The sequence below is a fragment of the Saccostrea cucullata genome, unplaced genomic scaffold (assembly GCF_032062105.1).
Source record: "Saccostrea cucullata isolate Sc308-1 unplaced genomic scaffold, CSIRO_AGI_Scuc_v1 ctg1523, whole genome shotgun sequence".
Lineage (NCBI taxonomy): Eukaryota > Metazoa > Mollusca > Bivalvia > Ostreida > Ostreidae > Saccostrea > Saccostrea cuccullata.
This window is the reverse complement of record NW_026925049.1, coordinates 1-144179: the sequence shown is the minus strand read 5'-3', so window position 1 is coordinate 144179 and position 144179 is coordinate 1. Positions and strand designations below refer to the sequence as shown.

General features: G+C 34.4%; 3 protein-coding genes and 1 non-coding gene across 4 annotated transcripts; 1 reads left to right on the top strand and 3 right to left on the bottom strand.

Annotated features, from left to right (window-relative positions):
• Positions 1 to 60845: 60845 nt before the first annotated feature.
• LOC134267913 (uncharacterized) lies at positions 60846 to 64920 on the bottom strand. Its single transcript, XM_062750119.1, has 4 exons — positions 64897 to 64920; positions 62119 to 62187; positions 61004 to 61229; positions 60846 to 60853 (listed from the first exon to the last, which is right to left on the bottom strand). Exons 1-4 carry the CDS (start codon positions 64897 to 64899, stop codon positions 60846 to 60848), a joined length of 306 nt encoding a protein of 101 aa, XP_062606103.1. The 5' UTR covers positions 64900 to 64920.
• A 2527-nt stretch (positions 64921 to 67447) lies between these two features.
• Trnac-gca (transfer RNA cysteine (anticodon GCA)) lies at positions 67448 to 67519 on the bottom strand. Its single transcript has one exon. It is a non-coding gene; the product is annotated as a tRNA-Cys (tRNA).
• A 348-nt stretch (positions 67520 to 67867) lies between these two features.
• Positions 67868 to 144175, top strand: LOC134267912 (midasin-like; the record flags this gene model as incomplete). The annotated part of the gene is made up of 79 exons (XM_062750118.1): positions 67868 to 67904; positions 68954 to 69019; positions 71253 to 71458; positions 71768 to 71834; positions 71944 to 72071; positions 72359 to 72574; positions 72862 to 73045; positions 73297 to 73503; positions 78658 to 78893; positions 79278 to 79556; positions 79870 to 80047; positions 80287 to 80402; positions 80732 to 80880; positions 81202 to 81262; positions 81572 to 81686; positions 81956 to 82040; positions 82341 to 82453; positions 82649 to 82785; positions 82992 to 83096; positions 83863 to 84124; positions 84782 to 85047; positions 85298 to 85476; positions 85735 to 85826; positions 86013 to 86129; positions 89725 to 89871; positions 90170 to 90317; positions 90608 to 90887; positions 91195 to 91330; positions 91590 to 91865; positions 92377 to 92573; positions 92867 to 93036; positions 94764 to 94970; positions 96024 to 96229; positions 98129 to 98251; positions 98528 to 98725; positions 98997 to 99104; positions 99303 to 99413; positions 99579 to 99659; positions 100009 to 100245; positions 100617 to 100745; positions 101578 to 101767; positions 101968 to 102235; positions 102444 to 102560; positions 102805 to 102889; positions 103071 to 103343; positions 103572 to 103750; positions 103915 to 104219; positions 104398 to 104571; positions 104722 to 104855; positions 106283 to 106416; positions 106725 to 107023; positions 107213 to 107562; positions 110798 to 110938; positions 129517 to 129731; positions 129854 to 130247; positions 130416 to 130607; positions 130786 to 131019; positions 131267 to 131356; positions 131489 to 131664; positions 131787 to 132042; positions 132264 to 132531; positions 132664 to 132899; positions 138542 to 138637; positions 138769 to 138863; positions 139037 to 139139; positions 139247 to 139433; positions 139653 to 139759; positions 139852 to 139956; positions 140055 to 140201; positions 140373 to 140520; positions 140805 to 140854; positions 140966 to 141062; positions 141202 to 141304; positions 141404 to 141506; positions 142747 to 142862; positions 143048 to 143126; positions 143353 to 143544; positions 143792 to 143862; positions 144046 to 144175. Coding segments are annotated over exons 2-79 (12954 nt in total), but the record flags the coding sequence as incomplete, so codon positions are not given.
• LOC134267909 (uncharacterized) lies at positions 118732 to 120852 on the bottom strand. The gene is made up of 2 exons (XM_062750115.1): positions 120779 to 120852; positions 118732 to 120676 (listed from the first exon to the last, which is right to left on the bottom strand). The coding sequence occupies exon 2, from the start codon at positions 120657 to 120659 to the stop codon at positions 119016 to 119018; it is 1644 nt and encodes a 547-aa protein (XP_062606099.1). The 5' UTR covers positions 120660 to 120676; positions 120779 to 120852; the 3' UTR covers positions 118732 to 119015.
• Positions 144176 to 144179: the final 4 nt, after the last annotated feature.

Below are 144179 nucleotides of genomic sequence, written 5' to 3'. Positions count from 1 at the left end.
TAATAATTTTTTTTCACTTCTTTTACAAATATATTATCTTGTAGATGTGAGGCATTAAATTTCCAATATCCTGGACCTCTTATATTTAAATCAATGTCAAAGTTAACCTTAATACATTTGTGATCTGACATTCTTTTTCCCCCAGAATGTTACCCTGGTACTTCTCGGAGGATTATATATTCGACTGAAAATATTAGGGATTTTTATATAAGAAAATAATCAATTCTTCTTGTGGGTATGTTTGCCCCATTGGACCAAGTATAACCTAGATCATGTGACCTTAAGTTGCGCCAAAGATCTATCAAGTTATTGTTGTTTAGTATATTTTTAAAATTTTTAATACGAGAATCATCAGTCTTCTCCAAATTACAATTAAAATCTCCTGCTTAAATGATATTGTCAGTAATACAGGACACAGATTTGAAGTTAATATTTTCTGTATAATATCACAACATATATGCATTGTAATAGCATTTCAAAGAAAAGTATATTAAAAATCTTATTTATTTAAAAGTTATAGCAATCGTTTGCTTTTCTGACATACATACAAAAGTCGTGTAAAAATCGTAAAAATGCAATTTTAGCAAAATCGTGATTTCTATATTTCATAGACTATTTTTATTTTTACTATATTTTCACAAAAATATATCAATTTAATCATATGTAAAAAAATAAATAAACACCAATTAAACTAAATGTACATGTACACTGGGAATACTAATACCTACTTGAACATGCTAATCCTCCTCCCCACCCCCTCCCCCACAAACACACCATCAAACACGCAAAATACATCTATGTGCAAGATTAACTGATCTTTAAATTTGCTGAACGTGTTCTCAGATTGTATATAAAGCAAAATTTGCGCCAGTTTTGAAAAATCGTATCAAGGGCCTTAACCGTTATCTGAGTAAATTATCCCAATTTAGATGCTCCATGGGAAATAAAATAAACTTTGTCGCCGAAAAGCAAAAGAGTGAACAGGATCAAAAATATCACCGTCACCATGCTAACCCCAAATTACTACCTCTCCCTTTGGTCGTTCTTGGACTTCATAAAAAATCCGTTTAAAAAACTTGTCGCATACATGGCGCAGTGGTTAATTCATCTAATTAACTCTGGCCTGGGGGCCATAAAACTTAGACAAGCTCACTTTTGATCTCAGTCTCCAAAGGAATATATAGTGGAAAAGTGAGACTGAGATCAAAGTGAGCTCGTCTAAGTTTTATGGCCCCCAGGGCAAATATTGATTATTTTACACAAAAGCCATATGTTGTTATCTTTGTGAAATATTACATGCAAAAATTAACATTGACGTTTTATTAAAGGTAATTCAAAACAAGAGGCCCATGGGCCACATCGCTCACCTGAGAAGCTATGACCATTCTGTTCTTTACCAGATTTCCCCCTTTTAATACATATTGCAACCTCACCCTACCCCACTGATCATAATTTAGACATTTTGAAATCTACACTAACCCAGGATGCTTCCATGTGCACATAAGTTTCAGCCTTTCTGGCCCAGTGGTTGTTGAGGAGAAGATTTTCAAAGATTTTTCTTATATATTACTAGGTAAAAATTTGATTCCCCATCGTGACCCCGACCTATCCACGGGGGTCATGATTTGAATAATTTAGAATCTACACTACCTCAGGATGCTTCCTCAAAACGTGGCTAGGATAAGGCTGCCCGTTAAATATCAAACTGTTCAGAGTGTACCTAACTTCTCTGAACTACAGAAATATGACGTCATAATAGAGTATGACGTCAACTCACTGCATACTTTAGCTGACATGACGGGGAAAGTGTCATAATTTTTACATGAGAGGTGCCTTAATTTTGTGTGTTATTGTTTAATTCAAGTGTTGGGATTGGTTTTAAGCGCCAGTTTGCTGTTATGATAATATATATTTGAAATATAAATATATCTATTCATTTCGCTTTTCCGATATGAACATATTCAAACAATAGCGAAACATTAAATATGAAACGCTCCCCTTACACGTCCGTAGACAGAGTTAGAATTTAACAATCGTGTTTATATTGGACTGGCACAAGTGATAAACAAAGACAAATTGAAGATATTCTGTGTGAATCTACAAGAGAAGTATGTCCTCTAACTGATTATTGCTGGGGGATTGTGTATAGTTTATCCTTTTTTTGTATAAATCGCGATAAAGAGTGGAAAATACCCCTTTTCATGTTGGTTAATTGAATTTCTCGTACAATATTTTCTTAAATAGTAAAAATCAAACCTGCCCACAGCACTTTCCATGTAAAAGAGATCACGATGAATTGATCTATGTTAAAAAACTTTGCACAATATTTTTGTTTTGCACTTGTGCCGAAGCGATTTTTGTACAACGTTGAAGAACATCATAAATGTCCGTCACGTGATCAACACAGTCATGTGACTTCACAAAATGCTTTACTGATTAAACTATTATCTCAAGTTGACAGCAATTTCAAACAAGAATTAACAAGAAATCTGTGAGCCAATGCTCACTAATAATACCCCCGCTCTGATGTAAATAAGCACTATCATGTTAAAATACACAAGTTCAATTACAGGCAGATGCACAGAAAAATATGAAGTCGACATCAGATTCATATCAAAATAAATCCCACCATATGGCATGCCTCAACAAAGAGTGTAATAAAATTTCAAGCATCTGCTGTGAATAGCTAATGAGAAAACTGCGACAAAGATTTGTAATGTATGAAACGGACAGACGCACAGGCAAACAGGATATTGATATCCGAGATCAGCGAAAATATATCCCACCATATTGCATGCCTCAGAGAAGATTGTGTTTAAATTTCAAGCATCTATGATGAGTAGTTGCTGAGAAAACTGCGACAAAAATTTGTTATGTATGAAATGGACAGACGCACAGACAAACAGGAAGTTGACATGGGATTTGAACGAAAATGTATCCCACCATATGGCATGCCTCAGAGAAGATTGTGTTAAAATTTCAAGCATCTATGAGGAGTAGTTGCTGAAAAAACTGAGAGGAAAAATTGTTATGTATGAAACAGACAGACGCACAGACAAACAAGAAGTTGACAACCGATTTGTACAAAAATGTATCCCAATGTATAGGATGCCTCAGAGAAGATTGTGTTAAAATTTCAAGCTTCTGCGATGAGTAGTTGCTGAGAAAACTGCAACAAAAAGTTTGTTATGTATGAAATGGACCGACACACAGACAAACAGGAAGTTGACATGGGATTTGAACGAAAATGTATCCCACCATATGGCATGCCTCAGAGAAGATTGTGTTAAAATTTCAAGCATCTACGATGAGTAGTTGCTGAGAAAACTGCGACAAAAATTTGTTATGTATGAAATGGACAGACGCACAGACAAACAGGAAGTTGACATCGGATTTAAACGAAAATGTATCCAACCATATGGCATGCCTCAGAGAAGATTGTGTTAAAATTTCAAGCATCTACCATGAGTGGTTGCTGTGAAAACTGCGACGAAAATTTGTTTCGGACGGACACACAGACAGACAGACGGATGGTCGGACGGACAGACACACAAGGGTAAAACAGTATACCCCCCTCTCCTTCGGAGCGGGGGTATAAATATTGAAATTAAAATCTAGCTCAAAGTTAAATGTATATTTTAAGGCATTTTAAGCCTTCGGACAGCCTTATCATAACTGTTTCAATGTTTCCGGCCGAGTGGTTCTTGAAAAGATTTTCAAAGATTTTCCTATATATATTCTAATGTAAAACTTTGATTCCCCATTGTGGCCCCGCCTTACCCCCGGGGATCATGATTTGAACAATTTAGAATCTAAACTACACAAGGATGCTTCCACATAATTTTCAGCTTTTCTGGCCCAGTGCTTCTTGAGAAGAAGATTTTCAAAAAATTTTCTTATACATTTCTATGTAAAACTTTGATTCCCCATTGTGGCCCCGTCCTATCCCTGGGGGTCATGATTTGAACAATTTAAAATCTACACTACCCCAGGATGCTTTCACATAAGTTTCAGCTTTTCTGGCCCAGTGGTTCTTGAGAAGAAGATTTTTTTAATGACCCCACCTTATTTTTGTTTTATCTTGATTATCCTTCGGCTCAGGTGAGATAAAAAACCTCAAACAGATGTTAATTCCGGAATGTTGCGCCTGTCCGAGTTGGGTTTTAAATGTGTCTCATTTATATTAATGATAAGGCAGGGTATTTCGTCGATCAATTCAAAACATGTTTAATAGCCAATCGCAACATCTCGGGCCTTTCCGACTATCGGAAAAACGACCTTGAATGTTTTAACTTCACCGGATGTTAAAATTTTATACATTCCTTGTATATACAAATATAGGAAAAACGGAGTTATAAGTCCCTTTTTAGTATAATTAGGTAAATATCATTACATTTATTAAAGTTAAACTCCATATTCCATAGATAAATGATGCCCAAACTTCATAAGAATCCTTACAAACAAAGATACATTGCAGGTTCCAGTAAATGTTCAACCTAGCCTATTCCGTTACTCCTCACTAAAATATTGTTGTAATGAAGGAAAAACCTCAAGAGTACTACATGTGCGACAATATATTCAAGAAGCGGTGTGAATCAGATGTGGATACACAAAAATTCCAAAGAACCTTTGGACAATTTAAAATCACAAGATTTTACCAAAATCAACAGCTTAAGAACTTTCGACTTTTCAACATTTTACACAACAATTCCCCACGACAAATTAAAATCCAGGCTTTCTGATGTCATTGACAGATGCTTCTTCAATAAAAATGGAACTCGTAAATTTACTTACCTCGTCATTGGTCATTTGCAAAATTATTTTGTTTAAACAGATTCTATTTGCACACCTAAGTACTCTGAAGTTGACATCAAGAAGATGCTTGAGTTTCTGATTGACAATATCTATGTGGTTTTGGAAACCAGGTATTCCAACAATCTATTGGAAATCCCATGGGTACAAATTGCGCTCCGTTATTAGCAGACTTATTTTTATTTTCATATGAAGCAGAATTTGTACAGAATCTTATGCGTGAAAAGAAGAAAACACTTGCTGTGGCCTTCAACTCGACATTTAGATATATATATTGTCAATTAACAATGGTAATTTCCATTCCTATGTCGATAAGATATATCCTGGTGAGCTTGAGATAAAAGATACCACAGAGTCTGACACTTCTGCTTCTTACCTGGATATTTTACTTGAAAAAGACGCTAATGGTAATCTAACAACCAAACTATATGATAAACGTGATGACTTTAACTTTTCTATCGTCAACTTCCCTTACATGTGCAGCAATATACCTTCATCACCTGCATACGGAGTATATATATCTCAGTTGATTCGATACGCAAGAGATGCTCTACATATGAACAACTTCTGAAACGAGGTAAATTATTGACAAGGAAGTTGATGAAACAAGAATATCAGCAGTTTCGTTTAAAGTCATCATTTCATAAGTTCTATGGTCGATACAATGACCTTGTCAGCAAATACAATTTATCATTGAGTCAAATGCTGACTGACGTTTTTCATACCAATTGTTAGTTCATTATTTATACACTGAATTGACGACGATTTTTCCGTTATTTCCTGATCATGACAAGGAACACACGGCGGATGTGACTGGTCTGCAGGGGATGCTCACTCCTCCATGGCACTTGATCCCACCTCTAATATTTTGGAGGTTAATGTTTGCTCTGCTCCTATTTTGTATTGTTTTATGAACTTTGAGATTGAATACTGTTCGTTATCTCCATATCCTTCTCTATGCATTTATTTTAAAGATCTTATAAAGGGAGGGTGTTCATGGCGTCTACAAAATATACAGAAAAGTATATACAAAGAAATTCTAATGGTACGCCTGCTTTTTTTCGAAAGAGGGGTACTTGGAAGGATCTTGGAGATGTATATGTACCCGTCCCTAAATCCAGATTTTTATCCATTTTTCCTTCAGGTTCTAGATGGAAATTCAATAATTATTTAAGGAAGTATTCTTGCGTTTGAAAACGGAAAAGTCATATGAAAGAATAACTACTTCTGTATTTTCTAAAAGATTGGTACCGGATCGATTTCTCTCTCTCTCTCTCTCTCTCTCTCTCTCTCTCTCTCTCTCTCTCTCTCTCTCTCTCTCTCTACTTTAAAAGTACAGTAGATATTTTGAACATAAAATGGTGTCTAGAATAAAAATAATTGCGATGGCTGTCTGTTGATATTTTATCACTAAAACAATTTGATTATTTGTATGTGTGATTGCTTTTTTAATTTTGTTTGTTTGTTTATTGGTCCAAGAAAGCATTCTGGTGTTGAACCATCTATGTACTTCTACCATATATGTCTATATTTTACATTCGTTACACTTTGAGGATTGATGCTATTGCAAAGATGGCATAACAATCTTCCATTACCCCTTTAGAATACTTGGCAGAAAAAAATAACTTAAATGTAGCAGTCTAAGTGTTCGCTTTCGACAGAATGTTAATCATAGTTACAGTCACGTGATTTATTAATGTTTTTTTTATATTCAAAAATCTATCTAAGTCTATAAGTTGGAATAAATACATGTATCAAAGGTCAGGTGATAGGGCAAAACTATACATAAATTGGAATATACAATAAACAAGTCAAAAATAGGTCAGTGACATGTAAAATCCCGTAATTAGTGAGGAAAACGGTCGGCGTTTTGTACCTTTTTAAAAACAGTTTACCCCGAACGCAGGTTTGCACAAAATTCTTCTTAAATATGTTGAATTTCGGACAGTTCTATCCCTTTCGTCCTTATAAGAAATTGGGGCGTCAATGAACTCATCATCCAGCTTTAAAATTGGAATAACATTAAATGTAAATGAATAACAATGACCCCTTTTACAAAACACAGCCTAGATTTTTATTTATTTACTTACCATACTCTATTTTTGCGCAATTTACCGGGATACGTGTACACTAAGTGCAATCTTTCTTTATTCGGTACTCTAGAAGTATTTATAGGTTTGACTATGTTGCGTTTTGTATACAATATATAGGGCTCGCTGGGGAGTGTTTGCCCTATTGTGGATATTATGGGGATATTATGTAAATGACCCTACTCTGGAATATACCAGGATTCTTGTTTTATGACCTTCTAACACTTTCTGTTGTGTAAATAATTATTTTAGAACGAGGTCTTTTTGTGCTGTCTACTCCTTCAGCAAATATACTATTATGGTATATTTTTCTTCTGTTAACCTTTTAATACATATTTTACGATGATCAATTATCATAGGTGAATGGAAAAGTGAAATATTTTAAGTAATATTATATAAATTAATACAACCCTCATCAAAATTATGTATACGAGGGTCATTAAAAAAATATGTAGACAATGCTTCTCATCGTCATATAATAATTACAAGATTATAGATCAACACATTTTCGTAAACATAAACATTTTATTTTGTCGAAGTGTGAAGTTTCATTCCATTTGATAAATAGAACTCATGTTATCCAAAATTTAAACCAACATGTTTTGTTACCACGGAGCACGATTAACCAACATTGTAACGTAAAAGACAACGTTGAGAAAGTTTGTCAAAATCAAACTAATTTTCTTAATTTCAAACACGGTTTATAGCATCTTCTCCATTAAAAAAATATCCATAACACTTTAAACCTAGTTTGCGAACAATTGTACAAATATAGCTTGGATAAGAATGTCATTGTTTTCAAATTCTTTAATTTACCATGTATTTCTATTTATTCTGCAACAGTGAAGCACACATCACGTTTAATGACGTTCCTAACTCTGTCGACAATATTTTAAACTTTAACCTGTTTCTTTGCAGACAATCCATCGTCCGATTCGAACTAGCTACCACTCAAAAATTTTATTTTCCATTTAATACAAATACACAGATTATTTTACATACAGATTCTGGTTTATACGGATGTTTTTAAGCTTGTAGAAGAAGTTTCCCGAATGTAAAGTACAATTTTATTGCTACTTGCTGCCCCGTGACGTCCTCCAACGTCATGGTTTTTTTGCTTTTTTTAATCAAGTCCATATGTATTTGAAAACTGATATCTTTTAAATGGAGTGACATATTACATAACCTGATTTCATTTTAATTAATACAGCAATACTTTATTTAAACATGTACATTTTTTTCGTTAAAGCTCCATTTATTAAAGGTATGGTTGTAACTACTATAAAGTGAAAATTAGTAAATTACTCAATTTTGACGATGCTCCGTGACCCCATTTTTGCTGTTCTAAATCCTTGGTAATTTTAATAAATATGAAGACACATTCCAATTTTTTACTTAAATTATTTGAATCTGTTGTTAAAACATTTGTACCAAATTTGGATATATGACGTTAAATAAAAAAATCAGGACAAAAGTCTACGAACTTTTTGAATGACCCTCGTATAGTTTGATTTTTTAACAGGGAGGAGAATATTTATAAAACTGATGAACTGTATAGTTTCGCCCTAGAACCTGACCTCTGATACATGTATTTCTTAATTTTTTGTACATATCCTCATGTTTATTTTAATAATGCTAACTGTTTGACCGCTTAATGTCCAAAATGAGAGAAAGTGGTTTTTGAAGATTACATTAATTTTTAGCTCATCTGCGCCGAAGGCTCAAGTGAACTTTTCTGACCACATTTCATGGCGTCCGTCTGTCTATCTGTTTGTCTGTTTACTTTTCAAATTTTACGCTTCTTCTCAAAAACCATTAGATGAATTTCAACAAACTTGCCACAAAGTATCCTTGGGTGAAGGGGATTTAAATTTGTTCAAATGCTAAGGGGAAATACTCTTAACCAACTTTGATATGCGACGACTTTATTTCGCGATTTACCAGGAGTAAACTATTTCGCAACGATACATTTTCACGATCAAGACGTTTTTGGAAATGTTTCTAATAAATTAAGACACTTTAAGGACCCGTTCGCGGCGAAAAATATTCTTGGGAGCCTCGCCAAAATTTCTCGAACGCGAATAAAATTTGTTTACAGTAATTGAAAATTTCTGACAAAATTGCGTTCTGTCAAAAATCTTCCTCTCAAGAACAACTAGTGCTAATTGTAACGGGGACCGTTACAGATGTTCCCCAAACGCTCCCCAACTCCATTTTGGTGCCATATTCCCTGTAAGCTTCATTAAATAACACAAACTCTATGCATTTGAGACTTTGACAACGTTTACCCAGAAATGTACTATGCTCATTCAAATTTTAGCATTGCATGTGTGCGCATGTGAATGCATGTACGTAATGACCATATCATCTTGTCTACACAATCTATATATTTTAATATACTAAATATTAAAGTATTTAATCCAAAAGTGTTAAAAAACTCGCTCATTCAAGCGTATTTTTGATTGTACCCATTTCACGTGCATGCACGTGCATACATGAGCATGGTGACCTATCTTCTTGTAGAAGTCCATTATATATATCTATGTTCCAAATCCCATCCTGTTTGGTTGAAAACCAAGGGAGTTATAACTGTTTAAAGTTTCAGCCAATCAGATTGCAGCTCACGTACACGCACGTGTGTGCTTGTGCATGTTGACCATACCATCTTGTAGAAGTCCATTTTATATATCTATGTTCCAAATCCCATCCTGTTTGGTTGAAAACCTAGGGAGTTATAGCTATTTAAAGTTTCAGCCAATCAGATGCAGCGCACGTGCATGCACGTGTTTTCATGATAATTTCTATATATATCATGTTGTAGGATATCCTAATACATGGCTATGTTCAAAATTTCAAAGGATTTCGTCAAAAAACAAGAAAGATATTGAGACTTTAGTTTCAGCCAATCAGAGCAAAGCGCACGTGCATGCGCGTGAGATCTTGCTAATTTGATCATGTGATATTGTCTATGCTACTAATATATCCTTATATTATGAGTTTTAAAGCATTTCATCAAAAATGTAAAAAGTTACGCCTATATCAATTAAATCGGTCATTTCACGTTTTGCACGTGCACGCTCTTGCAAGCACGTGCGCACAAAATGACCTTCGTTCCGCAAATCTACATAACATGTCTACTGACCCTAAAAACATTTCACCTAAATCGGATGTGTAGTTTACAAGATCATTCGCGGACAAAATTTTCCCGAGAAGAAAAATAATAATAATAATAATAATAAGAAACAGAGTAAAAACAATATGTTCCCCAACTTCGTTTGGGGAACATAACTAGACCAGGAAAGATGAAACTTTTGGAAGCATCCTCAGGTGGTATAGATTCACGTTTTCCATCCGGGGGCACGGCGGGTCAACAATGGATAATCAAAGTTTTATATAGGAAAATCTTTCAAAATCTTCTTATTGAGAACAACAAAGCCAGGATTTGTCATATTTATATGTAGCATCCTTAGGTAGTGTAGATGCAAGTTTGTTCAAATTATGTCCCAAGGGATAGTCAGGGCCACAATGGATGAGCAAAGTTTTACATTTGAATATATAGGATTTTTTAAAAAAATTTCCTCATGAGAACAACAAAGCCATGATTAGTCATAGTTATATAGAAGTATCCTCAGGTAGTGTAGAATCAAGTATGTTCAATTTATGCACCCGGGGGTAGAGCGGGGCCACAATATATTATATAGGAATATAAAGGAAAAATATCAATTTTTAAAATTCTTCTTCTTGAGAACAACAAAGCCATGATTGGTCATATTTATATGGATGTATCCTCAGGTAGTGTAAATTCAAGTTTATTCAAATCATGACCCCTGGGGGTAGGGCGGGGCCACAATGGTCGATCAAAGTTTCACATATGTAAATATAGGAAAAATATATAAAAATTTTGATTGGTCTTTATATGGTAGCATCCTCAGGTAGCTTAGATAAAGATTTGTTAAAATCATGACCCCAAGGATTGGATGGGATCACAGTTATAAAAAAAATTATAACTAAATTGGAAAAAAGCCACAGTCAAAAACATATAGAAGCATCCTTTGTTAGTGAAGATTCAAGTATGCATAGATTTAAGTTTGTTCAAATCATCCCGCCTCGTTAGGGATCGGGACCACTTAGGCATTTACTGTATTGATTTTTCCTAGCCACAGTGCTCATGTGAGCAATGTGGCACATGGGCTTCTCTGTTGAGATTTTAGCTTCATTTAAAGAATTGCTTCATCAATTTGAGAGAAAAACTGATTATGTGTAGATTTTTTGATAAGGCAAACGAAAAAAATGACAGACAAAAAGGAGAGTAAACTGCATAGATTAGTTCATCAGAAAATTTTCTTAATTACAATAACACGTAAAATATTTTAAAAAAAAAAAGTATGTCAAAGACTTATGTCCTTCCAACCTTTGTCAATGAATTATTACCATTAAAATTATATTTTGTATTGTATTATAACAAAACACCCCAGTTCATTCTTAGTGTTATCGAGTACATGTACAAAAATTAGCTTACCTCCCAAATCGATCAAAAGGCATTTTGATTTTTCGCTCGATTGGTAAGTCTGTAGCCATTCAAAAACTGCATCATGTTCCATTTCCAAAAATAATCTATCTCTTGGTACTCCAGCCTTCAAAATGCAAATAAATTATATAATCAATGAGAATTTAAGTTGTTATAATTCTTTTTAATAATTTTTATTTAATATCTAATATTGCCAGGGTTTAGAAGATAAACACTTTGATGAATTCCATGCAAAGAGGTATCAATGGTGTGAAAAATTCGTGGGGGGAGACATTGAAGATAATAAAAGTTTTCGATTTTCACTTTTAGGGGGCATCTTCATAGGAGTTTCAATAACTAATAAATTATAAGACAAAACAAATGCAATTTGGTTTACGTTTTCTTTAAAGATGATATTACATGTATAAGTAAGATAGTAATGCAGTTTAAAATAAAAATAAATTAAACTTAATTCACCTCAAAATTCTACCCTGAACTACTTTTTCCTTTCAGAATAAATCACTATAAATATCACTATATAATATTACTTTTTCGTTATACGAGATCAAGGACAACAACATTTCCATTTAAGATTACATATAAGATTACATTGCATTCAGAGAAGATATGAAATTTTTTAACAATCATTCCCTGGCCAACGTAAATTTAAATTATTGATAAATTGAAAACATAAAGGTCAATTTTGAAGCAGAGCAAACATGGACTTCTAAAATATCAGAGGTTGGATTGAGTGTCACGAAAGCGCAATCATGCCCTAAAGACTTTTCCAAACCCCAAATGATCCTTGTAAAGATAAAAAAAAAGAGAAAGAAATCGTGTAAGCCATACACTGCCAAAAGAATACCATAACAGATAGTCGGTATAACATCTGTCAGAATTTGTCTTTTGAGACACATTCAGACTGATGTTATATATTCAAGCATTTGCAAATCAGGTCAAACAAATGGAAATAACGAACAGTATCCAAGATGAACAATTACAGAATTTGCAAAGTGACAGTTTGAAAGGAAGCTGTGGATATTCTTGTTTGAACTTGTGAACAACTAGTTTGCATCGTTACAGATATTGCTTTTAAAGAGAGCACATTCTTACACATCGAATTGGGTGATATAATCCCTATATACTGGTAATACATATAGGATCTCCCATGGTTTGTAGCTGGATATTTGATTTGTCTTCAACAAGTTTTTTTTTATCCTCCCGCCCTGGCGGGTACACGGAAATTAACACCCGACTTTGTTACCAATCAAATCCAGTGTTACAAGCTACATATAGTGGCGGATTTAAGGGGGCGCATTCGGCGCCCCCCCTCCTAAAATTGTCAAAGTTAACGTAAATCACAGTTTCGTCTAAAAATGTATATATGTCTACTTGATACTACTATTACAATGGACTAGAAGTCAAAAATAGTAAAGTAAGTAAAGTCTACCAAGTAGATATATAAACATTTTACTATTTAATTTTTTTTTCAATCGCTCACGCGATCTCATATATAGTGAAGTCGCTTTCGGAGACACTACATTTCAGCGCGTTTTTCTGGGGACCGGTAAAGTTAAGTCGTTACCCTCATTTTTACCCCACAAAATCTCTAGAATCCAGGAGCTTCCGGGGGTTTCGCCCCCTGGGCCCACACAAGGGCTTTGCCCTGGACCCACTGGGGTCCTCAAGGCGGCCCCTAGACCCCTTGCCTATTTAAAGCGCCCCCTCTAACTTCAATTCCTGGATCCGCACCTGACATAGGAAATAAAGTAGTAAAATATGAGATAAAGTATAATGTTTCATAAGATAGAAGGCCGAACAATTAAAATATAGAGGTCATCACATTCATGCAATTTTTGACTGAAATTTATATGACCAGTGTATTTTTGGGATATCTGGAATCAAGTTATGAGTGATAATGAATATTTCTGAAAAATATATTTAAAACGCAGTTATGATAAGGCTGTCCGAAATGCCTAAAAAATAAACATTTTATTTTGAGCTAGATTTTAATTTCAATATGTAATCCTTGTTTGAAATTGCAGTCAACTTGAGATAATAGTTTAATCAGGTTTTATTTTTAAGAATTCTTGTGATGTCACATGACTCCATTGATCACATGACGTAGATTTATGATATTCCTAATTGTTGCACAAAAATCAATTCGGCACAAGTGCAAAACAAAATTATTGTGCAAAGTTTGTTACATAGATGTATTCATCTTGATCTCTGGAATATAGAAAGTGCTGGGGGCAGGTTTTATTTCTACTCGTTAAGAAAATATTTTATAAGAAATCAATTTTACCAACATAAGAAGGGGTATTTTCTACGAAAGCCTACAAGGGTCAAATTAGAAAATGAAGAAAAAAAAAATTAAGTCGTAATAACGACTTTTTACATCGTTATTACGACCTTTTATCTCGTAATAACGACTTTCTTAAGTCGTAATAACGACTTTTTATCTCGTAATAACGACTTTTTATCTCGTAATAACGACTTTTTATCTCGTAATAACAACTTTTTATCTCGTTATTACGACTTAGGAAAGTCGTACTAACGACTTTTTATCTCGTTATTACGACTTTTTATCTCGTTATTACGACTTCCTTAAGTCGTAATAACGACTTTTTATCTCGTAATAACGACTTTTTTATCTCGTTATTACGACTTTCTAAAGTCGTAATAACGACTTTTTTATCTCGTAATAACGACTTTCTTAAGTCGTAATAACGACTTTTTATCTCGTAATAACGACTTTTTATCTCGTAATAACGACTTTTTATCTCGTTATTACGACTTAGGAAAGTCGTAATAACGACTTTTTATCTCGTTATTACGACTTTCTTAAGTCGTAATAACGACTATTTTTTTATTTTCATTTGAAATTTTTTTTTTAACTTGATCCTTCTAGGAGAGAAAACGGAAACGTGCCCGGTATAACGGTGTCGTGTAGCTGAAAACGCGATGATTATCTAGTTATAAAATTGTCAAACAAGTTGCACCAGAGTTTGACAATTTATTTATGACAAAAATCTGTAATTATTGACAATATTTGGACTTGTTTTGTTTACACACTTATAATCTAAATCAATATGCCGCTAAATTGAAGACATTAGTGTTGCACATCGCAGAAATCATTTCAAAGTATTATATATGATACATAAGCGCGTGTCGAAAGCAAACTAATGGGGGGGGGGGGGCTAAACCTGCAAAAATGTTTGGGGGCTACTCAGTAAGCCCCAATTATCAATGCCTATGTAGACTACATTATGTATTTCTTTGCAAAAAAAAGGATTAAATTGTTGTTCAAATGTACTTTTACATTCCTCGTTCACAGACAAAAATTTTCAAAATATCATCGTGAAAGTCTATGCTATATATAACCAAATTACCATATATTGGCAACTTCTTTCCGTACACGATTTAAATCAAACTACCACATCACGCTTATTTGGCTGTATTGCAACAAAAAGTGTTGGGAAGGGGGGGGGGGGGCAATGAACTTTTTCATCAGCAGGAAAATTATCTTTGATAAAATTATGGAGAAGCCTCCATCCCCGCCATGCAACGTGCCTAATAAGCAGATGATACTCATTTTCTTTTGTCAGTTTGATGTATAAATCAACTTTCCGAGGCATAAGTTTCCGTAATACGGAAAGGTCGAAAAAAGCAAACCATTGAAAATAATCTTACTAAAAAAAGTCGTTATTACGACTTAAGAAAGTCGTTATTACGAGATAAAAAGTCGTAATAACGAGATAAAAAGTCGTTATTACGACTTTCCTAAGTCGTAATAACGAGATAAAAAGTCGTTATTACGAGATAAAAAGTCGTTATTACGAGATAAAAAGTCGTTATTACGACTTAAGAAAGTCGTAACAACGAGATAATAAGTCGTTATTACGACTTAAGAAACTCGTTATTACGAGATAAAAAGTCGTAATAACGAGATAAAAAGTCGTTATTACGACTTAAGAAACTCGTTATTACGAGATAAAAAGTCGTAATAACGAGATAAAAAGTCGTTATTACGAGATAAAAAGTCGTTATTACGACTTAAGAAAGTCGTAATAACGAGATAAAAAGTCGTTATTACGACTTAATTAAGTCGTTATTACGAGATAAAAAGTCGTTATTACGACTTAATTAAGTCGTTATTACGAGATAAAAAGTCGTTATTACGGGATAAAAAGTCGTTATTACGACTTAAGAAAGTCGTAATAACGAGATATAAAGTCGTTATTACGAGATAAAAAGTCGCTATTACGACTTAATAAAGTCGTTATTACGAGATAAAAAGTCGTTATTACGACTTAAGAAAGTCGTAATAACGAGATAAAAAGTCGTTATTACGAGATAAAAAAGTCGTTATTACGACTTAAGAAAGTCGTAATAACGAGATAAAAAGTCGTTATTACGACTTAAGAAAGTCGTTATTACGAGATAAAAAGTCGTTATTACGACTTAATTTTTTTTTTCTTCATTTTCTAATTTGACCCTTGTAGGCTTTCGTAATTTTCCACCCTTTATCGCGATTTATACAAAAATGGATAAACTACTCACAATCCCCCAGCAAAATTCAGTTAGAGGACATACTTCTCTTGTAGATTCACAGAAAATATCTTCAGTTTGTCCTTGTTTATTACTTGTGCCAGTCCAATATAAACACGATTCATAAATTCTAACTCTGTTTACGGGACTTATAATGGGAGCGTTTCACACATAATGTTTTGCTATTGTTTGAGTATGTGCATATCGGACAAGCGAAAGGAATAGGGATATTTAAATTTCAAATGTTCAATATCATAACAGCAGACTCGAGCTTAAAAAAAACAATCTTAACACTTGAATTAAACAACTAGTCCCTATAATAAATCTACGTCCTATGTAAAATTTATGACACTTTCACCGTCATGTCAGCTCAAGTATGCAGTGACTTGACGTCATATTCTATTATGACGTCATATCTAGGTTGTTCACAGAAGTCACTACGATTTGAACTGTTTGATATTTTACGGGCCGCCTTATCCGAGCTGCGAAGTTGAACTGAAAGTTACAACTGTAACAAAAAGGAGAAAATGCAGCGGACCAGACCGGGATTCGAACGAACCCGGGCCCCCTGAAACTCCGGTCAGGTGCTCTACCAACTGAGCTATCTGGCCACAGGCTGACCGCCACATTCTTCCCTCCTTAAAGGTGTTTGGCCCTCCAAAGATCCCAATTCAGGTTCATCCCTGGCAGGGCTTTCACCTCTCAGTACCAGGGCAACTTTCACTTGAGAGCCCAGGGGTGGTCAATGACACCAAATCTGGAAGGAGAAAATGTATGGCTGGACCGGGAATCGAACCGGGGACCCTTGTATTTCTAGTCAGGTGCTCTAACCACTGAGCTATCCATGCCGATATCCACGACCCAAACCATTGCATTCCACCCTCCTTAAAGGTCTTTGGCCCTTCAAGGACCCCAACCATGGCATGGCACGGCACCAAATGTAACAGGAACGGAGAAAATGTACGGACCGAGAATCGAACCCGGGACCCCTGCATTACTAATCAAGTGCTCTTCAAACTGAGCTATCCAGGCCGTTATCCACGGCCCAAACCATTACACAACTAAGGCTTAAAGTATTGACTTGCACTATTCAAGTAATAATGTTGATTTTTGTACTATTCAAGTAATAATGTTGATTTATATGCTTGTATTAATTTTTTTTTAAAAAAGACATATACTCTTGAAAATAATTCTTAATTTAAGTTGTTTAGAGCTTACTTAGTGTTTTGAATCTATATGAATTAGGGAAGATAACTCTTACAAGTGGAGTTTTCAAAACAAATATATTTAAAATTGATTTTTTTTTACTTAACATATTTTTCATTCAATTGGTCACATGTAATTAATTGATATACATCCCGTGTCTATTCATAACTGATTTTAAAGTTTCTCCAAAGTTTAAGAAGAGAAAGGGGGTCCATGGGCCACATCTCTAACCTGAGCACATGGGCTTTATAAAAACGCGAATAAGCTTTTTATTGAAAGATTTACTAGGAACGCAGGGGCTTGAACTTGAACTTATTATTAATTAAGAATGCCACAATTTCAATAAAACATACATGTATAATTTCAACGTCCGTAAAGGAATTTTTAAAAGATTTTCCCCTGGGTCCTAATTTGAAAATTAAAAAAATGAACATTCACCAGATGCAGATGCTAACATATCAATTTTACAAAGCAAAACTTTTCTGTTCTGGAGAAGATTTTATTTGTTTCCCTATATATTATTTTGTAAAACATATATTGCAAACACACTAACTAACTACTGGGGTCCTGATTTGATCAAACTTGAATCAAAACACCTAAGAATGCTTCAAGTAGTTCCGTATCAAAAACTATGGATTTTTTGTTCTCTGGGAGACGTTTTTATGCGTATACCTTTATAAAAATGATCCTAAGTTGTATTCCCATCCCACCTACAGAAGTTACAACAATATCACAATCATAACTTCTCCTTAGAAACACATATATTTTTTTGTAAAAATATTTTATCTTGTTTATACTACGTAAATCTTTGATTTCCTATTGATAGATTTATAATTGAAAGTTATGCTAAATGTTGTGAAGGAATTTTACTTTGAGTATATTTCTGGGGAACCCACTTTTTTCTTTGTTAAAATTCTACAACTTACTTGAGCTTAAGAAATAAAGTTGTAGTATGACCTCAAAGTATATAAGGATTAATCTCGATTTTTTAAATGGGATGATCGTATTATATTGATTAAAGATTGTTTTTAGTTATTGTAAAATCATTATATCTTTGCATTATCTTTGCATTATATCTTTGCATTATATGTACAGATGTTGTCAATTTATATATATATATATATATATATATATATATATATATATATATATATATATATATATATATATATATATATATATATATATATATATATATATATATATATATTGTAAAAAAGAAAGGTAAGCAATTTTATGCTTGTATCCCTCAATCAAAATTTTAAAAAAGCTGAAACTTCTTTCTTGGTTTATCAAAAATTCCTGGCAATTATAAGTGCCCCGTTCGTTCTTTATTTCCTTCATTTGGAAATTTAAATCACAACACACCAATTACAACATATATACATGTACATCAATGAGAATTAATAAAGAAAATTAGAAAATTTATTTACAGTTTGTGTGTATACGCTGTATCAAAACATAAAAAGAACAATCTCATGTTTGTGTTTCATACACATTGTCGTTGTAAGTGACTATACAAGAAACTATAAATGAAAAAACATTTTAACATAAATTTCTTTTTGATTGAGACTTGGTGATGGGTACCCCTAAGAACGTACAAGTAAAATTCGTACTCGTTTAAACTGACAAAATCTGTGTAAACATTATTGTAGTAGTCTGATAATTTAAACATACATTTAGATCTTTCATTCGATGTTATAGAATACGACGCTATGGCATGTTTGTAAAGGGATTCGAGCAGATTATGCACAGGAATATGTCCTTTTTCGGTACAAGAGTGCACATATTTTCAACGAACTAAACTACTGTTACTTGCATTTCTTTTGTTGAAAGTGGATATGTCCAGAGTGAAGCCAAATGCACAAATTTATGGAGAAACTAAAAGTCCATGAAATCAGGATCGGAGTAAATCAAATTTCTCCATGAAGAATTGTAGTGAGAATTAATAGCCTGTTTTACGATATTCTTCCAAATCACTGGTATTGCTTATGTGTGTATGAAGAAATCTTTCTGAGGAGTTTTTCTGGATAATAGGATCTTTGACAAAAGCGAATTTTGATGTCTGGTTATTGTTAAGATACTCAAACATTCGTAAAGTAAAGACTTGTTTCGGAAGGTAATTACTATCCATGCAGCAGAGCTTCCCAAAGAAATATAGCGTTTTTTTTAGTCATTTTCAGCTTTCATTGGTTTTAATCAGCCTTTCTTGTTGACTTGTGGAAATTTTGAATGTCTTTGACAATAAAATGTTGAAATCTATTCAGGATGTTCCTGTCTTTTGTTTTTAAGTTGTTCCACAACTCACATCCAAATAATACTGAAGGTAATACGACTTTCCAGTTAATACTCACTAACGTTCTCGGATGAGGCTTCTTAAGCATATTTGCTTTTATTCCAATGTAGGATATCCTTCCTTTTTCATAAGAGCGGATTGCGGTAAAGATCGAAGGTTTGATGTCTGTTTTACGCCAAGATGGATGTAATTCGTCGAAATTGGTATGACCTTGTCACCAACATGCCATGTGTAATTACTTATTTTTTTTGTTATTGTCTCTAAATATTACGACATTTCATTTTTCATCGCTGAATTTGAAACGCCATTCACACGAGTACTCATAGGCAACATTAAGTAACATTTGGAGACCTGCTGGGGTCAAACGTAACAAAGCTATGTCATCTGCAAGGGTTGGGCTTAAAACTTTGTTGTTTAAAAAACCCATATTTTTACAAGCATAATTAAGTTCAATGAGCAGGTCATTTATAAAAACTGAATACAAAAAACATGATAAACCCCCTTGTCGTACACCTTGTTCTACGCTAATCCAATTTGACATACGTCCATTAACAACAATAGCACTACGCGTATCTATATGGCAATCATCAATGATGGCCCATAATTTGCCAATAATCCCCATTTTTTTCAACTTAACCATCAAACCTTGTCTCCAAACAGAGTCAAAAGCTTTGGTACTGTCTAAAAATGCAGAATAAACATTGCTTTTGTTTTCTGTATTGTAATACAACTTAAACTTTTGGGGTAACCTTGCTGATGAGTATTAGGGAAATGTTCATAGCACAAAATACATTATTGTATAAAATCATGAATGATTTTTTCAAACACAGTGATACTGGTCTATATCTATTAGGGTGTGTATTTGGTTTGTTAATTTCTTTATGTATAGGGACAATAATACTTTTCTTCCACAATGACGGTACGTATTTGACCTCTAGAATTGCGTTAAATATGTTGCAAATAACTTGTATCGTTTTCTCCCCACATGTTTAAATATGTTCCGCTTGTATTTGATCTACCCAAGGGGTTTTTCAGTTTTATAGGATAAAACGGTGTCTAAGACTTCGGAACACAATATAGGACCTCATGGTAAAGTAGCATTGGAAATTAGCGCTGTTATTTGCTTATATTCCTCTTGTGCAGATTTATAGAAAATTTCATCAAATTGACTGTCGTTATGCTGTCGATAAATTTCTTCAAAGTAGTTGACAAAAACTTCTGCAACACTGTATGGAGAGTATCCTACTTCGTTTTTACGTCTAATTTCTGGATATAATTATCTTGTTTTTTCGTTGGTCGCTGTTGTTTAAGTAAGCGCCAAAATAGTCGTACGTCATATCCTGCTGCGTCATCGATATCTTTTTTACACCATTAAAACATTTCGTACGCATTGTGCAGAGTATTTCTTAATTCACGCTTAACTTTTTTATATTTCTGTAGGATGCATATTCCATTCATTCTGGTTTTCCATCATTCATCCATAATTTTTTCATATGACGTTCGTCCTGATATGCGCTCTTGACATTAGGTGCCCCATAGGGTTTTGTGTGAGTGTTACATTTAGAAATTGGTATTGTTTTTTGTGATGGTTTAGTCAAAATAGATGTAACACGGTTATACACAGACTATGTCTTCAGATGTTTGAATATTTGATGCAATGTCAGTAGTGGTTACTAGTATTTCAAGATTAACTACATTCTCATACGGTGCAATCTGTTCGTTTGATGCCCCATGCCATGCTGGGAGTTGTTTATCAATAGGTGACAAAATATGGAAATATTCATTCACCTTTATCTTAACATATACTGGTAGATGATGTGATGTACTCGAAATTTCACCCTCGTTAAAAATTTTAAATGTTTCCACTTGATTTGTAAAGCCTTCATCTAGGAATATGTAGTCCAGCATGGTATCATTTCCAAAAAAATTAGGTTTTATTTTGTTGCTTTAAAACTATTGTATGGGTTAAAAAACCGGTTTGACTCTATAAAATTGACTAATTCCTTTGATGGAAATATATACTTAGGTAGCTATAAATTGCATATCTATAATTTCAGTAAATAAAAATAACCGTAATACAATTTGCTTTAAAACTTAAAATTACATGAGTTCAATAAAATACGTGTTATCGTATCAAATTTTATGTTTTAACAGAAAATGAGATTTAAGTATTTTTAGCTCACCTGAGCCGAAGGCTCAAGTGAGCTTTTCTGATCACATTTTGTCCGGCGTCCGTCTGTCTGTCTGTTTGTCCGTCTGTCTGTAAACTTTTCACATTTTCGAATTTTTCTCAAAAACCGCTGGGCCAATTTCAACCAAACCTGCCACAAAGCATCCTTGGGTGAAGGGGATTCAAGTTTGTGCAAATGAAGGGCCACGCCTTTTTTCCAAGGGGAGATAATTACAGTGTATGAATTAGTGAAAAATTATTGGCATTTTTAAAATATCTTCTTCTCAAGAACCACTGGGCCAGGAAAGATGAAACTCATATGGAGGCTTTCTCAGGTAATGTAGATTCAAATTTGTTCAAATCATGACCCTTGGGGGTTAGGCGGGGCCACAATGGCCGACCAAAGTTTTACAAAAAAATATGTTGGAAAAATCTTGAAAAATCTTCTTCTCAAGAAATACAAAGACATGATTGGTCATATTTATATGGAAGCATCCCCAGGTAGTGTAGATTTAAGTTTGTTCAAATCATGACCCCCAGGGGTAATGCGGGGCCAAAATGGCTGACCAAAGTTTTACATAGAAATATATAGGAAAATTCTTTAAAAACCTTCTTCTTAAAACTAGCAAAGCCATAAGTCATCATATTAAATGGAAGCATCCTCAGGTAGTGTAGATTCAAGTTTGTTCAAATTATGTCCCCGGAAATAGGGCGGGACCACAATGGCCGACCAAAGTTTTACAGAGAAATATATAGGAAAATTCTTTAAAAATATTCTTCTCAAGAATGACAAAGCCTTAATTCATCATATTTATATGGAAGCATCCTCAGGTAGTGTAGATTCAAGTTTGTTCAAATCATGACCCCCGGGGGTAGGGCGGGGCCAGAATGGCTGACCAAAATTTTACATGGACATTATAGGAGAATTATAGGAGAATTCTTTAAATATTTTCTTAAGAATGACAAAGCAGTAATTCATCATATTTATATGAAGGCGGGTAGGGCGGGGCCACAATGGCCGACCAAAGTTTTATATAGAAATATATAGACAAATTCTTTAAAAATCATCTTCTCAAGAGTAGAAAAGCCATGATTGGTCATGGGACTTCTTTTAGATTAAATCTTTTCAATAATAAACCAGCGTTCTACTTTTTCCTAGCCACAGTGCTCAGGTGAGCGTTGTGACCCATGGGCCTCTTGTTTTTACTGGATACTTAAAACTTCGAAGAAATATTAGGAATGTGTCATTTTTGAAATATATGTTGGAGATCAATTTTGCCAACTCAATTAATGACAATTTACTTTTTTAAAACTTATTCTATTTTAAAACCTCTCTTGTTGTTTCTGAGTTTTACAACTCATCTGGATATACAAAATTGGACGGAGTGGGTTGAATGACTGCTGCTTTCTTCCACTTATTTTTTCATGTAGAAACTTATTGTTGAAATGTTGACTGGAAGATTTGTTCCCTTTTATTTATTGCAGCATATCCAACGAGTAAGGAATTCAAAGATTGGGCATTTTTGATGTATTTTTCAAATGTAAATAGGAGGAGCTTTTTTCAGTTAAGGGTAAATCATTGGTGGGTAAATCACACAAACTGTAAATTAAAAGTGCCATTGTGATAAGTCTGTGTGATTCATACCACAATAACACACACATAACGTTAAAAATACCACACCCTAGTTAAATCAGGAGATAAGCAAACGCGAACCACAAAATAGTAGAGGTGGGAGCACAAGGCATAAAAGAGTGAGTTTTACCTGTCGACCGGTCAAACCCACCGAGTGTTCCTTTTTCAAGATGGACTAAACAGAAAAGTCATCTTGAAAGTTATTATTTGACATTTTATATCTTATAAAATAAACATAATTCAATATTGTGATTTTGTACATCCTTATGCATAAATGATAGAGGAGAATGTAAATGATTAATGTTAACAAAACACCACAATGTTTATACATTATAATATATATATGATAATATCACATTTGAATGGCTGAAAATGAAATACCGTATATACCCGCCTATAAGTCGGTGTTTTGGGAGTTAAATTTTGGTCTTGAACTCTATGTCCGACTTATAGGCGTGTTATAATAGAGATCTATATTTTTGTGGTGCTGAAATGTAGTACATGTATCTTATATGCATTTCCGACGACTATCGAAGATGATGTCTGGATATATATGATAATTGATGTATTCTTATATGATATAGTACAAGTATTTATATATTTTTTAATTTATTTTTATCTTAAGAGAGCACTTCTTGTTTGTTTAATGATTCAAGATAAAATAGCGGTCTCATTCAAAACATATATAAAACAAGAGGCCCACGGGCCTTATAGGTCACCTGAGCATCATGCAACAACTTTCAAATGATTGAATTTGTTTCATGTCTTAAGCTAGATGCTATGGCATTTACAATTTTGAAAGAGGCACCATTGCTAATCATAACTATACACTTAGCAATTGTTTAGTTTTTTTACTTAATACCGAAAAGCAGGGTAGGGAAACAAAAAAGTATGTCAACTAATCAGTAATATTCAGCAATAATCAGGAGTGCTCCTACCATACATGAACCCCTGACCCTAGGTCTACACATTGCACAATTTTTGAAAAGGCAAACTTGCTTACCAAGGGGCAGATTTCAAACAATTTATTTTCAGTATACAAGTAGAGCCCCCCTCCCAATATAGGTATCCCTGACCCAGGGGCCTTGAAATTCACAATTCTGGAAGAAGAGCCCATCATAACTATGTAAATAGTTCATCTGCTTATTACCCAGGAGTAGAGAAAAAGATTATCATAGATGTCATGTATTTTCACCATATAATCATTATAGAGCCCCGCCCTAACACCAGAACCCCTGACACTGGGGCCATAAAATTCACAATTTTGGTAGAGACACTCTTGCACATCATAACTATGTACTTAGTTAGTTTATTTAAAACCTAGGAGCAGAGAAGAAGATTTTCAAAGAAATAATGCATTTTCACTATATAATCAATAGAGCCCCGCCCTAACACCAGAACCCCTGACCCTGGGGCCATAAAATTCACAATTTTGGTAGAGGCACTCTTGCTCATCATAACTATGCCCTTAGTTAGTTTATTTAAAACCTAGGAGAAGAGAAGAAGATTTTCAAAGAAATAATGCATTTTCACTATATAATCAATAGAGCCCCGCCCTAACACCAGAACCCCTGACCCTGGGGCCATAAAATTCACAATTTTGGTAGAGGCACTCTTGTTCATCATAACTATTTACTTAGTTTATTTAAAACCTAGGAGCAGAGAAGAAGATTTTCAAAGATTTAATACATTTTCACTATATAATCAATAGAGCCCCGCCCTAACACCAGAACCCCTGACCCTGTGGCCATGAATTTCACAAATTTGTTAGAGGCACTCTTGCTCATCATAACTATGAACTTAATTTGTTTATTTAATACCCAGGAGCAGAGAAGAAGATTTTTAAAGAATTATTGCATTTTCACTATATAATCAATAGAGCCCCGCCCTAACACCAGAACCCCTGACCCTGGGGCCATGAATTTCACAATTTTGGTAGAGGACTCAATGCTGATTACAATCATACCAACAGTTTGACTGCTTGATGTCCGGGAGTAAAGAAGAAGATTTTTAAAGATTGCACTAATTTTAGTGGTTTTTGCCCCATCCCCCAGGCCCCAGGGGGGCGGGGACCACGAAATTCACAATTTTTGTTCCCCTTCACCCATAGATGCTATATGCCAAAATTGGTTAAATTGGTTCAGTGGTTTCAAAGAAGAAGCTGAAAATGTTTAAATGTTAACGCACGACGGACGACGGACGACAGACGACGGACGACGACGGACAAAAACGGATAGCAATAGGTCACCTGAGTTTACTCAGGTGACCTAATAATAAAAACCAAGTTAAAGTATAAATGGATTAACTTGAAATAGTAATCCGATTTTGGCAATAGTTGCACCGACTGATAAGCGGGTCAATGGCAAATACAACAAAAATAACATCAAAAAATACAACCGGCTTAAAGGCGAGTATATACGGTAATTAAATAATAGTAATAAGTTTTTAATTGCTTACTCGAACAGCTGATTCATACAAAAAGTCTTTTGCAACTTCATCCCATATTTTGGGGTAGGTTAAAATCCAGCGAAAAGCCTTTACTCCAGGGAAAGATTTGTCAGCTATTTTTTCAACTCTACCCATTACAGATTTGATAGTTTCTGTAAACACATCCAACAAATATACATATCGACAACCCCTTTGGTCTGCAGTGCGCCACATCCGCATGTCCTAAATTCATTGTGAAAAAAATTAAAGAGATGTATTATAAAATTTCCAAAAAAAACTTCACAAAACGAATCGAATACAGAGTAACAACATCGAAGGTGGAAAAGTAAGCATCCCCCGCTGTAAAATGGTAACACCTGCCAGGTGACCTTTGAGATGAGGAAAAACTCCATACACAGCATTGTTATACACTTTGTACGAAAAGCGCCCTCCAAAATTTGGCATAACTTCATAGAAATAACTTTCCCTAACTCAACTTCTCTTACAATCTTTCTCATTGCAACACTAACTGCATAAAGGGTTCATATATCACAGATATTATTAGTTATTCAGGTTCAATCATGGGTGTATGGTGATTTTCCGCGGGTTTTATTCCATAGATCCTGATGCCGCAATACAACCCGGGGTAAATCCCCATACAAAATTGACTGGATCTGGAGAATTAATTTATTTCCTATGAACCCATACCAATTCTTTGAAAACATCATACCGGTAATCTAATCAACCGTGTCTCAATCTATCGGTAAGATAACTACATACTACAATGTATCGTGACGTCACGTTATTTTGTTTTATCATAGAGAAAGCGTGCATTGTGAGGGCACGTTTTATTTACCCCCGGCTGAAGTCGGGTGTACGGAAATTTACACCCGGCTTTGTAACCAATTAAATCGTGTTTCAAGCAAGATAGGAAATAAGATAATTTAACTAATGTCGTAACCTTCAGGATAAACATATAACATATATTTACAAACACTCGGTATTAAATTGGGCTCAATCATCCTTGTGTATACATCCCTCCAAGATAATTAAGATCAAAGTAATACCTTACATAATTTACATTTGTTATGGTCACACCTTTATTTTCCATGAGATTTCTCTATGAAGAATTATTTTTAATCTGATGATTCATGGTATTTACATGTATTCAAAATGTCAAAATGATTAATTTACTGAAATTTAAGTACCTGACTCGTTGGTAGATTCATCCTCATACTGTAATTTCTAATAAAATACAAATTCTCTGGATTACAGGAACTCAAATATATTTTTATGGCTTTTTTTCCAAAGGCCATGAATTTCTTTTCTCCATCGAAAAGAATGACAGATTCTTCGATAATTGTTATTATTTTTGAATATTGAATTTTGTTTGATTTTTTTATGAAGCGAGCCAAGCCAAATTTAGTGTGTGTTGTTCCAATGTCTATTGAAACAGCAATAAATTCCTCATCAACAATCTAAAAAGAAAATAAACAGGTAAATCATAAATCTTAAATTCTTTTTATCAATGTTCTAATTTAAAGACCAATGAATTTGAAAATATATGCCATGGTATGTAATTGCAGTAACTTACAGATGCTTGCAACTTTAAGATTTTTTTGTACTTAATACTCACTTGTTGTTTTTCAGAATCTTCCCCTTGAAAAGATAATTTATATGTACGAAAAACATTTACGATATGATAAAAAAAGAGTGTATGAATGTTTCTTTAAATATCATATAAATTGTAACATCATCCTTTACACAAAATCGATCTTGAAAAAAAAAACAATGTTTAAAGAGACTAGGGGTGTGGCCATTTTCAGACTATTTTGAATTCGTTTAGAAGGAGAGCTCCATATCGTCAGATATACAAAATGATCAAATAAAACTAAAATGTATAAAATTTCTCCTTGCCTAATGATATTTGACAGCTTAAGGTATGTCACTCGTGAAATTTGTTAAATCAAGGATTTTTTGAGAAGTATATCTTGGTTAAGTACTCATAAAGTGTGACTCAAAATAGCAGAGAAAATAGGGGGTCAGTGTGCATCTTACTGATCTACGATATTATTAAGTTGACCTTTATGCACTTTAACTTTAAATCTTTGGTAAAATATTTTAACCTTAATAATATTATATCAGATGTAACCATGGCAATAAATATAATTTTATTTTACTTATGCGCGTAAATTATTGTGTGACCTTTTTGCACTAAAAATAACATATTTGGGGTATTAAAGAAATAAATAGGCAATAAAACCTTTTTCTTGAATCAAGCTTTTTACGATTTTAGTGCAGATCAGTCACAGGTATTGAATACCGTAAAATAATGAAAGAAAAAGTTTATGTCAGTGATGTTAATTTTGAAATATTGGTCAAAATATGTGATTTTCAGGCGAAAAATTATATAAAATTTATCTAGACTTATTTGACATATCTTCTTTGTTAGACAAAGTTTGTTGAAGTAAGTTGTAAAACTTGTTCTAAAAATGTAATTTAATACCTATATTAAATATTCCTATCAATATCATAACGGAAAATATTCTCCGAGTAAAAGTATGTGAGGCTAAATTTCCAAGAAAATGAATTTAATAAATGTGCAGATTTGCAGAATTACCTACTAAATATCCTTCCAACACAAGAAATAGTCCCTCATAAATCGTCCTGCTTTCTATCGTTTTGGGCAGTTTTTACGTTGAATATTAAACAGGTCTGGACGATTTCTAAATAAGGAAGTCAAGAACGATAACCGTGAATTACTATTAATACACAGAATAAACAAGGCGCTAATCCTTCTGACCAATCAGATAACAGCATTTAGACAAACCCATGAGGGAATAAATAAAACACGTGGTTTTTAAGTTTTTTGCTCAAAAGATTTTTTTAAAACAAACTTTTTGTAAACTTTATGCGCATTTGGGAATAATATAATATTTATGACAATTCTACCGTGAACAAACACGACTTGAAAGCTTGGAATACGTTTTAAGTGGGATTAAAAAATCTGTCTCTAGGAGTTAGCAATCCCAAAAGTTTACTTGCGTTAAAAAAATTTATATAAATACGGTACATTTTCAGTTTTTAGAGCCTGACATAAAAATTTTATCGAAAAGAGAACAGTCTTTATTAATTTTGAGTGTTTATTACAGAATACTAGTAGTCCATGCAGTTTCTGATATGCGAGGTAAGTTATTGGGATAAAACGCATTCATGTATAATTACAGGATTCTCTTTTCTCCACGTTAAACGCCTTTCCTTATGCCCATTAAAAGTCTGCAATGCTAAGTATTCGGCGCTCATGAAACCCGTGAAAATGCAAAACTATATGTGTATACTCCATACGACTTGTGTGAGTTGATCTATACACATGGAATTTAAGCATTATCGATGAAAATCGGACGGCTAAGCAAAATTATATTTACCATCATATAATATATTCTGGTAAATGTTATAATTGAACTTGATAAAAACTTGCTGGTGCGATGTATACCTCTGTAAACGATTACATTCTATCGTGCATTATTTTTTTTTTTTCTTTACCGAGATAAAAACGTCAAGGTTGTTCACGGTAAAAATGTGGGGAATACCTTATTCTTTTAAAGTTTTCATCTTACTTCTACAGATTTTTTGTTTAAAAAATCTTTGAGGAAAAAAACAAAAGCACGTGTTATCTTTTTGTTCTTTTCAAATATGTTTTGGGGTGTGTAAAAATGCTGTCGTCTGATTGGACAGAAAAATAATTACGTGTACTTGATGTCCATTTATAGCAACTTTCGGTTATCGTTCTTGACTTCCATATTTAGAAATCTCCAGACCTGTTAAAAGATTAACATTGTTGAATTTAAATATGCTACAAAAATTTAATTTTGATAAAAGTTTTGGAGGAAGGGGATCCGCGTGAACTTTTCTGAAAAGCTGACGAGTCACATACCTTAAGATATCATATCTTTAAAAATATGTTATATCTGTGACCCCCGCCCCCCCCCCCCGCCTCCTTGAAAGAAAATCCAAGGAAAGAGGTTTAAAACACTTACAGCAATCCAAAGAAGATTACTTAATGTTACAATTTCTAGTTATTACGATAAACTAGAGACATACCCGTTAGCTTTTGTCCGTCTGATCCTGTGTGGTTAACATGATCCATTGGATAACCTTTTTCTAAAAAATGGTATTAACATTCTTTGTAAAAGAAGAAGGAGAAGAAATAAAACTAATAATAATAATGATAATTTTAAAACTATTGCAAGTGCATTAACTAGCATAAGGTTGGTACTAATGTAAGATAAAATTGTTCTCATCATTTGAATTGGAAACGTAATAAAATACAAGGCAGTTCACTCAAGAAAAAAAATATTTACGGATACCTCAAAGTTCTCCAAATAACAATATTCTATTTACATGTTATTCTTTCATGACATAAGATAACATTTTAAAATATATATCATTTGATTGATTGATTGTATATTGTTTAACGTCCCTCTCGAGAATATTTCACTCATATTGAGACGTCACCGTATGCCGGTGAAGGGCTTCAAATTTGGACCTTTACTCGGCACTCAGGGCCATTGAGCAGTGAGGGATCTTTATCGTGCCAACGCCTGCCGCTGACACGGGGCCTCGGTTTTTAAGGTCTCGTTCGAAGGACCCGCAACTTTCACTTCAAAGTGCCGAGCGCATGACGAAGGAACAGTTGCTACCCATTTAAACGACTAGGTCAGTCGCGGCCGAGATACGAACTCACGACCTCCCGATCACGGAGCGAGCGCACTACCGACTAAGCTACCGCGAACGGTATATATCATTTGAAAACTAATTAAATATACTACAGTGTATCTAATAATTGTCTCTTTGCCTCATAGTTATTTAAAAAAAGAATTTTAACAAGATGTGTTCGTCAAATACTATGCGTCTGGCGGCAACAAAATTCAAAAACATCTATCTTTATAGCATATACGAGAGTTGTTAGAAAAGTTCGCGGACAAGTCGTTATTTCCACGAAAACGGTTTTACTCTCCAGATAAAATCCTGACATATTTTCCAATAAATATACACAGATTAGCTGTTTTCCAGTGATCCTTAAAAAATAAACTGCTCAGTGCTTACGTATATTATCTTGATAGAATGCGCTTCACAGAGCATGCTACTTTTTCGCAGGTGTATAATTAAAAAAAAATTATAAAATAAAAATCGCACAGTTGTAGCGCAAAAAGATATATTCTATTTTAATTGACGTGGCTATAGTATTTATGAAACGTCACTTCGAGGAATTTTGAATTAAATTGGAGGATATTGACCAATTTAAAGCCATTTATATATAGTCAGCGCGTAAAATCAAAGCCAAGATTATGTCATTGAACGACATTGAGCACCGAGCTACTTATCTTGATGTGTGCATACAGGAAAATTTCTACAAATAGACTAAAATGCTTCTAGAGGCTGCTGGAAATTGCCTACACGTACAAAGGACGAAGGTATTCAAATGGTGGTAGCTTTAAAAGAACGGAAGGATTAACATTGTTTATTATCACCTCATGCAATACCTCAGTACTTCCCCCTCTTATCACATAGAAATTGCGCCTGTGGATTTGGCACTGTTTCCATTCCTGATCGCTTTACTGCGAAGACATTTATTTTAAAACCTCACTAATATCCGGTACAAAACAAAGACCTTCTTAAAGAACAGTAAGATATCTTGATATAGATATTTATCTTTTAAGTAAAAAAAAAATAAAAGACAAACGAAGATATTCAAAATTAACAATAACAGGCCCGCGGGCTATATAGGTCACCTTAGTATCTACAACAACTTTCCACAATTTCATGGCCTTTGGTTCAGGTTTTAAACCAAAGGCCATGAAATTCATATTTTTGAACGAGGCGCCATTGCTTATCATAACAATACACTAAACACACTTACTTTGGTTACTTGATACGCAGATGTAGATCAGCGAACAATTAGAAAATGCATTACCACTTTATAACCAGTTGTGCATCCCAACCCATAGGAACCACTGACCCTAGGGGCACTCATTTCAAACTTTTCAAAAAGAAATCTTCGCTCATCATAAATAAGTGATTTAAAAATACCAAACAGCAGATTTCAAAAGAATTCATTTATTTTCAAAATATGTAACCCCCAGTACCCCTACCCCAGAGCACTGAAATTAATCATTTTGGATGAGGCACCTTTTTCGTCATAAATAAATACTTAGCTCATTCGCATAATACCTAGGAGCAAAGGAAAAGATTTTTAAAAGAATTCTTACATTTTCACTCTATAGAGCCCCCCCTTTAAGACCAGAACCCCTTACCAAAGGACCATAAATTTCACAATTTTGAAGAAGGGCTCATAATAACTTTATACGTAGTTTAGTTAATTTAATATACAACAGCAGAGAAGAAGATTGTCAAAGAATTATAATGTATATTCACTATATAATAAAAGAGCCCCCAACACCAGAACCCCTGACCAAAGGGCCATTAATTTCACAATTTCGGAAGAGGCACTATTGCTCATCATAACTTTATAATTAGTTTGTTACATGTAATTTGAAACCCAGGAGCAGAGGTGAAGATTTTCAAAGAATTAATGAATTATCAGTATGTAATCAATAGAGTCCCCTTATACCAGAAAATATGACCCCGAGGCCATCGAGTTCATAAATCTGAAAAAAGTACTTTTGTTCATCATAACAGGATCAGAGAAGAAGATTTTCAAAGAATTAAATGCATTTTCACTATATAATTAAAATAGCCCCACCCTAACACTTGAACCCCTGACACTTGGGCCATGAATTTCACAAGTTTGGAAAAGGCAAACTTGTTTACCATAACTATGTCAATGCAAACTAACTTAGTTAGTTTGCATAAAACCCAGGAGTAGAGATGAAGATTTTCAAAGAAATAATGCATTTTCACTATACAATCTATATAGTCCTGTCCTAACACCAGAAACCCTGATGATGGGTTCATGAATTTAACAATTTAAATAGAGGGTTCAATGCTTATTACAATCATGCCAACAGTTTGACTGCTTGATGCCCAGTAGAACATTTTAAAGAGTACATTAACTTTGGTGGTTTTAGCCCCACCCCTCAGGCTCAATGAGGACAGGGACCCTGAAATGCATAATTTTTGTTCCCCTTAACCATAAATGCTATAATTATGCCAAACATGGTTGAAATTGACTGGGCGATTTCAGAGAAGATGTTAGTTATCTCCATACCTTTCTGCAGCAGGAACATAGAAAGAAATTCAAGTACAGGATGATGAGGAAGACTCGAAGAAATTTCACAAAAATCATAGGGCTTTATTATTAAAATCTAGTATAATGATGAGGGTTTACATTTATAATCTTTCTTTTTTTTGTTCTTGATTTTTTTCTGTATTTATTTAAATTGAAATCTTTAGAAATATTTTTTTGTTAAAAAAGTTTTAGATTTTATCAATGTTTGTGTATTTGAAGTGGGGTGGGGGATTTTAATATTTTTTTTTTTGGGAGAACAATTATTATTTTTTCACTTTGTTTATTTAATTTTAAATTCATACCTACTTCCTAATTCTGAGTGTAATAAAGATCTGATATAATCTAATTAAAATGTAGGGAAATTTTTTTTTGGCAAATTGTAATTGACAGTTTTATAATATCTAAAAAGATATGTTATATATGGTGGTTAATTTGATTACGCCGTACCCCCTTCCAGCCTCCCTAAAAATAAGTCTCGGCTTAGAGTCTAAACACTCTTACAGAAATTCAAAACTAGATATGACTTGATGTTACTATTACTATCTATTACGTAAAAGAGGTGTACCTGTTAAACTATTTCCGTCTGCTTCAGTGCAGTTCTCATGATCCATTGGATAACCTGTTTGGGAAAAAAATGATATTAAGATGCTTTATATAATTATTATAATAACAGCAAAAACATCTATAAAATTAATACTTACCATACATTCGGTTTGGATGTCTTCCTCTTTCTGAAACAACAAGGGGAGTTTCATTTTGAATTTATTGAACTGTATGCTTCACACATTTATCATATTACTTAAATAAAATAAAGAATAAAATAAATGATAAATTTTTTAAATATTTTTTGAAAAATGTGAAGTCGCTTACATTCGTAACGCAATGTACCATAATTGTAAAATATAATTACAATATGCCCATGAGCCACATCGCTCACCTGAGCATTGTGGCTAGGAAGAAAAGTTTGAATCCAAAAGAAGTTCCATGACCAATCATGGCTTTGCTATTCGTGAGAATATGATTTTTAAAGAATTTTCCTATGTATTAGTATTTCTTTGTAAAAAATAGAAAGAAGTGGTCCCGCCCTTCCTCCGAGGGTTATGATTTGAACAAACTTTGATCTAAACAAACTGAGGATGCTTCCATATTAATATACTGAAAGGTTAAAGAAACGCAGGGTAGCAAAATATTCAAACATTTTTGGACCGCATGGCCGAAAATAACGAAAATGTAAACCAACTTTTTTCGCGACGACTTTATTTCGCGATTTCCCAGGGGTACACTAGTTGGCGACGATTAATTTTCGAGATCAGGCCTTTTTTAATCTGTTGTAAATAGACATAGAGACTTTCAATACCGGTTCGCGGCGAGAAATATTCGCAATGACGAGGCTGTTGCGAAGGGAAAACGCTAAAAATCCCAAAACACGTGCAATTTGATAAGAACGAGTTTGTCAACAATACATGTTGCACTACTTGATGCATCTGAGGTATACATATCGTTTTTCAATATTTAGAAACGATGTGAATTTCTAGTAATCTTGGTACATTTTACGGAAGTTCCATGGGGTCTGGTTTTCGAAATTGCCAAATTAATAATTTTATAATAAAAAAGGCAACAGGTAACGAAGCAGCTTCTTGAAAATTTTCCCCCATAAAACTTCTAACCCGTTGTCAGAGAGGGTTTGAATATGTTTTTAATCAACCGTGACGATGACGTTAACGCGAAACAGAGTCATGTTACGAGCGGGTTAGTCGTCCTGCCATCTCTAAAATCACCACCTTACTACAACAAAAACCACCTTTTTTTACAGTAGACTATAATAATCATTACATCTACACGAAAAATGAAAGAAAAAATTCCAAAATTTTTTTGTTTTAGCCGATCAGCTTACTGTTGCGTACTTTTCACTGGCGCATACGTGCGTCGTTTGACTTATTTTTGGCGCGGTTATTCATGCCCAATATAGCTAGGGTTTGAAAGATAAAAATTCTGATGAATTCCATGCAAGTCGAAAGAAGTCTCCGACAGATACTCGGAAGAGACATGGAAGATAATAAAATTTTCGGTTTTCACTTTTGTGGGGTATCTATTGCACACCAAATTCACAAAAATGAGATACTGGTAATCATAGTTTCACAATCGATAAGCTAGGTTTATCGGTAATAAACTATAGTTTACGGCCTGTAAACTATAGTTAACAACGTTAATCTAAACTTTACATCTGTAAACTATAGTTAACCCGATAATCTATGTTTCACAACCGTAAACTATACTTAACAACGAAAACTATCATTTACGATTGCAAAACATAGATTATTTGATAGATGCAGCTTCACGATTTGTAAACTATAGTTTACAAACCGTTAACTATAGTTAACGATCTGATAAAAATATATTCACGATTTGTGAAACTATGATTAACAATTCTAAACTATAGTTAACGATCGTAAATTATAGTTTACAGCCGTGAATCTATGTTTATCAACACAATCTATTGTTAACGTTTTATTACAGACAGATAAACTTAGATTTTCATTCATAAATTATAGTTAACAACCGTTAAATATAGTTTTACAGATGAAAACTATATTTAACGAATCGTTTACTATACTTAACGAATCGTTCACTATAGTTTACGGTTTGTAAACTATAGTTTACAGTCGATAAACCTAGTTTATCATTTGTGAAACTAGGTTTATCTCATTTTTGTGAATTTTGCGTGCCATAGGTATCGTCATATGAGCTTCAATAACTCATTAGTCATTAAACAAAATCATATGGGATTTTGATTATATCTATTTGAAAGATGGTTTAAAAAAATAGATAGGAATGCTCAATGAAACTAACAGAAAAATAAATGTTATTCACCTATAAAGTTTACCCTGCGTTTCTTTTTTCCTTTCAGTATGTTAGCAATTATAGCTTTGCAATTCTTGAGAGGATAATTTTTAAAGCATTTTACAGACGGACTGATAAAATGTGATCAGAAAAGCTCACTTGAGGTGAGCTAAAGTTGTGAAGAATAATCTTTGTTGGATATTTCCCTTCAAGCAAGATCAACAGAAACATTTATTATTATAATTTAAAATAAATGTACCTTTTTACGAGGCCTTATTTGATTTTATAAAATCATTAAAGCGCTAAGCATGTATTAAAAAAAGTAAATTAGAAAATAAAGAATAGTCAATATATTATAGGATAACGCCAGCCATCAAGTTCATAGACTGAGGAATTAAGATTATTTTTGTTATATACATACATATATAAATAACCCAAATTATGAGTAGATTATGCAAAATGTCAAAACAGTCAAAATTTACACTACATAAGAATGCTTCCATATAAGTTTTAGCTTTTCTGGCCCTGTGGTTTTTGAGTAGAAGATTTTTAAAATTTTGTTCTATATATTTCAATGTAAAACTTGGATTCCCTATTGTGGCCCCGCCCTCCCCCAGGCGTCATGATTTAAACAATTTAATATCTACACTACCCCAGGATGCTTCCATTTAAGTTTCAGCATTCCTGGCTCAGTGGTTCTTGAGAAGAAGATTTTTAAAATTTTGTTCTATATATCTCTATGTAAAACATGGATTCCCTATTGTGGCCCCGCCCTACCCCCCGGGGTCATGATTTAAACAATTTAATATCTACACTACCAAAGGATCTTTCCACATAAGTTTCAGCTTTTCTGGCCCAGTGGTTCTTGAGAAGAAGATTTTTAAAATTTTGTTCTATAAATTTCTATCTAAAACTTGGATTCCCTATTGTAGTGCCACCCTACCCCTGGGGGTCATGATTTTAACAATTTAATATCTACACTACCCAGGAATGCTACCAATTAAGTTTCAGCTTTCCTGGCTCAGAGGTTCTAGAGAAGAAGGTTTTTAAAGATTTGTTCTGTATATTTCTATGTTAAACTTGGATTCTCTATCGTGGCCCCGCACTAACCCCGAGTGTCAGGATTTTAACAATTTGATATCTACACTATCCCAGAATGCTTCCACATAAATTTCAGCTTTCCTGTCCCAGTGGATCTTGAGAAAAAGATTTTTTTAAGATTTGTTCTATATATTTCTATGTAAAACTTGGATTCTTATTGTGGCCCTGCCCTAATACCGGGGGTCATGATTTTAACAATTTAATATCTACACTACCCCAGGATGCTTCCATATAAGTTTTAGCTTTCCTGGCTCAGTGGTTCCTGAGAAGGAGATTTTTAAAATTTTGTTCTATATTTTTCTATGTAAAACTTGGATTCCCTATTGTGGCCCCGCCCTACCCCTGGGGGTCATGATTTTAACAATTTGATATCTACACTATTCAAGGATGCTTCCACATAAGTTTCAGCTTCCCTGGCCCAGCAGTTCTTGAGAAGACTTCTAAAGATTTGTTCTATATATTTCTATGTAAAACATGGATTCCCTATTGTCGCCCCGCCCTACACCTTGGGGTCATGATTTTAACAATTTAATATCTATACTATGCAAGAATGCTTCCACATAAGTTTCAGCTTCCCTGGCCCAGTGGTTCTTGAGAAGACTTTTAAAGATTTGTTCTATATATTTCTATGTATAACATGGATTCCCTATTGTCGCCCCGCCCTACCCCTGGGGATCATGATTTTAACAATTTAAAATCTACGCTACCCCAGGATGCTTCCACATACGTTTAGCTTTTCTGGATTAGTGGTTCTTGAAAAGAAGATTTTTTTAAAGTTTTGTTCTATATATTTCTCTGTAAAACTTGGATTCCCTATTGTGGCCCCGCCCTACCCCCAGGGGTCACGATTTTAACAATTTAATATTTACACTACCCAGGCATTCTTCTGTATAAGTTTCAGCCTACCTGGCCCAGTGGTTCTTGAGAAGAAGATTTTTAAAGATTTGTTCTATATATTTCCATGTAAAACTTGGATTCCCTATTGCATGTGGCCCTGCCCTAATCTCAAGGGTCATTATCTTAACAATTTAATATCTACACTACCCCAGAATGCTTTCACATAATTTTCAGCTTTCCTGGTCCAGTGTTTTTTAGAAAAAGATTTTTAAAGATTTGTTCTATATATTTCTATGCAAAATTTGTATTCCCTATTGCAGCCATGCCCTACCCCCGGGGGTCATGATATTAAGAATTTAATATCTACACTACCCCAGGATGATTCCATATAAGTTTCAGCTTTTGAGGCCCGGTGGTTCTTGAGAAGAAGATTTTTAATGACCCCACCCTATTTTTGTCTTTTCTTGATTATCTCCCCTTGTAAGGAGACTTGACCCTTCACTTTAACAATTTAAACTTCCCTTTACCGAAGGATGCTTTGTACCAAGTTTGGTTAAAATTGGCCCATTTGCTCTTGAGAAGAAGTGAAAATGTGAAAAGTTTACAGACGGATAGATGGACGGACGGACAGACGGACGGACGACGGACAAAATGTGATCAGAAAAGCTCACTTGAGCGTTCGGCTCAGGTGAGCTTAATATAAGTTGAATATCATTTAAGATGAACGATTTTTATGATTGCATTTATAGCACATGATATAAAATGATATAAAACGCATTCACATGTTGAATCTTGAATTTTCCCTATCTTTTTATGGCTTAAAAATTGTATACTGTACTTATGTATTCCCTTAAATTTCAATCAATCTTAGGGTGAAATATACTGAGATAAAAATTATGAAGATGACGAACAGTTTTCAAGATCAAAAGCCCATAAAACATGCAAAATATGAGCGGAAGAAGCACGGACCTCAGAAACATCAGAGGTGGGATCAGGTGCCATGGAGGAGTGAGTATCCCCTGCCGACTGGTCAGGTTGTGCCCTTCTATCATGATTTAAACATAAGAGAAAAAAACGAAGACAATTTCGTACGTTTATAATGGCCTAACAATTAGTATGAAAAACGTCAGTAAGCATCATACCAGGCATTGTATTGAATACAAAGTCATTGCATCAACCGTAGAACTTGCAAAATGATAACTTTAAACGAGACTGCTGATATTCATGTTTCATCAACTTGTTTGTAAAAATTTTACATAGTTTTAGAAAATGCTAAAACGTAGAACCAGCACTTGCATATAAAATCAACTGAGACATAAAAACCCTAGGCCTGGATGTAGGTTTATATGATGAAGGTGAAATACTGCATATTAAATAAGTTAAAATCATCTTGTTTTTCATATAGCTTGGTTGTTAGATTACCATTAACGTCTATTAAGTAAAATATTTAAATATGAAACAGATGCATCCGACTCTGTGGTATCTTTTATTTCAAGCTAATCGGTTGTATATATCTTATCGACATAAGAAAGGGAATAATCTTGTTAACTGACAATACGTCGTCGATATACTTAAGTGTTGAATGCCAGAGGAAGTGTTTTCTTCTTTTTATGTCTACGAATTTGGACAATTTCTGCTTCATATCAATACAAAAATGGGTCTGCTTATACCAGGAAGGATTGGGAATTCCAATAGAAATGAGGACCTTGTCCCAAAAACCCACATACATGTAGATATCTTTAAACCAATCCAAGCATACATTTAGGGGTTCACGTTTTATTCAAGAAGCACCTGTCAATGATTTTTAAAAAGTGCGGACTTTGATTTATCGTGGAAAAGGTTTTATATAAAGTTCTAAAGTCTCATAAAGTCTAAATATTTCATGCTGAATATTCTTATGTCGTCATTTCTAATTTTCTTTAGACTTTTGAGTATCTTTATCTGATTTACACTACTTTTTGAATATACATAGAACAGCTAGTATTCCTACACTTTCTTCTTCACTTTTTTGAAATTTTACTGAGGAGTTAAGAAAGAGTCTTTGTTGAAAATTTACTGGAACCCGCTACATATTTTTTGTAAGGATCAAATTCATTCTGAATGTTGGGAATATCAAAAATATTCAAAATTGACATATGATTCCATTTAACCTGTAAGAGGTATCCCTTGTTCTGGTTCATCTTCTTTTTCATTATTTTCACCTAGAAACAAAGTTCAATATTTTTAATTCTTATATATACACATGCATATACATACCATATTTATTTCTCTACAAGGTTGTTAATTAAATAGGCTTTATGAAACAAGAGGCCCACGGGCCTTATAGGTCACATAAGTATCATGTAACAACTTTCCAGCGATTGTATTTGGTCCGTGTTTTAATCCAAAAGCCATGAAATTCACAAATTGAAGGAGGCACCATTGCTTATCAAAGGGCAGATTTCAAAGCATTAATTTATTTTTAGTCAAAGTACCCCCCTGGTACCCCTGACCCAGCGGCCCTGAAATTATCTATTTTGAATGAGCCCCCTTTCTTCATTTTAAGACCAGCATTTTTTTTAATGTTTAGGTTTAGTTATGAACATGAGAATAAAAAAGTCCTGAAGGAGAAGGAAATAAAAAAAAAATTGAAAAATCAATTATTAACATTTGTACATTCTTTTTACGCTATTCTAATAGGTTCCTTACCACTGGACACATAATGCTTACAAATAGGAAAGTAGAACATTTAATTGCTTATTTCATCATCTGCCAGTTTGGGCCAGTTATATAAATTTTGTGATGTTGGTCAAAATATATTTTAAAAAATCAATTCTTTAAAAGTCTTTCAATATATCTTCATTTTTTAAATATGTGTTAGGTGACTGTGTAGACATTGTTCTAAAATTTACTTGATGCCTAAAATTACAATTCCTAACCATCATAAAACAAGTAAAACAGACAGGGAGTATTGGGGAGTAGGGTGAACATTTTTTCAATTAAGTGTAAAATAATTTTTCTGGCTGATACAAATGATACTACATGCCTGTATATATTTGTATATTCTTGCCTTTTAAAAGTTGATTTTTTTTTATTTCTTTAGATTATTGTTTATTTCTTCCTCAAATGGACTTAACTTCTCCCATAGTTTTATTCATTACATCTGATGCATAAGCAACCCTTTTCTGATGAATGATGCTTAGACTGTAAGCTATAACAGAGACCTAAACAATGTCGCTGGCAATATGCAATAGTTTAAAACCTGGGGGAGGACAATAATTTACAGATACTTTTGAAACGAATATATAATTATCTCACCAGCATGTCATTGTGCAACAAAGTCGTCAGCATTTTATTTGTCCTTTGAACGGGTGAAACGTTTTGAATGGCACTCGTATCGATTAATTTTACACTAAACCAAGCTATCTTCTCATCTCAGATCTAGCTTTGGTAGCTAAACACAGTTTCGTATAAAATCCAGGGGGGTTTTCCCAGAGAGAAGCATGCTGGGTAGGGATTTTCCTGCTATTTATAGGAGTCTAGATAAAAACTGCATCTTTTTTGTTCTTATTCGCATAAAGTAGAGTCTTATCTTAATATTTAAAGAAAAAAATGTGCATTCATTTTTAGAAAAAAAAAATTGTGAGACTTTTTAATAGGGGGAGATAACTCCCAAAACATCCAGTTTTCACATGTGCAGAATTGCATGAGTCAATTAGCAGGTAATGTAGCTCTTTCAAGAGGTGGAAAATGTACCCTAAAAGCACACTAAAAGAAAACCTTAGGACTTGTTCTGTGAAATGCATACAACTTATTTTGTCTGATTTTTTCTGTTTTTGTTGAGCAGGGGGGTTAAAAATGCATAGGTGCACTGAAAATGGATGCATAAACAACCCAATATCCCCCATATTTCAGGTGTCAAATACCCCCTAGTAGTAATTGATGAATGTATCATAGTTGGATATTTACAAAATTCACAATTTTATCTTTCCATTGATATGCAGAAGTCTATGTAACAAGCCTCCATTTTATTTTTTTATAGGGGTCAGTTTTGCTTGTCCCTCACCAAGTAACGTCCTGATAACGTCATACATAAAACTGTGTTTTGCACCCTTTATTTACCAGCCGTTTCATCTTAAAACCGGAAGTGCGAGTTTGTAAATTTGAAATCTCGATCCCGACTCAAATTTGACATCGGAAAGAAAAAAATGTTTAATTTTTTTCTGAAAATTAAAAACCTTGAGCAGAGGGTTTGTAAAACTGAAAATAAAATAAATCCTGGCCTTAAATATGTAATTAGATCATTAGTATATCAACCAGGAGCAAAGGATAAGATGTTCAAAGAATTCATGCATTTCACTATATAATCATTAGAGCCCCACCCTAAAACAAGAACCCTTGACCCTGGGGCCATAAAATTCACAATTTTGGTAGAGGCACTCTTGCTCATCATAACTATGTACTTAGTTAGTTTATTTAATACCCAGGAGCAGAGAAGAAGATTTTCAAAGAATTCATGTATTTTCACTATATAATCAATAGAGCCCCGCCCTCACACCAGAACCCCCTGACCCTGGGGCCATAAAATTCACAATTTTGATAGAGGCACTCTTGCTCATCATAACTATGTACTTAGTTGGTTTATTTAATACCCAGGAGCAGAGAAGAAGATTTTCAAAGAAATAATGCATTTTCACTACCTACTTATTTAGCCCCGCCCTAGCACTAGAACCCCTGACCCCAGGGCCATGAATTTCATAATTTTGGTAGAGGACTCATTGCTGATTACAATCATGCAAACAGTTTGACTGCTTGATGTCCAGGAGTAAAGAAGAAGATTTTTAAAGATTGCATCAATTTTAGTGGTTTTGGCCCCACCCCTCAGGCCCCAGGGGGGCAGGGATCATGAAATTCAAAATTTTTGTTTCCCTTCACCCATAGATGCTTTGTGCCAAATTTGGTTGAAATTGGTTCAGTGGTTGCAGAGAAGAATCTGAAAATGTTCAAATGTTAACGGACGACGCACGACACACGACGACGGACGAAAACAGATAGCAATAGGTCACCTGAGTTTACTCAGGTGACCTAAAAATGCGCCTTATTTTAATTTTCTTTCAATATTGAATAATACAATATCTCTTCTTCAATGCATGTCTAAATGAAACGTGTTTTAAATCACAGGATTAAGATTATTTCAGATCAAAATTGTATTAGTGATTTATAGTAATTGGGCTAAAACGCACTCAAATATTATGGTTGTTTCTCATCAATTCGTGGCACCAATTGATTCGTTTTGTTTTCTTTTTCTGTCATTGCGCACGCGTAAAGCACTATTCCAGGAAATTTATTTTTAGAAATCGAAAGTACAGTTCCTGATGTGAGCAAAGGGACATAATTCAACTAAAATGACGGAAAATTCGATACGTAATCAGTCGCGGATCCAGAATTTGGAGTTAGAGGGGGCGCCAAAATAAGGCAAGGGGTTTGGGGGCCGCCTTGAGGCCCCCAGTGGGTAGCTCCTGGATTCTAGAGATTTTGTAGGGTAAAAATGGGGTCTATCAAGTAGACATATTTGATTTACGCTAACTATGACAATTTTAGGGGGTCGCGCACCGGGTGCGCCCCCCCCCCCCTTAAATCCGCCACTGGTAATGCAAAAATATACAAATTACGCTTACATCCTTATTAATCGCTTTTGGATGACATACCTGTTTTCCTAAAAATAGCTAAGCGGGTACGAAATTATATGTAAATTGATTTCAAATGAATTTCCAGATTTCGTCTGCATGATTGACTGTTTATCAAGTGATGTTGCTGGGCATAAAATAAAGATGGAAAGTTGCTAGAGTTAAAAATCAGTGTTTTTTATTCATTATAACCAGCAGCCAAATAACAAGTGCTGTAAAAACTATAAGATATTCGTCCTTCAAATTAAATTATTTTTCTCTCTTTTTGCATCAGGAATTAAAATACAAATAAATTCCATATTAAATCAAATTTTAACTTTATAAATATTAATTTAGATATTTAAATGTTAATTATAAATTTAAACAAAATCTTTTCAAAACATGTTTTGCGGGTCATGTATTATTTTCTGAAATTATCTTTGGAGATAATTATACAAAGGTATTTGCAATAAACTAAATAATTTATGGAATAAAACGTCGATTTCTGCAAATATTCTTTATCTTTTTATTAAAGTCTTTGTGCCAAAAATAGCATGTCATACCATTCACTGAGATTTTGATGACGTAATACGAATTAATGAGACGCTTGATTTTTCTACAGTGGTGTAAACACCACACATTTAGAGGTGAATTTTGACACGGATAAGTCATGAAATTACACCATTTTTTACTAAACAAGAGATTCGACCCTACTTTTATTAAATCACAATAAAAGTACACTGAAAGTTTTGATAATCGATTTTATTTGATTACAAATCGGTAAGTACCACGAATCCATGAAATACCAGGCTACGACGCTCGTCACTGCGAGCTCTTAAAGCAACCCCTGTGCGAAGATAAAATTCGAACTACTGGACATTGATTCGAAAGAATGTTTTGACGCAATAATTTGAACCCACAATGCATCACTTGTTACAGCTATTTTCTCACGAGAATATCAGCAAAAGTTCAACTAAAAGTAAACATGTCCTGATTTAATGGATACACATATTGAAGATAAATAGTAAACAAAACGTTCTGCATTTACTTTCAGCACTGTTCAGGCCTTTTTTCAAATGTAACTTACATTTGACGTCATGTGACGTCAGAGTCTAGACGCACCAAATGCCACGTGCAGTTTGACGAACCCGATCTTAATTATAACAAAATAAATATCTGCGCTCGCCATAACGGTCGCACCGTCAACATATTAAAACATGTAATTCTATAGACTTTGTCATGGCCTTGAACATTTAAAACTATTTTTGTGCTCCGTTTATTTTACTGAATATATTTACCTGTAAGAGGTTTCCCTGTTTCTTCTTCTAATTCATTATTTTCACCTGGAAACAAATGTTCAATATTTTTAATCTTCAGCAACATATCATGTTTGTTTTACTAAGAGGTTGTTTAATAGACTTTGATTAAATGTGCCTTATAATCATCTTCTTTCAATTATTTAATTGATTTTGTGTTCTGGGGAATATATATCTGCTAAAATGGAAAACATTTTCACTTCAGAGTCAATGAAGCAAATGAAGCACAAACTTCTACCACAAAAACCACCTTTTTTACAGTAGAATATAATAATCATTATATTAACACTAAAAATGAAAGAAAACAATTCCGCAATTTATTTTTTGAGCCGATCAGCTTACTGTTGTGTAGCTCTCATTGGCGCATGCCCGCATCGTTTGACGAATTTTTGGCGCGGTTATCCATGCCCAATATAGCTAGAGTTTGAAAGATGAACACTCTGATGAATTCCATGCAAGGAGAAACAAGGCTCCGACAGATGCGCGGAAGAGACATTGAAGATAATGAGAGTTTTTCGTTTCTCACTTTTGGGGGGTATCGTCAAATGAGCTTCAATAACTCATTAATCATTAAACAAAATCAAATTTTGAGATTTTGATTATATCTTTTTGAAAGATGATTTTTTTAAAAATAGATAGAAATGCTGAATGAAACTAACAGAAAAATAAATGTAATTCACCTATAAAGATTACCCTGCGTTTCTTTTTTCCTTTGAGTACAGTTAAAGTGCAGTATTTATATTTTTAATGCCTCAAAGATTAAGCAAATTAACAATTTCTACATACATTGTATTTGATGGAAAGATAAACACCCGGATATTTATAATTACGTTTTAGATTTCCAATATTTAAGCTGTCTTTTATTTACAGTATGTTCTACAATTTACCATGCATGTTGAAGTTTGTCCGAATGATTTATTTTGAAAAGGAAAATTTAACATTTTCCAGACTTCTCATTATTGAGCAAACAACATTATTCGCAAGTAAGTTAAGGCAACGTATAGAGCTTTTGTGCAATTAACTAATTAAATCGCATAAAGGCTGAATTTACTTCGTAGAAAAAGTTAAAACTTATTTTCTCATACAAACTTGGTATCCACGACATGCCCTAGCATGTGCATGTGCACATGATGACGTCATAGCCCTGTACTACACAAGTTTATAAGAAATATCAACAAAATAGCTTCGGCGCAAGGGCATACTCGGCTTTGTTCTTCAGGAACAATGTATTATTAGAAGGTTTTATGATATTGCTGCATAAATGTCGACAGTGCAATTTTTTACTGAGTATTTTAATAGCGAGCGTCGCACGCGAAGCGAGCTCAATAGACTAACGTGTAAGAACAGAGGAAATTCGGAATGAAATCTGTACACACGTCAAGCAAATTTAGTTGTGAAACATTCCCAAAATTCCTTCACTACACAATGCCATCTGGACGAAAAATAAATAAATAAATAATAGCGAGCGCAGCGAGCGTCGCGAAGCGACGCTCGTCACTGCGAGCTCTTAAAGCAACGCCTGTGCGAAGAGAAAATTCGGAATACTGCACATTCATTCGATAGAATTTTTTGATGCCGTAATTTTGACCCACAATGCATCACTTGTTTTTAGCTACGTTCTCGCGAGAATAACGGCAAATGTTCAACAAAAAGTTTTACTCGCCTTTATTTAATGGGTATATATTTAAGATATATTGTAAATAGAAAACGAAACGTTCTTCATTAACTTTCAGCACTGTTCATGCAGGCTTTTTCTAGGTATTGCAACTTACATACGACGTCATGTGACGTCAGAGTCTAGACGCACCAAATGCACGTGCGGTTTGACGAGCCCGATCTAAATCAAAACAACAGAAGAGTTTGCGCTTGCTCTAACGGTCGCACCATCAACATATTAATGTAAAGCACAAAAGGTTTCAGTTTGTAGAAATCTTTCAAAGAAACAAAAAATTACTCTACAGTGTTTTTTTTTCGACCGAAATTGCACTAGTCGTTTTAACCAGATGCTCGGTTGTCTCCGTAAGCTCCGACGAGTTCCGTGACGTCGTTTGACGTCACAGCTAGTCGAGATGTCTCGTGCGGCTTGATGTTGAAAGTTTGAAGTGGCTGATCAATTTTAAGTGTTTTATGGTACAACTACGCTCGCCCAAACGGTCACACTGTAAAACATAGTTTTAAGTTGAAACAGGGTAAAAATTCACTGTCCGGTGTAAGTTTCCTGTATTTTTTATCAAGTACGAAAGCGCCTAGAATTTGTGTAGCAATTTTATAAATTTTCATTTAACATTCTTTATAATATTTATTAATGTATTAAAAACTATATAGGATATGCCCTTGTGCCGGTGTTTTTTTTTTGTTGTTGATGTGTTTATTACTTTGAATGGGAAAGATCAATGACGTCATAATATGACGTCATAATGTGCAATTAATTGCTTTATCATGCTTTGTGAACTATGTATGTTGAAGAAAATAAGCTAGAACATTCTCTGTGTATAAATTACACAAATTATGCATTTTCATGAGCTCATTTGCATAGAAAAGCCTGTATCCAGCCTTAACTTACTCGAGTTTCAATATGCAGCCTCTATCTATTCTCTGAAATCTTATACATAAAACATCAAATGTGATATCTGAGTGTGGCATTTTATTCAAAAGAGTTGTTTGTCCTCGAAAAAAACTATTATTTATAACTTTTTTCTTTATTAAAATAGTCAGAATCTTTCTTCACCGACTTACTGGAATACTTCCCGCTCTTTCGTAAACCGAATAAACCACCATCATCGCTCACCTGGTTTGGCTGGTTTCAGTTACAGCCCAAACAAATGTAAAACCGCTTCTGGGTTAAAACTAGTTTAAGGTCAAGATCTAGTAAATAACTTTAGACTAATTTCTTGGTGCTAGATCCATTATGACGTCATAATCAATTTCAACTTTCTTTTTCCCGTACTTTTTATCTGTAACAGATTTATGTAGAAAATAGGGTATTTTCATGACATTAAATTTAAAATCGTATGAAAAGTAAACCGGATACCTATATTAAATTTAATATTGATTTAAAGAAGAGGCCACGAACATACTAATTACCGTTTTCTGAGAGACTGTAGGCAATCTGGATACATTTCCTGTGTCGACTGGTTTTCTTAATTTTTCATTGAAAAGGACAGATTAAAGTACAGTTTTTTTATCGTGTTAACTTCAATTTGTGCCCCGAAACACCTTATTTGACCAAGCTGAAGTTGTAAAGCATCAATAAAGGAATTTATTTCTCAAATCTTATAAATCTGTAGACACCTTTACTAGATCTTGACCTTAATAATCTAGTTTATGGAACAAATGAAGAGTTTACAAAACTAGTTCAAAACTAAACGCGGTTTTTGAGAAACAAATTCGCCTTGATTTTATTGAGATATCATATCATTTGAAAAAAAAATAAAAAATTCTAATTTACTATTTCTCTAGTTGTTTTCTGTTTTTAAAGAATTTTCAGTGCAGAGATTTGCATGAAGGATATGGAAATAACGAACAGTATTCAATCTCAAAGTCCATAAAACAATACAAAATAAGAGCAGAGCAAACACGGACCCCCGAAACATCAGAGGTGAGATCAGGTGCCATGGAGGAGTGAGTATCCCCTGCCGACCGGTCACACCCCCCGTGTGCTCCTTGTCATGATCAGGAAATAACTAATAATCCGTCGTCAATTCAGTGTATAAATAATGGACTAACAATTGGTATGAAAAACGTCAGTCAGCATTTGACTCAATGTTAAATTGTATTTGCTGACAAGGTCATTGTATCTACCATAGAACTTACGGAATGATGACTTTAAACGATCTATAAAAGTCATTATTTATTGAGTAAATCTTTAATTTTAAACTGGTTTGGCAAGTTGATCTAATAATATTCCTTATAATTGGTTTAAATAAATCAGTTGAGACTGTGTTTATGTTTATAATAGGGTCTTTATTTTTTTTTTTTTTTAGCATAATGTCTTCTTCTATTTTTTATGAAAATACATTGAAACTAAAATTAAAATATGTCAGATAATAAAGTGGCTGAATTTTGTGTTCAATTTATTAACCTCATGTTCATGAACTTACATTTGAATTTTTCCTTGTACTTGATAATCAGCACAAATGCAACAATCATCAATACAATGATGATGGACAAAACTGCCACAGGAACAACCCTAAATACGAGGATTAGAAAAATATAGTTAATAGTTTACCCTATTTAAACATTCTTAAAGATGTAGTTTTTACCATCTATCATTAGACTTTTCAAAATACTTACCAAAAAGGCTCTGAATGTTGTTCATATTGATCTTCTTTCATTGACGTTGGATTTATATTAAAATGATTCTGATGTCTGCCTACTTTCTACATTTGGAGGTGCGGTTGAATAGATTGTTTGTAATGTTGTCAAAAGAGACGTAGAAGATGGTAGTAAAGTGTAACATTGTGGAACTAGAAAGAATATATAAATTATGTTTCATAAAAATACGAACCTTTATGGTTATCAGTTTATTTGAATGGGTAAAATGAGTTTGTTTATGGAAATGATACAAATCAAATAAACAAAGGAACTTTATTGTTGCAATTCAAGACAATCCTGAACTTTAACGTAGTAGAAAAAAGAGAAAATTTCGAATTATATCATCCTAATGGACAGTTTATAATGTCAGCATAAAAAAAAAAATATTAACAATAATTGCAATATATTGCCTACAGTGTTGATCATGCAGCATTCTTGTTTGAAAACTATAATATTAAACAATTCTATGATAAATTGGTCTTGACAACGTGGTTGAACCAAATAAACTATTTTTAGGATTAAAGTTTGCTTTACACGCCATACATGTACGAGGGTTGTTCGAAAAGTTCGTGGACAATTTCCATATCTTTTTTATTTGACGTCATATGTTATCCAAATTTGGTAGAAATATTTTAACAATACATTCAAATGATATATGTATTAATTTTGACAACATATTACGATTAATTCAAAACTTATCCAGATTTTAAAAATGCAAAAATCGGATCGCGGAGCAGGTCAAAATTTAGTCAGTTACAGACAATACAATAAATAATGTCTATAGTCATATTCTCTGTAAACTGGAGGAAAAACGAAAAACTACCTAGAAATTCAATTTAAAAATTGTTACATCGATACCTGTACCAAATGATGGTTTTATATTTTGCTTTGTTGAAAAGAAATCAACTTGAGAAGATATTAATAAAGTTGTCCTTATTGAAAACGAAAAAAATGTTGACGTTTTAGAATGTCACGGAGCAGCAGGTACCGAAGCAATTTTGTGTTTTTCTCAGGAAAAATCCTGAATAAACTCATAGAATGTTAAAGGAATCAAGAAACTATGTCACAAGCGAGTTGTGCATGTATGTACAAATAGTACATGCAATATTTGAGTGACAGGGACTCTGTATCGGCTGAGGATGACCTGTGAAGAAACGGTTTTACTGAAAACATCTGTGCTTGTTTTGAATTTCCAGTGAGTAATATAACGAAGATGGGCATCGTCCACGAACTTTTCGAACAACCCTCGTATATAGACAATATTAGGAGTACGATTTTAATTTAAAACAAACTTTTGAGAGGTTATCCAATAATCATTTTTGACCATTTATTAATAAACATTTTAGTTCTAAAAAAACATATGACGAAGGCAAGTTTGTTTCGGTTTTATCAACTTCAGGGCTTCATTTTTCTCCCGCACAAAAGATATCAAAACTAGAAGTCTCTGATGAGACTGTAGCTGTACTGGTCTGTACGTTTAGCAAAGGAAAAGTAGCACTTGGATGGGAAATTTTGCAACAGACAACAATATTTGAAATAATGTATCTTAATGTAGTCTACGTATGTGCCACATTATATTGAAATCAGATTAAAACTTAGAAGGCGTAGCGTTTTAAAGGAATTTTAAGAAATTTCCAATCTTAGTAACCATAGCAAGACATTCATGGAAATAGAAACCGATGCACTATATTATGTATCAAAGCGTAGTCTACTTTTGTGCCAAATCATACTGAATTAAAACTGTAGAAGGATTAGCATTTTGAAAAATTGTTTACAGACAGAAGGAAAGACAGACGGACGGACAGACGGACACCCTACTATCGCAGGAGCTCTTCTGCTCGTTGACCAGTAGAGCTCTAAATTGTACTGGATCTGGTTAATGCAGGGAATATATATTTTTCTTCATTTTTTGCATGCAGATGCAGTCTCGTGCAAAAATGCCCTAATGGAAGATTTTTTTTATGCATATTCCATGATTTCACGTGAAACTCAAGCGAAATATTGTTATGACACTTAGCATTATTTTTTTCCCTGAAAAATCCTCATTGCAAGCATATATTTCCTATTTTCGATAGTGTTTGATCCATTTTAGAAGTTACGTACATTTGTAAACTTCAGTTGAACTGTACTGTCCTGGACATTTGTTTTGCTTGTACTTTGAACAGTCTCTTTTAAAATTATGGAGAATGGAGCCATCCTGAATTTTGAATGATGGGCAAAAGCCTAGAAAACATCAAAAAATTTTCTTTTATAAAACTGATAAACAAGCAATCATAATATATACTACTAAAAATATAGAAAATTAAAGCACAAAATATCTATTTTTCACTAAAAATTGAATTTGCAATGTGTATACGAGAATGTTTCAAAAAGTCCCAAATGCGAGCATCAATATCAAAAAACTACGTTGTCGTCTGGTCAATGAAACATATGGAGATAGCGAACAGTATTCATGATCAAAGTCCAAAAAACAATATAGAATAGGAGCAGTCTGTAGTCAATTCAGTTCATAAATAATAGACTAACAATTGCTATTAAAAACTTCAGCCAACATTTGACTCAATGTTAAATTGTATTCGATGACAAGGTCATTGAATCGACTGTAAAATGTACGAAATAATGACTTTAGATAAAGGACACTGCTGATATTCTTTTTTCATCAAAGTTTGTAAACCAGAAACATATATTGACGCAAGCGTCAAAAATCGGCCGCAAACGAATTCATTGTTCCTTTTATGAAGCAACTAAAGACTGAAATGGTGATCTGTTTTAAAATATCTTATATTTATCTGTTATTATATATCCTCGTGACATTAATCGCTTGTGCACGACATTGCATGATTTTCTTAATTATATAATGCATGTTCAGTATTACATGTGATTTACAGTCAACTCGTACACAAACCGTCTCGTACACAAACCGAGTCGTACACAAAAAGTCAACTCGTACACAAATCAAAAGTCAACTCGTACACAAATCAAAAGTCAACTCGTACACAAACTAATGTCATTTGTTCATAGGTTTTCCTATGTAATTTATGTAAAGTTTTCCTCAGTTTGAAAAAAAAAAATGAGGAGTTAACTCGTACACAAAGTTTTTTGTACATTTTAATCTTTTTGCCACTGATTTATATTTATTTGATACATAAATTAGAAGTCCGTTTTTTTTATTCTGTAGATTTAATTGTGAATTTTACATTTTAAAATTAGTTTTCAGCTTTTATTTATATCCACATATTACTTGCAGTTAAGAAATTTAGGAATTTTATGGCACCATAACGCATGCCTTTATTTAATGTAGATAGTATAAACACGATCAAAATACATCGTAAGATTTTTATGCCAAAATGGTATATCATTTTATACAATTGCAAAAAAATTAAATAAAAAATAAATAAAAAATAAATAAAAAAGTTTTTTAAGAGACAATTTTACGACAGGATAAACACTTCTCTGACACCATGGGGAATTTACACCAAATTAGGAGCACTTTGTAATTAGCGTTCGTCAAAGATCCAAGAAACCGCCGCGCTTGTGTTGGTTTAACAATTATTATAATTGTTTATACACATGTATTCCCAATAAGAGAAGCCATGGACGGTCGTTTTAAAATGTTAAACCACTAAAGTATTCATGAAAAAATCTAAACATCAAACACTTCTTTTTGTCCTTATTTCATTTTTTCTAGATTATACATTATTTGTATAAAAATAATTCCTAACTATTGTAAATATAACGTTGTGTACGAGTTGACTTCTGATTTGTGTACGAGCTGACTTCTGATTTGTGTACGAGTTGACTTTTTGTGTACGAGTCGGTTTGTGTACGACTCGGTCTATGTACGAGTTGACTGGACACCTTACGTAATGTATATAAGCAAAGTAACCCTGGTCCTCTGCGTCAACAAACCGTGGGCCTGTATAATTAAGAGGCATTTACATTAAAAGTTAATCTACAACTAGAAATACAGTGTAGTTTTAATTTAATAAAACCCAACAAATATGTGGGGCTCCTTACTCTCTCTTAGAGGAAAAAACTAAACTCCCTCTAGATCCGCCACTACATTTTCTTTAAGATGTAGCGGGAAAATTCTTGGCACATTGTAAAACGTGCATTATCATACATGTTTAAAACTCTCCCGATTTAGGCGGGAGTCTACCGCTTTTTCACTCCATCTCCCACCTACCGATTTAATTCAGAAATCTACCGCTTTCTACAAAAGCTGCAAAAGTATTTTTGGTTCGCTTGGGTATCCATTTTTGAAGCCACTCTCATAAAATCTCGCTTGATATCGGGTGATTTGACTCGGAATCATACAAACGCTTTTTTGGGTGCGTCGATTTACCCAAAAGGACCCAAAAGGAACCCAAAAGGACCCTAAAGGAAATCAAAAGGACTCGAATTAATATATTATAATACATTGAAAATTAATAATTTGAATTAAATTATGAATATTATATTATAAATTTACCTAACAATTGGCAAAAACATACATTTATATCATGGGTCATTTTCAAAAAAAGTCCACTTTTTTGTCTTTTGATCAGAAAAATAGGAAAAACAATTTTTAGAGCGAAAGTTTTTTTCCCGTTGGTTAATATACATGGTCATACAGCTTATAAGTTATTTTATGATCATCTCCCTGGTGTTTTATAAAAATATTCTATGCATTCTGAGTAAAATTTAACAGTAAATAAACCATGTCACATTAACAAAAATTTTATAACGTGCTTATTTAAATGATAGGGAAAATATTACCATGTGAAGATATGTACAAATTTTGCACCTCATATTAATTGAATTTATTTACAGATTAATTTAATATGATTGTTTTACTTATGCCGCCCACTAAATACTAGTATTGTGCATTTAACATTCAGGAAGTGACATGTCCCTCCAGTTTTGTCATTTCTGTTACCAAAAAGAAAATGTTAAAATAAAAGTTATCTCACTTTCCTAGGAACTGTTTTCATGATCCACAGTATATCATCATTTTCTGTTGTCTCAAGTTTATGAGCGCCATGATTTGAAAGTGAGTAAAGAAAGGGTTCAAAGGTCGATACGTTTGTCTTATTGGTAGAGTATAATGAAAATATGTCCTATCTGTTACCTTCTTAATATGCAAGTACTCTTTAAATTGTTTATTCTGCTAAAACAATTAGATTAACTAAGCTACAAAGAAATTGTTTCAATGTCTCGATGATGCAAAAAGAGTACGTTATACTAATTAACGGGTGATTTATATGAGAAACATCCATCCTGTTACTGTCATTCCTGTTACCATTAATATGGTAACAGTAAGGAAAACTGGACTTCATATCTTGAGTTTTCACAATAAAAACAATTACTTTTATTTTTCTAAGTAATATAAGTTTAATAACACATGTTAAAAAACTTCGTAAATCATATTGAAATATGTTAGTGCTTCAAATAGTGCCATTACTACTTAAACATGCACTCTTGTAACAGAATGGACAGAAATTGTAACAGGAGGGACAAATTATCCTGGTATTTATATACCGATTTAAGTTTTATCATTTGTTTTTCCTAAAATTATGAAAAATTCTTAGTTTTGCAACAGCATAGAGTACCTTTAATAAACAAAAATTGAAGTGATAAATATTTTAATAGCACTTTACAATTAAATTTCGTAACAGGATGGACATAAATGTCTTAATTTTATTGTCTCGAATTTGCCAGATTTGACAAAATCATGTTTTTATTCTACATTTATTTTTATCTTTTCCTAACCGATAAAGTTAAAAAAAAAAGTCAATTTTTATTTAAAATGTAGATTTCATTGTCCATCCTGTTACACTGTGTTGCCCATCCTGTTACTGTTTTGTCCTTCCTGTTACCTGAGTCCTTACTGTTACCAGTATATTTTCCTAGTTTAAATTGCTTTGGCAGAGCACCTGTTTATATAACTTTCTGTAACTGTTTATTCTTATCACAACAATAATGTACAAGAATTCTTTTTCAACTATAGCATATAAACATTCCGCAATAAGGCTTTTCGTGAAGAAAAACCCATAGATTTTGCTTCTGTTTGGTATATGGTAGTTTGACATGCTTTTAAACGCTCATATATTAGATGAATGTCAAACATCTTGGCATGCAATGATAATTTTTTTTAATTTTTTGACGATATACAAAAGATTATTTGATGAAAATTTTAAAATAAAGTTTTACAGCTCTTTTTATGAAAGTAACAGGAAGGACATTAAAATTTAAATGACTAAGATAAAATGTCAATATTTTTGAAAAGAAATATTTTCTTTTATGCAATGCAGTGGATTTTAGTAGTTTATTACTATATTATTCAAATAAAGTTGAAAAAATCACAGTAAAACCACTTTCATTTTTCAAAAATATGTCATTTAAAAAATAGACTTTTTTTGAAAATGACCCATATATATATATTGTTGCAACTTTTCTTAAAGAAATAACATACGACTTTTATAACACATCAATCATTAAATCTGGTCAGATATGCTTTGATTTCTTTTAGCTGAATTTAACAAAGTGCACTGTATTACTGTAAACAAACTTTTATTCGCGACGACCTTATTTCGCGATTTAAAAGAGATAAACTAGTTCGCGACGATTTATTTTCGCGATCAATCCTTTTTGGATCTGTTTATAATAGACAAATACATTTTAAGAGCCTGTTCGCGGCGAGAAATATTCGCGAAGGCGAAGCTCTCGCGAACTTCGCGAAAATTTCTCGCACGCGAATAAAAGTTGGTTTACAGTATTCTATTTCTCCTTCTGTTTTATTATATCTTATTATATGATATTTGATAAATAAAGAAATAAGTTTATTTAATGACATGTTCTAGGCATATGATATCGGCGATGGGTGGGGGTGGGGGATGGGGGGGGGGGCTCCCACCTCAACCCAAACACGCACTTTACCCTCAAAAAAAGAGTTTTAGTTTTAATAAAATATGAAAGTATTCATTATATATCCATTTAATCTCTTTATTTCAAGTCCCTTTGGGTCGTTCTTAATTTCATTTTGGGTCCTTTTGGGTTCCTTTTGGGTCCTTTTGGGTAAACCGACGCACCGCGCTTTTTTTTGTATATAGATTTCAAGCACGGATTTGACAACGAAAACAACACAAGACTACCAGTGATTACATTGGTTACGATAAATTAATCAACATCCCTGCCATGAAAAAGGAGATACAGCTTCTAAGAATTAGATGAAAACATTTGACATCGTCTTTAAAAACACAGAAGCTCACAACTTTATCAATAAAGTCAATAGAAATCACTCGATTGACCAAGCCATGTGGCACATCTCTACTTTCGTTTTCGATCATCGCGGGAAATCTGATTTATAAGTTATAAAACGAAAGATAGGAACTTGTTTTAGATGTAGATTAAACCATGTCATCATTTGTTTTGTTTAAAACTGAATGAACATTCAGAATTATTGCTTCTAGGCTATATCAGCAAAGATCACTCTTCAAAAGGCTAAGTAAAGCAGCCAATCCAAGCAAAATGATGAGCATGAAAAATATTTGAATTTGTACAATTTATGTCCAACTTAAGGTGTTTCTGTCTTCTTCTTTGCTGTTGATATTTAAGATTATTTAGTGTAGGTACCTGATTTCATTTAAGTCTTATAATATACATGTATATTACATGAAAGATATCGATAATCCAAGCGTAAAACAACACGCGCGTAATGCTACCGCTTTTGGGGTCTGAATCTCCCTATTTTTCATCACAATAGGTTAACATGTATGGCACTATCCTCGTCTGCTTGGGGGCAAAATCTAGTAATATTCTGTAGCCTGCTAGGTCTTTTGATAAATTAACAATCCCACCTCTGAAGTCTCGGGGGTCCGTGTTTGCTCTGCTCCTTATAGTTGTATTGTTTTCTGGACTTTAAGATTGAATACTGTTCGTTATCTCCATATCCTTATTGATAGGGTAAAAGATTTAAGGGGGATGTACGGCCACTTTTAGTGCAGTGAGAGCAAAATGTAAACATTTCTTCAAATGGCTAAAATACATTATATTTTGATCAAATTTTAAGTCTTTTTGATAAAGATACAATAAATATGCATAACCGAATGCATGTTGTGCATATATAATCTATACTTTTGCAGAAAAATGTTTTTGATATGCTCCTTAGAACTGCGCAGCTACAGAATTCAGCAGAGCCTTAAAAAATCCAAAAAAAATATGCAAACTGTGCATTAATGTTCTCTCTACAACCATTTGTTGAGAAAATGTCTAAATTTTGCACTTTTAAATGATAATTTCAAGTTCAAAACAAGGTACCGTTGTCTTCAAAAAGAGTGTAAAGAACCATGAAAGTAGTTCATGGATAGCAGCACGTGGTCTATTTTTAGCACAGAATCGTGTTTTCCAGACCTCTTCTTAATATGGAGGGGCATAACAATCTTTAAATGTAGAAGAGAATTACAATTGCAAAATATTTCAAATAATATGAACACTTTTAAAAGAGGAAAGGTGTTATAGTGTGGGTTGAAGTAATTTATTTATTATTATTATCGAACAGTTGTTAAATAGTTTACGTATTGATATGAAAAAAATTTAAACTCTTTGATTCCAGGTAAGGAAAAATGAGCATCATCAAAGTTAAAAATTAAGAGTTTGTAAGTTTGCCACAGATAAATTATATTATCTATTAAAATTTTAATTATCACCAATAAAACACAAAAACATTAGACACATAAAATTGATACGAATGACCTTGTCTTAGTACCCACTAGTACGAAGCGTTATCAAAAAGTTCGCGAAATATATCTATATCTACAAAACCACAATTCAGATTAGATAGCCAAACACAAGTTCTATATATAAATAGCATATGCTGAAGTTTTGCTCCTTGTTTGTGATTTCACAATCTGAAAATGACGTCATTATTCAGGTACTTTTGACGAAAAATGGTTGTCTCAGTGGAACTCGTTCAACAAACGACTATAATATTTATGGCACATGTATATCTTAGAAATGCCTTTGAAGTAGCGTATAAGAATTTGTTCACAGTTTATTAAATGGCTTCCTATAATTTCAATCAATGATTGGATATCGTTTTAGTGAAGGAAGGCAGATGGTTAAATATGATACTTGTTATGTTGCCCGGTGAAAGCAAGTTAGAAAAGGGATGTGTTTTTAATAAAGCAATATGCTATCAAAGACCTTCAATTAAAATTTTACACTTTGAAAAATACTTGAATATTTCAACAATAATATAAATATCAAATACCTAAGATATTGTTTACTTAAGGAATCACTGTCTAGTTTTGAGAGTATGCCAGGGCATCAACAATAGTGGGAAACATGGGATAATTTGCATAACGGGCGAAGCCTGTTATGCTAAAATTATCCCATGTTTCCCACTATTGTTGATGTCCCTGGCATACTTTCAAAACTAGATAGTGATTCCTTATATTTTCCATTTCATTGTGAAATAAAATTGTAGACTTAGACATTAAAAATGTTGACTACCGGGGGTAATAGATTTAAATTACACGAGGACTTCCATGCCAATTTCAATAGTCCTCGCACACTGACGTCAAACACAAAGGCAGCCGCAGGAGATTTACATGCATATTTGGCCTCCTTAGCGTCAGACACAGAGACAGATGCGCACGAGATTTGCATGCGTATTAGGCCTTCTTAGCTGCTGACCTCTCGACCTGCCTAATCTACATTCAGGCAATAATTATCAAGAAATAAATTCCCCCAACTTTCAAACAGTTATCACAGAGAAAAAAATTAGAAATGGAAATATTTTTTGATCACCCCTCGTATACTGTGTCAAAAAAAACATTCATTTACAATTTTCATTACAGAGGAGCAACAGTTGAAAAGGCATGAAATCATTCAGAGTGGGTTAGGAGATTTAATGAATAATTTTTTTTTCTATTTGCCCATATTTTCAAAATTACAATTGTACAAAGTAAAGAGAAAAAAATCAACATATAAACATCTTTAAAATGATGTTTGGTGGTCCTCCCAACTCAGGGAAAAATTATTGGGTCCGTATTTATAGGTGAGAAAAAATATCCTTAAAATTTAAACAGAATTGTTGAGGGAAGAAAAAGAAAAAAAAATATCGTGTAATAGGATGTTAAAAAAATGAGTCGGGCCATTTCTAGGCAGTAGATCGGGAGAGAGGGCAACCAAATATTTCTATAAGAAGTGGTCTTATAAGGCTAGTACATGTTCCATCACATACTTAGTAATGCAATTTTTTTAATCTTTGACACTATTTTGAAAAACAAACATAGGATTTTCAGGGCGGGGGGGGGGGGGGGGGGGGGTTAGCACTCACTTTTTTTTGCGATGATAGACATAGCATAAGCAATGGACCTTGTGCTCGCTTCTAAATTTCATAGAAACAACTCATTATATTTTATCAAGCCTCGTATGTTCAATGAGCGAGAGCTTACAACGTTTTCAACATAATGAGACATGATGCGTTTTTGTGTCCAAACATGACCCCATACAATGTGTGGGTCATTGCAAACATTCTAGCTATTTATGTGAGGTGCCTAAAGGAAATCCTATAACTGCCTATTTTTTCTATCTAACTTCTAAACAAAATAGACATATACACCAACTTTTCGAATGTAAGACATGTAATTACAATTTATTTTTCATGCACTGCATATTGTTTAACATTTTCAAATTAAATGCCAAGCATCCTCCTTGCAGTGCCCCATTTGAAAATAATTTCTTTCGCCACAGAAAAAAGACCCACAGTAAACACTTATGTTTAGGACATTTTTATCTTTTTTTTCTTGAGTTTTAAAGAAACCAACAAATTATCAAGACTTGTTCCATAAAAATTAAATATAATCATGGTAATAAACGGATCTATCCACAGCAGATATATGCACATGCCAACCATGTGCTTTAGTGGAATAATATTAACGAGGAATTTCGAGTTGTAAACAGAACAGTTTTTCCCGATTTGCTGGAGTGAGGTTAAAATCGCGTTTTCTCATTAATCAGACGATGCGATGCAACAAATAAAAGTAGTTAGTAATATAACCTAATGATTATTACTTAGTAATTTCTTGTCTTGATGTTATTATGGTCGCATTTATTCTAAAATCATTGTTATTCGAACTCTGTGTGACAGAGGAATGGCGGACGAAATAAACACATGGCCTCAGGAAGACTCCCATATGAAAAATCAAATTTTCAAGAATTATGGATAATGACAAGAAAAAAACGAAACAAATGGTTGTAGCCATGTTATCAATGAATCAAACTAACTCCATTTTCAATGCATTTTTCATCTCATGAATGCTGTAGCTGCGCAGTTCTAACATGATTAATTTTCTTCTAATTAAGACAAAATAAACTTAATTATTTACTAATTTTGGCCTCTAACAGTAGGTAATTAGTGCATTAGCACTTTGAGTAAATTTGAGCTAGTTTAGTAGAGTATTTAGCGCATTCTTGGTGTTTCTTAGTTTACACCAGACTAGATCCAATATGGCTTGTACATCCCCCTTAATCTATTTTGTATAACATACACAAGGCATGTAACTTGCCTACGCCACAATGAGTTATAGGTCAAAAACGCTTCACTTTTTTTATTTCATTTTTAAGATGTGCTAAATTTGAAGCTTTTTTTCCGGAGGAAAACTGAAAAAAATTGTTTCATTGTCTACACTGAAATCAAATTATAAGAAATGAAGCTTATTTCAACAACTAAATGATATTGTTTTACTTTATATATCAATGTTGAAAATGTCTCATTCATTTTGCCTTATCTAAGGAAAGTCATTTATATCTAATATATGGGTCAGGGAATTAAATTACTTTAAGTTTATAAGCTCGTCCATTTGTCTAACCAGCTAGTGCCAATATTCACCAAATAAGTTCAATCATCATAGAGTAAAAACAACATATCACCAATTTATTTATTGTTAGGTCATAAAACAGAACCAGCAAAGGGGAATGATATTGATTGAATTGATTATCCGAATTAATGCGGGATTTATTACCGTTTAGTTTCCATTCTGGTGCACATACTTCTACTAAGGTACTTTCATCACTTCTAAGCAGGCAGTGGTATTTAAATAACTCGGGGACGGAACAGTTCTGTTTGACGGAATTTTGACAATTTTTATTTGTAGCTGCTACATCCCATTCTTGTTTGGATGTAGGGCAGTGGCTAACGTTATGCACGGTCGAAATCGATGGTATGCAGCTGTCTTGTAGAGATGGCATCTGTAGATAAAAACAGAAAAAAAAACATGAAAAGAATTATGAAGAACACTACAATCAATAGCTAATGCATTCATTAGCATACTGGTAATGAATAAATCAATTTAAAGGATTACACTTGAGTGATGATAATAGGCTCCTTTCGGAAAACCGAAATTTAAAATCAAAAGGTCCTTTGAGAAATCTACATAAATGTCTTTAATTTACTTTTTCTATGTAAACTATCCAAATATAAAGCACTCTGAAGTGTCTTTTATTATAAGTTCACTTGGATGCATCAAAATGACATATTAAAAGAACTATCCATTACATGTTCAAGTTATTGATCGTTGTCTATTCTACTTAAGCATTTCCTGTAAGTATGCAATCCATTTTGTACCTTCCTTACCATTATTTTTTCCTGTAGTGATATTGACTTTGCAGCATGACCTATACTTTTTTTTAACTTGTTATACATTTTTCATCTTTGAGATTTTGATACAAGTCCATATATATAACCGCTTGTGTTTTAAGATTTTAGATTTTATTCATTTGTGTGTGGGAGGGTGTGTTTGTGTGTGTGTGTGTGGGGGGGGGGTTATCCTGTTAACTTATCTGCATTGTACTTCGTAAAAAGTGTGCCTGAAAGATGATTGAAAACATGACAGAAATTTTCATATCCCTTCAAGTACTTATTGATTGAGATAAGTATCCTAAAAAGATTAAATCCAAAGTTTGGATGTGTGATGTTGTGAGTCGATGAGTGGGTGGGTGGGTGTGTGGATGGGTGGGTGTGTAAAGGGGGAGGGGTGGAACGGGTGCGTACGTGTACTTGAGATGAGGGATGGAATATGAGGTGTTTATACCTGGCTAGTAATGTTACTTTTGATTGACATAAAAAAGGTATACATACCACTTGAAAAAAGTAAAGAACAACAGCAAATAAGTGGATAAAGCGGTGTCGGTAACATCTAGAAGACAACTGAAAAAAGAGGGAAGAGAAAGGAATAAGGAGTAATAAAATATATATCTAAGCGAAAGTTTTCTTAATATTTTCTCGATTATAAGAATTTAGTTTCGTAAATCACGAGTTCATAAAAATTTGGACCTCAAAAAAGAACAAATTCAGAAACAGGAATAAAAATTCAATATTAAAGGTTTTAATGATATTTTGGTTTGAAAATAATTTTATCAAAATTTGCTATAAGTACGAGGGTCGTCCTAAAATTTAGTAGACTGAGTTCATATTTTTAAAAGAAATTAATTTGGCTTTATAAAACTTGGGTGGATAAAACGTGCAGATATATTACGAAGTTTTATCATGTTTACATCAAAACAATTTGAGTGATAACATTTGAAATGACATCGTTCTCTAACACCCGGGGCAATTTACAACGTCAAAAAATACAAATGTCCAAATTTTTGGAGAAAATATTCCAATTATTATGTTGTAAATATTGAATTTACAAGGGGTAGTAAATTTTATCATGTTGTACATTTTGCATTTACACCCCACCCCCAACCCTCCCAATATAAATTAAAAATTTACAACATGATGCAATTTCCAAATTAAGAAATTCTTTAATTAATCAAAAAAATAACGAAGTATATGCATGTATGAGACAGAGGATCAAAACACTTGATCACAGTTTAGCGCGCCGTCTGTGCCAACGTTAACGAAACCGCAATTTTTCAAAATATCGGATTTCAACCAGTATATATAAAACGTCACAGAGTATATGTCCTGGATTTTAAATACTAGTATAATTATAATGCTGTAACAGTATCGATTTTAGTCGCAACCTTTTTGGAACTGTTCCAGCTTCTACACCAGCCAATGAACTGTATGATTTAAATAGGGTTAAATTGTGTAGATACTCCACATTTGTCCATATTTTTTTAGTTAGTGGTAGCTTAATCTATGTAAAGAGTTTCATTAATATATGACATCGGGATCCTACAAAACAACGCCTGTATAGAAATTTGGGACAACCCTCTTGTGTGAAAGATTCTTTTTTAGCATTTTCCAAAAATCTATATGACAAAGAAAACAATAATTGTCTACTAATAAAGCTCACAGGTAGCCCTTCCTGTTTTTCATCAGAGTTTTTTTTTTAATTAAAAATTCATATGTCCTATACGTAAAGTTCTGACTGCCCAAGCAGTCCTAATCTACCACTCAGAAGTCAAGATTTGAACAATAAAAAATCTGATGAATGGTTTCTCTGCAATTATATTTCATAAACTTCGTTCAACAGAGATGGTAAAGTCAAAAGAAGAAAAAAAAAACATATAGGGAGTAAAAGAAGATAAAATATATAGGGATAGACTTAACTAGAAAAATAAAAGAACAAATAAATTTTACAGCAGATCTTACGTTATCATTATATCTAACTGTGAATCTCTCAAAAAGATGAACAATAATCAGTATTTGTGGTATTTAATGGGTGTATGAAAATACTGTATGTCATTTAGATGGATGGAAAAAAAATTCGAGAAAATATTAATTTTTGGTTTGAATAGCAATGAAATTGTAATTTAGGTTATCAATATATTTCTTTAGGAGAAATGATGTAGAATTTTCACAGTTTCTTACCAAAGTAAATTTTAAAATCCTTTTCTCTTCAGGATTCAAAACCATAAAATTAAGTCGCACAGAAATTCAGTTTAAAATTTTTTTTAGCGAAAAAGAACAGAATTATTCCAGTTTAAAATTAAGATTAAAGCAAACAGCATTTGTTAATTACAAATTATATAAGAGAAAAACACTAGTACAAAAACAAAATTGTTGATATATTTTTTTAGTACAGACATAGTTTTAAAAAACCCAGATAAAATTTAATATTCATTTTGGCAATAAAAAGACTTTTAGAGGGAGTCAAATCGACCTCAGACAATAACGTAAATTTACAAAGGAAAATACCCTACCTATATAACTTATTGAGTATTTTTGTTATCATGCATGGTTGAGTTCTGATTTAAAAAAAAAAATAATTCTCCAATGTTTTGTTTGCTTAAAAACACCGACTTTCCCCAAAAATAATGACTTAAATTTTTTTTTCATAAAAGTCAGGCTGCATGTGGACGGATTATGTGAGAATAGGTGTTATGTCAAATATTTTTAACATAGCATTTTTCTGTTAATCATGATTAATGTTACAAGTCTTACTTTTCGTTTATATGTAAATACTATACACTATATAGTTTTTTTCCCTCTTTTTTAAGGAAGATGGACGACTTATCGGGTTTTCATGCTTCTATGACTAATAAAGAAGTATAGATTTTGTTTTGAATCAAAATAGAATACTGCATTAAAAATAAAAAAAAAAATAATACAACAAATGCACACTGTAAAAAAGTATATATAGAAAACGAAAGTTCTTTTTCTTCTCCTTTTTTTTTTAATTTCACCCTATTAAAGGCAAAACTATTGAAATGAAATACGGTTACATGCATAGATATAATCTATAATAAAAATATTTATCTAAACATGCATTTTTAACCTTGCAATTTTCGTACACATATTAAAAACGAAAGTAAAAATGTTTTCAAAATTTAAACCTATAAGGAATATGTATTATTGTTATTTACATTATTGTACAAAAAAAAATATGCATGTACTTTACGAATTATTTTGATAGCTAGTTTATGCATAATACGATTGCCTTAGTTCTAGAATGTTTATACGTACCATGGTTATAAAACACAAAATAGTGGGCAATTCTGCGCAATCACCTTCCTGGTTCTGTGGTATCCAAAGGCGGATCCAGTGGTCCAGTGGGGTTTGTGGTTACACATGTATATTACGTTATTCATAAGACAACGAATGAAAATTTAAACAATTTCATCTACATTCGGTCACTTTGACCCAAACCTGGCACTAAGTATTCTTTAGCCCCCCCCCCCCCCTATTCATTAAATATATATACCTTGCCCCCCCCCCCCCGACTTCCAATTTGCTTCCGACGCCTATATGTAATTAACCTTTACTTATGTCTAGAGATGCACTTTATTCTGAAACTGGATGGGAAACTTCAAAAAACAGACGATATATTGCTAAAATGACTACTTTGTACAAAATTCGCACGGGACGAGCACCGGAATATTTGAAAGATATTGTCCCCAATAAGCGTGAACATGTATCACATATAATACCCGTAACAAACAAGATTTCGTTGTTCCTAGGTGTAGATTAGAACTATTTAGAAACTCATTCGTACCTGACGCTGCAAAACAATGGAATTTATTAAAAACAGATACGAGAGAAGCCGTTTCAGTCAAAACATTTAGAAAAAACTTGACAACAAAAATTGATATTCCACCACCATACTTTTCTTTTGGCAAACGATACACAAATATCATTCATACCAAGTTAAGACATTACTGTATACTATAAACCATGATCTATATAAACAAAATATTGTAAGTAGTCCATTATGTTTATGTGGAAAAAATAAAGATGTGTATCATTTCTTTTTTGCATGCACAAATTATTCCAATGCTATAGAAATACTATTTTTAATCATTTGTTCATGCTTGATTTGGTTTCTATTGATATTATAATGTATTATTATGTGGTGATGTTAATTTGCCTTTACAGATAAATACCAGTAATTCTGCTGCTGTTCATAAATTTATTGACGAAAAATGTAGATTCTCTAAATGATGTATTACATTATATTGTATCTATTTATTATGTATCGATTGTATTATTTTTTTTTCTTTTTGAATGGTCAACATATTGTATTATATAAGGAGAGGAATTCACTAAGTCATTTAGAACTTGTTTCCAATCCTTTTGATTGATATCAATAAACTACGTTCAAAACAAACAAAACCTATGGAGAGGGTTTATATATATGCTATGCCTGCTGCCTAATCCGTTTATGTACATGTATATAATGAAATATGTTCAAATCAAATCATGTATTCTTTCATAATGGGTTTTCAACTTTGTTCAAGTAGAGGCCCTTTTAGTAAACATTGAATGATATTTTGATAACCTGTCAGTGCTGTCCTTATCCAAGACCATTATGTTTAATATCTATTCATATGTTGCATGGTTTGTTTTATTGTTAAACACTTTGATGAAATAATAAAAGTTTAAAAGGAAAATATATTTTAAAGTTTTGAATTATAAGCCAAATTAATTATATTAAAACGTGACAAATTTGTCATTACATATATAATTATAGGCCTATATATGTTCAACAATAATTAGAATTTCACTTATTCTTGAGAAATCATGCATAGTATTAGTTTAAAGTCATCATGCAGTACATGTAACCGTATGGAACCTCCCCGAGGAAAAAAACAAACAGTCATGACTCACAGATCCATGGGGACGGTAACAACTTCCCATGACATATCCACAATTATTTTATTCAGGGACGTAGCAACAGGGGGGGGGGGGGGGGGGGGGGGGGGCCTGCCCCCCCCCCCCACTTTTTTCCCCAACATTAAACATTACCTTTACTATAGTAATTGTTCATTGGGAGGATGGTTGCCCCCCCCCCCACTTTTAACCGTAGTATAGTGATACGAAGGAAAGGTAGGGAAAAAATTGGAAGTGAAAGTCACTTGGCTTTGAAAAAGTTGGCCATTACCCCCCTCCCCCCCCCCCCCCACCACCACCACCACCACCACCACGAAGTAGGATTTTTGAGTTTGGCAACTTTTAATTTTCCGTTTTTTTTTTTTTTTTTTTTTTTTTTTGCTAGTCAACTTTTTCAGGTAAGTAAACAAAATTTTTCTCTGGTTGCCCCCCCCCCCCCCACTTTCGAAAACGATGCTACGTGCCTGGTATTACAGGAATATCTTCTAGTATGATAGTAAGTAACGTATATAGATCCCTGCTATTAAAAAAAAAAAAAAAAAAAAAAAAAAAAAAAACGCAGTCGTTCTCTAGCTCGATCTTTGTAACATTATATAGAGAGTATTTATGTATTTATTTTTTATAAAAGACTATTTAGTTTTTTTTTAGTAGTTATACCTTATGAAACTGTATAATGAATATGTGAGGGAATTTTTTTTTTCAATAAAAGTCAAAGAACCCTTGGGGTATCAATTTTCATCATAGGAAGGCACATGCGGATCCCCAAGCACCTGTGTCATGACTTAGAGGGATAGTGGCTAGGTGTGGGTATGATATTCTGATATCGTTTTTGATCTCTACACAGATACACTGTAACATGCTGAATCAGATGGAGAGAAAATGAAAAAAAAAAATAAAAATAAAAATTAGGGGACACCCGGGTCCGAACCGGGGACCTCTCGATCTGCAGTCGAATGCTCTACCACTGAGCTATATCCCCTCGTGCTGAATTCAGGTTTAAAAAAAATATAAAAAATTTTAGCATTATTTTGACTATGTCAACAATCATAAATGTTACTGTTTGGGTGATTTCTGTCAATTGATGGTTTAACATTTTTGTTAAAATTGTACGACAGATAGGACAGGTGCCCTTAAGAAATCAAAAGAGAAGAGAACACATCACCGAATTCATTTATTGTATCCGGAATAAAACACATAACGTTCCGGTTCCGGCATTTATATTCTTGCAATACACACGTGGGAAAAACCTCAGGGAATATTGACATAAACATGTGAATCTGGAATATGTTTTAGTGTGCTGTGCAGACTTATAGAAAGATCAGATAAACTACATAGTTTAAAAAAACATCGATGATACATTTAGGGTATGTTTGCATGGTTTGGATCAACAGCTATTAAACTAGATAGAATGTTCTATCGTTAAAATGATATTGTCCTACGGACCCGGTTTGAGGGCCTGTACCGAGACACAGTTAGATTATTCTAACTACTATTAAACAGGCGACACAGTCGTCCTCATACGAGTCATAGGATGGATATGACAAAAATTTGGCCAAAAATTGATTACTTCGTTTTTTATCAATTTTGCAGAGAAACCAATGTAAAATTGTGGAATCATGAAGTAATCATTTTTTGGCCAAATTTCGTCTTATTCATCATTAGCGTGACTATCAAAATACATGGTTTTCACTATGTTGTGCCGTTTGGTCATTTGGCCACAAAACAGGTTGGAACCAATCGCCCAAATGGGATATAATAGCCCATTTGGGATATAATATCCCAAATGGGCTATTAATTTACAGAGCAAAAATTAAGAATTTTTATTTTGACAATATAATATCATAAATCCGCATTAGGACACTTAAAAAGGAATAACTTTTGGTTGACAAATTTTCCTGTATGCCCATTGTTTAGGAGATTGATCCCTCGGAAGTTCCTTAACTTCTTGGGGATCAATCTTACAAACTGTAGGGTTGAAGAGAAACTTGTCAACCAAAAGTTATTCCTTTCTATGTGTTCTGATGCGGATTTATGAAATATATTGCCAAAATAATTTTTTTCAATTTTTGCACTATAAATTTATAGCCCATTTGGGATATAATATCCCAAACGGACTATTATATCCCATTTGGGTGTTGGTCCCAACCTGCAAAATGCAGATGATACAAAAAGTGAGAAAAAAATAGCTACTTTGGGACGTCGGTATGGAAATAATCTTTGGGTTTGATCTGATAATTAAAAGTAAAGTACCGGTATGCAGTCTTGCAGATATGAACGAATTAACTCAATTTTGCAGGTTTAATGTTAACATGTGATAGTTGATGTTGATTTTAATATAGTAGAATAAAAAATGTTTATTCTCTTGTTTCAATTTACTTCCACTTTCATCACAAGAAATATTTTGTACTTTCAGATAATGAAGAAATTTAGTAGACTAAAGGAATTACCAACAGCAGATCAAAACAAGGACACAAACACGGTAGAATTTCTTAAGGAATCACTGTCTAGTTTTGAGAATATGCCAAGGCATCAACAATAGTTGGAAACCTGGGATAATTTGCATAACTGACGAAGGCCGTTATGCTAAAATTATCCCATGTTTCCCACTATTGTTGATGTCCTTGGCATACTCTCCAAACTAGGCAGTGATTCCTTATATTTCCATTTCATTGTGAAATAAAATTGTAGACTTAGACATTAAAAATGTAGACTAATAGATTTAAATTACATGAAATCTTCCATGCCAATTTCAATAGCCCTCGCAAACTTACGTCAAACACAAAGGCAGCTGCACGAGATTTACATGCATATTTGGCCTCCTTAGCGTCAGACACAGAGACAGATGCGCACGAGATTTGCATGCGAATTAGGCCTCCTTAGCTGCTGACCTCTCGACCTGCCTTATTTATATTCTGGCAGAATTATCTGTCAGGGGCATAACTTAAACAAGTTATTTTCAAAAATAACTCAAATGAGTTATTATTTTGTCTCATTGAGTTACATCTCTTTGCTATGACCTACTTTTTCCCAACCTTAATAACTCAAACACGTTATTTTTCCAAAATAGCTTCAATAAATAAATAACTTATTTAAGTTATTTTGTGTTATTCCTCCCTAACTTCACACCCCGTGCACCAAAGGATTTTGCTCGTGCACCAAGACAAAAACAAATGTATGACTAAATATATACCTTGATCAATGCAGAAAAAGTGTTCAAAGTCTTGGGAAAAGTGGGGAGAAGTTTTTTTATTTAATGATTTAAATTGGACATATACACCATGTGGATAAAACCACAAAATAAGGAGTAAAATGCTGTTTATCTCCACCTCCTCACCAATTCTCCATTGGAGTCGGTGAACTCCATCTAGTATTACATAATGGAATCCCAAAATGCAATGCAAATTGGCAGGAAACATGAAATTTCCAAGAAATCAATGTCCAAGTAGGACATAAAAATAACTTATTTCAGTTATTTTTTTAAAAAAAAATTGTGTATGTGAAATAATGTAAAATAGCTCATATGAGTTATTTTTGAAAATAACTTGTTTAAGTTATGCCCCTGACTGTTTATCAAGAAATAAATTCCCACAACTTTCAAACAGTTATCACAGAGAAAAAAAAATTAAAAAATGGAAATATTTTTTTATAAAGTACGTGTCAGAACGGGCCTTAAGACCATAAACTGAAAACAGCTCAGTGTTTTCCCTAAGAACCGGCAACCGGCCAAATTGACCACTTCAATTGACAAAAATGCCGCTTTGAAATAACAATCTGTTTTAAGGTCCACAGAGATTTTGTTTATAAACCTCATACCCTAGACTTTTACAACTGATCTCTAGCCCTTTACTTTGACATAAAAGGAAAACACTGCAGCTACTAGTTGACAATATTGATGATATGTGTATAAAATCTAGCATAAAGACAACTTGTAGTTTTATGAAAGTATCATACTTTTTGTAACCTAACGCTTGACAGACAAGCGTTCTGGGCTCTCTCGGTAGCTCTTCTTATAGAAATACAAACGCATTTCCATAGAACTTTTTCAGCTTTCATTTACTTTTGACTTTATGTTTACTTTTTACTTTTCAGAAAATCATGAGATTTAAACTCAATTTTGTTTGACCATGTTGACAGAGGTGTGATTTAAATTTTATGATTTAATTAGGAAATAAGGTATCATTTTTTGAGTTTTATTGGGATGTAAAATGGATTGGTCACCTGATCAAATCTCATGTGCCAACCTGTTTTACATCCCGATAAAACTAAAAAAAATGATACCTTATCATGCTTATTACTTATATTTATATTTGTGACTTATTTATTATAAATACTAACGTACTAAACTGAAGTTTAAAACCCATAACGTTTTTTCTTCAAAACTCAACGGTATAAATTGAATGTTTTTATAATGTCAATCGCTAATGACGTCACTATCAAATTACGTAGATCGATTATTACTGAACAATCAATTTATGGTCACATGACCAACTTGTTTTACGGAGATGTAAAAACGCCTTGTTAAAATAGTGTTATATAAGGGAAAACATTTGCAAATTTATGTAAAATAATATTTAATTATACATGTATCTAACATGTTAAAGTTAAGACAAGAATTTGAAATCGAAGCTATGCAATATATTTCTGAAGTGAATGATAAATTAGCATAGTACTAAGTAAACAAACACTATGTCTGATTGTCATCAATCTTCTAGGCCCTACAGAAGCTGGGAAAATTACTGACAGACTCACAACACGTGGAGAAGATATGTAACAGCTGCAGAAGGAATGTCCTGGATCTGGTATATCGAGCTCGAGATGTCATCGGTGAGATACAGAACGAGACGTCGCAGAAAGATAAACAGCAGGTGTACTGTGTGGCCCTGGCCAGGATTCTGGAGATGTGTCCGTATATATTAGGGTATGGGATTCGTTTTCACATACAAGTAATTATAAGAAAAAATGTTCAACTGGATCACAATGCTTTTCATTCAGCACAATTTTCAAATTATTATTTTTATATCAATACCTCAAAATAGAATTTGGGACAATGATATGTGTATTATTTGCTTTATTGTCATTGAACAATCATATTTTATATATTTTTTACTTGCCAAATACTTAGAGTTTACTTTCTACAGACAATGTGGCAACCATTACTGTCTATCCCATAATGTTAATACTAGGAATCCAAGTAAATATATAGTTCATGTGTCATTTTATGTGGCAGGTTTGTGGACAGTTTTGTGAGGTCATGTGACAGTTTCTTTCATCTACATGATCATTTTGAAACCCAGGTATGTTTGATTTAAAGTGCTGGTTATCAAATTGAAAAAAGTAGTGTTACTAACTTAAACTCAAAAAACAGCTTTTTCAACATTTTCAAATTGCCAAATTCTTTTACAGTTTGTTCTTGACCTATCTAAAGCAACCTTGACCTTGACAAGAAGACTTCCCAGCATTCCCTTTGACCTACATTCTCTGTTGGAGTTTATGAAACAAGAAAAAGGAAAGCTAGGAACGGAGGCACTATGGTGAATAGTACTGAAGAATTTATTATAAAAGATTTATAGCTTTTTTGCAAATTTATCTCTGCACCAGTTTTCCATTGATAAGCATAATGAGTTTCAAGGTTGAAAAATTGAAAAGAATATGTTTTAATCCAGCATCTTGCTGTTTTAAAAATATATTTTTCAATGAAATGCTGCAAAGAGTCAAAGTTAAATATTGCAGTAATTTTTACATGTTTAGGAAAAAAGCATTGTGCTTGTCTAACAAAAATATAGTTTCAAACTAACTGAAGTGTAATGATATGATGTAGGAATATTCTTGGTGCCCTTGGGGAAGCCGTGCGGTTGTCAGGGAAACAGAAGAAGGACCTGCTACAGTTAATTCTGTTGTCAAGGGCAACCAAGGCACAGATAGAGAGTGGGGAGTCCCACAGGAAGAAGAAGAAACACAGCAGGAAGGACCGGGGAGGGGGGCAGCTGGGGGTCGTAACCATGGAGAATACTGACCTTGACTCGGAGATAGCTAGGTGTGCAGAATTCTGAGGATTAAAATGTTTGATTTTGATACAATTCAATTTGATGCTTGAAGTTGAATGTAATAAAGATGGGTTTAAAGCATATTTATTGTTTGATAGCAGCTGTTTAGTGTTTTACAATGAAGGGATAGTTAAGTTTGATAAATAAACTGGTGTATGTTAAAAAATTTTTCTTAAAGTTAACAAATAATTAAAAAAAAAGTTTTCAGAATGTTTTAGTAATATGTAAGAGAACAAAATTTTCACTTTGATTTTATGCATGTACTGGCTGTTTGTAGAATCTATACCCCTGCTGTTTCCTGTCCCCAGAAGGGAAACATAACAACAAGAATTGGTACCCTGTCTTCACAGGAAGTGACATCAGCAATGGAGGATCTGGACTCCAGGGAAGATCTGCTTCACAAAGACGTTGTCAGCGTGGCCGGACTTCTACTTCCTCGAGTTAGAAATACTGAAACTGAGGTTAGGGTTTGAATTGAAATATCTCATTGAGTTTGTTGTATTTTTCTTCATTCTGACTACTAAGATATAGTTTGATTTTCAAATTATTAATGATATTAAATCTCGCTATTAAAAAAATCAACTTTAAGAAAAACAAAGATTCATCCTCCCACCAAAACAATTTATTTTCAATAATAAATGCAGGACTTTAAGTAAGGTCCTTGGTAAATTTAAGCCTTAGTAATAGAATTTTTCTTCCTTTATGCTTGTAGGATCCCTGTAAACTGGTTCCCGTCTCCTCAATGACGGCCAATCTGCGGAGTTTGACTCTTGCTGTAGCGTCTGGTAATCCGGTTCTACTACAAGGACCGGTGGGCTGCGGGAAAACCAGTCTGGTTCAGTACCTGGCTCAGAAGGTGGGGAGGGTGGGGGCCCCGGAGTTTATGAAGATCCAGCTGGGAGACCAGACTGATAGCAAGGTTAGTGTTATTGTAGACCAGACTGATAGCAAGGTTAGTGTTATTGTAGACCAGACTGATAGCAAGGTTAGTGTTATTGTAGACCAGACTGATAGCAAGGTTAGTGTTATTGTAGACCAGACTGATAGCAAGGTTAGTGTTATTGTAGACCAGACCGATAGCAAGGTTAGTGTTATTGTAGACCAGACCGATAGCAAGGTTAGTGTTATTGTAGACCAGACCGATAGCAAGGTTAGTGTTATTGTAGACCAGACTGATAGCAAGGTTAGTGTTATTGTAGACCAGACTGATAGCAAGGTTAGTGTTATTGTAGACCAGACCGATAGCAAGGTTAGTGTTATTGTAGACCAGACTGATAGCAAGGTTAGTGTTATTGTAGACCAGACCGATAGCCAAGATAGCAAGGTTAGTGTTATTGTAGACCAGACCGATAGCAAGGTTAGTGTTATTGTAGACCAGACTGATAGCAAGGTTAGTGTTATTGTAGACCAGACCGATAGCAAGGTTAGTGTTATTGTAGACCAGACTGATAGCAAGGTTAGTGTTATTGTAGACCAGACCGATAGCAAGGTTAGTGTTATTGTAGACCAGACCGATAGCAAGGTTAGTGTTATTGTAGACCAGACCGATAGCAAGGTTAGTGTTATTGTAGACCAGACTGATAGCAAGGTTAGTGTTATTGTAGACCAGACCGATAGCAAGGTTAGTGTTATTGTAGACCAGACCGATAGCAAGGTTAGTGTTATAGTAGAACAGAAAGAAAGAAATCATCGAGATATTGTAGACCAGACAGATAGCAAGGTTAGTGTTATTGTAGACCAGACCGATAGCAAGGTTAGTGTTATTGTAGACCAGACCGATAGTAAGGTTAGTGTTATTGTAGACCAGACCGATAGTAAGGTTAGTGTTTTTGTAGACCAGACCGATAGTAAGGTTAGTGTTTTGTAGACCATACTGATAGCAAGGTTAGTGTTATTGTAGATCAGACCGATAGCAAGGTTAGTGTTATTGTAGACCAGACCGATAGTAAGGTTAGTGTTTTTGTAGACCAGACCGATAGTAAGGTTAGTGTTATTGTAGACCAGACCGATAGATAGCCAGACTGATAGCAAGGTTAGTGTTATTGTAGACCAGACTGATAGCAAGGTTAGTGTTATTGTAGACCAGACTGATAGTAAGGTTAGTGTTATTGTAGACCAGACTGATAGTAAGGTTAGTGTTATTGTAGACCAGACCGATAGCAAGGTTAGTGTTATTGTAGACCAGACCGATAGCAAGGTTAGTGTTATTTGTAGACCAGACTGATAGTAAGTCAGTGTTATTTGTAGACCAGACTGATAGTAAGGTTAGTGTTATTGTAGACCAGACTGATAGTAAGGTTAGTGTTATTGTAGACCAGACCGATAGTAAGGTTAGTGTTATTGTAGACCAGACCGATAGTAAGGTTAGTGTTATTGTAGACCAGACCGATAGTAAGTCAGTGTTATTGTAGACCAGACCGATAGTAAGTCAGTGTTATTGTAGACCAGACCGATAGTAAGGTTAGTGTTATTGTAGACCAGACCGATAGTAAGGTTAGTGTTATTGTAGACCAGACCGATAGCAAGGTTAGTGTTATTGTAGACCAGACTGATAGTAAGGTTAGTGTTATTGTAGACCAGACCGATAGTAAGGTTAGTGTTATTGTAGACCAGACCAGACCGATAGTAAGGTTAGTGTTATAGTAAGTAAGGTTAGTGTTATTGTAGACCAGACCGATAGTAAGGTTAGTGTTATTGTAGACCAGACCGATATAGCAAGGTTAGTGTTATTGTAGACCAGACCGATAGTTAGTAGACCAGACCGATAGCAAGGTTAGTGTTATTGTAGAACAGACCGATTTCAAGGTTATTGTTATTTGTAGACCAGACTGATAGTAAGGTTAGTGTTATTGTAGACCAGACTGATAGTAAGGTTAGTGTTATTGTAGACCAGACTGATAGCAAGGTTAGTGTTATTGTAGACCAGACCGATAGCAAGGTTAGTGTTATTGTAGACCAGACTAATAGTAAGGTTAGTGTTATTGTAGACCAGACCGATAGCAAGGTTAGTGTTATTGTAGACCAGACCGATAGCAAGGTTAGTGTTATTGTAGACCAGACCGATAGCAAGGTTAGTGTTATTGTAGATTGTAGACCATACCGATAGCAAGGTTAGTGTTATTGTAGACCAGACCGATAGCAAGGTTAGTGTTATTGTAGACCAGACCGATAGTAAGGTTAGTGTTAGTGTAGACCAGGCCGATAGTAAGGTTAGTGTTATTGTAGACCAGACCGATAGTAAGTTAGTGTTATTGTAGACCAGACCGATAGTAAGGTTAGTGTTATTGTAGACCAGACCGATAGTAAGGTTAGTGTTATTGTAGACCAGACCGATAGTAAGGTTAGTGTTATTGTAGACCAGACCGATAGTAAGGTTAGTGTTATTGTAGACCAGACATAGCAAGGTTAGTGTTATTGTAGACCAGACCGATAGTAAGGTTAGTGTTATTGTAGACCAGACCGATAGTAAGTCAGTGTTATTGTAGACCAGACCGATAGTAAGGTTAGTGTTATTGTAGACCAGACCGATAGCAAGGTTAGTGTTATTGTAGACCAGACCGATAGTAAGGTTAGTGTTATTGTAGACCAGACCGATAGTAAGCAAGGTTAGTGTTATTGTAGACCAGACCGATAGCAAGGTTAGTGTTATTGTAGACCAGACCGATAGTAAGGTTAGTGTTATTGTAGACCAGACCGATAGTAAGTCAGTGTTATTGTAGACCAGACCGATAGTAAGGTTAGTGTTATTGTAGACCAGACCGATAGTAAGGTTAGTGTTATTGTAGACCAGACCGATAGTAAGTCAGTGTTATTGTAGACCAGACCGATAGTAAGGTTAGTGTTATTGTAGACCAGGCCGATAGTAAGTCAGTGTTATTGTAGACCAGACCGATAGTAAGGTTAGTGTTATTGTAGACCAGACCGATAGTAAGGTTAGTGTTATTGTAGACCAGACCGATAGCAAGGTTAGTGTTATTGTAGACCAGACCGATAGTAAGTCAGTGTTATTGTAGACCAGACCGATAGCAAGGTTAGTGTTATTGTAGACCAGACCGATAGTAAGGTAGTGTTATTGTAGACCAGACTATAGGTTAGTGTTATTGTAGACCAGACCGATAGTAAGGTTAGTGTTTTTGTAGACCAGACCGATAGTAAGGTTAGTGTTTTTGTAGACCAGACCGATAGTAAGGTTAGTGTTTTGTAGACCATACTGATAGCAAGGTTAGTGTTATTGTAGATCAGACTAATATAGCAAGGTAGCAAGGTAGTGTTATTGTAGACCAGACTGATAGCAAGGTTAGTGTTATTGTAGACCAGACCGATAGGAAGGTTAGTGTTATTGTAGTCCAGACTTATAGTAAGTCAGTGTTATTGTAGACCAGACCGATAGCAAGGTTAGTGTTATTGTAGACCAGACCGATAGCAAGGTTAGTGTTATTGTAGACCAGACTAATAGTAAGTCAGTGTTATTGTAGACCAGACCGATAGCAAGGTTAGTGTTATTGTAGACCAGACCGATAGCAAGGTTAGTGTTATTGTAGACCAGACCGATAGTAAGTCAGTGTTATTGTAGACCAGACCGATAGTAAGTCAGTGTTATTGTAGACCAGACCGATAGCAAGGTTAGTGTTATTGTAGACCAGACCGATAGTAAGGTTAGTGTTATTGTAGACCAGACCGATAGCAAGGTTAGTGTTATTTGTAGACCAGACTGATAGTAAGTCAGTGTTATTTGTAGACCAGACTGATAGTAAGTCAGTGTTATTGTAGACCAGACTGATAGTAAGGTTAGTGTTATTGTAGACCAGACCGATAGCAAGGTTAGTGTTATTGTAGACCAGACTGATAGTAAGGTTAGTGTTATTGTAGACCAGACCGATAGCAAGGTTAGTGTTATTGTAGACCAGACCGATAGCAAGGTTAGTGTTATTGTAGACCAGACCGATAGCAAGGTTAGTGTTATTGTAGACCAGACCGATAGTAAGTCAGTGTTATTGTAGACCAGACCGATAGTAAGTCAGTGTTATTGTAGACCAGACTGATAGTAAGTCAGTGTTATTGTAGACCAGACCGATAGTAAGGTTAGTGTTATTGTAGACCAGACTGATAGTAAGTCAGTGTTATTGTAGACCAGACTGATAGCAAGGTTAGTGTTATTGTAGACCAGACTGATAGCAAGGTTAGTGTTATTGTAGACCAGGCCGATAGCAAGGTTAGTGTTATTGTAGACCAGACCGATAGCAAGGTTAGTGTTATTGTAGACCAGACCGATAGTAAGTCAGTGTTATTGTAGACCAGACCGATAGTAAGTCAGTGTTATTGTAGACCAGACCGATAGTAAGTCAGTGTTATTGTAGACCAGACCGATAGTAAGTCAGTGTTATTGTAGACCAGACCGATAGTAAGGTTAGTGTTATTGTAGACCAGACCGATAGTAAGGTTAGTGTTATTGTAGACCAGACCGATAGTAAGGTTAGTGTTATTGTAGACCAGACCGATAGTAAGTCAGTGTTATTGTAGACCAGACCGATAGTAAGGTTAGTGTTATTGTAGACCAGACCGATAGTAAGTCAGTGTTATTGTAGACCAGACCGATAGCAAGGTTAGTGTTATTGTAGACCAGACTGATAGTAAGTCAGTGTTATTGTAGACCAGACCGATAGTAAGTCAGTGTTATTGTAGACCAGACCGATAGTAAGGTTAGTGTTATTGTAGACCAGACTGATAGTAAGTCAGTGTTATTGTGGGAGAAACTCCCATATTCTGTAGAATCTAACAGAAAAATAGGTCAAACATTCATGTGTATTGATCATGGTTTCCTTTTATCAATGAATATAAACAATATTCATGTGTCAGTACAAGTTCATATATGTTAGTTATTGTTCAAAAAATTGTCTTCTCATTTCATTAACTGCGTAGTTTATGAGACTTTAATAGGCTGAAATCATTTCATGGTTGAAAAAAAAAATGGATTATGAATTCAAATAATGGAGAAAAGTATAAATTGTAAAATGAACTGATAGATTTTGCTAAATTTGATGGAATATAAATTGATGTTGATTTATTTCTGTAGGCTCTGTTGGGAACTTACCACTGTACGGACATCCCTGGGGAGTTTGTTTGGCGGGCAGGGATTCTGACGCGGGCGGTGACAGAGGGACACTGGATTCTTCTGGAGGACGTAGATTACGCCCCGATGGACGTGGTGTCGATCCTGCTCCCCCTCCTGGAGCGGGGGGTGCTGTCAGTACCGGGGCACGGGGACAATGTCCAGGCTCACCCAGACTTCAGAATGTTTGCCACACAGAGGTATATCTATCATGAAAGCTTATAAATCAAGTATCCTGAAATGTAAACTTGAGGAAAGCTTGTAAATGGCTGCATATAAATGTAATATCCAAAAGTCTTTGTGGATAATGTTTATGGGTAAAATTTTTGCTATCCATATGTTAATAAACTGTGTGTGTGATACTTATTTCGTGAAAGATAAAGACTTTACAAGATGTGTTTGTTTGTTGTTCTTAAAATATGTTTTTTTTTTATACTGTTTATGCAATTTTGTGACACTTTACTAAATACACAAAAATTTCCAACATGCAAACAAATCCAAATTCACATAAAGTCAAATGCATTGCAGAATTTTGTAACAAATACAGTATCTTTCTTTATAATTAAAATGACAATGTGTTGCAGGTTGCTGGGAGGTTGCAGTGGCTGGTACAGACAACAGAGCAGTAGTTCGGTGTTGCTGGAGAAGATGTGGACAAAGGTCAACATTCAGCCGCTGTCAAAGGTCGAGCTCCGTGAGGTCATCAACACCATGTTCCCACAGTTATCCACAGTAACAGATCGTCTGTTGGACATCTACTTCCTGCTGTCAGCAGGGAAACACGAGATCACGGGAGAGGAAGAGGAAGTGACGTCAACAGTGGGGAAGTTCCTGTCCAACGAAGGGCGTCTTATCTCTACCAGGTACTTAGAGGGTTTTCTGTGTATGTGTACATGCATTATGTTTTATAACTAGTTTTATGTTAACTGTTTATTATTATGACTGTGTTATGAATGTGAGGTCCTAAGATACCTTTCTTTAAAAAGAATACAAAGCATTCAAAACAAGTGCTTATTTGTATATTCATGTACAGTGTCTAACTAGCATTTCCCTGCATTTGATATTCTGAATTTGCCAAAATTTTCTTAAAACAGGCGGTGAAGCTGTCTTGGGCAAATTAACTCATGTTCAAAGTTTTGTGAAACTGAAAATCTGATTGTGTGTATGCTCTGACAGGGATCTGGTGAACTGGTGTCGTCGGATAGCCCTGGATTTTCAGATCCAGCAGACCTCCACGGCTGGACTGGTACTACAGGAGGCCCTGGACTGCTTCACCGCGTGTATCCCCCACCCCCAGAGACGAGTCCTGGTGGCTCAGGCCATCGGGGCCAAACTAAACATCACCCCAGACAGGGTAAGTCACCGCTTGTATCCCCCACCCCAAGTGACAAGTTTACCAAGCTCAGGTGATCGGGGTCAAACTTAACATCACCCCAGACAAGGTAGTCAGCTGTCCAGCTAAATTATAATAGAAGACGTTTTGTTTATGTGTCTGTATGTATCTATGTTAGATTACTGTTAAATTATGGAAAAGTAAATTTTATGTTCTGTTCTGGAGTTAAGAAAGATCAAGCACAGATTTGAACATTGTAGGCTGAGTACTTTTGCACTAAGTATAAACCGAGCACCGAGATCACAGTGGAGAAGTTTACAGTAGGCAGGGTGATTCTGGACAGACGAGTGCTGGACCCCTCACTTAATCTTGTCAGGTCTGTATTCAGTATCACTTGTTGTTGTTGGTGGTGCTGGTGGTAGGGGGGGGGTGGGTGGGTAGGTGGGTATTTATTTAATAAAAAGTTATTTTGAAAAAGGTTTAACTTGTATTATAACAGTTATAGTTTATATACCTGTATGTGTAAATGTTTTCTTCTTCTGTACAAAAATAAAGTTTTTGAATCAGTTGGTTTTTCTATAAGTCTAGATAAGGTTAAGCAAATTTTAATTTTTCGCATTTCTTTTAGAAAAGTTTCCCTCAAATAAATCAGTTTCCTAATACTAAATGATGTTCTAAGTATATTATTTGTTGATTCCACTTCAGGCCGAGGACAACATTTTCCTTTACCCGACAAGCCTCAGCATTGCTGGAGAGGGTTGCCATGGCAGTCAAGGAAAACGAGCCCGTCTTATTAGTCGGGGAAACAGGGACGGGTAAAACATCCAGTGTCCAGTACCTGGCTGCTCAATTAGGTAATAAATCAATAATGGCAGCTCAGTTAGATAATAACGTTAATTGTTCTTACTGGATTCTGTTATGTCTGTCTTTAAAAGGAAAATAGAGAATTATTAAAGATTTTAACTCTTAGTTATAAATCACGGTGGGAACTTAAGTAAGAAGTTCGGAACTTTTGAAAAATTTTTGGCCTCAAATCCTCGTCAGATTGAAGAAAGTCAAAAATTCTATTTCATGAAGAAATAAGTTTGTTCCTTGTGTACATAAAGTCAAGAAATATCAAGTACATTTTAAAGTAAATGGATAATGTTTAATTGACTACATTCATCTGTCCTCAGGTCATAAGCTGCGTGTGATCAACATGAACCAGCAGAGTGACAGCTCAGATCTTCTGGGAGGGTAAGTCACATTATTACACAGATTACTGAAATACGAAAGTAGGTCACAATGTTACACAGATTACTGAAATATGGATAATAAAGTTTATTTGCGCACAGAAATTATATTGAATATTTTCTCCACAGTGCAATGAATCACGTAACTTAACAACAGAATCTAACCAGGAACACAATATAAAATATTTAAAGAATATGTATTAAATAATTGTAAGAAATGATAAATTTTGGATTGTGATAAGAGAAGGACATCTCTCGTGTACTCCACACAAGCTTTGATTTGGAGCCTGAGGAATGTCTTGACTGTTTGTAGGTTTAAGCCGATGGACCTGAAGATAATCGTGAAGCCGGTGAAGGAAGAGTTTGAGTCTTTGTTCTGTTCCACATTCTCGGCCTCAGAAAACGCAAAATTCCTCAGTCACATACAGGTCAGACTTCTCTGTAATAGGCTTTAAACGTATACAATAAATATAACGTACATTTTCTTCTCGGAAAATCCATAGATTTTTCTGAACAGCCACAAGAAAAATCGTGCTGATCTGAAGAAAGTGAAGAAATTTATTTCAAAATTTGGCATGTCTTATGTATATTTAAGATCATATTAAAAATTTCTAAATTCAACAAATCTAATTTACAAATGTTCTTAAAGAAGAAAGAAATTTCATATTAGATGTTTTAAACTCTTTTTCTCTTACAGGAGAATTTCTCCCGAAGTAACTGGGCCAATTTATTTACCCTGATGGAACACACTGTAGAGCCTGCCTTAAAACGAGGCAAAGCAGGTCAGTTCTTATGTATACATACTACTTGTAAGATATGCCTTAAAAGGAGGCAACACAGATACATTGTATTTCCAAATATGAATTACTGGTAGCTTATTGATTAATTTCTTTAGAAGTGTACAGTCAGTACCGGTAATATAAAAGAATTATATGTAAAAGTATAACTACCAATAGTATGACTGGGAATTGTGGCTAAAGCACTGAAGTTTGTTTAACCATGTGGATGAATATAATATTTTTTTGTGCCAACTCCACTCAAAATATTATGTTATTCTTTAAAGATTCTTACTTCATTTTCAGGTAAACTTGATGCTGAGCTGCACACCAAGTGGAAGAATCTAAAATTCAGAATTATGCAGTTAAAACTACAGGTCAAGAGGTCAGAGAATGCCCTGACCTTCTCATTCATAGAGGTGAGTCTTGTGACTTATTGTACGAGCTTCTGTAACTTTGTATTAAATCGATAAGTATTAATGGGTCTTTTCCTGCAAACCATAATTAGACATCATCATGTATATAAACAGTGTATGTTGAAAGTTTAATATAGAAGTGTAATAAATGTATTGGTTGGTACCTATGTACTATACATGACTTGCTATGTTTTGTAGGGTACACTTGTTAAAGCTCTAAGACAGGGAGACTGGGTGTTATTGGACGAGATTAACTTAGCAGCAGCAGAAACTCTGGAGTGTTTGAGTGGATTACTGGAGAGTACAAAAGGCTCGATTGTACTCACAGAGAGAGGGTGAGTGGACTCAAGAGCTTATTTCACAATTTATGTCTCATGCATTAGAACTCATTTTATAAAGGAAGTTCCAGTTGACAAAGAGTCCTAGTCTCAATTTCATTAAAGAAGATGGGGTAAAATACACAGTGTCACATATTTATTCTTCAAAATGAGAAATCTTAAAGTATTGCATGAATATGAACTTTAATTTTCCTGACTTGTAGTGACATCTCCCCGATACAGAGACATGAGAGCTTTAGGATTTTTGCCTGCATGAACCCGGCTACAGATGTGGGGAAGAAGGATCTACCTATAGGTGTCAGAAACAGGTCTGTCAGCTGATTTGAACATATTTTGTTTTGTAATTAATAATGAAAATATTTTAAAAAAAACCTTCCTGCTCTTGAAATAAATTCCATGTCCAACTACAAAACATTGAATATATTTATATAACAAGTTTACAGAATTTTACTTATCTTACTAAACACAAGTTTGTAATAAACTATATGTAAATGTTAATGCATTCACAGATTTACTGAGTTTGACTTGTGTTTCAGGTTTACTGAGTTTGACTTGTGTTTCGGTTTACTGAGTTTGACTTGTGTTTCAAGTTTACTGAGTTTGACTTGTGTTTCAGGTTTACTGAGTTTGACTTGTGTTTCAGTTTTACTGAGTTTGACTTGTGTTTCAGTTTTACTGAGTTTGACTTGTGTTTAAGTTTTACTGAGTTTGACTTGTGTTTCAGTTTTACTGAGTTTGACTTGTGTTTCAGTTTTACTGAGTTTGACTTGTGTTTCAGGTTTACTGAGTTTGACTTGTGTTTCAGTTTTACTGAGTTTGACTTGTGTTTCAGTTTTACTGAGTTTGACTTGTGTTTCAGGTTTACTGAGTTTGACTTGTGTTTCAGTTTTACTGAGTTTGACTTGGTTTCAGTTTTACTGAGTTTGACTTGTGTTTCAGTTTTACTGAGTTTGACTTGTGTTTCAGGTTTACTGAGTTTGACTTGTGTTTCAGTTTTACTGAATTTGACTTGTGTTTCAGGTTTACTGAGTTTGACTTGTGTTTCAGTTTTACTGAATTTGACTTGTGTTTCAGGTTTACAGAGTTTTACGTGGATGAGTTGGAGGAGGAACAGGACTTGAGGATCCTGGTCAGTGACTACCTCTCCCCGCTCTCCCTCACCCCCACCCACATCCAGGGCATCGTCAAGTTCTACCTCACCGTGAAGAAAGCGGCCATGGACAAACTGACGGACGGGACCGGACACAAGCCTCACTTCAGTCTCAGGACACTGTGTAGAGCTCTGAGATTTGCAGTGTCAAATCCGTGTGGACAAGTGTCCAGGTCTCTGTATGAGGTATGGAAGATGGAACATTACAGACATTAAATAAATATACTCATAATAGTACTATAATCATAATCATTTGTGATGCAAAATAAAATGTATTCAAAGATGCGTTTCGATAGTTTAGAAATTTTTTATAGAATGCTAGTTTTAAAAAAAAAGTCATAAATTTCTCTTACTGATAGGAGAAATAACTAGATATAATTTGATTTTAATTATAACACGTCATTTGATTGGATAAAAATTTTTATCCATTTAATTTAATATTACTTGCCTATGTCACAATGAGTTACGTCAAAAAGCGTATTACTCCGCTTGACGTTACTTTTAAAATTTAATCAGTGTGAACTCGTTAAGCCTTATTCTGGGAGAAAAATTGTATCATTATCTGCACTGGAATTAAATTATAAGGAATGAAGCTTATTTCAACTTACCTGGTATATTATACGATATAACAAAACTTGGGGCAGTTAACGCTTTTTTATATACCGCTTTGCGGTTTATAAAGTGTAAACTGCCCCAAGTTATGTTATATCGTATAATATAAGTTGAAATTACCTTCATTCCTTAAATGAATAAAAGATGTTTTGCTTTATGTACATAATTGTATATTAAGACTTTGAAATTGGAAATATTCAATGCATATGAATTTGATTTGTTATTTTCCAGGGATTCTGCCTGAGTTTCCTGACCCAGTTAGACAGAGCCTCCCACCCCCTGGTCGTTAACCTGATCACCCAGCACATCGTGGGAAAGTCCAACATCAAGTCCCTCCTGAAGCAGGGGATCAGAGAGCCGCTAGAGGGAGGGTGTCTACAGTTTGAGGGGTACTGGGTGTCACAGGGCCGGGCCCTGCCCACCGTCCCCAGTAACTACATCCTGACCCCCTCAGTCAGGGCTAACCTCAGGGACCTCGCCAGGGTCGTGTCAGCGGGGTAGGTCACAAGCTCTGCAAATTTACATGGGAATGTTCTTTTATAACTCATAGTTTATTAAACTTATACATTTACTTTTCTAATATGTAAATTTTCCTTCATGTAGTGTTGAAATATATTTTTATCACTTGTATTTCCATAATACCGGTATTTTAATTTAAAATAAAACAAAACATAGAAGAAATAAAAATTTGAACCCTAAAACAGATGTAGAACTAAACTCTTATGTATTTTTGTCTTCTAAACACAGACAGCACCCAGTTCTTCTGCAGGGGGAGACCTCGGTGGGCAAGACGAGTCTTGTGAATTATCTAGCTCGGAGCAGCGGGAACGTGTGTGTACGGGTGAATAACCACGAACACACGGACCTACAGGAGTATGTAGGGTGTTACTCCGCAGACCAGTCAGGCAAACTCGTGTTCAAAGAAGGTCAGTACACACTGATACATATGTAGGAATTGAGCCTCTCATATTCAAAATCTGACAAAAAGAGAATTGCATGGCATCTAAATTTTATGCATTTATTAAAAACATGTTAAAGAAAAATTCTTCAGTAAAATTTAATGGGGGATTTGATACCTTCAGTATTTGTACATGTAAACTTTATTTTTCTCTGTAAATGATACTGTTGAATGTTTAACTGTTGATGGGAATTCAACTGACATTTTATGGCCTTCCTTTATACAGGTGTCCTGGTTGAGGCCATGAGAAAGGGACACTGGGTTATACTGGATGAGCTGAATCTGGCTCCTACAGACGTTTTAGAGGCCCTCAACAGGGTAATTTCTACATGTACCAGTTTCATTTCCCATCATATATTTGTTATTGAACCTCTCACAATGGTTCTCATTTCTTTACCCTATTAATCAAAGCAAATTATGTGAAAAGCTGTTATTTTACTGTTGTGGATGTAAACTTTATGATTAATTCACATGTATTATTGTATATTCCTGTGTATACCTCAGCTTCTGGATGACAACAGAGAACTCTTTATCCCTGAGACCCAGGAGACAGTGAAGGCTCACCCTAAGTTTATGTTGTTTGCCACACAGAACCCCCCGGGGCTGTACGGGGGACGTAAGGTAGGGGGCTTATTCATGTTGTTAAACTAGGTATTCTTAAAGACAGAGTCTGATTTAAGGTAGTTCTATACTCGGCACTAAATGGGCTCAATCTTTAAAAATCTGCTTTTATAAGATAGACATACATCCAAGCAATGGATAGACACAAGAAAAATTATATGTCAACATGTTCACTTTTCCGCTATAGCCTATTGGAGTATTTACCCCGAAATGTAAAATACTGAAATTTTACCTATCCTAGATTTTGTTGTATATAAATTAATTTAAGTCTAAATATTCAACTTTAATACCCAAAATAGAGTAGAAACATGTTATTAAACAATAAAATATCATTGTTTTGCATGAATTATTGTAAATAGATGCACTTTGTTAGGCTATCGTATCAAAATTTTATGTGAGAAAATATGCTTCACAGGACAATCTCAGTCATTTAAAAAAAAAATTATGGACTCAAACTTCGTAAGTTTGCATTATTTTTACTAAATTATATTTAAGGTAGGTCCGTACTTTCAGAATTTTCTGTCAAACTCTTTATTTTTTGATTTGAAAATCTTGAATAAGTCATAATCTAACTAAAACACCCATAAAAAACATATCTTTGCAGGTTAATTTTCATGCAACATATCTTGGAGTATATACCTCTAAAAATTCAACAGCAAAAATTCAACATATAGAAGTGTAACATCATATTTTATTTAGCAATGTCCCAAATCACATCAAATTATTGTTAAAACTTAAGAAAATCATAAATATTCATTTGTCAAGAAAATATTTGAAATTTCTATTTGAAAACACTAAAAAATTTATGTTGATTGTCAAAATCTCTCAGAGAAAAAGCTCAAAATATCTTTATTTAAAAATATTTCTCAAAATCTTATATGTTTATATGCTATTTTTTCTTCACAATTATTTAGAATTATATCTTAGGTTGGCAAAAAAACATACTTTATTATGGTTGACCAGAAAATTTTTATAAAACAGCCTTTTGAACACCTATACCCCCATTTTTGGAATATCTATTTTTTCAATTGTTCTTCGCAAAACGTATTAAAAAGTAAATTTAAAAAGATGATATAGGCTAAAAATTAAAGATAAATAGATCTCAAGTTAGTTTGTTTAAAAAAATTGAAAAGCTTTATGTCCATAAAGACAATTAAGAATTCTGTCTGTTTATGTACTAAATTACATATAGATCCTATGAACAGAGTGCAAAGTGGTTATTCCTATAAATAATGTATATTAAATGCTTTGTGTGCACAATGACACTATAACAAACAAATATATACTTGCTAAATTATTTTTAATCATCCAAAAAGATTTTTTTTTCAATAGATAAGGATAATCAAAATTTTATATTGGTGTGTAAAATTAAAACCGGATCCGTAAAAGTGTGGACCTGCCTTAAGAAAAATAATAAGCTTAAAAAAATTATATGCTGACGCATTACTTTTCATGGTATGAGCTCTAAACTAAAGGGACCCCCCTATTTTCTTTCTTTCAGATTGAAGTAATATATTGCCACATATTTCTGTAATACTGTTAATGTTTGAGTGTATACCTGTATTAACAAGGTTGAACATTATTTAAAACAATAATTATAAACACCCAAAACCTATTGTCCCTAAAATTTATCTTATTTTACTCAAAAAAAAAAAAAAATAAATAAAACGCACTTGTCTTTAAATTGGAGACGATGAAAATGAAAGTAATTCACTGATTCTCAGAAACTGGATAATTTCTTACAGAAAGTAACAAAGTATGCTGCAAGTGAATCAACTTTTGTCAAATACTTATTCAAAAGATAATTTTGCATTGGGATTCGTGGGTAAGCAGGTTGGGGGAGGGGGTATGTGTTTTATGCAATTATTATTATTTAAAGTAAATTTTGTATTGTTTGATAAGTAAAATCCATAAATTTTCTATGTCAAATCGTAGTCATTACTTTTCTTCTGAATTATCACTATTAGCTTCAACTTGGCCGCCGACAATAGTCGCCTCGATAGTTTGATACATGATGTAGCATGTATATGGTCCGTGTTTTAGACACGGCATATCAAACATGCAGCCTCACATGCATCATTCACAGAAATATCGTTTTATTACCTAATTATATTTCTGTCAACCGAAAGTTGTTCCCAGCCTAATCTTTTTAATTTATCCTTAAACTGTAGAATATGTGTTTGTTGACGCGACCGACTTCGAGCAAAATCCTTATCGGATATTTAAAACGCTAAGTAAAAGTCAAACCAATATATACTGTTATAAACTCTCATCATGGAAAAAGGAAGCGCTGTTCCGGTTTTACTATTCGTAAATGACGTAGTGCGAGTATAGACCTACGAGGGTCATTCAAAAAGTTCGTAGACTTTTGTCCTTACTTTTTTATTAAACGTCATATTATATCCAAATTTGGTACAAATGTTTTAACAACAGATTCAAATAATTTGAGTAAAAAAATTAGAATGTATCTTCATATTTATTAAAATTACGAAGGATTTAGAACAGCAAAAATGGGGTCACGGAGCACGGTCAAAATTGAGTAATTTTCTAATTTTCACTTTTCAGTATTTACAGCTATACCTTAAATAATTGGAGCTGAAACGAAATAAAATTTACATGTTTAAACAAATTATTGCTGTAATATCTCGCTCCATTTAAAAGATATCAGCTTCTAAATACATATAGACTTGATTAAAAAAGGCAAAAAAACCATGACGTTGGAGGACGTCACGGAGCAGCAAGTAGCAATAAAATTAGACTTTACATTCGGAAAACTTCTTCTACAAGCTCAAAAAATTCTTTTAAACCAGGAACTGAATGAAAAATAATCTGTGTATTTGTATTAAATTGAAAATACAATTTTTGAGTGGTAGCGAGTTTGAATCGGACGATGGATCGACTGCAAAGAAACATGTTTAAGTTAAAAATATTGTCAAAAGAGTAAGATCGTCATTGAACGTAATGTGTGCTTCAATGTTGCAGAAATAACAGAGTTGCATGGTAAATTAAAGAATTTGAAAACAATAACATTCTAATTTAAGCTATATTTGTACAATTGTTAGCAAACTAGGTGTTAAGTGTTGTGGATATGTGTTTTAAATAAATAAAGACGCTTCAAACCATTTTTGAAATATAAAATAAAGAGTATACTTTTGACAAACTTTCTCAGCGTAGATTTTGACGTTACAATATTGGTAAACCGTGCTCCGTGGTAACAAAACATGTTGCTTTAAATTTTGGCCGACACGAGTTCTATCTAATCAAATAAAATGAAACTTCACACTTCGACAAAATAAATGTTTATGTTTACGAAAATGTGTTGATCTATAACCTTTAATAATCATATGACGATGAGAAGAATTGTCTACGTATTTTTTGAATGACCCTCGTACTTTAATTTTTTGTACTGCTGAAAGTTTTAATTTTTATGCATACATGTACTTGATTTTTGCACATATAAGTCACATTTATCTACTTGAATTCAGTATGTTGACATCTTGTCTGAGTTTTCTTTTTTTTAATAAATTATTAAAATTTGACACAAGTTGAAAGAGGAAATATTTTACAGAATTATTAATTCCTATTTTACTTACAGATTCTGTCAAGAGCGTTCAGGAACCGCTTTATTGAGCTCCATTTTGATGAGATCCCGAGTTCTGAGCTGGAGACAATCCTCCATCAGAGATGTGATCTACCGCTGTCCTACGCCAAACGACTGGTGGCAGCCATGTTAGATTTACAGGTAGGGTTTGTATACTGGTATTGTTTGAAATGTTTGTGTCTGCATTGTCTGTATGTATCAGAGTATAGGTCTGAGATTTGTAATTTGTGTAAAGTTATTTTGAACAAGCATTTGCAAGTGCTATAAGAGGAATTTTAAACATAATCACTGAACAAAAATTTTATTCCATGTACATAGAGAAACCAAATCTGATAGGTGAATTTTAAATTTTCTTCTTTAATCTCTTGTGAATAGTACATGTATGATTTAAGTTGTCCAGGAAGAAACGATCGCTAATCTCTTGTGTATTTTGCTACAGACCAGAAGACGAGGTTCGGGAGTGTTTGCGGGGAAGCAGGGCTTCATGACCCTCAGAGACCTGTTTAGGTGGGCGGATAGATACAAGTGTAAAGAGGTCAAACTGGAGAGGAAGTTCTATGACTGGGACCAACACATGGCAGATCATGGTCTGTATATTATTATCTTGTCGAGTGTGTTAAAGGGAGATAATCTACATTGTGTTGTTTGAAAATAATATTAAAGTAAATGTGTCTTAAGTATGCATTATAACCATACAGATGTTTGTAAGTTCGGTGAATGAATTCAAAGAAAATAAGATTATAACTGTTCAAAAAATATATTTAGGCTTAATGAGAAACATAAATCAACCGACAAGTACATGGTCACAGATGATAAATGTTTGATTTGCATTAAATATCATTTCTTAGACTAATTATAGTATCTCCTTCTTGTACAGGCTACATGTTGCTGGCGGGCAGAGTGAGAAAACCTGAGGAGGCGGACATTGTACAGGAAGTGATCCAGAAGCATCTCAAACGCAGTGTGGACCCTGATCGACTGTTTACGCTGAACGCTGAGACGTCCCCTACCACGGTGTCGATACTGCGGAGGGTGATGGGAGACTCGCCACAGGGGTTTGAACACGTGGTGTGGACGTACGGGATGAGACGTCTGGCCGCACTGATTGGTCATGCTGTACAGTTCAGAGAACCTGTTCTACTGGTCGGGGAAACAGGGTAAGGCACATATCTCATGTGGTAAATCAGAAGAGCAAAATCATAGAATAGGACTTACTTCAGTGTATTTAATGGTAGAAGAAAGCATTGGGTATATTTATCCAAAGTTATCATGTAAATAGGTCATCTTTTTGACATGCACAAAATACACATTGAATTCTCTTTTGCTCCATAAACTTAAAAGTTAAAGCCTTTTCAACATTTATTTAATTATCTCGAATGGTCTATTTCGCACTATGTACATATATACATACATTCAGACCTTTATATTAATTTTGATAAAAAGTCATCCATATTTATTATTTAGTTGTGGTAAGACAACCGTCTGTCAGCTGTTGTCCCGGTTACATGACCTTGACCTACATTCCATTAATTGTCACCTTCACACAGAGAGTGCCGATTTTTTGGGAGGACTTCGACCGTGTCGGTCTCACAGCGAGGAGGTAAGTGTACTGACAACAATGATCTAGTTACATAAAACCATAAAGGACTTCATGTCCATCTTTGTGTTACAAGAGAGAAAAAAATGATAAAGTATCAATTCCATCAATTAAACAAAAAAGCAAAAACAATCAGATTATCCTTATCCACTCACAAGATGGACACAGACTATTCCATGAAACATTAGATAAAATCACTTATCATACATTGATTTCATTAATTTTAGGATTCAGACACAGATTATAATATGGTTATTTGTAGGATACAGTTGGTCCTAAGAAGTTGTTTGAATGGGTGGATGGTCCTCTGGTCAATGCTATGAGGCGGGGGGATATGTTCCTTATTGATGAGATCTCGCTGGCTGATGACTCAGTGCTGGAGCGGCTGAACAGCGTACTGGAGCCTGAGCGGACCCTCCTACTGGCAGAGAAGGGCGGGGAGGATGGAGGGGGGAATCAGGTGGAGGTCGTAGTCGCAGCTGATAGGTTCCATGTGTTCTCCACCATGAATCCTGGTGGGGACTTTGGTAAAAAAGAGGTAACCTAGCTATTGGTTGTTTATTTATAGCCTGCTGAAATTACAGTGAAGGAGTAAATAATTGGTTGTTTACATTGTATTTATAGTTTGCTGAAATTACATATCTTTTATCTCTCATTAGTCCATGATCTTAGTTTGATAGTTTTAATTATTGTCTTCATAGACTTTCACCTGCACCAAAAATTTAAATTCCAAAGAAGGATAACTCTGTCAGTATAATGGCTCATTGAGTACTATATATAAACAAGTAACCTATATTTGTACTTTCCATAGAATCAAGAAGCCTTAAGTACATGTAGCTTATTTAAAAACCTTGACCCCTCTTTAAATTATTTCACAGTGTGGGAGTACATTTGAACAAAATACTTTGAAGTTCAGTCATTAGAATCATATTAGTTTTACAATTTATTAATATACAACAGTACATCATTTAGACATTATTCTATCCCATTAAAAGTAATTCTGGTACAAAATCAAAAATATCCAATAATTTTCTTTCTTCAATTGACAGTTATCGCCTGCTCTAAGAAACCGGTTCACAGAGATCTGGTGTCCACAGACCAGTGAGCGAGCCGACCTGATACGCATCATTGAACACAACCTGTCGCCCGGTATTCACCTTGGTAACCAGGAGGACGGGACCAGTGGTGTGGGGCGGGTCATCATGGACTTTGTAGACTGGTTCACCAATAACGATCTAGGGAAAAGGTCAGAATGCCACTTAATTTAAATAATAGATAAATAATTGTATATTTGACACATTTATTGTAATTGCAGTCTATCACTCAAAAAGTAGTAAATGAAACAGCAATATGTCATGATGCCTTTAGACTAAGTTTGAAATTGCCAATTTTGATCGATCTAGAGAGTTTTAAGCATTGACAGTAGGCTAAAATAAAAATTTGTGGCTCTACCTACTGAACCTTTAGTAATGATTAGGGTAAAACAATGTATTAGTTTGAATCTACATGTACTGTATCTCGATGTGGTTTTGATTGTAGATGTACTGTGAGTATCCGTGACATCCTGTCCTGGGTCAACTTCATCAATGTCTGCTCCATCAAGATAACCCCAGATGCCATGGAGATGGAAACCGGTTATAACCAGTTAGAACCAGTTGTGGCCTTAATCCACGGAGCGTGCCTGGTGTTTCTAGATGGTCTTGGAGCAGGTGATATGATGATATCATTCTTTACATTTTGATGTTTCCAATGAAAGTCATTGTATTAGGCCAGAATTAAAAATATCTTTGTTTCCCCTAACCCGACCCTGAATTTTCAAGGTGGGTCGGTAGGTAGGTAAACAATTTTATTTTCTTACAGCAGCTTTTAAAATACATTCTAAAATTTAATAGAAAATTACCTTTATAAATAAGAAAAGTGCAAAAGAAAGGGATTTGTGAACAAAATGCTAAGTTTCGTACAAATGCCTTTTTTAAATAGCAAAATTCATGATTAATTAATTCACAACTGTTATTTAGTTGAACTTGTGAAATATGTCACGCCAGAGTACATACATATAGATCGAAAAAATAAAGAAAAGATTCTCAAATATGCAGAGACCGGAGATCCGACTATATTTTTTGAAACCCTCCATCAGCCCTCAGTGCTTATATACAATCAGTGTACTTTTGAGGGCCATGGGACTTGCAGTGGTTCCAGAGCATTTTGCTTTGGAGTTAAGAAGTAAGTGTCACTCTTATATTTTAAGTCGCAGGTCCAAATACCAATGAGGAACGTTGAAAACAGTCCTTCAAAGGGGACCATAAAAACTTAAATGTCCAGTCTCGCAAAAGACGCTGGATCAAAAAACATTCCTTATTGTATAATGGCAAAAAGTGCTGAGTACGTCTAAATATGGAGCAATAGGGAAATGTTCAAACAAATGTCGAAGGGATTAAAAGCAAAGAAACAGTCAATCTTCATGAGTGTAAATAACGAAAACTACAGTGGGCGTCTCAGGAGGCTGAATAATGAATTCCTATTTGCACAGAGTATGTGAACAATATTTAATTGAACCAAACCGAATCTACAAATGATAAAAATGCTACATGTATATACAATGCCATAGTCACGAAGTTTAACCCATAAATAAAGGCATGAAGAAAGGAAATCTAAATTATATTTTAAATTTTAGGATAAATATGCAGACACATTTACAACAACTCTTACGGTTCCGTAATGGCATATATTAAACATACGAACATAGATGAACTGGTTATTATTACATTAAAACTCAAATAAATCTAAGTGAAATTGAATGATGTGTTCACTAGGTGGGCCCCTCATCTGCTCATTAGGGGGCTTACCATGTATTACGTACCTTAAATTCAAAGACAGGTTTGTTTGTTGTTTACCGTCCCTTTCGAAAATTTATTCACCAACACAGAGAAGACAAGAAACTTTCTTAATTAGTCATGGTAAATTCTTTTATTAAATTGTTTAGAGAGTGAAGAATTCTAGTTAGCTGAAGGCATAAGATTGAGACGTCACTGTTGTTTAATTAAGAACTAATTCTCAGTAATCACATCTGGGAGCCATTTTTTCAACAAATTACGGTAGAACAATGTCCATCGTTTTGCTAAAACTGATTTTGATGAAAATTTATTTCATGAAACTTGGTTAACAATAAAAAAAAATATTCGAATCTTCTAATTTAAAAAATCTTTTCAGTCGGTGCATTTTAATTGGGTCGGTCGCGTTAGGGGAAACAAAGGTATTTTTTATTTTGGCCTTAGAATGTTTTATGTATAAATCTGTCAGTTACCGTAGCAGTTGCTGTTAATAATTTTCATTTACATTTAATAATTTCACAAAATTATTTTTTTTCCTTTCATCAAATTCACATTTATTGATATTACATGTAAAATCACCATGTTTTGACGTTTTGCTTACTAAGGGACCACCAGTAGGGGTCGTGACTCGGATATCTCGAGTCTGAGATCCGCCTCTCTGTGTCACCTCCTACATCTCATCAACCAGATATCTCACCAGTCACATGACCTCAAATCTCTTGGACTATTGGACAAGGATTCTGGGGACTTTGAGGGGATAGTTAAGGAGACACCAGATGCCTTTTGTGTTTGGCCCTACAGCATCAGTCGAGGTACTGAGTTCTTAAATAAAGTAAAAAATATCATAGCTAATTAATTTGATATGATTCAATGCAAGAAAATAGTGTAAGTTTGAACGAGCATTTATAAATGAGCTTGAATATATGCACCAGGCAAGTTCAACTTATTTGTACAGTACATATAAACAAGCACTGTAAATACTAGTGTTGGCAAATCGGACGATTTTTAGTAACCGGTTACTCGCTCAACCTTCCGATCGAGTACCCGGTTACTCGGATGATTTATTCATATGTATCATTTATCTCATCTTTTAATCATCGGTTCTAATAAAACCCAAAGGTATTGTGAATTAACTTTATTTATAAACTTAAAAAGAACACGCAAGCAATATCTATAATTTTAAATATAATTATAATCAAAAGATTAATTAAATCAGAAGAAAAATAAATATTCAATGTTTCACATTATTTTACAATGGCGTTCATCAGTTTTACTTTACAACCCCCGACATATGTCAAGAACAAGCAAAATAATTATTTAGAAATTTGAAGTCACGATAACTCCGATTCATATTAATTACATTTCACAGGTATGGAATCAGCTGTTCTTTTAAAATTCTTCCAAGGTATAGATGTCCTTGGCGGCATCTTGTTAAATTTTTTAATAAGATAATTATGACTTGACAATCAAAGCTATCAATTGAGTGTGAAAACCAATTAATCGTATTAGTGAAACCGTAGATCAATAAGTGTAACCGTAAATAAAATAAGAGAAATGTTTATTTGTACGCTTATAAATAAATTAGCATTTTATTTTTTAGTTATTTATCATATAAGATGCATTTTATCCGAGTAACCGAATAGCAATTTTACTAACCGATACTCGCATCGTTCGACGGTTAACCGGTTACTCGTTGCCAACACTAGTAAATACACATAATATTGTCTAATTGAGCAGTTTATTGAAAATTGGCAATTATGAAATGCATACTGATTGAGTGGAACTATTAAGTTTCACTACCTAACTAGTAACTTTGTTTCTTGGTACATGTAGATGTGAATTCTCTGTGTTATAATTTGTTACAGGTGAGCTTGAGACTGGTTTAGATGATAAATATGCCCTGCAGGCCCCCACCACCTGTGTGAATGCCCAGCGAGTCCTGAGGGGCCTACAGCTGCCCCGCCCCCTGCTCCTGGAGGGATCCCCGGGGGTGGGGAAGACCAGTTTGGTGGCAGCCATCGCTAAAGCAGCGGGGAAGGAACTGGTCCGCATCAACCTATCAGAACAAACGGTGAGCCATGAACCAATATAAATCTCAGTAGTGAGGCAATATTTTCCAATTTATTATATTAACTCTGTCTGATCTAGACTTTTTGGATGAGGTACAGAAAAAATATTGAAACTTTTGATTCGGACAACTTAAAATTTACAGTGTAGTACAGTGTACATGTACAAATTTTACATTAAATTTTAAAATGTATTTAAGGCCATGCAAAGTTAATTCCTTGGTTCTCAGGCCTTTTTTCAAGAAATATGATAAGGGAGGGAGGCATTTTTTTTAATACTTTTTATTGCCCCCAAAACATGATGACTGAGGCAGCTTTTTACATTGTACAAAATTTCAAAAAATAATGAGGGAGGTGATTTGGTGTTTCTATTTTATTGGTTTAGCAATAAAAAGGGTCAATGAGGCACCCTTGGAAGCGATGAAGGAGGGCCTGAGAACCAAGAAATTATTTTTTTTTTTTTTGCCTAATGGAGCTATCACACTGTTGTATAAAAGTAAGCCCTATTCCATTATACAAGGGGCCTTCAATAAATAATGTCATCGGGGCTCAGAAAGAAGCAAACAACGCTTTTCAATGATTTAGTCTTCACGATTTTACTTATAAATCTATTTTAATTCAAATACATGTCCGTAAAATTTTTTTATCCAATTTCTGTTTGTTTTTAGAACTCATTTTTGGGTACTACCCTGAGTATATTGGAAAATGGCAGATCCAATGATTTCCTGGAGTTGTTTTTTCCTTCTGAAAGGTGTTTTATTCAAGTTTGGAAATAGAAACAAGTCAAAAGGTCAAAGATGTGGCAAATATTATTAATGTGAAAAAACATTAACTTTCTGTTTATCCCATAAAGCCCTTTACTCTTTAGGGCATGCGGGTTTAAACGCTGTAGTGAAGAAATTCAATGTAGTGGGTTCCTGATTCTGGGTCCTTTCTCTAATAAACCTTTGTAATTCGATTTCTTTGCAAAAAAACTGCTTTCTAGACACCTCCAGATATTAAACTGTCTCCCCGAATACGAATTTGAACAACAATACCACTAATATTTAAGAAAATTGCATATAAATATGTTTTTGTTCTCTTGCATACCTTTGCTCTTGACAGACCTTCGCCGTTTTTATCAAGTTCATCTTATGGTAAATTTTGTTTAAATGGTTTTGAGCAACAGATTCATGTTCCAATATCTGTTTGAATATAAAACAATCATGGATTACTACAATTACTGATATTTTAAAATAATTGTTAACTTAAGACTTTTGTACACGCTGTCGTTTTCACTCATTTTTCAAAATACAGGGTGACCTTAGAGTACAAAGCTTAATTACTGTCAAACATTTCTTAAAAACAGTGTAAAATACCCCCGATATGATGTCTATAAAATTTGCTATGTGTCTTAAAGTCAATCATACAACATCAAATATTATTTGGTAAAATTTGGCAAACAGTGCATAAGTTGTTATAATTTTTGTTGGCAAGGAGGGTACCCATTTTTGATGCCCATTATATAATTTTTTATTTTTCAAATCCACCTGCTAATTTGTCTATAAAACAGGCAGCGGTTGCTGTAAATGTCACATATTTCAGTGAATATTTCTTTGGGATTTCTAACAAGTTTTACAGCAGCTTTAATGTAGGTTTTATTTTCACTCTAGTTTACTGATTCTTTACCATTCATTTATAATGCAGTGACTCGTTTCCCAGCTTCTCACGATAAAACTTTGTGATGAAAAGTTGTCACATAAACTGTTATAAATTTATTAAAGATTCAATAATGAGAAAAAGTCAAGCTTTATGTCATATGACTACTATGTTGTAAGTCATCGAGCTAATGACATTATTTATTGAACGCCCCTCGTATGTTGCATTTGAAAATTTGTTTTGAGTGTGTTTTTATTTTATGACAGGATGTAACAGACCTGTTTGGGGCTGATTTACCTGTGGAGGGAGCAGAAGGGGGGAGGTTTGCCTGGAGGGACGGTCCACTGCTGAGGGCCCTCAAACTAGGTCACTGGGTCGTACTGGATGAGGTAAGGCTCTCAAACTAGGTCACTGGGTCGAACTGGAAGAGGTAAGGTCTCATGGGATAGATTACACTCTGGACATCTTAGATTTACATAATCTGTCATGTACTTAAAATGAATGAATATACGTGCATAGAGAACTGCATTTATTTAGATTTGATAAGGAAATAATATTTACTTGAATGCTGAATAACCCTTCTGAAGCAGTTTGATTGTTTTTTTTCTAATAAACAGTACTGATAAAATTTCACATGTAACAATATTTAAATCTTTGTGATACAGTTAAACTTGGCCTCTCAGTCAGTGTTGGAGGGACTTAATGCCTGTCTGGACCACAGAGCTGAAGTCTTCATCCCGGAACTGTCCAAAACCTTCCACATCCAGCACCAGAAGACCAGGCTGTTCGCCTGTCAGAACCCACTCAACCAGGGCGGGGGCAGGAAGGGGCTACCCCGGTCATTTCTCAACAGGTTCACACAGGTATGTTAGAACCCACTGAACCAGGGCGGGGGCAGGAAGGGGCTACCCCGGTCATTTCTCAACAGGTTCATATAGATATGTAAGAACCCCCTCAGCCAGGGAGGGGGCAGGAAAGGGCTACCCCGGTCATTTCTCAAAAGATTCACTCAGGTATGCTAGAGCTCAGGCAACATTGAAGAGTTATAATTGAAATCATAGAATTTGATATCTTTTCTCATTTTGAAATTAACAAACTGTATTTCATCTCATATCATGTTCTTCTATTTTGTAGGTGTACATAGAACCCTTGACCTTCAAGGACCTGCTATTTATAGCTCACAGGACATATCCAGAAATACCCTGTAACATACTATCTAATATGGTTGCATTTAATATGAAGGTACTTAAACTTGCTGATCATTCATTTCAAAGCATTAAATATTTCTGAGTTCAACCCACTGATAAGAATGTAAAAAGCTTATTTTTTTTCATGCCTTAAGAAAATGAATTCCCTCTGTCAGTCTCTTTCTCCATTCATCTTTAATTGTAACATTTAAGTTTGTTTAGGATTGTCACAAATTATTTACTGTACCTGTAGATAGAACAGGAGACAGTGACCGAGGGTCGGTGGGGTCAGAGAGGGGGACCCTGGGAGTTCAACCTCCGCGACCTCTTCAGGTGGTGTGACCTTCTGCTGAGGAACAAACACGTAAGTGATCTTAAAATTATTACCGTGTACATTGACCTTGAGATGCCAAGCAAACATTACTACTGAGGAACTATGAGGAGAGAGAAAAGGTTTACTTAAGATCCTGATGTACCCTGCATTTTGCTTGTCATTTATTTGATGAATAATTTGAGTGTCTATTTTCAGACTGTAGATGACCTTGACCCTGGAGAGTTGGTGGGACTGTTATACAGGGACAGAATGAGGACACTGGAGGACAAACAGAGGGTAGCTATAAATAGAATCCAGCTCTGAACTAAAACAAAAGAATATCCTCTTCTGGATATAATAAATTGTATAATTATAATTAAGTTCACATACTGTTGAACTAATATCAATGGCATTTTACACATGATACAAGCCTTAGGGTACAAGTTAGAAAGGATAGAATTGGAGGATATGTGATTCTTATTATTATTCACTCAGAAAATAGTCCAGAGGGTTTTCAAAAGAGTGTTAAGATAATATTATGAACAAAACAAGATTTTTTTTTAGATTTAAAATTTGAATTGTGTATTATTTAATGCTAGCTCTGTTTGCCTTCATAAGTTCTGATTCAATCTTTTATTTCCTGTAGGTGCTGGATTTGTATGACAGAGTGTTCTCCCCTGACAGACCGGTGTACACCTCGACCAGACAGGTGGTCATCACGGACAGACACGTCCACGTGGGTCACTCCTGTCTGCCCCGGTCTGACCCCCAGGCCCCCTCCCCCGGGGGTAAGGCCAGGAAGTCCCTGTACCTCCTACATCACTGTCTGGAGCCCCTGGAGTCCGTCATGAAGGCTGTAGAGATGAACTGGATGAGTATAATTGTATGTGGAGGCAGAATTTGTAGTGAAACTTGTATATTGATAGCACAAAATAGTAGAAAAGTTAACCAAAAAAATTAATGTGTATGGAAAGTTTCTAGCCTGAGGATTTTTTTTTTCATTGTAACTTGTTTATAAAGCAAATTAATGCACAATTATAATAAAAACCTCAGAAAAAAAGTATAGAGAAATTGAAGTGTTTTTAGAAACTTCTCAATCTTCATTTTCAAGAAATTTTGAATATTTTGAAAAAAAGTATCCATTAATCAGTGCTCATATACTTGCATGTACATTTATATTTTAATAGATTTCTTGAATTTTATGATTGACTTAAAAAAGAAGCTGAAGTTTTAGTCATGGAAGATTTATATTAGGTTGGTGGCCCATCAAGTGGAAAGTCGACCTTGGTACAGATTTTGTCGCAGTTGACTGGTAACAGACTCCATGTTTTAGCTACAAACAGCGCCATGGATACGACAGAGCTACTGGGGGGATTTGAACAGGTAACTGGGAGGAAATGTATCCTCTTCATGAGCATAAATCTGTGAAAAAAACTTGTTCATCAGTTTGTTGTTCTCCTATTATAGATGGTAACTAAAAACTGATGAATTATTCAGTATTGTGCAGTTCAATGCTCATCTCTTTTCTGGTTCATGGGGATGTTATTTGGTTGATAATTCTTAAATACAGAAAATTTAATAATCGTGCATATACTTTTGCAAAGTTATGTTTTTGGAATCTTTATTGATGGGTAAGAGGGATTTACAGTAAAACTTGTTTAGTACGAACACGGATATAGCAAATTCACGGATATAGCAAAGTTTTTCTGGGTCCCCGGCAAAATTTTTAACAAATCTTTGTTAAATTTTACAGTTATAACAAAATCTGGTATATTTACGGATATAGCGAACTGATTTTGAGTCGGTTGAGGTTAAATATAATAAAATTTATATCATTCTTTTATAATGAACTTTCAAAGATTATAAAAAATTGATGAACTAAACTGACTTAATTTCCTTTTAGCATTCGTATATAAAATTCTATTCATAAAAAAAACATATTATCAATGATAGGTTTTGTAATATTTGCTTCCATAACATATTTGGTAGTAAAAGTTGAAGGAAAATATGCACATGGTTATACGAATTTGTTACACGGATATAACGAATTACGGATATAGCGAATTAAATTCACAGGTCCAAAGGACTTTGCTATAACCGAGTTTTACTGTATGTAGCTATCAACATTTATAATTTGATTTAAAATAAACAATCATTCAAGGGTGTTCAGTAATACAAGTATGTATGTTGGACCCTGAGCTTTGTATTTTTGTAGGCAGACAAGAAAATGCATGTAGAAGAGTATGCCACAGAAATGGAAGAGGTTGTGACCTTATTATTGAACTGTCTCCTTGGTAACCATGACACAAAATCCAGGGTCCATAAGTGGGAGGAGCGGATAAAGGAGGCAGGGAGACTGACAGAAGTCTGGGGACGGTACACAAAAGTGGAGGAAAAGTACAAAGGTTAGATGTTAAGCCATGGGAGGGAATGTTTGGTGGATATAAATAAATGTACAACGTAGATCCGATGTTATGTTAGTATTTACATCAAGGTTCATGTAGCTTTAGCATTTTCTGGTACAGAAATATTGAAAATGATGTTGGATAAGGAATTGAAAAGTTTAGTTTTATTTACACTGCCTTATACCCTGAGAATTATTTAGGAAAACAGCTGACAACCACAGAGGAGGCGGCCCAGCTACAGGAGAAAGTGAACGCCCTGGAGGAGGTGTTTACAGAGGTCAAGTCAGGGTCAGCACAGCTAGAGGAGGCCCTCCACAGGTTACAGCAGAAGAGATCCAAGGCTCTGATTGGTCTGGAGGAATGGAAGGCGGGACAGGGGGCGGGGACTTTTGAGTGGACTGACAGCTTATTGGTTCAGGCCTTACAGAGCGGGGAGTGGCTAATGATTGATAATGTCAACTTTTGCAAGTAAGAATCTTTGGTATTTAATATGCAATGTTTGTACAAGAATGTCTGGATGGAAATTTATTTATATGTACAGTTTTTATTCTTTAGTATTTAAAAGAATGAATGCATGAGGATGCAAGTTAATTAACATGTTCTAGTTCATTTTAAGATTATTATGAAATAAATAGTACATTTATAATTCTAAAAAATGGACTTTGTTTTTAATTAGTGCCTCAGTGTTAGATCGGTTGAATGCCCTGTTGGAGCCCCATGGTGTGCTGTCAATCAATGAGAGAGGAGTGATTGATGGGGAGATCCCCAGTATCACACCACACCCACACTTCAGGTCAGTTAACTGTACAGTGGTGAAGCCATAGGAGATTATTTCTCTCTAATGATGTTTGGTTTACATAACTTAATTTTATAAACTTTGTCTTAGTCAGGAGTGATTTAAGTTTTGCTTTGTCATTTACACATTGAGAAGTTTTTTTACTGTCAATTTTAAATTGTAAATTCTTTGATTAACTTGTCAATTTTCTCCGTTTTCAGACTTGAATGTATTTATGTATAAATGATATGTGTATTTTTAGACTGTTTCTAACAATGGACCCTAAGTTTGGTGAGATTTCCCGAGCCATGAGGAACAGAGGGGTAGAGATTTATATCCCAGGGGAGGTCAGAACTACTTATAAATAATAATAAATTTGGGTGTATTCATTTACATGTTCTACTTTATACACCAAACCTTTCAAATGGTCATTGCCTATAATGTATAATTTCAAGAAGACACACTATGCGGCAAGAGCAAGGCTAAATGAGTAAGTTTCCCTAGGTTAAAGATGAAATTTTTTTCCAGGAAGAAGGAAATGCCTATTCAGAACAGGATATGACAGTGATGCTTCATGGTATAGGTTTAGAATGTAAGAGAGTTTCTGATTGGTTGATTTCTCTGTATGTACACATGAGGGAGATTTTACGGAGGGGAGAGAGGCCCCACCTCCTCCAGCTGTTACAGTGTGGAGTGACCGTCGTCCAGCAGACAGACCGAGGGGTAGAGACAGGGGAGGCGGTCAAGTGGGCCGCTAGAGAGGTGTTTGTTAACAGTATCAACAATGCAGAGACCAAGAAGGTAGGGGAATGTAGTGTGTAGAGAGGGAATTTAATACAGATAAAACGAATTTTATACAAATAAAAGGAATATTTTAAGGAAGATTTAAAGATGTTTGTCAAAATCTTGGCTCAGATGAAGATCTAGAGAATCGGATATTTGTCACAACCTACTGTGAAGGGGTCTTTTTATAAAACAATTCTTCCATGCATTTGATAATGAATACATCTTAAATCCTCTTTATGGCAGCATGTTACATCAGTGTTGGAGGAACATTGCCATAATTGTGATTTGGAGATGCCTGATTCTGACCCACACAGAGTTATCTCTCTTAGCCCTGTAACAGACCACATCAGGGACACATTCTCAGCCAATCTACTCCAACATAGTGCCTTAATACAGAATATACTACAGGGCATGATAAACAGGTAAATAACTTTCTCCAACATAGAACTCCATGGAAACTTGAACTGCATTGTATTCAGTATTTACATACTTCAGTCTTTCATAAATAAGCTACATTGCTTTTGCTCTTTGAAATTTTCAGATCTTTTCAATAGGTTTGATGAATTTGCAATGATTCATATTGTAGACTGTCTTCTGGAGGTGTAGACAATAAATCACATGACCTGTCACCTGACCTGTGTACATGGCAGAGTCTACTGTCTGTCTGTATGTTGTATGTGGATCTCTCTACACCTGACACACTCACTGTCCGCTCCCTGCTCCTACAACAGATGTTAGAGAGTTACAGGGAAGCCCTGAGTAGGTCAAGGTCAGGATCTCCATTACTTGACGACACAAAAGGTCACCTTGAGCTGATACAGGATGTCATGGGACTGATGGTTAACAATGTAAAGAGTCTAGTGCTGGAGAAATACAGAACAATTGATAATGGTTAGTTTGAAATGTTACATGTAGCAATGCATTTGTTTTCCAAATTTTCTCAGAAATTATTTAAAATGTTGTATAAAGTCATACATAAAAGAGGGTAACAGCAAACAAGGTTCAGAGATAAGATTATTTAATAGTTTTGTTTGTTTGGTTGTGAATACAATATTGTTCTGTTCATCAGCTGATGTTGGGCAGTACTACATGGACCCCCGATATTGCCCCCAGGTTCTGAGGTCTGTCTGTGGGGGAGACAGCTATGTGTGGGCTGTGAACCTCTACACTCTTGTGTCTCACGTCAGTAGGAGCTTATCAGTGGGGGCTCCACTGGGGGACAAACTGAAGAAATTCTTAGAAGGTAGGTCAAGTTATAACAGACAATAAGAGTATTTCGCTTCAATGAATTTGTTATGAATGTTACACAGTACTGTACAATGCATTTGTGGTGCCCTTTATTTCAATTTTGGAAGAAAAATTTAGTGATCTTATTCGTGAATTTGTTTTTTAGAAGGGAGCAAAGAGAGTTTTGATGTAGATTATGGGACCCTTGAGAATCTGATGTTTGATGTAATACAGACAGATAAAATCCTACAACAATTCAGCCACCTAGGTAAAGACAAGGATTTCCAAAGCATAATTAAGGTATGCTTCAAAGTTTTCACTAGTCTTGACCCATATAGCTATTTAAAATGTTGAAATCTCTTAATATTCACTTCCCAGTTTTCAAATCAGTCATGACAAGTACAGTCAAACCTGTATTAAGCAGTCACCTACGGGATCCATCAAAAGTGACCTTTATAGAGAGGTGACCTTTGGATAGAGGTTCATCTTTTTTAAAGGAATTTATATGTATGTCACTTTTGTGTATATATATTATGTATTTCACTAAAAAATAATTATACAAGAAAGGTAGGTATTGGACTTTAGTGATCTCACTTAAATTGTTATTTTATTCAGTAGATGCATTTCTTTTAAGGATCAATTCAAACTAAAAATGAATCAAAAAAAAAAAGAAAGATAAAATACCTGACTGTACATCAATTCGTACACTTACAGGGTGTTGCATTATCCTCCTAAATCAAAACAACATTCTTTTTCTTATGTATGGAATAAATAAAACATGCAGTCAATTTTTTTTATCTGTACACTTGATTAAAAAATTAACCTCTGTACATGTTTTTTTTTAATACATGTACATGATTTGTTGTATAATAAACTCTCAGACTACTCTCAGTTGATCAACAGGTGTACAGATGTCCTGAGCAATGAAGCGTTACTAATCTCTAACGGTCGTTTCCTTTGTGAAATTCGCAACATACCCAAGCCACAATGAGTAGATAAACTGTAATTATGGCTTCAACAAATGATGCAAGTTTTCTAGGTGTGAAAATTAAAATGCCTATCAAGTGTACGTAATACATTTACAACTCGCAGAGCATGCAGAGTTGGGCATGATGTTGACAGTGACTGTACGTAAATGGTAAACAAAAATATCATATTCATTAAGAGATGTTTATAACATTGTTCTTTATTAAAACTTGATTAAAAATCTTGAAGATATAAGACACTGATAATAAGGTGTCGATAATAATAATTTTTCCTGTTAACTTTTTTCGTCATAGAAGCGTAGCTTGTTAGAGTTTTGTAAAATATAGGCTAGAAGCAGTTAGTTTGTAAAATGATTCATATGCTTATCCAGTAATAAAATTCGCATTAAATAAAGACCAATTCTTAATTTTTGTTCACGATCCTGCAACACTTGACTGATTATTTACATTAGTAACAAATATTGGGAATCAGCTGACTCCAGATCAGGTCACGTGATTGGACAAAATGGCCGCTAAAGACAGGGAAAAGTGGCGATTTCGTTTGAAATTTGATGACCGCTGACCGCGTTACACAGGTGACCGCTTAATAGAGTTACTTTATATAGGAAATTTCATTGGGAGGAAATAAAATGACTGCATAGGACAAGTGACCGCTGGATAGAGGTGACCGCTATCACAAGTTTGACTGTATCTAAAGAAAACTGGATTTTCATTAGAATAAAATTATTTATTGTTTGCTAGGTAATGGATAAGATCTGCTGGGTTGCTAGGATGAGGGAGTCCTTGGTTACCTACACACAGGATCATGACCTTAACAAGGTCATCTTGTTCTACTCCTGGGTCAAGGACAAACTACTGCCTGTAATGGGGGACAGGTAAAAAACTAAGTCAAGTGGTAGGATATTGGAAAGACTTATTACAGTGGCATGTCAATAACTTGTCCAAGTGAATGAAAAAAAAAATTAGAACTGAAAAGAAGTCTTAAGATATTTTGTTAAATTCATTGAAATCAAATTTTTTAAAAGACAAAAATAAAGAATTTTAATTTTTTTTTTTCTGTGATTTAATATTATTGTTGATTTTGGCATTTCAACTGAAAACTTATGTTATACTGGTATTATTCATCTTGAGGTGGAAAACAGAGAGATTATGTATTCATTAAACATGGCTTTTCTCCCTGTAGGTTTATGGAGTGTTTCCCACATCTGTACCAGGCAGGAGAAGTTCTGCTGTCAGGATATGAGGAGACAGATTGTTACATCAGGTTCTGGAACTCCCATGGTCACCCACCTCCTTACAGAACCCAGAGTGAGGCTGAGAACTGCTTGACCCTGAGTGACCTCTGTAAACTGTCTGACATCCATAGAGAGGTTGCTGACCTCATTATGGAGTATAAAGTCCAGTTACATCTAGACAAAAGGAGTGAACTTGTGTCATTAGTAATGAATGCAGGGACTGAAGTGAACACTAGATGTGCACTTGGTATGAAAATTACTTGGCTTTAACACAAAATTATTTCTTTCTGTAAGACGGCAATTCTCTTGTAGCTGTTAGCTATAAGTTTCTTTAGTGACATTATTTCCTGTTATTCATAACCTCCCTTAATTTTAACCTCATCATTTTTTCCTTTTTGTATTACCTGTTGCAATATTAGAATTTATCAACTTCTAGGCAATAACACAGAGACCATTAGAAAGGTTAGACAACTCCTGCAGCAGTATAACCTAACACGAGAGGAAACAAAGCTAGTGGACATTGTAATGGAAACAGACCAATCAGAATACAGCAATCTATGGTCACAGTGCAGCCAATCAACATCTGGAAAGCATGTTGACCTTTGGCCTCTACATGATCACATGTTTGTTCTCTCTGAGCTGAAGCTGGTCAATGAAATGTTCCTATCATTAGAATATACTACTTCACCAGAGATAGGGGCATTAGTTAACTATGGGAGCCAGTTTTCACCTGTGTCACCAATGGTTTTAACAAAACTGAAAACAAAGTCTGAAGACAAAAGTCAGGTAATCGTGTAATCTGTTTTATAATGAATCTGAGGTCATCTGAAATATGTAAATGATGAGTGAATTGATGTCAAATACACAGGAAAAGCAAAGATCTATAAGGTTTATGTAGTACTGTATTGGGTACTTTAAAAAATGGGCTTAATATTTTAGTGGTTTTGGCACAGACAACAATGCGCTAATTTATGAATACCACTAACAAATCATTTACATATACAATACACTGAACAGACATACAAGGGTTAATTGTTAGAAAAGTTAACAGATACACTGAATTACGGAAAATCTATTGTGTACTTTGAAGTATGACCTATGTCTGAATATTTTCCCATATTTTGTTTATTAGTATGTAAAACATCAGGTCCATTTGATAAAATCTTGAAATTTTACAACGATTTTTACTAAATGGTCCTGTGATTTACGGAGCAATCACTTAACGTAAGGCGACGTGACAACCAGATTTCAACCCGTTAAGCTTTGTCGCAGTTCTATAAATCTTTCAATTCTTCAGATTTTTCTTTGATATTTTTCTACTTTGAAATTGAATATCTTTATCAAGATATGTTACTTTTCTACTATAATGTCTTTTGTACTGATTTGGATGTTATTGAGATCTTTATAAAAGTCTATGCAGTAAATCGATCAGGTATAGAAAGAATGCAAAACCATATAGGCGCAACGTAACGTCCATGTGATACAGAGGTATTGAAGTACATGACTGTATAGATGGAGTTAATTGTTCAAAATTTTAATCCTTCATTCTGATGAAGCTACAACCATTTGAAAACTTGTCCTTTGTAGGTGTAGGAAATTCCCAGCAGCATCTTGAACATTTTAATCTCTTTTTAGACATTTTCCAACCTGCTTACATAATTTCAACGCAGTGCAGTGCTCCATGACGCTCAATGACGTTCCGATTTTTGGCTGTGTTTTCAGGCGTTGATCATTTATAAACGGCTATAAACCAGTCATACACCCTCCAATTTAGATCAAATTTTCTCCCAGTGACGTTTTATAAATACGTTAGCGGCAGGAAAAATATCATAAATCTATTTCCGCTACAATTGTGCAATTTTTAATTTTGATAAAGAGTCTTTGTGATGTAAACGTGCCAAAATGTAGCATGCTACGTGAAGCAAGTTTTATCAAAATAAAAAAAAGCTATATATTTTTCAATTATCACCGGAGAGAACCAAATTTTTGTATATTTATCGGGAAAAAGCTAAAGATTTTATCTGGAAAGTTTGACCGGTTTCGGGGAAATAGCACGCTCACAGTAGAACTTGTCCGTGAACTTTTCTAACACCTCTCGTATGTTATGCCAAATTATATACACATACAGTACCTTTGGAGAACGAAGTTTCGGGGGTATAATATAGTTTTTGTCGTTAACGTCTGTCTGTCTAGCTGTCTCTCTGTCTGTCTGTCTCTCTGTTTGTTTGTTTGTCCGTAAAAACTTTAACCTTGCCGATAACTTTTGATTTAGTGGACTTTCATATTTCACATGTATATTTCTTGTGACAAGACCTTTCTTTAGGTACCACCACATTTGACCTTTTGACCTTGACCTTGGATTTTGACCCACTTTTACATGAAAATTTTAAACTTTTACTTTGGCCATATCTTTTGAACAGTGGATACCAGGACATTTATACTTCACATGTGTAATCTTTCATTGGATACCAACAATCTTGACATACTTGCCAACTCACCCGATTTCGTCGGGTCACACCCGATTTTTCAACCCGTAACCAGATTATTTTTTATGACCCGGCGGGTCATGCTTATCACCCGATTTTTGTCAAACAACCCGAAAATCTCCCGATTTCCGGATTTGGTTCGTAAATTAGGTTGCACTTTTAACTTCCAGTTAAAACCCAAGCTTAAATCTACGCGTAAACAATGCCGATGGATTAATTATCAGTGCATGTGTAAACAATTAACTGGGTGTTGTTTTGACAATTCAATGTTTGAAGTCAATTAAAATGGCTTCCGATAGAACTAGATCGTTATCAGGGCCAACAGGAACAAATTGAACCAAACACATGTCTCTGATTGAACCAAGAAAAAGAGAAACGATATTTATGTACATATCTAGGAATCTTGGGGAAAAAAAACTTTCATTCTAGATAAGATAAAGTGATCGAAGACAGTGTAAGCCTAACTTCACATTTAAAACATATTACAGTAGTTAATTAGTTAAGAGAGAGGAAAAATAACTTCAAAACTGAAATTGGTATACTTTCAAATTTAGCAGAAACTGAAACATGTGAAAAGGCTAAAAAAAAAAAAAAAAGCACACTTATATGCTTCTGAATCAGCTGGTCAATATTGAAATATGAAACCTTCAATTCTCATTTTTAACATGTAAATTAAATCAAATTATATATGAATTTTTTTGTCATAGTAAATTAAATCCTTTTTCAATAAAAGAATTCTCAATACACAAATACTTTGTATATATATTATAAATTTAATCATGGTAATTATGTCGTGAACGTCGTTACGCGTTATGACCAGATTTTTTACTTTCCAAATCTGGTCATGACCAGATTTTTACATGCTGGAGGTTGGCAAGTATGAATCTTGACCCTATGAGCTTTACCTTGTAGATTTCATTACTTGTGAAAAAACTTTAGCCTCGGCCATAAGTTTTTAAATGGTAAGGGATAGGGCTTTCATACTTCATATGTGTAACCCTTGTGAGAAGACTCTTTATTGGATACCAAGAATTTTGACCCTTTGACCTTGACCTTTGATACTGACCTACTTAAAAAAATGTAAACATTGACCATAACTTTTAAATAGTTAGGGCTATTGCTTTCATACCTTAAATATTTAACTCTTGTGACAAGACCTCTCATTTGATAACAAGAACTTTGACCCTATGACTTTGACCTTGGAGTTTGACCTGCTTTTTAAAAAAATAACCTTGGCCATAGCTTCTGAATGGTAAGTGGTAGGGCTTCCATACTCTCCATAAGTATTCTTTGTTGCAGGAGCTTTCATTTGATACCATTTACATTGACCTTTTGACCTTGACCTTGGAGATTTTTGTACTTATTGAAAAAAAAAAAAAAAACTTTGGCTTATTTTTAAATTTCGCATTTGTTTTCCAGTGAGAATACCCTACTTTTGTTACCAATTAAATAAATTTGCATTTACGAAAAGTTTAATCTTTACTTTGTTGCCATACGGGGGCATCTGTGATTTACGAACACATCTTGTTTTACAGGAAGCTTTATGTGAGATACTCTGTGGTCTGTACCAACAACTGTGGACCAACACATCGGCTACAGGACTAAACTGGTGGTTAAACTGGTCCCCATCTCCTCAAAGCACGACATCATATATTGATAGGACCAGGGAATATTTGGTAAGATTGAATGTTATTTGACAACCAGTAATTAGGGATCGAAATTCATGACTATTCACTTACTAAACTATTACACAGTTTTAGTAAGCTTAACCTACAACAAATACATGAGCATGTTTAATATTTTCCATCTAAGCAATATTGTCAATGAACTATACATTGACAATTTGTATTCTAAGAAATAAGAACAAACTGGCCAATTTTATCAAAAGTAAAGAGAACAAAAAATACTTATATGACTGCATCTTGGCCATATAAATAATGATTATTTAGGCCAAAAAAAATTAATCAATAATTTCTCAGGCACCGCTGCATCAGTTTAGAAACGACAGCATTGATAAATTTTATTGACATATTGAAAAGGGAAATAAAACAAAAAGAAAATTGAGTTATTCCCCTTTTCAGAAATGCTGAGATGGACGTTTTTATTAGAAAAACAATATGACTGCCGTCATGAGAAAAGGGCCCTTATCTTTTGACGTCACAATGCTCAGAAAACGACGTCAAAGTCGCGGTATTGTAAACACGGAAGTAATTTTTGTTGACTGCTTTTTGTAAACAGAAATAAAATTAAATTTCAAAGTTTAAGAAAAATGTGAAACTTGATACGGACCGAATTTAATTTGTATATGATATATTTACAATTTAGTAAGTAAATTCATTCATAATTTTGTTTGTTTAAGTATTTAACTTGATGTAGATATACGGGGCATTAAACATGCATGTTGCTAGCTATGGAACAGAGATTAAAACGATACATCTCTATGCATGACTAAATTAAAGATGCTGCATTTTTGTTTTCTAAGCAATTTACAAATGCTTAATTGAAATTTGAATTCATGTTAAGAAGTCCTAATATTAAAAGGTATATTCCATATGTACATGTATATTTTTTGTTCAGAGAGAGAGAGAGATAGAGAGAGAGAGAGAGAGAGAGAGAGAGAGAGATTTATGCATACATAGTAATTACCGTTCTTATCAGCACTAACTTTTTTCTAAAAATATATACCATAATTTAAAACGTATTCAGCCATTTTGATTCTAATCCATAGTTTATCATACTGATATGCCCCGATAACAAGCCTTCGGTGAAATGTCGATTTTAAAATGTGTGTAAAAAAGGGGCAGAGGGAGGCGAGCCAAAAAATCTCCGAACAAAAAGACCGGTAAAAGTTAAATCATAATCCCTCTTTGATTGAATAAAGATACTGGTAACCTGGGAGATCCAAACCTTTTACATTAACAATATCATTTTTTTTTGCTAGATTAACAGTATTAGAATATGCTAAGGGAAAAAATATGGACTTATTAAAAATGATCAAATAAATACATTCAAAGGCCCTGTGTGGTAGAAATTACCGGTTTTTTTTTTTCATATATTGCAATATATTACATTATAAGAAACTGAATACAGCTATTGTAGACTTTTCCCAAAAGCATTATACCCAAGAAATTAACAATATTACATCGACAGTGATATTATGGATGAGAATTTTTATAAACCAAAAGGGGAAAAAACTATAGCTAAGCAAAGTTTTCTGAGCACGAATTTCTGGATAACATCAAATACATCACCGAAAGAGCAAAAAGTATGTGACAAATTGTTATTGGTGTAATTTCTAAAAGTTATGAAATGTTTAAAATCTTTAAAAACTTTAATTAGCGTGAAATACATATCACTGAATATTCATGATATGAAATAAATAAGTCACATTTTGCGTTGAAATCTTCAATTCTGATCATCAATACATGCATAAAAAACCGCATATCTCGACATTAAATTCTTAAAGTTGGACGAGATAAGACTTTATATCATAATCCTTACATGACTCTGCGGAAAGTAATTAATAAACAAACACTAATTTTTCTTCTTTTAAATAAAATATAATATCTATTACAGTCGCACGCAAGTAGCAACGTATGTTGGGGTGTACATGGAAAGCCCCCCCCCCCCCCACCTCCAACACATACACATATTTTGTTGCATCATAGTCAAATTCGTGCACTATGTAGGGCAAAAGAATAAGGCACTGTATTATGTTTGATTGAAAAAATTTGACACTGAAAGAAGACTGAACCTTACCAACCCCCCTCCCCAATGTCGAAATTGGATTCATGTTTTGACACACACACACCTTTGTTTGGTTGAGTAGGATTTTTAAAAGTAGATTTATTTTTTTCCTATCTGAACCCCTCCCCCCTTTTCAAACGAGTTGTGTGGGGACTGGCGAAGGTACAAGTCAAATGTTTTTTTTTTTCATTTTGATATGTTTGGTACAATGTATGTCCTGAAAAAATAACAAGGGAAAAATGGCTTGCCTAAATATTTTCAGGGAAAGAGAGTCAAATTAGAGCGGTATACTATTACTTAATTAACAACATCGCCTCATACAAAAAGCATTAACGAATGAATGTTGGGCATAATAGTTCACTATTGGAAAAGACAATCGCATCTACATGTAAATGTGAAAAACTTTTAAGGTATCAAGTTAATTAGCCTTTATCACGGAGGAAAATGAATAGATGACCGTTCGTGGTCGTAAAAAATTGTTTTGCTTGTCAAGGAAAATTTGGTGGTTGTGAGTGCCCAGAACTGAAAAAAAAATAACTACCCCCAACTGAAATGGCTTCCTATGGGCCTGCCGTTCCTGCGTTAAAATATATTTGTATTCATTCAGTTTCAGATAGATTTCGTCAATATTTAGAACAGCACTATTCCCATCTCTTTGATTAATTTACAATATATATATATATATATATATATATATATATATATATATATATATATATTACACAAATCATTTTTTAGATCATAGTAGCTGTCCTTGTAAGAGTAATACAAATGTTGTGTTTAAGTGAAACAGGGTACAGGTGCCACAAATTAAAAAAAATAATAAATTAATGTGCAGAAATATTTCTAACCGACTTAAATGTGATTTACTTCTCTACAAAATAAGAATTTAAAAGACGGTTTCAAATTGAGGTATAAATTCAAAGAAAGTTTCAATTTAAGGTACGGTATATAAATAATTCAGATTCATTTGTCCTTTATTAGCCTATTTACTACGTTTCTACTCCATAACTGAGACAGGCAAAGAAAATGAATTGTATAATCAATGGAAACTTAGAGCTCTAAACGTTTTAAATAAACTATTAAAAAACGAATGATACTATATTGTTTAACGTCCCTCTCGAGAATTTTTCACTCATATGGAGACGCCAACACTTGCCGGTGGAGAGCTGCAAATGTCTAATACTCGGCACTTAGGGCCATTGAGCTGGGAGGGATCTTTTTCGTGCCAGCACCTACTGCGACATGGGACCCCGGTTTATACGGTCTCATCCGAAGGACCGGTCTCCACGTCCAAAATTGGGATTCGAACCCGCGACGTAAGGATTGACTCCTTACTTCCTTGCATGGAAGAAAGAACATATATTTTTTTCATGAATGTTTATAAAAGGAATAAACGTTTTCAGAATCAATTAAGTTTACATATCTTTGCGTATCTGAATTTATTATTTCTCAATTGAATTCTTCGGTGATACAGAAAATACACTGTGTTTTTTTTTATCGTTTTAGTTATAGGGAATAAAAGTACTTGCGTGTGTGTTGGTGAGTGGATGCTGTCTAATAAGATTTTTTTAAATATCGGGATCGATGTGCTTTTTGCGAGGGGTGCCCCGTTTTGCACGCGGTGCCCTTCTGCATCGGATTTTCTCTCTCTCTCTCTCTCTCTCTCTCTCTCTCTCTCTCTTCATATATATTTCCTTAAATCTTTAAGCATTACAAGTGCTTTATATATTTTTACAAATTGAATTAGATTATTTTAAATAAAAAGAATAATTTGTATGAATATAAACAAATACTATTTTTCTACTGATTATGTTATAAAGCAACTTAAAGCGTTCCTAGATTCTATCTAGACCCCCCCCCCCTTTTTTTCCAAATTACCAGATCTGCTAAAAAATTAGCATGAAAATAGAAATAACATACGAAATCTCTTAAGAATAGTTAGATACTAGTGGCTTGGAAGAAAGAAATTATATAATAAATACTTTTTTAAGTTTCTAACTCTCAAAACGATTGATGTCAATAACATGTAATTTCAAGATTTTTTTGAAAATTGAATTAGACGCAGGCGACGTCATTACATTTTCACTGAGTAACGTCAAAGTTATTTTTGGATTGCCTCACTTAACCTCTCATAAAATACCGAAAAAGTGAGATATTTTCAAAATTTATGTATATTTGCATTCAGAAAGAGTCCAGCTATCAAAATGTACCAAAAAGTCAATTTGTGAAAATTTGACCTTAAGGGCCCTTTTCTCATGACGGCAGTCATATATTTTTTAGGTCACCTGAGTAAACTCAGGTGACCTATTGCTATCTGTTTTTGTCCGTCGTCGTCCGTCGTCTGTCGTCCGTCGTGCGGTGTGCGTCGTGCGTTAACATTTAAACATTTTCAGCTTCTTCTCTGAAACCACTGAACCAATTTCAACCAATTTTGGCATAGAGCATCTGTGGGTGAAGGGGAACAAAAATTGTGAATTTCGTGGTCCCAGCCCCCCTGGGGCCTGGGGGGTGGGGCAAAAACCACTAAAATTAGTGCAATCTTTAAAAATCTTCTTCTTTACTCCCGGACATCAAGCAGTCAAACTGTTGGTATGATTGTAATCAGCATTGAGTCCTCTACCAAAATTGTGAAATTCATGGCCCCAGGGTCAGGGGTTCTGGTGTTAGGGCGGGGCTCTATTGATCATATAGTGAAAATGCATTAATGCTTTGAAAATCTTCTTCTCTGTTCTTGGGAAATTAATAAACAAATTAAGTTCTTAGTTATGATGAGCAAAAGTGGCTCTACCAAAATTGTGAATTTTATGGCCCCAGGGTCAGGGGTTCTGGTGTTAGGGCGGGGCTCTATTGATTATATAGTGAAAATGCATTAAATCTTTGAAAATCTTCTTCCCTGCTCCTAGGTATTAAATAAACTAATTGAATAAAAAGTTATGATGAGCAAGAGTGCCTCTACCAAAATTGTGAAATTCATGGCACCAGGGTCAGGGGTTCTGGTGTTAGGGCGGGGCTCTATTGATTATATAGTGAAAATGCATTAAAGCTTTGAAAATCTTCTTCTCTGCTCCTAGGTATTAAATAAACTAACTATGTAAATAGTTATGATGAGCAAGAGTGCCTCTACCAAAATTGTGAAATTCATGACCCCAGGGCCAGGGGTTCGGTGTTAGGGCGGGGCTCTATTGATTATATAGTGAAAATGCATGAAATATTTGAAAATCTTCTCTGCTCCTAGGTTTTAAATAAACTAATTAAGTACATAGTTATGTTCAGCAAGAGTGCCTCTACCAAAATTGTGAATTTTATGGCCCCAGGGTCAGGGGTTCTGGTGTTAGGGCGGGGCACTTTAATGATTATATGGTGAAAATACAGTACATCTATGAAAATCTTTTTCTCTACTCCTGGGTAATAAGCAGATGAACTATTTACATAGTTATGAATTGGGCTCTTCTTCCAAAATTGTGAATTTCAAGGCCCCTGGGTCAGGGATACCAAAATGGGGAGGGGGGGACTCTACTTATATACTGAAAATGAATTGTTTGAAATCTGATCCTTGGTATTAATCAAACATTTTTGATAAGCAAGTGTGCCTTTTCAAAAATTGTGCAATGTGTAGACCTAGGGTCAGGGGTTCATGTGTGGTAGGAGCACTCCTGATTATTGCTGAATATTACTGATTAGTTGACATACTTTTTTGTTCCCCTACCCTGCTTATCGGTATTAAGTAAACAAACTTAACAATTGCTAAGTATAGTTATGATTAGCAATGGTGCCTCTTTCAAAATTGTGAATGCCATAGCATCTAGCTTAAAACATGAACCAAATTCAATCATTTGAAAGTTGTTGCATGATGCTCAGGTGACCTATAAGGCCCATGGGCCTCTTGTTTTTCAAAATTTACAGTTTTTAATGAATTCACTTTAAAAAAGAAATTTGGATTAGCATTATTCAAAGTTGAATACATATTATAAGTAATTTCAGAGAAAAAAAATTAAGAATAAGTAGATATTATCATTTTATTAAACAAATGGCTTAAAAGGTGTCAACCTGGAAAAAAAAAACCTGCCGGCCACATTGAATTCTGACTTTTTTGGCCTGAGAAACTATTGATTGATTTTTTTTTTTTTGCCTTAAAAAAACCCCACTATAATACATGTAAATACCTTTTTTGTGGTGATATTCAGAAAACGATCACAAATATAGTACACTCTTGAAGCATAATGTATGTTCTATGGTTACTACTTCACTTTTAGTTATTTTGAACTGTGGACATATTGAGCATTTTTCTGTTGCCAGAGAGCTAAGAATAATAAGGATAGAAATTTGGTTGTTTGAAGCAAGTGCATACAAGAATAGAATGCATGCTTGATGTGTGAAATAAGCAAAACTTATTAATAATTTAACCCTGAATCAACAATGATTGTGGTATATTTACTTTTTTGACCTTATTAAAAAAACTAGTGTTGGCAAATCGGATGATTTTTAGTAACCGGTTACTCGCTTTATCTTCCGATCGAGTACCCGGTTACTCGGATGATTTTTAGTAAAAGTATCAATATCTATTATATATCGTATTCTATATTTATCGGTAGTTGTAATGCACAAATATACTGTATAGGGACATTATATTTACAACACACACATACGATATCGTCCAAGATTTACGACTTTAAAATAAAGAAAATTAATAGGGAATTCGGCACACAAAGATGACAAAAAATGTCAATCACTATTTTACGCTTTTTCAGCTCCAAGCCGAAATATGTCGCAATCAAGGAGAATAATTATTCAATCGGCAATCCTCGGCTGACTCTGCTAGGCTCCATTCAAACCTCGGATGTGATTAGTGGAGGAATACGCAACAGATCCTTACATTTCTCCGCCGGAACCTGCCTTATCACTCATTTCATATTTCGCTCTGCATAACGTTCTTCGAAAAAGTTTCTTAATTTATGCAATTCTTTATCGTAAACAGGTTTTGATTACATCCTCATTTTAACAGGCTTTGAAAGCAAGAAAAAACTGTTGAGTGTGCCACAAAATAACTCCGATTTCAAATGTATGACATTTGAAAGAAATTCAGACAAGATCACATGACTGAATCAGCAAGATGGTAGATCACCGTTGACGTCCGAGGTTATGTGCGAGGTAACGAGTCATCAGAGGAACTCCGAGTGATAATTATTTACATACTCCATAATTAATAGTTAATATGTGGAGTGTCCAGTAAATAGCTGGTTTCCGAATAATTTAAGCTTAGGTGATTTAACAGATTTTGAATTAGCTGTTCTTTTGTTACAACTCCAAGCTTATTATGTCTGCGGCGGCATCTCGTTTTTAGATTAATTATCAAATGAGGTAATTATAACTCAGGCCTTCAAAATACAACTGTATGTATACCCCAAGCAATCAAAGCTATCAATTATATAAACTGTGCAAACTAATCAAAACAATTTCATTCACTACAACCATGCACTAGATTAAGTCTAACGGTACCTAAAATTAGGGAAATGTGTAAGTTGGTATACACTTAATTAAAGATTCATTTTCTATGCCTTTACTATGTAGAATTTATTTTATCCGAGTAACCGAATAGCAGTTTTACTAACAGATACTCGCAACGTTCGACGGTTAACCGGGTACTTGTTGCCAACACTAATAAAAACATTATAAAATTACAAGTGATAAATACCATAGGTTGCCATTTCTCGTATTGTTTTATCTGTGGGTAGTCATAACATATCTGGCTTGGTGTTTGAGTAATATTTGTCTCAAATGTAGATATAAGTATTCAACAACAAGGTTAAGGTAAAGATTATCAAATCTATTGGGAAGCCCTATGATCCCCAAAGAATTTGGTCAAAGACATGTAACTAATTAAGTTCATATTCCATTGAGCTTTTTAACTTTTGATGTTATTCATTTCTTAACTAGTACTATGAGAGGCTGTTTGTAACACAAAGTGATCAAGCATAAACAATTAATTATACAGTATATAAAATGTCATATTTCTGTGTTCTTCAAATACTTGTACACATAGACAGTGGAACTTTCTAATTCCCCGACCCACAGATTGTGTTGATCATCAATACAGAGAGCACGGGGAGATGGAGGACATTGTTCTGGTGTGAGTAGAAGAGACAGGAACTGACCATTGATGTCCAATAGGTGGACACTAGAGAAATTCTCATTTAATGAATAATAGCTATTACACACTAAAATATGTCCAAGGACATCTGTACAGATTCCAGTTGGGCGAAATTCAGACTGAGAGTGATGGCCAGAGTAAGAGAACAGGTACTCTCCTGATGCAGTCACCACCACCACCTTTTTGGCCTTATAGTCTGATGCACAGATGTCACCATTGATATTCTCTGTGATGTAAAGTGCACTTTGATATAGCCTTTGTCCTTTATCATCCCACTCTATATCCTGCAGCTTTCTTCCTTCTTTGTTGTATCTGGTTATTTTACTGATTGACTTTGTAAGCATCCCAACTAATATGTTTCTATTGATAGGAGAGGAGTAGATGGCTCCAGGTATCCAGCTCCCTGTTTGGATATGTGTGATAGTGGACATGTCACTAGAGACTCTGAAGATGATTCTTTCACTGTTTTCTGTGTAAAGAAGTTCTCCCTCTGTTGTGACTGTGTGGTTACCATCTTGGATATAAATCCTACTGGTGGATATTTTCTGCAGGATATTTCCTTCCATGTCATACTGAATGAGATTTCTAAAGTTATCAGTAGCCCAAAATTTATTGGGGGGCAAGGGAGACAAGTGGAAAGTTCCAGGTTCCTGAATAGTTGTTTCGCTTACTTTTCCGACAGAAGAAAGCATAAACCTTTCTGATGAACCGAGTTCAATTTCACAAAACTGTTTGACTATTTCTTGTTTATTTACTTTACCTAATGTAAAAATTGGCAGTTTTGGTTCAGATTTGCTAGGCATTTTCAGGGTAGCTAATGAAATGTCTAACTGGAACTTCATGAGTTCTTTCTGTTTAATGGAAGGTATTTTACTCTCATAATCTGCAATCATTTTTTCCAGGTATTCTATACATTCCTCTGTTTTCTTCTGTTGTTCTCTCATTTCATTTAGGACAGAGTTCTCAATCTCATCCAGTTTTTTGTTATTATCATTTAGTATACTATCAACAGCCTTTTTCAGTTCATCTGCTCTCTTCGTCATGTAAACTCTAAACTTGGCAATTTCTTTTTTGACATTTTCTCTCTTTTTCCCAATTAATTCAACATTATTTTTAGCTTCAGGAATAACTGCTTTCCAAATCTCAGTTATTCCTTTCTTACATTGCTGTAGAATGTCATTGTAGATGATTTCTAGGTCACTTTTATCATGGACACTGTGATGTTGCTCAAAGCATATAGAACAGACAGGATCCTGGCAATCATCACAGTAAACATCTATATCTTGTGTGGGGTGGATCCTGCATTTCTCTGAAGGAAGTTTTCTTTTCCTCTCGTGATAGAGGACAATCTCATGTCCATTGTTCTGCTGTAGATGGCGCTGTTTGCAATTATCACAGATTCGCTGATGACAGGTATTGCAGTAGAATTCAGAGAAGTTCCTACAGGATTCTGTGTCACACTCAATAAAGTGCTGGGCTGTATCTGGTACCTGGTCCATTGTTGTTGATTCAAACTCTAAAAAATAGTTATTACCAGAGTGTAGGTAATGAAGACACTCTAAGTAGTGGTATGAGTGTGTATAGCTTTCAACATGCTCAACACTTACTAAAGTATAACCTTCTCTGTAGTCTAGTAGATAAATCTCTTTCACATTATCTCCAAGTCGTGATAAATGTCGGCCATTTGTAATGTATGACGTGTATCCAGGTAAAATTTAATTTACTTCCTGCTATAAAAAAAAAAGCAATGAGGCCGGGATACTGTAAATAGCTGAGGTGAGCCGAATGACAAAAATATTTTAAATCTCCATGCAGTCTTTGCAACAGTGCAAAAATTGAATGATAAGAGAATAAATGGGTCAGACTAGCAAACAGCGACTATAATTTAAATAACAGATATAAAAATAACACAAGAGCAAAAGAGTGAAAAAAATATAATTTTTAATGACCCTGGTTCTTTAAATATGCTTATAATTTAAATATTTAAAGAATTCATTTGGTTTATTAATAATATATTGACCCTGATTATTCTCATGTACTATAATCTTATCTAACATTCTGGAATTCCTGTATTTTAGTCAGAATTCACTATAAAGACATGAATTAAAAAAAATTGATCACCCTAACTTGATCAAGATTAACAATGGGACAAAATATACAGTAACAAGTTATGCCCAAAGTCATTAAATAGAGAATGTTGTATTACTGTATGATTTTCAACAAAGGGCATTGCAAAGTGGAGCATCCCCTTGCAAAGAGCAAATCAAACAGCACTCAACATCCATCCAGTTGCAAATAAAGTCACTTCCATGTAGCACAGTTCTCCCATGTGTTGCAGTGGTAAGAATGTCTGCTTTAGAGTGGTGAAGTAAGAAGTTGATCCATATGTCTTGGGTTCAAATCCCACTGTGGGAAAGAAACTGGTACTTTGGATGATATCATATTAACCAAGGTCTCGTGTTGCAGTAAGTGCTGGCACAAAAAGGATCCCTCAGTGTTCAATGGCCCTACAGTGCCAAGGACAAAATTTGCATCTCTCCACCGGCAAGTGGTGGCACATTCAATCAATCCATTTAGCACAGGACTTATCACACCTCTGAACAAACACATGCATGATTGCAGTACCATATCCTCTGGAAAAAAGCAAACGTTATTTTATTATTATTGTGTGCTCTTGATCCCCAGATATGACAAAATCTTAAACTTGAAAGCCAGTCAGATGTCAAATATTTTGATGAAATTTAAATGTTGCTTATGTAACCGAGCAGCAAGGCAGATGTTAAGTTTTCATAATTTATTCAGGAAATAAAGGCATTGATCTAAAATAAACAAAGTACATAATAAGTCAAAATTACAAAAATTGAGAAAATAACATTTGAGATAATTTACCTTACAGTATACGTTTAAGAAAAAATAAACTCCATGAAAAAATGTGTACTGTAAACAAATCAAATTGAAACCTTACAGACTCATTACTTTTCAGTTAAAACTTGAATGCAAAAATACAATAAAGTAAAACGTTTGCAATCAAAATAATAACTTAAATCAAATCATTACATGGCAATGAAACACATAATTAAATATACAAATTACATACCATAAGATGCATATGATGGACACTGGATTTAAAATATAACTTCTTTCTGGAAAACGTATTACTGCTCTGATATACAAAGTAAAGCGCAGTAAATTTATACTTATAGTGAAAATGTATTATTGGATGATAAAATAGGAAATAACCAATCAAATGAAAGAGCCAATGAAATTATAGAATAAAACTTTACTCAGGCAACTCAATCCAGGTGCGCAATAGAACTTTTGGTTAATCAAATTTTAAGATTTTATTTCTCAAAACGATTTGAAAAAATAAATAAAAACGAATAAATACATATAGAAATAGATTTCATAATATCACATACTCCCCTGGAAAATTGTTAATCTGTCCTCAGATTATAATAATATCAAATTTACATAATAATAAATACATATAGATATAAACACGAATCAATTGAATTCCTCCATTTCACAGAACAAGAAATAACTTTTTATCACACATATTCACAATCACTGATGAATTGGCTTCAACTCCTGTCTGTTCACGTTTCTGGTCTTAGAATCGTCGTTTTCCAAACGCACACTGTATACGGATGGAAACGGTTTTCAAACAAAGGTGAACACTTCTGGTCTCCACTTATCTTGTATCTTATCGCGTCCTTTGATCCCTCTTTTTCTTACGTATACACGGTCACCGATGTGCAACTCATCATTCACTTTTTCTGCATCGTGTCTCTGTCTCCGCTCATCTTCGTTCCGCTGAATCTCTGCCTTTGCCCTGTTGTACGCGAATTGTAACTTTTCCGAATGAAGTTCAATCCACCGGTCCAGACTGATGTCGTCGGTTGGAAGATTGGTGTTCCGTCCTAATAGGAAATCTATCGGCAGGTATGGGTCGCGTCCGTACATCAGGTAATAGGGTGAATACCCGGTTGACGAATGAGGTGTCACGTTGTACGAAAACACAAGCTCCTTGATGTATTCCGGCCACTTCCGCTTCCTCGCTGGGGGTAGAGATCGGAGTAAATCGTGTAGCGTCCTGTTGAAGCGCTCGCACTGTCCGTTTCCTTGAGGATGGTACGCAGTCGTTCTTGTCTTTTTAATACGGTAAAGGGTACACAGTTGCTGAATAATCTCCGCTTCAAAACACTTTCCCTGGTCTGAATGTATACGTTTGAATACTCCAAATTTAAAGAAAAACTCGTTCACTAACACTCTGGCTACTGTTTGGGCTGTCTGATCTCGTGTCGGAACGGCTATAGTCCACTTTGAGAAAACATCTGTGATCACTAAAACATTCTCAAATCCTTGCGCTTTTTCCAACACAGAAAAATCTATCGCTAAACACTCCAATGGTTCGGATGCTGTAAGGTGTCCCATACTAGTATGCACTTTGGGTGGTGGAATCTTGGATATTGCACAACGGTCACATTTTTTACAGTAGTTTTTAATATCCAGAAACATTTTTGGCCAATAACATCGCTGTCAAATCATATTGAATGTTCTTTCTATACCTTGATGACCATTCTGATCATGGAGACACTCTAACACTAAGTCCTTCAAACACTCCGGAAGTAGAATCTGCGTGAGCTCTCCTAATTTTGGATCTTTAATCTTCCTGAGAATAACACCATCAGAAATACACAGGTATTTTAATTGCCTTAACAAAACTTGCACTTTCTTATTCTGTTTCCTCGAAAAACTTGGTTTAGGAACAGTGTTTGTCTCCAGGAAATGCGTACACTTTGAAATCACTGCATCTTTTCTTTGCAATTCACTGATATCATCCTTTGAATATCCAGGAAATGTTTCTGCATGAGTGACAGTAGCTGATTCAATGAATAACACTGAGGAATGCACAGTTTTAATATCCAAAGGAACAATAGATCCATGAATGCATTCACTAAAAACATCAACACTTTTCATGGGAAGTTTTGATAATGCGTCTGCGTTGCTATTCTGTTTTCCCGGTCGGTACTTTATCTCGAAATCAAAATCTGCTAGTTATGAAGCCCATTTCTGTTCATAAGCACCAAGTTTAGCTGACGAAAGGTATTTCAACGGGTTGTTGTCTGTAAGTACCACAAACTTGTTTCCTAGTAAATAGTCTCTGAATTTCTCCATCACACTCCACTTAAGTGCTAAAAGTTCAAGTTTCAGGCTACTCATGGTCTTTGCGGAACGTTCATTAGGTCGAAGAGTTCTGCTGGCGTATGCAATAACGACAGTACGTCCATTCTGCACTTGAGAAATAACGGCTCCTAGTCCATGTGCACTTGCATCAGTTTCTACGATGAATGGTAATGTGAAGTCAGCATATCCAAGTAAAGGAGCACTAGATAACTGTGTTTTCAGCTGTTCAAACAAATCCTGACAACTTTTTGTCCACTTATCACCAAATTTTGTCTTCGGATGTTTCATATTAAGCTTGGCAATTTTAAGTAATGGTTCCGCAATCTGTGAGAAATGTCGAATAAAACGGCGATAGTAGCCCGCAAATCCCAAGAATGATTTCACTTCTTTCACATTTTCAGGTGTTTTCCAATTAACTATGCATTTGATCTTCTCACTATCAGTGCTGATGCCGTCTTTACTCACAATATGTCCCAGATATTGCACAGATGGTTGGAAAAATTTACACTTCCGCATCTTCAGTTTAAGACCATGTTGACGTAGAATAGAAAACACTTTGTCAAGACGCTCAATATGTTCACTTAAAGACTTTGAATAGACAATGATGTCGTCTAGGAAAACTAACATTATGTTGAATACTTCTTCTCGGAAACAGTGCTGCATTAAACGCTGGAACGTAGCTGGCGCGTTGGTAAGTCCAAAGGGCATGCGCATAAATTCATATAGTCCGAAAGGTGTTGTGAATGCTGTTTTCTCTATATCCTCTTCTGCTACTGCTATTTGGTTGTAACCGGAAGTTAAATCCATGGTAGAAAACATAACAGAACCATGTAACACATCAAAAGTTTCTTCAACTCTGGGTAACGGAAACTTGTCTTTGATCGTCTTCTCTTTAAGTTTGCGATAGTCCACACAAAGTCGTAGAGTGTTGTCTTTCTTACGAACAAGTACAATAGGTGAAGCAAAAGGACTGGTACTCTCCCTGATCACACTGTTATCCAATAATTTTCTAATGTGCTGTTTCACTTCCTCAAACTGAGATGGTGGAATACGGCGGTACTGTTGAGAAACCGGTTTATCATCAGTGAGGCAAATGCGATGTTGAACAGTAGGGCTGTCACGGTTCCAAAATTTTTCGGGTCGGGTCGGTTCTGATTTTTTTAGGTTCGGTTTCGGGTTTCTCGGGTCGGGTAGGTAATGGAAGAAAAGCTCATGATTTGTATCATTTCCACATTTAATCTTAGAAATTGCAACATTATAACTAGTTTAAAGTAGCCTCCTAACTAGACAACAATTGTACCAAATTATTTAAATCACCTTTCAGGGTTTCAGATTGAAATAATTTTTAAGTATCTATAGGACATCTGAAATATTTACCAGAAAAGTTATAGGCCATTCTGTCCTAAACTTCCTAAAATTATAGGCCAATAGAAAAGTTAAACAAGCTCAGATTTCTGTCCGACTTTTACAAAATAGTCATTTTATTACATAAAATATTCAAATATGAATATTAATTTAATAATTTTCCTTTTAATAAGGTGGAAATATTATTTTGCTTTCTTTTAAACACAATTAATATATTGAAACAGAATGGGAATTGTTTTTTTTAATTCCATTCAATGGGTATTTAACTTATATTAGTCCCACCTTTTATTACTTGTATATATATTTATTTCTTGGGAATATAATTTTTAAAAATAGTAATCCAAAAATTAGACTTGTATCTCTAATGATATTCAATGTATAATCACGTTTAAAGATTACAAAAAATAATTTTTTGCCCTTAGTAAAACTTTGCAACATTGTCCGTTTCCTGCTATTAGTCCGACCCCATATTCAATCATGGCGGTAAAAAAAACAACATGGCATGGATTCCTTCGATGTTTTAAACATTCATCACTACTCTTATGCTCCTTGCAGTTTGGTTTGGAAATAAAATTATAGAGTATTTTGTCAAGATCTATTTATACCAAAATGTCATTGGCTGATTGAATCGGCAGTTGCAGAAAGTAGAGAAAAACAATCGGATCTGAAGGGGGGAAAATTATACGACTGGCCTTTACATACAGAAGATAATCGGCCATTCTGTCCGTTCATTGTTAAACTTATAGGCCAACATGGCAGGTAAATTTATTTTTTTTTCCTGCCATTTTGAAATTTTATTGGCAAATGGTCGACGCCAATCAGAAATCCTGCCTTTTCATGACAATGTACTAACAAATGATCAAATCTCTCGTTTTTGACGCCATTTTTATAGTAAAATCTTCTCTATTATACATATCGGACCCGAACCGAATTCCGGAAAAACGGAACCGTACCCGTCCCGAAGTAATTGTTCCGCGGTTCCGGGTCATTTCGGGTACCCGTGACAGCCCTATTGAACAGTATTTGTACTTCCGATGTCGTCATCATTCTTCGAGAAAATGTCACTATATTTCTGGAAAAGTGAAGTTATTAACGTCTTTTCTTCTTTGCTACAGTCGAGATGGTAAATGTCGTCAGGTAATGTGAATTTATCATCAAGGGTCGAAACCTCTGAGACGTCACAACTCTGAATAAATATTTCCTCAACACTGCCGACTCTATTAAATCCAATATTTGATCTATTGGGATCAACTTCACATCTAGACACAGTTCCTATTCTTGTACGTGGTTTAACTGAAATTTCCTCATCTCCGATATTGGCTACACGAACCCATAATTTACCACTGTTGATTGTAGCACACGTATCCACGGTTCAGAAATTCCTGTGTAGATGTGATCCATTAATCAAAGGATTAACAATGACATCACTGTCAATATGTGGTCCAGTGCACTCTATAACAATGGCAGTATTTGCTGGTATACGAATAGGAATTGACCCGCTCACTCGTGCAAATCCACTAACAATCCTGTGATCGAACATGTTGCTTTCAGTAAAAACTTCCTGTAAATGTGCACTTGTTGGAATGTTACAAGTAGATAATATATCCTTGCAAACACTGAGAATATTCATACCGATGAGACCTGGTAGAGCTTCTTTAGGCTTCCTCGTTTCACTATCTACAGAGTCTTTGACTATAAGAAAACCACGTTGAGGAATAGTTTTTCCTAAGTATTGGACATCAAGTTCTACATATCCTATATATGGGATGGTAAGTCCATTCGCAGCTTTAAGTCGAATTAGATTGTCTTGTATGATGGTTGTTCCTAATGGCTGAATAAACTGTTTGTAAAAGCTTTCTGTCAGTGTTGAAACCATGGAACCTGTGTCGACTAAGCACGGGATTTTCACATTTAACACAGTAATATCCATCACAGGACACTTCCCTATAAAGCGTTGCATAAACAATGAGTCCTGTTGACCGCCATCTATTGTCGGACTCGTGTCAATAGATGTTACTTGTTTTCCGAATCATTCATTTTTACACGGCAAAATCTCTGTATATGGCCCAGCTTTCCACACTTGTAGCACTTCGGACGGTTGCTATAACGGCGTTCCGTAGAATGTTCACTGCCTTCGCGATCTTTCATCAGGCTGGTTAGTGAGTCGATCTGCTTTTGTTGTGCTTGGATGATTTTCAATAGCTGATCCGCTGTAGACGATTCCGGTGTTGGGACATTTAAATTTGGCTGATCGCTGATCCTCTCGACCGGTTTACTGTCTGGAAGCTTTGACTGCGTGTTTGAATGGTGTTGCGTTGTTTCTTCTTCACTGAATAGGATAATTTCATCTCAAAGTGTGTAGAAATCAACGGGTGCGTATTTGCTTCTAACAAGTCGTTTCGCTTCCTTGCGTATGAATGGGTCACACAAGCCGTTAGCGAATCGTTCACACAAGGTGCGCTCTTTCTCTGGAAAAACACTGCTGTCTTTCTTAATCACTTTCTGAAATAGATCCAAAAGCACATAAGAATATTCACGAATTTTTTCACTTTCTTTCTGGTGTCGCTCAAAGAAACGTTGTTGTAACGTAATAACACTTTCCGGATTTCCGAATGCTGTCCGTAAACAATCCAACAGTGCATAAGGGTCATTACGAATATCTTCTCTGTATTTCACTTCGTCCTTGGCCTGACCTTCCAAATGCGTAAATATAAGATCGACTTTCTGTGCATCGGTCCTTTCACGAGCTGCAAACGCTACTTCTAGATCATCAATCCAGTCATCAATTGACAAATCATTTTCAGTTTTAGGTCGACCAGAAAATGTTTTAATCTTGCGACTTTCTGGAATAAATGTATGTTTTTCAACAACTTTTGGCTTGGAAAGTTTTTCTTCTAAAAGTTCTTGTTCCAATTCATGGATACGGTTTTGAAGATCTCTTTTATTCATTTTCAGAGTTCAGATTCCAAGTTCACGATTAACGTTTACCGTTCCTATGAAAACAGTTCACAATACAAAACCCAGGTAAATCAAACACTCTGTCGATGAGTAGAAATCACCACACACACGCATCAGTGGAATATAAGTTCCCTAATCAATGCCTCGGTGTTGTTTCTCGCAGCGCCATGATGTAACCGAGCAGCAAGGTAGATGTTAAGTTTTCATAATTTATTCAGGAAATAAAGGCATTGATCTAAAATAAACAAAGTACATAATAAGTCAAAATTACAAAAATTGAGAAAATAACATTTGAGATAATTTACCTTACAGTATACGTTTTAGAAAAATGAACTCCATGAAAAAATGTGTTCTGTAAACAATTCAAATTGAAACCTTACAGACTCATTTCATTTACAACTTTGAATGCAAAAATACAATAAAGTAAAACGTTTGCAATCAAAATAATAACGTAATTCAAATCTTTATATGGCAATGAAACATATAATTAAATATACAAATTACATACCATAAGATGCATATGATGGACACTGGATTTAAAATATAACTTCTTTCTGGAAAACGTATTACTGCTCTGATATACAAAGTAAAGCGCGGTAAATTTATACTTATAGTGAAAATGTATTATTGGATGATAAAATAGGAAATAACCAATCAAATGAAAGAGCCAATGAAATTATAGAATAAAACTTTACTCAGGCAACTCAATCCAGGTGCGCAATAGAACTTTTGGTTAATCAAATTTTAAGATTTTATTTCTCAAAACGATTTGAAAAAATAAATAAAAACGAATAAATACATATAGAAATAGATTTCATAATATCACACTTATCACTACAATTACAGGGCCCGGAAAGTCTTCATAAGTCAGTACTAAGTCAGACTGCCTTCCACCTGATGGCTGGAGAATCTGAGGAAACACACAAGTCATCACAAGACAGACCTCTCACTGTTGATGTACCTCTGAGAGACTTAAAATCAAGGCTACACAAATTACAGATCCTGTCACAACATATCTGGTCTCAAGGCTCAATGCTCTGTAAAGGGAATCTTCAGACTAGGTCAGTTTTAATTTAGATGTTGTGTGTATTCACAAGCTTTATGAATTATTGAAAATCAGTAAATTAAATGATTTTTATGACAAACATTAAAAATATACAAAGTCATTGTGTTGTCCTTTTAGGAAACTGTTGAGACAGCATATTGTCCAAGTGTTTGTATCAATACTTCACTCCACTGTGTCAATGTTTAAAACAAAGGAATCAGAGGACAAATACAAACACAGTGTGTCTGAGATCATCACATGCCTTCAAAACAAAGATTCCTCTCATAGGGACAGTGAACACATAATCCAAACTATAACAGATCCCCTACACGGAGTTATTGGGCCTGATCTATTTATAGTCAGGGAGTGTTTGAATGGAGTACTTGCCGTTTCTGATGATGAGGCTGATATGATTACAGTAGGGAGACAGTGGGTGTATGTAGGTCTACTGGGCATGCTCCTCCACAAACCAAGGTCACCTGTTGACCCCGTGGTCAAGACACAGATAAAACTACAGCTCAAACAAAGGGAGGTAAGATGAAGTAGGGCACATGTTTACTTTAAAAATATAGAAATGTTTTTCTGTAAATATTTTTTTCTTCCTGTTGCAAAATAAAATAAAGATAATTTTAAAGTAAATAGTAATTATAGTTAAAAATTACATAATAATAATAATAGTTGAATTGGATTTTTTTGTTAGTTGGAGGAGATCAATACAGATATTGAGGTTAAGGTCACCTATCACAGACAAATGACAGGTCTACATCTGCTGGACACGCCCTCCCACCTACATCATCCTCTGATCCTCCACTTGATTGACAGGAAGGACAAGTTACAGAGACAGATAGAGGCTTTACAGTCCCAGCAGGCCTACAGACCAAGTGCTTGTCAGGTTAGTGCCTTTATATTTCAGAATTAATAGGATGACTACATGTTAATGATAATATAATTATTGTAACTGTACAAAACAATTTTGGCAAAGCATGTAAAATATTAAAAAGTAGGATTAAAATTTTGTGCCTTACTGTCAGTTTTCTTACTTGTTTATGAAATCCACTGTTTTCTTTCAGTACAAACAACTTTTGAATATGATAAGGGACTTTGTCAGTACCAAAGGATCTGCCGATCACACAATTCACCTGATGGAAAAGCTATTAAGAGTTTGTGATTCTGGAGAATTATCCAGTGAGATTGCAGAAGAGAGAACCTGGCAGAAAACTCACCAGCGATTGGTCCGTTCCCTGGAGGAGGAGTTCCCTCTGTACAGAGACATCACCACACCCTTCATAGTCGCCCTTCAACAGGTGAGTTTACATCAACAGGTGACTTAAATTGGGTGTATCATCATTGTAAACAGGTGGCTTTTAAGCCACTTAATCCAAAACATGGGGACTGTCTTCTGCTAACTCTTTCTTCCAAATGAAAACCTCTTTGATTATGAACAGACACCAGATTTGATTCAGGAGTCAGAAATATTATGCTGATGTAGAGATCCCATCTTATGGAAGTTAAACACTAAGGAATACATGAAACTTGACTTGTTTGTTTCAGGTGAGATGTGGTATAAGACTTATTGCTGGTTGTGCCACAGAAGCAAACAATGCTCAACAGCTGACAGAGAGGCTGAAAGTGACCAGTCAGGTAGGAGTACTTCTGATGATGTTTCATAAGTTTTGATGCATTACTCATAAATAAAAAATCTGTTCAATTTTTATCTGCAGTTATTTTTAATTTTCTCAGAAATATAAAAAATGTTTGCATTTTGTTCTAAAGGTCCATGAGACAGTAGGTCACATCAGGGAAGCAGCTCTGCTTTTGGGAAAAATCCCGTTTATTTCATCAGATGTGATCAGCAGCGTAAAGCTAGCTCAGAAAATCCTGTTAGTGGAGAGACTGGTGTCTGGTTGTGGGGGTCAAGAGGAGGAGAGCAGGACAGAGCAAACTTCAAGGTACATGTGTATTCTGTCTTTATAGAAATGTTTGAAATTTCATTGGTTGAGAAGAGGACTTTATAAAACTATATCATGCTACTTATGATAATATGTCATTGTTCTATCCCTTCCTCTTTCAGACTTTACCTTGGTGCATTGTTTTTACTGCGGAATTCAGCCATGATGAGAAAGGAATTGAACAGAGAGATTTTGATGTCTCTGCATCAAATCTTCAATCGTTTTATGTTGTCATGGAAACAGAAGGAGGAGATACGACGTCAGAAAGAGGCTGAGGAGGGTCTGTATAAATACAAGACAAAACTCCACGGCGACGACAGAGACAACGAAGTGATAGAGGAGGAGGAATTCAGACAGAACTTTCCTTCCTTTCAAAAGGTTAGTCAGGGTGGCCTGGACTGAGGTAAATATTTGTCTTCAAAATACCAAAAAAAAAAAATCATGAAAGAAAATAAGATTTTCAACATGTAGATCAGTGTGTCATTGTACAGAGCTATATTGTAATAGGTGTCTACAAAATGTGAAAGGTTTGAGATTTTGTAATCTTAATATCTTATTCAATCCTACTGAATTTTTGCTATGTGTATTTCTTTTGATAGGATTTCCAAGACTTGATAACACCCTCCTCTTTGGAAGACACTGGTTTGTCTGAGCCTTTGGAACCTGAAATAGAAGACATGCCCCACAGAGTGACTGACAGAGAATTGACAGCTGTAAGCCACATCCACCAGCTACTGTTCTCAAGTCTGTCCTCCTCTGATTGGTTAAAGCAAAGTCATGTGACAGAGGTCATGACCAAGGATATCACAGAGCCCACATTGTTGTGCTATAGCATTGCTGCCCCTTTGTTTAGAGGGCAGTGGAACTGTAAGTTTAATCTTATGTTAAAAAACAATAGAGACACTTGATAACCTAAGTAAGAACAGATTTCATCTAAATAAGTGATACAAACAATTATACATACATTTTTCGTAATTTCATTTTTTCTCTCCTCGACAGTGTCAGAAGTAGAAAGTCAGACATTAGGAAGCCACCTGCTGGCCAGTCAGACACTACAAGAGGAGATAACTCATGTATATGATAACCAGGATGAGAAACCATCACCTCAGGGTTATGATGTTTACCGTGACCCTAACTTGTCAGAGGTCATTCAGTGTGTCCCTATACTACAGAGACTGATGGTCAGAGTGAGAGAACTACAAAAGGAGTGGCCAGACCACCCAACACTAATACAGGTAACATCATCCAACTCTAATACAGGTAATATTATCCAACACCAATACAGGTAACACCACCCAACACTAATACAAGTTACATCACCCAACACTAATACAGGTAACATCACCCAACACTAATACAAGTAACATCATCCAACACTAATACAAGTAACATCATCCAACACTAATACAAGTAACATCATCCAACACTAATACAGGTATCATCATCCAACAATTATACAGGTAATATCATCCATCACTTATACAGGTAATATCATCCAACACTAATACAGGTAACATCATCCAACACTTATACAGGTAATATCATCCATCACTTATACAAGTAACATCATCCAACACTAATACAGGTAACATCATCCAACACTAATACTCTGTCAGGTAACATCATCCAACACTAATACAGGTAATATCATCAAACACTAATACAGGTAATATCATCCAACACATATACAGGTAACATCATCCAACACTAATACAAGAAACATCATCCAACACTAATACAAGTAATATCATCCAACACTAATACCATCCAACACTAATACAGGTAACATCATCCAACACTAATACAGGTAATATCATCCAACACTAATACAGGTAACATCATCCAACACTAATACAGGTAACATCATCCAACACTAATACAGGTAACATCATCCAACACTAATACAGGTAACATCATCCAACACTAATACAGGTAACATCATCCAACACTAATTCAGGTAATATCATCCAACACTAATACAGGTAACATCATCCAACACTAATACAGGTAACATCATCCAACACTAATACAGGTAACATCATCCAACACTAATACAGGTAACATCATCCAACACTAATACAGGTAACATCATCCAACACTAATACAGGTAACATCATCCAACACTAATACAGGTAAATCATCCAACACTAGGTAACATCATCCAACACTAATACAGGTAACATCATCCAACACTAATACAGGTAATATCATCCAACACTAATACAGGTAACATCATCCAACACTAATACAGGTAACATCATCCAACACTAATACAGGTAATATCATCCAACACTAATACAGGTAACATCATCCAACACTAATACAGGTAACATCATCCAACACTAATACAGGTAACATCATCCAACACTAATACAGGTAACATCATCCAACACTAATACAGGTAACATCATCCAACACTAATACAGGTAACATCATCCAACACTAATACAGGTAACATCATCCAACACTAATACAGGTAACATCATCCAACACTAATACAGGTAACATCATCCAACACTAATACAGGTAACATCATCCAACACTAATACAGGTAACATCATCCAACACTAATACAGGTAACATCATCCAACACTAATACAGGTAATATCATCCAACACTAATACAGGTAACATCATCCAACACTAATACAGGTAATATCATCCAACACTAATACAGGTAACATCATCCAACACTAATACAGGTAACATCATCCAACACTAATACAGGTAACATCATCCAACACTAATACAGGTAACATCATCCAACACTAATACAGGTAACATCATCCAACACTAATACAGGTAACATCATCCAACACTAATACAGGTAATATCATCCAACACTAATACAGGTAACATCATCCAACACTAATACAGGTAACATCATCCAACACTTATACAGGTAATATCATCGAACACTAATACAGGTAACATCATCCAACACTAATACAGGTAACATCATCCAACACTAATACATGTAACATCATCCAACACTTATACAGGTAACATCATCCAACACTAATACAGGTAACATCATCCAACACTAATACAGGTAACATCATCCAACACTAATACAGGTAACATCATCCAACACTAATACAGGTAACATCATCCAACACTAATACAGGTAACATCATCCAACACTAATACAGGTAATATCATCCAACACTAATACAGGTAACATCATCCAACAGCAATATCATCCAACACTTATACAGGTAATACAGGTAATATCATCCAACACTAATACAGGTAACATCATCCAACACTAATACAGGTAACATCATCCAACACTAATACAGGTAACATCATCCAATACTAATACAGGTAACATCATCCAACACTAATACAGGTAACATCATCCAACACTAATACAGGTAACATCATCCAACACTAATACAGGTAACATCATCCAACACTAATACAGGTAACATCATCCAACACTAATACAGGTAACATCATCCAACACTAATACAGGTAATATCATCCAACACTAATACAGGTAATATCATCCAATTCTTATACAGGTAATATCATCCAACACTAATACAGGTAACATCATCCAACACTAATACAGGTAACATCATCCAACACTAATACAGGTAACATCATCCAACACTAATACAGGTAACATCATCCAACACTAATACAGGTAACATCATCCAACACTAATACAGGTAACATCATCCAACACTAATACAGGTAACATCATCCAACACTAATACAGGTAACATCATCCAACACTAATACAGGTAACATCATCCAACACTAATACAGGTAACATCATCCAACACTAATACAGGTAACATCATCCAACACTAATACAGGTAACATCATCCAACACTAATACAGGTAACATCATCCAACACTAATACAGGTAACATCATCCAACACTAATACAGGTAACATCATCCAACACTAATACAGGTAACATCATCCAACACTAATACAGGTAACATCATCCAACACTAATACAGGTAACATCATCCAACACTAATACAGGTAACATCATCCAACACTAATACAGGTAACATCATCCAACACTAATACAGGTAACATCATCCAACACTAATACAGGTAACATCATCCAACACTAATACAGGTAACATCATCCAACACTAATACAGGTAACATCATCCAACACTAATACAGGTAACATCATCCAACACTAATACAGGTAACATCATCCAACACTAATACAGGTAACATCATCCAACACTAATACAGGTAACATCATCCAACACTAATACAAGAAACATCATCCAACACTAATACAGGTAATATCATCCAACACTAATACAGGTAACATCATCCAACACTAATACAGGTAACATCATCCAACACTAATACAGGTAACATCATCCAACACTAATACAGGTAACATCATCCAACACTAATACAGGTAACATCATCCAACACTAATACAGGTAACATCATCCAACACTAATACAGGTAACATCATCCAACACTAATACAGGTAACATCATCCAACACTAATACAGGTAACATCATCCAACACTAATACAGGTAATATCATCCAACACTAATACAGGTAACATCATCCAACACTAATACAGGTAACATCATCCAACACTAATACAGGTAACATCATCCAACACTAATACAGGTAACATCATCCAACACTAATACAGGTAACATCATCCAACACTAATACAGGTAACATCATCCAACACTAATACAGGTAACATCATCCAACACTAATACAGGTAACATCATCCAACACTAATACAGGTAACATCATCCAACACTAATACAGGTAACATCATCCAACACTAATACAGGTAACATCATCCAACACTAATACAGGTAACATCATCCAACACTAATACAGGTAACATCATCCAACACTAATACAGGTAACATCATCCAACACTAATACAGGTAATATCATCCAACACTAATACAGGTAACATCATCCAACACTAATACAGGTAATATCATTCAACACTAATACACTAAGTGTTGGTATATGGGGATTGGGGTGGGAGTAGTTATGTAGAATTAAAGGTTTTCTTAACATTGAAAAGATTGTTAATCAGAATATCTTTCCATTTATAAGTTATGAGATACATAATATATTTACTTCCATAAAGTGAATCTGTAAAAATATAAATGTTTTTCATATTTAATATGATTGTATAGTCACTTATCATTTACTATCGAAACAACGGCATGTCCCTTTTTTAGAACATCGAATTTTACTTCTTGGATAAAAACATTCTCTGCACAGTTTGTGTTTTATATTCTAAAATTGAAAATTAATACAATTTTAAATTTAAATGATGCGTGTGTCCATCTTTTTAGTTACCTGAGCCGAAGGCTCAAGTGAGCTTTTCTGATCACATTTTGTCCGGCGTTGACACTGTCCGTCTGTCCGTCTGTTAAACTTTTCACATTTTCGACTTCTTCTCCCGCTGGGCCAGTTATCAACCAAACTTGCCACAAAGCATCCTTGGGTGAAGGGGATTCAAGTTTGTTCAAATGAAGGGCCACGCCCTCATTAAGGGGAGATAATTGGGAATTAATGAAAATTTGGTGGCATGTTTTAAAAATCTTCTTCTCAAGAACCACTGTGCCAGGAATGATGAAACTTATACAGGAATCATCCTCAGGTAGTGTAGATTCAAGTTTGTTTCATGACCCCCAGGGGTAGGACAGGTGACAAAATGGCCGACCAAAGTTTTACATAGAAATATATAGGAAAATTCTTTAAAAATCTTCTTCTCAAGAATGACCAAGCCATAATTCATCATATTTATATGGAAGCATCCCCAGGTTGTAGATTCAAGTTTGTTATACACTTTTGACACTCCCGGGGGTAGGGGTGGCACAGTTTTACATAGTATATAAGAAAATACTTTAAAAATCTTCTTCTCAAGAATGACCACGCCATAATTCATCATATTTATGTGGAAGCATCCCCAGGTAGTGTAAATTCAAGTTTGTTCAAATCATGACCCCCGGGGGTAGGGCAGGGCCAAAATACCAAAGTTTTACATAGAAATATATAGGAAAATTCTTTAAAAATCTTCTTCTCAAGAATGACTGAGCCATAATTCATCATATTTATATGGAAGCATCCTCAGGTAGTGTAGATTTAAGTTTGTTCAAATCATGGCCCCCAGGGGTAGGGCGGGGCCAAAATAGCCAACCAAAGTTTTACATAGAAATATATAGGAAAATTCTTTAAAAATCTTCTTCCGTTTATAGAATTACCAAGCCATAATTCATATATTTATATGGAAGTAAAGTAAAAATTAAATGTTTGTTCATATTTAATATGTATAGTTACTTGGGCGAAACAATGACAAAGTTTTACATAGAAATATTTAGGAAAATTCTTTAAAAATCTTTTCTTAAGAATGACCAATTAATTACATATTTATATGGATAAAAAATCGTACTCTGCACAAAGGTTGTGTTTTATATTTCTAAAATTGAAAATTAATACAATTTTAAATATAAACTTTTGCTAGCCACAGTGTGTCGATGTGGCCCATCTTTAATTTATATTTTATGCAGCCAACATTTACTTGAGGAATTGATCAAGTTTAAAATGGTATCGTTTTTGATTGATTTTATCCGACTTCAAGTTTTTTAAAAAAATATTTGTGACTATTGTCTCCATCACATTCCTTTTTACACATTTCGAAGTGGTTTGTTGACTCATTTTCATTGTTTACTTTAATATATATTTCCCGGGCGACAATTGATGGTTACATCAATGTTTTCAATGTTTTCTTGTACTCTTTTGACACTATCCCTCTGTTATACAGTTTTGACACTGTCCCTCTGTTATACAGTTTTGACACTGTCCCTCTGTTATACTCTTTTGACACTGTCCCTCTGTTATACAGGTGACACAGATTGTAGACAGAATTCTATCGTTTCCTGTGACGTCACCTGTTGTCAAGTTCCTCACCGGTCTAGAACTTCTCCTGGAGAAAACTCAGGTAAGTCACTCACAAGTAGATTAATAAAATCATCAAAATGTCGTAAACCTAATCATTGATAAAACAGATTTTGAGTGGACATATCTGAGGTTAAATTATGAGTGATTTTGAAGGATGTATATATTTTATAGGAATGGGAAAGCAATGCAGCTAAGCATGTTTCTATGGCAACCCAGTTGTCAGAAGTTTCTTCTAAGATTTTGGACTGGAGAAAACTAGAACTCAGGTAGGCAAACATCTGGTTCTCAGTATCTAGAGCTTAAAAAAAATCATAGTATGTTATCAACCTTATAATTTAAAAATAAAAGGCTCGATTTCAAAATATTTTTCCCCAAACCAACAAATTTGAACCCTTCAAATATAAATTATGATTTAACAGTGTATTCTGACATTTTCCAGCTGTTGGAAGCAGTGCCTGGACAATGTCTTTGTAAAGCAGTCCAAGAAAGCTAACAAATGGTGGTTCCACATTTATCAACTTATCCAGGCAACTTGTCAACAGGTAAGAAAACTTTCCCTCGGTGACAGTTTAGTTAAACTATTCAGAAGTTCATAACCTTCTTGTTCCTAATATTAATCATCATAATGTTTCAAATTATTATACTTTAGGAGGAGACTTCAGAAGGTTCAGATTCAAAAGAGAAAGACTTGTCAGAGGTAATGCGGACCCTGAAAGAGTTCATGGAGAGGTCCAACCTAGGGGAATTTGAGGCTCGACTAGGGATGTTGAAGTCGTTCCATTGTCAAACCATGTATCTGTGTACTGAGGCCACAGAAGGGGGAACTGGATCACAAGGTAGGATTTATTTTGTCTAGATTACTTAGTATTTTAAATGTGTTATAATCCAATATGATTCAGATGAGGAGAATTACTTGTCAATGAATCATTTCACTCACAACAGTGAATAATTATTATTTTCTGATTCTTTGTCTATTACATACACAATAGCTGCAGTTTATTACTGGCATATTTGATTGATTTGTTATTTATCACTTTTTAATGTTTTATTTCTAGGCATGATGAACTTACTATGGAACCTGCATCAGTTTTACAGTCAGTTCTTACCATTGGTCAGAGAGAAAATACAGCAACTGAGACAACCAATAGAAAAAGAGCTCAAGGTATTGTCACGGAATTAGGATTTTATCTGTCTTTTATGAATATATGTAGCAAATACATGTCATTTTGATTTATTTCTTTCATTTGAATACAGGGGTTTGTGAAAATTGCCCGTTGGACAGACATGAACTTCTGGGCCCTAAAACAGACAACAGAGAAAACACATCGGACATTACACAAACAGATGAAGGCTTTCCAGGTAAGTTTGAAATTGTAAAAGGAGAAAATATTGATTGGACTGTGTTTCTGGTTGTCGAAATTACATATTACATGCTTATTCATTGTTCCTTATTGTAGGCTGTTTTAGAACAACCAGTACAGGGTATATTGGCAGACCCTGACAGCAGTGTAGATTCTACTGGTCAAAGGGAGAGAACTCTAACCTGGAGAGAAACTTACAGCTCAGCTGTACAGTCTCTGATATCACACACAGTCAGTGTACAGGTGAGACAGGTGTAAATTAATGTTTATTATAATTTGGCAAATGAAAAAGAGTTTGTACAACTTCATGCGTATGCATTTGTTGTTATAACAGGTAATTAAGGTTAGTGTAACATTTGCCTATCTTGACCAATATTGTATATTTTTTTTACCAACATGTATGTTTGTTTGCAGACACAACAGTCAGAGTTACCTGCCCTTGATCGTGGAGGTCTACACAGCCGACTTGGTCAGTTATCGGTCAGAATGTGTAAACACTGGAAATCGCTGACAAAGAGACTCAAGTACGACCAACTAATTGTCAGACTAGATGAGTTCACAGGTAAACACTTGCTTACATACTACAACTACTAAGTCTCAGAGAAATGCAGATGATCAAGTGAACTAAAGCATAAATTTCAAAATGCTCAAAAAGCAAATCTGTATTCAGTAGTTAAGAATTTTAGCTTTATTTCAAGGGTTGAATTAAAGTTTATCATGCAGAGTTTTGTTAATATGAAACAGAAATAGCCATTTACTTATACATGTACTTATATGTATGCCTGCTTGTTGAAACATTTAAGTTACAAGATTAATGATATCCTAATTTATATCCTTTACTTTTAGGAGAAATCATTGAATCCATTCATGAACTACAACAACTGGAAGTGTCACAAGTGAGTTTTATTGGAATGATCTCTTATTGGCAATATTATGTACAGTACTGAGGTACACACATGTTTTTATTTATGAAATATAATCATGAACATCCCAATGGATGCTTACAGACAGCTGACAAAGAAAAACAGAAGTCGGAAGCTAAACACATTGGACAGAAGAAAAGGAAAGCTCTCAGTGATCTGTTTAAAGAAATAGCACAGCTAGGTAAATAATAGCACAACTAGGCAATGAATTAGCACAACTATGTAATACATGTACATGTGTAAAGATTTGGAAATGCATGAATTAACAAAAAACGGTTTTTATTGCTAAAATATATTTACTATAAACATCTGTTGTACAGGTCTTTCCTACAGGAGAGGACTTCTCTGTGATACTGAGAGTAACCTCCCTTTGCTTGTTCCACCACTAGATATCTCTGTGTGCTCAGATCAACTCACCACAAGGTGGGGCTGTTTGTATCCTCATTGTATCTAAATGAAGGATTGAATCTACATAATTTTTTTTCATTTATGCTTTGTGTAAATGTTTAATTTTTCCTTTAGTAAGAACAGCGCTACAGAAATAGGTCAGAGTTGCCATGACTACTACTATAAATGTGTTGCCAGAAGAGCCAAGTTAGCCACAGCTTTACAGACTCCTTCCAAGGTGAGTTTCCTAGATCACATGACCTAGAGATAATACAGGTTGTTTAAAAACAGTATCAATTCAGATCACAAAAGCAAAGAACGATACTGGTATACAGTCAAACTTGTTTTAAGAGGCCACCTTTAAGAAGTCTGGAAACTGGCCACTTAAGACAGGTGGCCTCTTATTCCAGTTTGCCCAGTTTGCCCTCGAAAAAAACATTCGTGCAATGAATAAACAACATAAAGCATTACAGTTAATTTAATAAAATAATAAACAGGTCAATTTAACAAAGGTTTTTTGTGTAAATATATTAATTCAAGCTCATTAAAAAATATTAAAGAATTAGAATTTTTAAAAAGTTTTTGTACATGATTCTGTTCCTACATATTAGTTAAATAAGACATACGTGCAGTGCCTGGTTATTATCCTTTTTTAAAAATAAAAAAAAATTACACAAAAATATATTTTAGTGGTAAATAAAATAAAGCATAGAAATTTAAGTAAGAATATGTAAAAAAAAATTCCACTTGCATATGTTCAAAAATGGTCAGCAGTACAACCCTCCCCCCACCCCGAGATGACTACAGAATCTATGTAACATGTAAACCACTTGACCAGAGAGATGTATTGACGCAGTTGAAAATCATTCCATAACACAGGTGTCATAAGCAGTGGAGCGTGACTAATCCCTATCGATCGTCTCTTGATAGTGAAATTCACGAGTTTAATCATTCCATGGGAAGCACCTTGTTTTTACAAGAGTAGCAATTAGGGTTTCTACATGGAATCAAAATCTAAAAGGTGTGAATTTCTTTAGTTAGAGGAAAGTATCAATTGTACTTAAATTCTTTTATTTTTCAATCGGCGATCTTGAAAAATAATTACAAATTCATCTAACAATTTTTTCATAAACACAAACTGAGTTCAGTGTGTCCAATAGTAATTTGTTTAATTGCATTAATAGCTGGGTTAAATTGGCTATAGGGATATAATTACCCAAGCGAATGAGTTTAAAAGACATAATAGAATCGCAGCAAGTAACGAAATGGCCGCCTATTACAGTGTCATTATGGCTGTTGGGGGAGGATTTGAGTGGCCGCTGGCCGCGTTACACAAATATAGGAAAAATCGTTGGGGGGAACTGAAAGTGGCCGCTGACCGCAAGTTGCCGTTGATTTCGGGTGGCCGCTAAGACAAGTTTGACTGTATATGATTTAAAAGTTATAATTGGCTCTGTGTGATTTATTTTAATTTTTAGGAACTCGGTGTAGGGAATATAGAGCGATGTAAAGGATTCACTGAACACTTAATGAAGTTAGTGGTGGATCAGTATTCTGGGGTGGTGGAGATTCACAAGGCTTTCTTATCATTAAGGTAGGTCAAGGGTCACATGATGACAATTCTTTAGTGGTATATTTGAAAGATTTGCAATTGATTTTATCCATGGCAGTTTTAATATGAAGATCTTTTAAAGAAAATATTTAGACAACTAAATTAAACATTAGATAAACATATACCCGGTATTAAGCATTTAATTGACATTTTTTGATCAATTGAAGCTCCTTGTCTGAAGTGTTACAAGATCTATGTTCAGTTAATGGAACACCCCCTCCACAGAAGTCAACAAGGGAGCATATGGTATGTAGACAAAATCAATCTGTTTATACTATATGATATCTTTATTGTAAGGAAACACTGTATGTTCAATTCTTTCTCAATGGATAATTAGTTAAAGGAACCAAACTGAAGATCTTTTAGTGTTGACATACAATGTACATGTACATGTCTATATAATTTCAATTTATGAATCTGAGGTGCCACTATATTATTTTTCCCTCACTCTCACCATTGAATACATTTACAGGAATCCCTACTATCTCTCTTGGTCAGCATGAAGGAGGGTCTAATTCAGGTCAAGGTCATACTTCAGTGTTGTCCACGACAACAAGAGGAGATAACTCACTATCCGTCTCCATTTCCAAGAAATCAATTATCACAGTCAGCCCTGATGAAATATGGGGATGAACAGTGGAAGCAATGCTTTGATGAAATTCAGGTTTGAGGATTTTTGGTCACATTGGATTTAAAAATATTGTATTTTCTCCAGGCAAAGATTGTTTCTTTTGAGTTTTTGTCCCAGAGTCCATTAGCAGAAACCAGGATTCTCAACAGAAGTCTTACATGTATCTGCTATCTTCTTCTTTATATTAATTAATTGAGGAAAATGAATATGATATGATTTGCTACCTAGGTGCCACACTTGTATTTAAATTATTTTTTTTTCTACACATTTATTTTTCTAGACAATACAACAAAAGGCCAACACATTGTATGACTGTATCATGCCTCTAACAAAAAGACAACTAATTACATGGTATGCCAGGATTGTATTATAATTCAAAATGAAATATAAATTTTCTTCACCTTTATTTTAATTTTGTAAGTCATCCTTTATTTGTAACTGGCAGTGATTATTTAGAACTGAAAAAATATTGAATTTACCTCAAGTATTTTGCAATATTTAAACAAGAAATGTAAACCTTCTTCTTCATTACAGGAGTGACCTTGAGAAGGTGAGGTCAGTGTACAGAGATTTAACTGACTGTGTACCCCGACTGACAGAGATAGAGGGACACTTCTGTGACCCTGAAGACAAAACCCTGCCCTCCTACATAGATACAGTCAGGTACC

Coding starts and splice junctions, on each gene's coding strand:
- LOC134267913 (XM_062750119.1), bottom strand. Junction 61,230..62,118: donor TTCTTTACTTTTTTCAAGTG/GTATGTATACCT, acceptor TTTTATCTACAG/ATGCCATCTCTACAAGACAG.
- LOC134267909 (XM_062750115.1), bottom strand. CDS start 120,659: ATGGACCAGGTACCAGATACAGCCCAGCACTTTATTGAGTGTGACACA.